General features: G+C 33.7%; 2 protein-coding genes across 2 annotated transcripts; both read right to left on the reverse strand.

Moving 5' to 3' along the window:
- Positions 1-10,548: 10,548 nt before the first annotated feature.
- Positions 10,549-74,479, reverse strand: LOC114338275 (facilitated trehalose transporter Tret1-like). The gene is made up of 3 exons (XM_028288868.2): positions 74,169-74,479; positions 31,473-31,593; positions 10,549-12,125 (listed from the first exon to the last, which is right to left on the reverse strand). Exons 2-3 carry the CDS (start codon positions 31,537-31,539, stop codon positions 10,768-10,770), a joined length of 1,425 nt encoding a protein of 474 aa, XP_028144669.1. The 5' UTR covers positions 31,540-31,593; positions 74,169-74,479; the 3' UTR covers positions 10,549-10,767.
- Positions 19,087-21,868, reverse strand: LOC126885995 (tigger transposable element-derived protein 4-like). The gene is made up of 2 exons (XM_050652831.1): positions 21,651-21,868; positions 19,087-21,063 (listed from the first exon to the last, which is right to left on the reverse strand). Exon 2 carries the CDS (start codon positions 21,061-21,063, stop codon positions 19,600-19,602), a length of 1,464 nt encoding a protein of 487 aa, XP_050508788.1. The 5' UTR covers positions 21,651-21,868; the 3' UTR covers positions 19,087-19,599.
- Positions 74,480-144,179: the final 69,700 nt, after the last annotated feature.

A 144,179-nucleotide genomic window follows, 5' to 3' on the forward strand; every position in this document is an offset into this window, starting at 1 on the left:
TGTATTTATTTTTAAACGATCACCAAAACAAAAAGAAAAAACTAGAACTAATTAACAAGCTATTAAACCAAATACGATTACTACTAGACACGTCCGTATGGCTTAAAAGTATGCGGTAGAATGCTAAAGAATCTTAATACTTAATAAAAAAGACCAAATAATAAAATGAGTAAAGGCTGATAATGTGATTATACGAAGTTAAGTTACCTTTCCTTAATAAAAAAAAAGATGAGAAGTGAAGATATTTTGATTTTATTAACCTAATATTATCTTCAAATTACTTTTCTTTTCTGATATTTATATTCACAAAACATTCGCACAAATTTTGCGAATACGAATGCGAATGCGAATATTCAAAAATATGCGAATATTCGCGAATGCGAATACGAATATTCGTTACATCACTAATACATACACAATAATTCGTGAAGACTTTGTCAAATTCATTGACGCTTATGAGAACAAAAATAATTAGTGAAAATCAAGAAAGAGGGGAAGAACAAGGCCTGACAGGGCAAGCATTGGGAAAATTAGTATTAAACTATTTTTCCCAAACTATTTTGGTTGATAGAACTGCACTAGGATGCGAAGTAATAACGATAAGTTTTGAATGTCTTTATGGCACTGAAAAGTGTGTGAAAAGTGCCTTAAAACTCACCATTGTAGCCATAATTATTAAAAATTATCCCCAGAGCCCCCAGTACCCCTCCCCAAAAAAATGTCATGGCCCCTCCCGAAAATCGGTCCTGGATCCGCTCTTGTTTAGATTAGGTACTTATAATAATAATAAAGGCGTCTATTTTTCGTAATAATCTGCTCTTCTTCATGTGCCATCTCCGCGACGGAGGTTGGCAATCATCACGGCTATTCTAATCTTAGATGCTACTGCTCTGAATAGTTCTGTTGATGTGCATCCGTACCATTCCCTTAAGTTACGCAACCATGAGATTCTTCTCCTTCCTACATTTCTCCTGCCCTGAATTTTCCCTTGTATAATTAATTAAACTATATTGTATTATACATAACGTGCCCCAGATATTGCAGCTTTCGTGTCTTGATGTTTTCCAATATTTCCATTCTTTTTTTGACTCTTCTCCTGACTTCGTTGTTTGTTATAAGCTCGATCCATGATATCTTCAGGATTCTTCTATAGACCCACAGTTCAAATGCTTCCACCTTTTTAGTAGTCGAAGCGTTAAGTGTCCATGCTTCTACCCCGTAAATCAGAGTCGAGAAAATATAACACCTTGCCAGCCTAACTCTCAAGTCTAATTTCAGTTCTCTTGCACAAAGTACCTTTCTCATTTTGTTGAAGTTTGTTCTTGCTTTCTCTATTCGAACTTTAAATTCTTTGGAGTAATCGTTTGTGTGATTAATTATTGTGCCAAGATAATTGTACTTTTCAACTTGTTCTAAAGCTTTATCTTTAATTGTCACAATTTAATCATTATTTTGGGTTTTTGATATCCTCATAAATTTAGTTTTCTTGATGTTTATTGATAATCCATATTCCTTCATACTTAACTATCTTGTTGATTAGCTTTTGGAGGTCTTGAAGGTTGTCCGATATTATGATAGTATCGTCCGTATATCTAATGCTGTTAATTGGCGTTCCATTTGCCTTTATTCCTGCTGTTTTTCCCTCGAAAACTCTTTTCATAATTTCTTCAGACTATGCATTGATTCTTATAGGCCATTCCTCGAATATACGACTGTTTTGGATTATCGCGACAATTTCTATTTTATTCTGAAACATAAGAAGTACGAAAGTAAATGGATATAATAATTATTCCAATAAACAACAATGTAATTTGCAATTTACTTTCGGTCTTAATATTTTGCACAGTAAAATATTCATTGTCGAGATAATCCAAGACAGTCGTATATTCGTGAAATAGGGTATTATAATAAAGATCAACTAAACTCGTTTATTTTTGACTTTACATCTATCGATCCATTTAGTCGGGTAGGTCAAATTTTTACAGTGATTTGGGTATGGATTGTATGAATAATTTATTTTGGTGGTTATGCTTCTTTTCATGAGCATTTTTCAGTGCGTCACAAATGAAAAAAAAGGTAAGTCCGTGATAATATACATTTTAGTGACATGACATTTTAGTTAAATCTGACAGTTGTCACATTTTATTTGCAATTTGGCAAAAAAAAATAAATCAATTGTGTTTATTGCATTTATAAAATGGTATTTTCTTTGATTTGTATAGTCTTATAAATTGTTGAGATTATATTTGTAGATATATTATATAATTCGCAAATTATTTTATTTTCTATTATGGCGCCATCTTTTGACAACTAGAATAAATGTTATAAATGTCACCGACGAAATATAATCACCGACGTGCGTTTTTTTCTATCACATACAATTTAATGCGTTAGAAAGAAATCGAAAAACTGTGATAGTACCTACACTAGGTTCTTTTTCAAGATGCAGTAGAAATAAACAAACCAAGACACGTTAAATGCCACTAGGAGCACAACCGAATCATAATTTACAATGTATATACATTGTAAATCCCAAATCATGATTTCCAAAGTTTATACATTGTAAATTATGAATCGGGAGTGCTCCTAGTAGCATTTAACGTGTATTGGTTTGTTTATTTCTACTGCATCTTGAAAGCGAACCTAGTGTAGTACTTTTTGATAACGAAAATGTCTGTCAGCTGGCGCGACTCCGGTTCTTTTAGGCAAGAAAACATAATATGAAAGTAGATGAAAAAAAACCCTAGAACCTATATGTCAGTAAAAGGACAGCACCGGTACGGGCCCACAAAATTTTTTTGCCCTAGATCTACTGACAAACTGGGCATTTCACAGCATCTGGCAACAGCGCCTCCCATAAGAGCCTGTGTATTAGAGTTAGATAGAAAATTAATTTTTCCCCAGATTCTGGGGAAATTTTAAGGCTCATTCTGCTCATATACTATATTTTATCTACGACCATAACATAATATGTTATTTAAACCAGTCACGTGCAGAACTCTAAGCTTTACGAGTTGCATACTATATTTTATCTACAACCGTAACATAATTTAGTATGTTTAAGCGATGGTGATATTACATCTCGTTAGCATTGGTCTGACTGGAGATTGTGATACGTTAAAGGTGTGGGGAGTATCGAATATGTTATTTAAACCATAAACTAACCATTACGAGCTGCATAGGATCCTGGACACTCCATATAAAAGCATGGAAAACTTTAAGTCCACCTTGGACAGTGGAGTCCTGTGGTGGACATTTAAGTCAACCTTGGACAAAAATTCAATACAAATTAAATGGGTCAATTTTCTGTTAAACATGATAGAGTCTGGCGTGGACTGAGCTATTCTAATAAAGTTTTAAGGATTATCGCATTAAAAAAAGTGTTTTTATGTTACGAAATAAAGCACCAAGATGTTCGTATTATTTATTTGAAAAATTATAATAATTCTGGTAATTTTAAAATTGTTTCTCTTTGCAGTTCTGCCTTTTTATTTAAACCTATATTTATTAGGTCACTAATTATTTTACGCTTCTGAAGCATTTTTTCCTTGTATGATTTTCGTATCGCCATCCCACGTTCAGTTTCGTAAAATTTTCTTCTTTTTTCATTTGCTTCAACTTTTTTTCTAATACCTTCCTCTCCTCTTTCACCCTTGCAGGTTGATTTTACGTGTAGTTCATGCTCTGATGTATATTTTTCTAAATTGCTAACGCCTTTGCTCGCTAGGGTATAGAAATTTCATTGCGTATACTTGCACATAATTTTCCTCTCGAATGTAACCATTCTGATTTAAATACTCTTCTCTCGTAATGGAAGTGAGGTTTACCTACCTAAAAGTCCATCTCCATCTCGACGAAGGGGTTTTTGACCATCAGCGCAGGTAATGTATCTCAATACACCAACACAATGATCCAAACAAATAATTTTTCTAAATGTAGTTTTTGGATGTAATTTTTTCCCTGTACGTTGTATTTTCTTCTTGTAAGCCAACATTGTAGATCCATTTGTAAAGTGAATTAATGAATGGAGATGTTCGTGTGCAGTGCTTCTGTCGTCTGCTACTAAATGACAACGGCATGAAATACCATTTTACATTAGGAGCACATGCTAGAAGAGAAGTCACTCTCATTTAAGAGTAAATGATACCATTCTCTCGGTGACTCTTCGTAGTCCTTTGCCATATCCGCTGGCGAAAGAGCTTTGATGTCATTAACACTCAAAAGAGCCAGATAATCACTTTTTGACAATTTAGACATATTTTAACTGGATACTTAATAACGAAGAACTCTGTGGGATTCTGTGGTGGGCACTCAATAAGAAAGGAGTCCCTGGTGAATATGTAAAGATTGTGAGGGATATGTATGAGGGAGTAACGACTAGTGTTAGGACAGGTGTGGGAGAGACTGATAAATTTCATGTGAAAGTAGGATTGCATCAAGGTTCTGTGCTTAGTCCGTATTTATTCTCATTAGTTTTGGACCAGATAACAGCGAAAATACAGGGTAACATTCCATGGTGCTTAATGTATGCTGATGATGTCGTGTTAGTAGGAAATAGTGAAAGAGACTTAGAACAAAAACTGGAACAGTGGAGACAAGCTCTGGAGGAAAAAGGTTTAAAACTTAGTAGGACAAAAACAGAGTATTTGGAATGTTCATTTAAAGATGGAGCTACTACAAATAAAATGGTATCTTTGGATGGTGAAATGATTGTAAAAAGCAATAGTTTTAAGTACCTAGGATCGGTATTACAGAGTAATGGAGAAATAGATGGAGATGCATGCAGTAGAATTAGGGCTGGATGGATGAAGTGGAAAGAAGCGAGTGGTGTGTTGTGTGACAGAAAAATTCCAATGAAGCTGAAGGGAAAATTCTATAAAACAGCCATAAGACCAGCTATGATGTACGGAACTGAATGTTGGGCAGTGAAAAAGAAAGAGGAACAGCGAATGCATGTGGCGGAAATGAGAATGCTTAGATGGATGAGTGGAGTGACAAAGAAGGATAAAATTAGAAATGAGTATATTAGGGGAAGTCTAGGTGTGGCACCAATTGATGCCAAAATGAGAGAGCATAGGTTAAGATGGTTTGGTCATGTTCAACGTCGAGACGTTAACCACCCAATACGAAGAATAGCTGAAGTGCAGATTCCTGGAAGGAGTAGGAGAGGAAGACCAAAGAAGACCTGGGGGGAGACGATAAGGCAGGACATGTTGGTAAAGGGGATTAACATTGATATGGCCCAAGATAGAATTGTGTGGAGAAATGCAATTAGGGAAGCCGACCCCGCATAGGGATAAGGCAAAGAGAATGATGATGATGATGATGACTTAATAACGAAGAACTGAACTCTCAAAGCTGTATCACTAGACTAAAAGAGTCCTTACGAAGTCGTTAAGATTATATGCCAGTACAGCTTCCCTCACCCTAATTGTTTATTTCACGCATGCGCCATTAACACGGTCAAAGTTCAAAATAGACTTCGTCTGGCGTTTGTCCAACTTCCATAATTCTACTAAATAAACCTGTTAGCCAAATTGTTTCTAATACTGTTATTTAGAGTGTGAGCTTTGGTATAGGACACCCATATAAAAAGCATGGAAAACGGAAAGTTTACCTTGGACAGATGACGGCATCGTATGTCCAAGGTAAACTTTCCGTTTTCCATTCTCTTCTAGCATGTGCTCCTAATGTAAAATGGTATTCAATTTGCCGTTGTCATTTAGTAGCAGACGACGGAAGTACTGCACACGAACATCTCCATTCATTAATTCACTTTACAAATGGATCTACAATGTTGGCTTACAAGAAGAAAATACAACGTGCAGGGAAAAAATTACATCCAAAAACTACATCCAAAAACTTCATTTAGAAAAATTATTTGTTTGGATCATTGTGTTGGTGTATTGAGATACATTACCTGCGCTGATGGTCAAAAACCCTTTCGTCGAGATGGAGATGGACTTTTAGGTAAACCTCACCCCCATTACGAGAGAAGAGTATTTAAATCAAAATGGTTACATTCGAGAGGAAAATTCTGTGCAAGTATACGCAATGAAATTTCTACCCTAGCGAGCAAAAGCGTTAGCAATTTAGAAAAATATACATCAGAGCATGAACTACACGTAAAATCAACCTGCAAGTGTGAAAGAGGAGAGGAAGGTATTAGAAAAAAAGTTGAAGCAATTGAAAAAGAAGAAAATTTTACGAAACTGAACGTGGGATGGCGATACGAAAATCATACAAGGAAAAAATGCTTCAGAAACGTAAAATAATTAGTTACCTAATGAATATAGGTTTAAATAAAAAGGCAGAACTGCAAAGAGAAACAGTTTTAAAATTACTAGAACTATTATAATTTTTCAAATAAATAATACGAACATCTTGGTGCTTTATTTCGTAACATAAAAACACTTTTTTTAATGCGATAATCCTTAAAACTTTATTAGAATAGCTCAGTCCACGCCAGACTCTATCATGTTTAACAGAAAATTGACCCATTTAATTTGTATTGAATCTTTGTCCAAGGTTGACATAATTGTCCACCACAGGACTCCACTTAGGAAGGTGGACTTAAAGTTTTCCATGCTTTTATATGGAGTGTCCAGGATCCTATGTTATGGTCGTAGATAAAATATAGTATGCAGCTCGTAATGGTTAGTTTATGGTTTAAATAACATATTCGATACTCCCCACACCTTTAACGTATCACAATCTCCAGTCAGACCAATGCTAACGAGATGTAATATCACCATCGCTTAAACATACTAAATTATGTTACGGTCGTAGATAAAATATAGTATGCAACTCGTAAAGCTTAGAGTTCTGCACGTGACTGGTTTAAATAACATATTATGTTATGGTCGTAGATAAAATATAGTATATGCAACGTGCCGCCACGCTCCTTTCCAACGACCCTTTGTACGTCACGATCCAACGAGCCAACGCGCCCTTTTCCAATGATACCTCACACGTCACAATCGGACCGATAACAACGGAGTTATACTGTAGTGCCGTTTTGGCTATGCCGCCATCTTTGTTTTTTGTGTTAACGTATTCGTTACCCCCTCCCCTTTCCGATGATATCTCACACGTCACGATCCGACGAGCAGTCGCGCCTCCACCACAAAACGAGTCAAAAATGAGCAGAATGAAAGTTAATTTTTTTTTAATTTCCCCAGAATCTGGGGAAAAATTAATTTTCTATCTAACTCTAATACACAGGCTCTTATGGGAGGCGCTGTTGCCAGATGCTGTGAAATGCCCAGTTTGTCAGTAGATCTAGGGAAAAAAAATTTTTGTGGGCCCGTACCGGTGCTGTCCTTTTACTTATGTCAAATATTTCTCCACGCTTCACATCCATATAACGAAAATGTCTTTCAGCTGGCACGACTCCCGGTATTTTAGACAAGACAAATTAATATGAAAGTAGATGGAAAAAACCCTAGAACTTATATTATATCAAATGTTTTTCCACGCTTCACATCCATATATTATGGTCTAGTCAGTCTAGTGGCTAGGATACCTGGCTTGCACCCAGCAGGGTTGTGTTCGATACCCGGCATCGGAAATCCTTTTTGATTTTAAAATTTACATTTTGATTTGAAAATAATAGTTTTTATAATACTTTTTTATATTGTCTCCTATAAATAATAAAAACGTGATTTTATAAAAAGTTCTTTTTGTAAAAGTGTAATTAATTTTATGATTAATTTTCCTGGCCTTTTTTTGTTTTATGCCCCAGTTTTAGGCCAGCTGACACATCATTATTTGTTAATAAGCTTTGGAACAACTCATTCTCTTTGCCTTATCCCTATGCAGGGTCGGCTTCCCTAATTGCATTTCTCCACACAATTCTATTCTGGGTCATATAAATATTAATCCCCTTTACCAACATGTGCGCCTAATCGTCTCCCCCCACGTCTTCTTTGGTCTTCGTCTCCTACTCCTTCTAGGAATCTGCACTTCAGCTACTCCTCGTATTGGATGATTAACGACTCGACGTTGAACATGACCAAACCATCTCAACCTATGCTCTCTCATTTTGGCATCAATTGGTGCCACACCTAGACTCCCCTAATATACTCATTTTTAATTTTATCCTTTCTTGTCATCTTATCCATCTAAGCATTCTCATCTCAGCCACATGCATTAGTTGTTCCTCTTTTTTTTTTCACTGCCTAACATTCAGTTCCGTACATCATAGCCTGTCTTATGGCTGTTTTATAGAATTTTCCTTTCAGCTTCATTGGAACTTTTCTGTCACACAACACACCACTCGCTTCCTTCCACTTCATTCATCCAGCCCTAATTCTACTGCATGCATCTCTATCTATTTCTCCATTACTCTGTAATACCGATCCCAGGTACTTAAAACTATTGCTTTTTAAAATCAGTTTACCATCCAACGATACCATTTTATTTGTAGTAACTCCATCTTTAAATGAACATTCCAAATACTCTGTCTTTGTCCTACGAAGGTTGGCCTATGATCCCACAATAATGATTGTCCACGGTAAACATCAGTAAGTTTGATATTTTCTTCCGACCACTCCATTACTAACAAATATTCATCTCAGGCGCCCCAAAACCAACAAACCACTCGCAAACCCGTCCAAATACGTATTGCGAACCATCAAAGCATTTGTTGAAAAGCCGACAGAAGTTAGATCGTGGTGCGCCGTGTGCGAGCCGTTTGTGTGCCACTTGAAAACACGTACTAATCTAACAAACATGCTGCGCGCGAGCGGCTCTCACACCGAGCGGAGCGCATATGTATACCCGCCTTAACCAACTCAGCAAACACAAGTAAAATTCAAAATTAAAAATGTGTCTTTCTGATTTTAAAAGATTAATATAGTCGATTCGCTAATCTAAGGCACAACTGTCTACACTACAATCACAATAAAACCGCCCTATACATATTATATGTATAGAAATAAACAAACCAAGACGCGTTGAATGTTCGAGGAGCACTCCCAAATCATGATTTGTGTCTCAGATTAGCGAATCGACTATATTCACAGACTTTTAACAACCTGTTATCAGTCAACAAGTAATTGAGAAGATTTTTGAGCTGACGATAAGCATAAATATTTCATGAAAAACCTCTGAACGGTTTTTAAGATGTGACCAATTACATTTACATATTATACAAAATTTTAAAATTGTCTTTTCTAAGTATACATAGGTATGTTAATCTAATTTAACTAAAAACCTCAGCCATCGATCAGTCTTTTTAAATAAACTGCTCGTCAAAAGTTAGGGATATAGAAATCATTTTCATAGTTGATTTTTTCGTGAACAGATTAACGGATTATGCTATTTTTTAAAAAGTTTTAGATTTTTCTGTAGTATTTACACATTGGTGCAAAGGTTTACTCAAACTTCTTTTTTGTACTTATACTGGGTGGAAGAAAAGAAATATGTTTCTTATGTTAAGTTTGACCACCCTGTAGGGAGGTCGAGGTACAAATTTTAGTACAATATATCAGAATCGTATTAAAACATACGAACATTTTGTTTTTTGAATGTCCCTGATATCTTTAGAAACAAATAAATTATACGGTTTTGTAATTTCACATGTGTTTTAACCAAAACAAAAGTTTGAGACACCCTGTAGGGAGAAAAAGGCCCAAAGGTGGGTATAAATCGATATTATGTTGTAGTCTCATATTTTGCAAATATTTTAGTTTTTTAATTTCTCTGATATCTTTAATAACAAACAAACTAGACGCTTTTACTCTTTAATATGTGTTTTAACTGATGGCATGCGATACGTGAGGAGGCTATATCTTATCATACCACTGAGATGAAATTATTTCCTAAATATCCAGAGCCTCATTAAACAATCTCGTCTCTCTTATGTTGTACTGTGCATACCGCTTTCCTGGTAGACAAATAACTCTTATAGGTGTCGATAATAACAGTCCACCTTATGTGCCTTTCTGTTTTTAAAGCTTTGTTAACTGTTATTTTTTATTGTTAATTTAGTTTTGTTTCAGTTAAAACACATGCTAAAGAGTAAAACCAAAACCACCTATCTTCTTTGTTTTTAAAGATATCAGGGACATTTAAAAAAAGTGCTCACAAAATTTAAGACCACAATACGATTCCGATTTATACTAACATTTCTACCTCGTCCTCCCTACAGGGTGTCACAAACTTAGCATAATCTGTTTTAAATCTGTTCACGAAAAGATCAACTATGAAAATGAGAATAATTTTCCATATCCCTAACTTTTGCCGAGCAGTTTATTACATTTAATTTGCTGACACCTTGCTCGAAAAAAGGTATATTTTAGAAACAGTTCAATTATTATAGTGATGCTGGCACCATTTAGTTTTAAAACAAATACAAACTTTCTGATGGTCTGCAATTAACATGTAAATTTTAGAAATTTGTAAAAGATTAATTGTATATTATTTTTTTTCTTCAAATCTAGCTTTATTTGAAGCTCTAAAATATATCATTTTTGAAATCATTATTTTAAAGGAATTCTACTACTATAATATCATTTGCTTAAGTTAATCTAATAATAGACAATCTAAAAAAAATATTTTATTTCTAAATTTTATACTACAATATAATTTACAGTTATTTTATTTTACAATAAATTAGTTACCTACTATATACAAAAATATATCACAATACTATTAACAATCTAACCTAAAAATTGGGCAAATAATTTTTATGAATCACATTTTAGTTGTCGTATTCACAGAATGCATAACAAAAAACAGTACAATTATTATGTATTACTGTAATCAAACTCGAGTATTTTCAATATCTTTTTCCTTTTCCTTTTCCTTATTATTTCCTTTTAGAATCATTTGAATTTCTTCCAAAGATTTACCTTTAGTTTCGGGAACAACAAAATAACTAAAAATGGCTGTAAATATACAGCTGATTGAAAAGACATAAAATGGATATTCTAAACCAAAGTTGTCTGCTAGCCGCTGATAGATCTGGAGAGACAATAGTGAAGCTATAACGTATGTTGCATCGACTAAAGTCATACCGTATCCTTTAACATTGGCAGGGAAGAGTTCTGGAGCAAGGACTATAGGAACTAGACCTAATCCTAATTTGAACACACAAGCGTACACCATAATACATACTATAGGTATCCAACTTACGGACGCTGTATCATACCCAGAATTTTTTACAGTAAAGTAAACTGCTAGTATAAAAAGACATATACCAGTTAATAAACTGGACGAAATTAAGAGAGTTCTTCTGCCATATTTATCAACTGAAACCGAAGCTACTGTAGCAGCTAACAGTAGTATAAAGGCAAATAATATTCCAGCGGTAGCTGGATCTATATATGTTGATCCAGCAGCCTCCAAAATAATATGCAAATTCATTAACAGTACACTTATGCTACTGAAATGTTGAGCACCATTTAAAACAAACATAATAATAATTCCTTTTCTATAACTAGGTACTATAAACAAATCCCAAATTTTATCTTTTTCTGTCTTTTGTCTTTCAATTGCTGCATTAATTTCATTAAGCTCAGTTTCCACATCGGCACCCTCAGGCCTTAACCATTCTAAAGACTTTTTAGCTTCTTCATGTTTTCCTTTAAAAACTAAGAAATAAGGACTTTCTGGCATAAATGGAAAGATACCAAGTTCTAAACAAGCCAAAATTGCACCTAGAGTGCAGTGGGCGTAATAAGGAATATAGGGTGCTACAGCATAAATCAAAAATATACCGAGTAACATCATGAGGTAAATAAGACTGCTCAAAAATCCTCGAATTTTTTGTTCAGCTATTTCAGCTATATACATAGGAGTTGAGACATAAGCTGTATTACTAGCCGTTCCTGCTAAAAACCTCGCAACATACAGGTATTCTACAGACGGAGCTAAAGCTGTAATGACCCACACTGTTAGTGTTAGTACTGCTGCTAATAAAATCGAATTTTTTCTTCCTATTTTGTCAACAAGATACATAGTTAATGGTAGGCACGACAACGATCCTACCCATAAGAAAGTTTCCAACATTTCACCTTCCCATTCTGTAATTGGCACAGGCGAGTCCGGACCAAGGAGAATGGGTAACACTGGAGCAGTCCATCCATATTGCATTCCATCACTGATTGCGTTTAAGGTGCCTAAAAATAAATAATTTTTTAGAAATTTAACAAACCAAATATTATGAAAATTATCTAAGTTGGTTTATATGTAAGACAATAATAGGAGAGCGGTTTACTCTCTTGTTATAAAAAGGCGTTTAGTATCGAAATGTCCCGATCAAACCTTTTCTTATTTATTTTCAAATATTTTCAAACTTGAAATGTATTTTTTTACCAGTGGGCCGGAGGTAGGCCGGAGTGTACAACAAAATAACAATGTCCCAATCGAATAAAAATTTCTTTAGACGTACCTATCTCATCGAAAAAAAAAATACTTTTTCACTTTTGTCAATTTTTTTAAATACGCTTTCTATTCTTGTCATTTGCCATTTTTTGTTTGAAAAAATTCTTATATAATGATTTTTCGAATTTTTTCTTTTAAAAACTACCTACTAAATAAATTACACGCGTACAGAAGATCAAGCGCCTTCTGACAATTTGGACGATAGCAAGCTAAGTTTATTTCTTATTAACATTCAGTCCTTAAGACACAAAACTGATGAATTACTTCTATTACTAGAAGAGCTAAATTTTCCTGAGATTGCTGCCATAACTGAACATTGGTTAAATGTTGATGAACCTGTGTTTATTAAAAATTACACTATTATATCCAGATTTAACAGGAGTAGATTATCTCATGGGGGTACTTTGATTATGTCTACACAAAATGACTTTTCAGCAGTGACCAAATTTGATAATTTATTAATTGAAAAAGTTTTTGAATTCTCCATAATTTATCAGAAATCTTCTGACCTCTATATTATTTGTATTTATAGAACTCCCGATGCGGATGTGCAGATTTTCTTACAACAACTACTTAGCTTGCTAGAATCTATTCCTTCAAAAAGTAAATTAATTATATGTGGCGATCTAAATATTGACTACTCCAGTGTGTGTGCTGCTCAAGAATCTCTTCATTCTATCTTTGATTCCTTTGGTATAGGTATGCATGTAAATTCTCCAACCAGAATAACTAAAACTAGCTCTAGTATCATTGACTATGTCGTATCGTCTTTAGCTCCAAATTCTACTGACTGTACTGTTTTCAACTCAGGTTTCTCTGATCATGAAGCAGTATTGACTACATTTTGGTTAAAATCAAAAAATAATAGTGAAAACACGCAACGAAAATTGTTCCGTGTCTTTGGAGAACAAAATTTTCTAACATTTAAACACCTATGTCAAACAACTGACTGGGACTTCCGCTCTGTTGATGTCGACATCGAGTTTTCTAGATTCATAAAGTTATTGTCTGGTCTGGCATACGAATCCTTTCCTCTTAGGCCCATCAAAATTAAACATCGTAAACCCTGGTCAACTAGAGGTCTACGTATATCTGCAAAGAACATGCGCTCATTATCGTACCTAAAAAAATTCTCGGACAACATATCCTTCCATGATTACGTTAGGCTTTACAAGAAAATTTACCATAAAGCCATAAAAGCCGCCAAGGAAATTTATTACAATGCGAGGCTGGCTAAATCAGGTAATGTTGCTAAGGAAACGTGGTCTATCGTAAATGAACTGAGAGATAAGACTTCTTCTCCCACCACAATCCCGACTTCTACTGAGACCCTGAACAATTACTTTGTAAATGTGGCAAAAAATTTAACAAATACTATACCTCCTTCTCAGGATCCGATTTCATATCATTCTCATAGGAATGTAAATAGTTTCTTTTTTACACCCATAGTATTAGGTGAACTACGCTCTACAATAAATGCCATTAAAAATAAATCGTCATCTGGGACTGACGCAGTGCCGGTTTAACCTAACTTCGGGCCCTGGGCGCTAAATATTTAGGGGCCCCCTTAATTGTTATTCGTTGTCAGTTTTTTTAACAAGAAAATAAATGTATTTATTGTAACTTACAATATTTTCATTCATACAATATCAATCCATACAATATTTTTTTAAACCAAACAAGAAGAAGAAGAATAGTAAATGTAAAAAATATTCGAAAAAGTACATTCAAAAATATATAAAAAACAGAAAGTTACACAAAACAACGCATGACAAACAAAAAAATATATTTAAAAAAATACATATGACAAAGATTAGATGACTTTTTCTTGACTAGGCATTAGTAATCTGTCATATAATACTATCACAATTTAGTTGCTCCAACATTTCCTATAATACAATAGTGATATGCGCCTAGATTTTCTTGACCCAAATTTAGCGTTAAATATATTTTTATTCTTTTTAAAGCCGATAAAGACCGCTCGCCTGACACAGTAGAAGTTGGTATCGTGAAATAAACTTGCAGTAAAGGTAAAATACTTGGAAATGTTGCCTACAATCCTTACATCCTGGATGACACCAAATTTTATAAATTTATTCAACTTTTGGCATGCTATCATCATCACATAGCGCTACAACCCTGGGTGGGTCCTGGCTGACTGTACAACTTTCTTCCAATTTCTTCGGTCTTCCATCAACCTAGGGTCAAATGGGATATTCATTTTTCGGAGATCTGCTTGGATGTTATCTCTCCATCGCATTCTGGGACGTCCGAGTGGTCTTTTGTCAGTAGGAATCTCCTCCCATACCAGTCTTGCAAGTCTCTCGTTATGAAGTCTGTGCACGTGGCCTGCCCATCTTAGTCCAAAAGTATTTTTCGTTCAAAACGTCTGAGCTTTTCTTCGTTTGATTTGGTCATGGTCCACGTTTCGCAACCATATGTTAGTACAGGTCTGACGATAGATTTATAGATTTTGATCTTGGAACTTCTTGTAAGATTTTTTGATTTTATAAGCTTATCCAGTGCGAATAGACAGCGATTTGCTGATTGGATTCTGTCTTTTATTTCTTTAGTAACATCGTTGTCAGCTGTAATTATGGCCCCCAGATACTTAAAACGTTGTGCTCTTTCGAAGTTAAAGGTGTTGACCGTCACATTTTGTCCTATCCTGTCTCTTCGTGTCGATCTATTTATACACATATATTTCGTCGTCTCTTCAATAATCCTCAGCTTTACTTTGCTTGTTGCTCCTTCCACCTTGTTGAAAATGTCTTTTGTGGACAATATGGAGTCTCCAACGAGATCAATGTCATCTGCGTGAGTCCACTATATTATAGGCATGTTATAGAATGAGTAATTTCACTATGCAAATTCTCTTTGGTTTTATCAATACCTTTTTTATATTTCACACATAAAGTATTAATTGACGTCTTGACTGCTTCTTTATTTAGCGTAGAAAAACATCTAACAGCTGATGTAACATCTTTGTAGCATTTAATTCTCTTTAAAAGAACTTGAGTAATTATTGTAGCATATAACATTAAATACTTCAATTCCGAATCTTTCTTTCCTCTTGAATTGTTTCACTTTCACCTGCTTCATCGAAAAATGTTTTGTTCTTCTTTGTTCTTTGAAGGTCAGTTGTATAGAATATGTTTGAGATATCCTCGTCTTCGTAAAAAATATTTTTGGCTTCTAGTTCAACTTCCCTTAAAATATTATTTCTTACGTCTTCAACAAATCTCAAAATAGATGTCATTAATTCTACTTCAATTGACACGCTTAAGTCCACAGTTTCTTCACGTTCACGTTTTGCTTGTTGCATTACCTCGTTGCAAATTTTTTGTCCAAATCAGTGTGAATAGAACTGTCTCAAAGGTATCCATTTTATTCTGCAGTGTCTTGGCTTCATTTTTAATTGCTAATTTTTCGTCTCTGTTATTGCTTAACTGGAAAAAATAGATTTGATGAATGATAGATCCCTAGTTTTTAACTAAAGCATTTACAGAGTCAAAAGTGTCAAAAGAGTACAAGTTTTGATTTCATTACTTCCAAGAATTCATTGCAAATTTAGTGATACAGATAGCTAATTTAACTTTTTCATTTATTCGCATTCCGTTGTAAATGCTCAGCTAAAAAGTAGTGAAATTTAGCCTAGTATACAAGACAACTTAAGTAATTTCCTTTATGACGACTTGTTAAATCCTCATTGTATCCTTGAGAAGCAAGTAATTTGGTAGTGAAAACAACTCTTCTTATGAAGCTTATCCAATAGTCAGCTTCGCGTTCTACTTACTCTTTCAAGCCAGCGTCTATAACTATAACTCCAATTAATGATGATCTTGTTCTTAATGTAACCATAGAGTTTGGATAAAATTTACTTTCTTAATGTAACCATAGAGTTCAGATGAAATTTACTTTCTTCGTGAGATTTGAGCAAACTATTCAAATGTTTCCAGTGAATCCGTCCAAAATCAGTTAACTATTTTTTCAATTGAAAAAAATTTGCACGGGAAACAATAAACATTTGCGTCGTATATTAGCCAAGCTCTCTATTTTCTTTCCTTTCATTGGGTTTTCCTCTATAAAAGTTGCTTTTATTTAATCTTCTATAATAAGGTTTGTCTCCATCTTGGTACATTGTTTTACAATTTTCTCACCCCTTGGTTTAAAATCACCCTTTGGTTTAAAAGTTCACAGTTTTTAGAAAGTCATCAGTCTTAAAATCAGACCATTTCGAAATCGCAGGTATTTCGTCGTCTTTTTTTTTCCATTTTGGAAAATATGTAGATTATTTAGCGGACTAAACTTTTTTTATTAAGAAAAGGAACGGGTCTCTACGGGCCCCTCCGGGGCCCGGGCCCCTGGGCGCCCGCCCCAAGCGCCCAGTGCATAAACCGGCACTGGACTGACGGCCTCACTCTTAAAATGTTTTCTGCTCTACCTAATTGCACTTTAAACCATCTTACTACCTTAATAAACAGGTCATTCGAAACTGGAGTTTTTCCAAGCTGCCTTAAGACAGCGATAATTATTCCTATACATAAAGGAGGCGATAAAGATCTTGCTTCGAATTATCGCCCTATTGCACTCCTGCCCACGTTGTCGAAGATAATTGAAAGTCTGGTAAAAAAGAGAATCTTATCTTTTCTGTTGAAATACAAATTGCTTACTCCACATCAATTTGGATTCCTGAGTGACAAATGCACGAATGATGCTATGTTCTTCCTTTTCGATCATGTTTACTCCAGTCTAAACAACCATCACTCTACAGCAACAATTTTCTGTGATTTCTCTAAAGCATTCGATTGTGTAAACCATAACATCTTGACTGACAAATTACAGCACTATGGATTTAGGGGAAATGCTCTTAAATGGATTAAATCATATCTTAATAAAAGAAGTCAGTTTGTAAGGGTTGACACGAAGACGTCTTCTTGCATGCCATTAGAATGTGGGGTACCTCAGGGTTCAGTTCTAGACCCTATATTGTTTCTGATATACATAAATGACATCTCTAGTCTTAACATTAAAGGTAAAATATGTCTCTTTGCAGATGATACTAGTATTACTTGGAGTAACACGGATATTATGGATCTTCGCAATACCATAGCTACAGACCTAGTCACCATTAAATCGTGGTGCGATTCGAATCTCCTGTTATTTAACGTTTCTAAAACCAAAGTCCTACCTTACAACAGTATGATGCAACCTTTAATACTTAATAACAACAGTCTAGAGGTAGTTGAATCGGTGAAGTTCTTAGGGATTATTGTGGATAAGTCTCTAAAATGGAACTTGCACATTGATGCCTTACACAAAAAATTAAGTTCTGCTTGTTTTGCGCTAAGATCAGTTGCTACGGAAATGAATTTGTCAACATCTAGGACCGTTTATTATGCCCTTTTTGAGTCTCATCTTCGGTACGCCCTTCCATTCTGGGGTACGTGTTGTGCGACTCAATTTGAGCGTATTTTTAAACTACAAAAGAGAGCTCTTCGTTACTCCCTGAGACTCAATAGCAGAGTTCATTGCCAAGAATTCTTTAAAAAATTTAAAATATTAACTCTTCCTTCTTTGTTTGTTTTTGAATCCGTTTGTTTAATCCGCAAACATGCATCAGAAGGTCCAGAGAGACCCACTCATAACTATCCCCTTAGAAACATGGATCATAATCTTTATCTGCCAACCCCACGGTCTGAGCTGGTTAAGTGCTCTATACTATACAATTCGAGAAAAATGTACAATCACCTGCCATCTAACATCAAATCTATTGCAGCATTTCCCGCTTTTCGCAAGGCCTTGAAAGCTTATTTGCTGGAGAAAGCTTTTTATACAGTGAATGACTTTTTTATAAACGATTTGAATTCAGCAAATTGACTTGTAGGATTATTACTTTCGAGTACTTGTGTACATATTTGCAGCGGCATAGAACTTTTGATTTACTTTCCCTTTCCCTTTTCCTCGTTTGCCTACTTTTTGCTCTGACGTTGTATACTTATTGTTTGCAAAATTTTTAATTTTTTAATGTGTACTTAATAACTGTAAAATTATATTAAGTAGTATAACTCACGCCATTTACTTGGTGTCTGTTTCTGTTTTTGTTTTGTTTGTAGTTTTTTACTATTTTTTGTTTTTTATTGTATTTTTTATTTTGTGTAAGCTTTGTCCACAAATTGTTAAAATTTTTTGACAATAAAGCATACCTTACTTACTTACTTACTTACAATTCTACGAAAAGCTGAGGTTTAAAGTTTATAAAGCTTTCTGTTGAATTGCAAATTAATTAGTAGTTTTTTAGTTAAAAAATTCCAAAAATCACTAAGAAGGTAAGGCACTTTTTCAACAAAAAATTGGGAATGGCTCGAAGAGTAAGCATTTTTTGAAAAATTACAAAGAGAAAAATTTAATTTAGAAAAATTTAAAAATTTACTTCGATGAGAAACACCTAAAAATATTTTATTTGAAGCAATTCGGGGAAGTTGTTATAAGTTATTTATTAATAACAATTTCCGGCACACTTCTAAAAATAAAAAAAAATACAGTTCAACTTTGAAAAATATATAGAACCAAATAAAAAGATTGGTGCGGTAGAAATGCAAAAAAATATGTCGGTTTATGCTCTGCTTATGGGGGTCAACTGCTCGCCTATAAAGCATTGGCTGTTGTAGGGTAAGGTGGGGTAATGGCGTACACTTAAAGATAATTAGAATTTATTTTATTATTAGACGACATTAAAATTTTAAACCTAAGCAAAAATGAAGAACACATGTTAGTCTACAAATTTTGATTAAAAAAACTTTTTAAAATTACAATACAAAATTAAAAATATACATATAAAAAAAGTTGTCACTGTCCGGTATTACCCTCTATGTTGGGGTAATGACGGACACCTTTTACAAACAAAAGTCGCAAATAAATTTTTTGTCTTTTGGAGAGTTAGAACATGCCTTGTGTGCCCAATGACCACAATACACACATCTTAGCCAAAGTTCACTGTTCTTGCCAAATTCTCCACACAAAATGCAAATGTCTTCGGTAATGTTCTTGTCCCTAACATCGTCATCATCCTCTATCTCACTTTCTCCTTCTTCACATATTTTATAGTTTAAGGCAATTTTTGTTCGCTTTGATTTTTGTCTTAATGTAGACCCCTCCTGTGTCACAAATACATTTCTTTTAGCCTTATCTGATTTGATTGTTGTCTTTTTATTTTTCTTCTCTTCTTTTTTTTTCTAGCTCTTCTTTTAGCGGTGTTGACGTAAATACAATAGAGTGTTGCTTGTTTGCCTTATTTTGTCTCTTTACAACATTTTCGTGAGAACAAGATGGTAGAGGAATTATCTCGGCAAAGGAAACATTTTTTAATTCTGTCTCATTCACACTACTATTTTTTTCAGGGGTAGTCTCATTTGTTTTGAGTAGTTTTTCTGCTTGGGTAGGTTCTTGAAGTGCATCAGAAACAGTGGATTGAAGGATTTCTGCAGGAGCAAAATCTTCATCTGTGAATACGTCAGGGTTGTAGGGGAAAATACCTGTCTCTTTAAATCCCTTGATAGCCTTTTCCGGGGTTGCCACTCTACTAAATGCTAAATTAAATAATTCAGCAATCTCACTAGGCGTGATTTTCTCCCCTGGATGGCTGGTCAAATATTTGGAACATTCAGAGTTGAATGCGGTCTTTAGAGGAAAGTAAAAGCTCACATCGAGTGGCTGAAGGCGATGTGATGAATGTGGAGGGATTGTCAGAACAGCAGTACCGTTATCTCTACAAAAATTATATGCTTGTAACGTGCAGTGAGTGCTATGATTGTCCATGATTAAAAGAACTGGATCTTCTTTGGATGCTTTTACAAATGCTTGAAAATGTTGTAACCAAGTAAGAAATATGTCCTCTGTAATCCACCCATTTTTTGAGCATGTGTAAAGGGCACCTGGGGGACCGTTTCGTTGAAGATGGGACGCCATTCTTTGGCGTGCAAATATAAACATGGGAGGTATATAGGTTCCTGTAGCGTTGACGGCACACATCGCTGTGGTTGTTTTCCCCCTTTCCCAGCTTGTAACAAATCCAACACGCTTCTGACCTTTTTCTGCATATATTTTTGGTGGGCGTTGTACAGTAGTGACCCCAGTTTCATCGCAATTATAAATTTTATTGGGTGAAAATGCATATTTTTCCATAAGTCTGGATAAATTGTTAAAAAAAATGGTAACTTCATTGCGACTAAAAGCTGTAATTCTGTTAATGCTGGTTGCTTCTGGTTTCCTTAACGTAATATTGTGACGAGATATGAAGCCCCTTTCCCAGTCTTTACCAGCCATTTTTCTTTCTTGATTAAAGGGGACTCGGATGTTGTTTGATTGTGCAAATCCAAAAGCACATCTTCGTACTTCCTGGGGAGTTATTCCATAAAAAACTTTTGCCAGCTTCTTAATTTGAACAGCAAGTGCATTTTCGGCTTCAACTGAAAAAACTGGCTTTCGGCCCAAGGAAGGTCCAGAAGGGGCAGTGCCATTTTTAAGTCGTTCGTGTAACGTAGATTTTGGAATTGAAAATTTTATTGCAGCTTTTCTTAACGACATACCATTCTGTATAGCACGGAGTGCTCCTTGCAACTCCTCCTCTCTCCACGAAGCTTTTTCGGTGACTCTTTTATAATTCCGCGGCATCTGTAAATTAAAATAACAGTGTTTACTGTTTTGTATCCAATAATAAATATTATGATGGAATCGCAGAAACTCGATATAAATACTGTAGGTATGTTTGTTGAGTTATTTTTATTGCCAATGTTTTGATCACGAATGGGATCTTCTTCAGGTCTACAAAGAATTAATATGTAAATGTCACATACATGTCATAAACTATATTAGATTTTGTTTTAATTTTAATGAGAAACAAAAACTACAAAAATTTATAAAAAATGTTGACAAATAATTATAAATGTAGGTAATTATGAATTATTACCTATTAACTATATTTATATCCACTTTCCAATATTCCATCATAATAAAACAACAGCAGGTATTTGCATGTACCTATCTCCCAATACAATAAATAGTTCAAACCGGAGCTGGGGTAATGCCGGACACAGTGTCCGGCATTACCCCTAAACGACATATTTATGCATATGTTCGGTAGTAATTATTAGAGGAAGTAATGAATAAAACTACTTAAAGATACGTAAAATACACTGCGTAAGCTATGACTTTGCACGTAATCTCATCAATTTCTTATAATAGAAATGGTCAATACTCACCTTTAAAATCAGTTAATTCATATAATCACACACTAAATTTTGTAATTTTTGTGATAACTCTCTTTACAAGCACGTGGCAGCGACTAAACTGAGAACTGAGATTCAGATGTCTAACGGTCAGCCTGTGATGAGCGCGAAATTCAATAATATGCCGATACGTGCACAAACAACGCAGTCCGGTATTACCCCGCTGTCCGGTATTACCCCACCTTACCCTACTACCGGCTTATAACAGACCGCTTAAAAATATTTACACAATGATACACATAAAACATATAACATATAGCACAATAATAGTTATTTATGAAACAGTTCGTGAAGTATGCTAATAGCAAAATTAATAATATTGAAAATATTAAAAACATTACTAAAAGATTTTTAAATTGAAAACTTATTGGTACACTTTCCTGGTGATACCTCCAAGGCTTCTACAATTTGCAAGCACATGGATGTTGCAGTGAAGACAAAGGGAAGGAATTCTACACTATGCAATTCACATCCCCCGTCTGCAGCTTGGTAAAGTTCCAACGGAAAATGCACCTGGTTACTCTACGGAGTAATACGACTATAAAATAAAATAAAAATGTATACCATTTTTATTCAGTTGCAATGCGAAGGCAAAACAATCTTACTTTTCAATTAGAATACGGAGCGCAGTCCAGTCCTCTGAATCGCGATTTTCGGATCTTATTGGAGCCTCATCGGAGAGAACGTAGGCACTGTTCTCCATATCCTAAATGACCAGCACCGAGAGTTTTTCCCACCCATTGCAACCGAAGTGAAGGTATTAGGTGACTAGCGGCATCTGGAAATTGAAAGATGAAGTAGTTTTCAATCCTAATAGCAAAATTAATAATATTAAAAATTTTAAAAACAATTTACTTATACTTCGTCCAATTTACTTACCGTTGCACGTTATCCGCTTCATAGCTTGTGACATGATACCAACACGAAATATTTAGGCGGTAGGTGTGTTCTACTTTAGAATCAAAATGATTCTAAACAAGAACACACCTACCGCCTAAATATCTCGTGTTGGTATCATGTCACAAGCTAGGAAGCGGATGACGTGCAACGGTAAGTAAATTGGACAAAGTATATATATATATATATATATATATATATATATATATATATATATATATATATATATATATATATATATATATATATATTTCAATATTATTAACTTTGCTATTAGGATTGAAAACTACTTCATCTTTCAATTGCCAGATGACGCTAGTCACCTAATACCTTCACTTCGGTTGCAATGGGTGGGAAAAACTCTCGGTGCTGGTCATTTAGGATATGGAGAACAGTGCCTACGTTCTCTCCGATGAGGCTCCAATAAGAGCCGAAAATCGCGATTCAGACATTCAGAGGACTGGACTGCGCTCCGTATTCTAATTGAAAACTAAGATTGTTTTGCCTTCGCACTGCAACTGAATAAAAATGGTATACATTTTTATTTCATACAATATTTTATCTACGATAAACAAATAAAAAAAATGTTACACTTCGTCACTGGAATTCATTTATATTCTACAATTTTAGAACTTTGACATTTAAAATTCTAACTTCTTTCAAACCATAAAACTGTCAAAATTTTTCGTAATTTATTGCTGGCAATGTCATCACCATAACAACGCGAATGTTAAGGATATTTAATTATATGAAAGTGTGCCAAAAATAGTGCGAAAAAGTAAATCCCATTTAAAATAATACTTCACGCACACTTTAAATCCTTCACGCACTGCTATCTATAATGACAGTTTTCACAAACTAAAAATTTATTAACAATGTATTTTAAATAGGATTTACTTTTTCGCACTGTTTTTGGCACAGTTTCATATTATAATCAAATATCCTTAACTTTCTCGTTGTCATGGTGATGACATTGTCAGCAATAAATTACGACAAAATTTTTGACAGTTTTGTGGTTTAAAAGAAGTTAGAATTTTTAAAAGTCAAAGGTCTAAAAATTGTAGAATAGAAATGAATTCCAGTGACGAAGAGCTACAGTTTTTTTGATTTGTTTATCGTAGATAAAATATTGTATGAAACTGTGCGTGAAGTACTTTTTGCGAACTTACGCGATGTATAGCACTCGCTTCGCTGTCGCTCGTGCTCTAAACATCGCGTGCGTTCACAAAAAGCATAATTCACGAACTGTTTCATAAATAACTATTTTAATATAACTGGTTAGCTATATCGTAAAATATATGTGGTATTTTAAATAATTCGTATTCTTCTTCTTCTTCTTCAGCCTGTGTTCGTCCACTGCTGGACATAGGCCTCTTCCATTTGCTTCCATCGATTTCTACTCTTGACAATTCTCATCCACTGTTTGCCCGCGACTTGTTTGATATCATCTGCCCACCTCTTCTGCGGTCTGCCTACTCCTCGCCTGTTCTCTCTTGGTCTCCAGTCTAATAATTCGTATTAATAACAAAATATTACTTAACTTATTGATTACTTTTAATTTTATTCGTCTACAACTGATACAAAACACAAACATAAATCAAGATTCCTCATGTTTAGAGACTAAAAATGTAAAAACTGTAATAAATTATAAAAATTCTAAGTCAAAAAAGAGTGTAGAAAATATTGACAATATTACATAATGTTCTAACTGGATAATATGGAAATGATAATAAATAAACCAGACTGATTAAATTTACATTTTTTACCGTAAATAATTAAATTATTAGGTACTCTCACAATATATGTGAGAATTATTGTTTTCACCCAATTTTGAAAAAATGAGAAAACGTTGAATTATAATACACGTCCGTCTATCCGTAAATACAACTCATGCAAATATCATGCAATGTATAGATAGTGTCCATCGCTCCGAAAATGTCGATATGACGTCATTACATCTCTACTCCCCGTACATAATAGTAAATTTAATATTTTTTTATTTGAAATAAAATATTGATTGTAAAAAAATATGTGTCCGACAAATACAGAGTGGGCCAAATAAAAGGAGCCACCCCGATATTTGGCAGTATTTATTAGATTTTAAGAAAATAAAAAAAGAGGTCAATTTTTGATCTAAGGGGGACACATTTTTACGATACAAACATCTGTCATTTATCAACTCCCTCCCTTCCACTTCCCCCACCCCTTATTTTTAAATAGGGAATAGGGGTCGTGTGCTAGCTCATTTGAAAGGTTATTCAATTCTCTATTCAGTAATATCAACATTGCCATAAAAATTTATACAGGGTGTCCAAGAAAAATTATTTTAAATTAAATTAATTGACACAAAAAGAAGAATATATGTAATTTATTTAACTCAGAATACATTCTACTGCTGATAAAAACCAGAAAACAATGTTTTTTGATAAATAAACACTGTTTGTTGCTTAACTTCAATAATCAACCTACCAAGAGGCAGATGGGTGGAAGCTTGAACAATAAAATTGAGCAGAAAGCAGTGTCTATTTATCAAAAACATTTTTTTCTTTTTTGTGTCAGCAGTAGAATGTGTTCTGAGTTAAATAAATTACATACATTCTTCTTTTTGTGTCAATTAATTTAATTCAAAATAATTTTTCTTGGACACCCTGTATACATTTTTAAGTCGATGTTGAATAACCTTTCAAATGAGCTAGCACACGACCCCTATTCCCTATTTAAAAATAAGGGGTGGGGGAAGTGGAAGGGAGGGAGTTGACAAATGACAGATGTTTGTATCGTAAAAATGTGTCCCCCTTAGATCAAAAATTGACCTGTTTTTTATTTTCTTAAAATCTAATAAATACTGCCAAATATCAGGGTGGCTCCTTTTATTTGGCCCACTCTGTATAATATTGCAAACTAATTAAAAATTGATAAATTATTTAGTAATAAAGCGGATACCAAAATCGTTTACCACGTTTGCCAGCTACACCGAGAGAACAATTTATTTTCTCCTAAAACACTGATTTCTTTGAGCTATCTTTCTTACATAAAAGTTAACATATCAGATTAACTTAAACATACCGATTCATATATAAAGAAATGAGTTTTTTAAACAAAACTCAATAATTTCTTACAGATAATTTCTTCGATACTAAGAAATACATTAATGAATATATTTAATTTTCTTATCCTAAAGTTTTCGTTTCTTAAATTGAAAACTACAAATATTTTGCAGTATAAGAAATATATGTTAAATTAACCCATATTTATATTTGTGAACAATAAATTTTCTTGCAATCAAATAAATATTTTAAACCACAAGAAATAATTCTTCAGAAATACCCTCTGTAGTAACAGTGATTATAAAATAAAAACTTTATCATTAATGCCGAAATGTTACTTGCAAAGAGATTTTCTTCCACAAAAGAATTGCGAAGTAACCATTTTTACTATTTGTGATTTAATCGTCAGTGTTTGGTAAGATGGCGCGCCATTAGGTAGTTTTCTTTAAAATCTAACGGATATTTCGAAGGTACGTACATAGGTATTAAATAAAAATAAATTGAGTAATTTAAGATGTAACAATAATATTGTTGCATATCCGAATAATTCTAAAAATAGTATTTTTATATGCATTTTACGAGAATTATCGTGTAGAAGTTCACTGCACTAACTCTGATTTCAATTATTATAGCAGAAGATTAAGCAGAAACTAAAGTAATATTAAATTTAAGCACTAGTCAAAAATATCATACCAGATATTAATGCTATCCATCAAAATCTTGGAGACATGATCTCACGTTCTCTCTCTCTCTCTCTCTCGTTCCATCCCTCCTTGTGGAGTATTGGGCGCTTATGCGTTTCTTGGCCAAAAGTGTGAGATTGCTGTCTGGCCGGGACAGCGCATCTTCTTTTGTTTTTATTTTCTGGATAAATTGTGAACTAATTCCCTCCACTCTCTTCTATGTTTTGCTCTCTTTTTGACTTCGCCCCATCTTAGTCCAATTTTTTCGTGTTCTCCCGTTGTTGTTCTTTTCCAGCTGTTGTCTGGTCTGCCCCTCTTTCTTTTCCCCTCTGGCTGGTATTCAAGTGCTTGTCTTGCTATGCTGCTTTGGTCTTTCCTTAAAGTGTGGCCGATCCATTTCCATTTTTTTCCTTGACTGTAGTAGATACGTTAGTTTGCTTTGTCCTTTACCATAGTTCTGTATTAGTTATTTTGTTTGGCCAGTATATTTTCAGGATTTTTCTTAGAGATTTGTTTACAAATGTTTGTAGTTTTTTAGTTGTATTTTCGTCCTGTTTTCATGTTTCTGCTCCATAGAGCAGTATACTTGTAATGCAACTGTTAAAGATTTTAATTTTTGTTGTTTCCGATATTTCGTTTGTTTGCCAAATTCTATTTAAAGCATGGAATGCGTGTTGCGTCTTTGTTATTCTCGTCTGTATAACCTTTTTACACCCCCCGCTCCTTTCCATGACAAATCCCAGATATGTGAACTTGTCTATCTCTTCTACTTCTTTACCGTTTATCATTATTTTATTATTTGGATGGTTATTATTTTTTAGAAGTTTAGCTTTAGGTTTAAGTTTTCGGTGTTCAGTTATCAGGCAGATGTCATCTGCAAATTCGAGATCTTCTAGCTGTTTGAAAAGGTTCCACCTGATGCCTGTTCGATCGTCGATTACTTTCCTCATTACCCAATCTATCATAATAAGAAATAGGGTAGGGGATAGTACACAACCCTGTTTGACTCCACTTTCTATGGATATTTCTTCTGTTACTTCACCTGAATGTTCTAGTTTGGCTTTGTATCCTTCGTAGAAGAGTTTAATAAAGTTTATGATTTTTTGTGGTATCCCATATAATCTAAGGATTTTCCACATCTGTGCCCTATTTACACGGTCAAAGGCCTTTTCGAAGTCGATAAAACTCATATCTATATCTTTATTCCATTCATTTGTTTGTTCCAAGATAATTCTAAGGGTGTAAATGTGATCAATAGTGGAATGGTTGGAACGGAAGCCTGCTTGGTTGTTTCTCAGTTTTTTATCTAGTTTCGGCTTCAATCTTTCCAAAATGATTTTGGTCAGCACTTTGGATGTGGCACTTAGTAGTGTTATTGCACGCCAATTGTTGCATTTGCTCAGGTCTACGTACATAGGTATTAAATAAAAATAAATTGAGTAATTTAAGATTTAATAATAATATTGTTGCATATCCGAATAATTCTAAAAGAAACATAATAGTATTTTTATATGCATTTTATGAGAATTATCGTGTAGAAGTTCACTGCACTAACTCTGATTTCAATTATTATAGCAGAAGATTAAGCAGAAACTGAAGTAATATTAAATTTAAGCACTAGTCAAAAATATCATACCAGATATTAATGCTATCCATCAAAATCTTGGAGACATGATGTCACGTTCTCTAGCAGTTTGCCAAATGCTTACATCATCTTTTGTTAATTTAATAAAAACTTCACCGTCTCAAATCAACTCCGAAATTGCAGTTTATAAAGTTATTGAAGAGTTCGTGTGCAGGATGTATTCGTTAAAAACCAAAGACGACGTTAACAAAGGACACTTTGAGGTATTTTAAAAATCGTATAAATCCTGCAACGATTTGATAGAAGTTTTAAAAAAGAAGATCAGGTCCTCCGATGCATCAACTCTACCGCCCATCAAGCAAGAACTTTTGCAATATATTAAAAGGACTCAATACATAAGCAACTTAACGGTGCAATTGCACATATAAGCGCAATCCAACGGAAGCAATTCCTGAAGATTGTGGCTGGATTGTGATCGACGGAAAATTTGAATTTTATTGGTTTGATGGGTCCGAAAGTCCACCATTATCTGAAATTTCATCAGAAATATAGGTATTTCTATTAAGATTTAATATCAATTCAGCACTCATTCGATAACTTTTTAATAAATTTTGTAATTTTATTCTAGAATCTGACAATAATATCTAGCGACGATTGCGGTGGGGACGACATTGATGAATATCGTGAAAATGGTGATGATTGTGATGATAATGATAACGATTATGATGATGATAATGATTTAATTAGTAATCCTGATGTAAAATAAATTATTTTTTTTATATTTCAATAAGAATAAAATACATATTTTTGTACCTTTTTATATAAAATAAAATATCAATACCTATAATGTAAATGAAAATGTATTTTGAACTTTCCAGATTTTTCGATTAAAATTATTTTGTAAGTGTAATTTTATACGAAAAATTGTATGTCAATTTAATGTATTTCAATAATATATATTATGAATTAAGTATTTTCGATGGGAAATAAGCCACAATTTTGCTAAAAAATGAATTTAATAACGTTTCGACGCCCAAGTCGGGTGTCGTTGTCAAAATACAAAATAATACTAAATAAACAAAAATGTTGCTTAGTAAAAAATTCTTCAAATAATTTATTTAATCTGACTCATTTATATCGGCAATTCAGGCATGTATTATACATTTTAAAATAAAAGACTTTAAAATGATATTGCCAATATTGATGAGTTGCGTTCCTGGGACGACTTTACTAAAAGATAGTTCATTCGATTACATGAAATCAACCCCAACTCAAGAATATCAGCTACAAGAAATCATAGCATGTGATCTGTCTTTAAAAAGACAACCAAATGCAATGATGGTAGTAAAATTCTCGCGCTAGAGATTCCATAGTAAATCACGAGGGAAAACCAGGAAAAACCTCTTGATACTATCCCGACATCGTAAGTATTTTGGGCTTACATTTAGTTTACTCTCAAAACTAATACCAAATTCTGACTTTAATGTATATATGCTATTTTAAATTATAAATAATATTAAGAATACATAGATATTATAATATAAATAATACTAAAATATAAAATATGTACTAACTCGATATGTTAATGACTTACTAATTGTGGTATTTTCTTTTTTATTGACTTCCTCTCTTTTAGTATGGTTAACCACATCCTACTGCATTCTACCGAGGAATTTGCGACACAATTGTTTTCATTTAGCATAATTAGAGCCGCTTCTTTGATTTTTCACTTTTTACTATCTGTTTCTTTTAGGACTATACTTGAATCTCTCCACTGAACTCTATGTTCATTATCCCATGCATGTTGACATATTTGATATCTATCAAATTCTCTATTTTTTATATAAGATTGATGTTCACTAATACTAAAAGTTACCCATACTAAAAGAGAGGAAGTCAATAGAAAGAAAATACCACGATTAGTAAGTCATTAACATATCGAGTTAGTACATATTTTATATTTTAGTATTACTTATATAATATCTATGTATTCTTAATATTATTTATAATTTAAAAAAAGTCAGAATTTGGTATTAGTTTTGAGAATAAACTAAATGTAAGCCCAAATACTTACGATGTCGGGATAGTATCACGAGGTTTTTTCCTGGTTTTCCCTCGTGATTTACTATGGAATCTCTAGCGCGAGAATTTTACTACCATCATTGCATTTGGTTGTCTTTTTAAAGACAGATCACATGCTATGATTTCTTGTAGCTGATATTCTTGAGTTGGGGTTGATTTCATGTAATCGAATGAACTATCTTTTAGTAAAGTCGTCCCAGGAACGCAACTCATCAATATTGGCAATATCATTTTAAAGTCTTTTATTTTAAAATGTATAATACATGCCTGAATTGCCGATATAAATGAGTCAGATTAAATAAATTATTTGAAGAATTTTTTACCAAGCAACAACATTTTTGTTTATTTAGTATTATTTTGTATTTTGACAACGATACCCGACTTGGGCGACGAAACTTTAAAAAATTCATTTTTTAGTAAAATTGTGGTTTATTTCCCATCGAAAATACTTAATTCTAAAAATGCCACAAGAAAATAGCTTCAGAACAACAATATATTATGAACATTTAAACTTATTCACTCAGAAAATGACAAAAGTAACTGTGCCATTGGTTATGATGTTTTTTTTATTTTCTTGTCGGACTGACTATATAACTTAATATATTTGTCGGACAAATCGATATTTTGTAATTAGAATACTATTATCTATCATTGTTATTTTTGTCCGACATATATGTTTAGGGAGATGTAATGACGTCATATCGACATATTCGGAGCGGTGGACACTCTATACGCTGCATGATATTTGTCGGACAAGTTGATCACAATTTTTAACGTAATTTTATTAAACAATATTTAAAAAATCAAATTTGTATGTACGGGGAGTCATGGTGACGTAATATCGACAAGTTCGAAAATCGGGCATTCAAAAACGCAGGGGCGTATGTGTCAAAAAAATTAATGGTCCTTGTACTGGGGACTATTAACGTATGCGTTGTGCATTGACAGAAAATATAAAATTAAATTAAGAAAAGCCGATTGAAGGTCTTCATGCTCGGGCTAATATTATGAAACAATTAACTGAACAAAAAAATTCCGCCAGTTGCGATCGGAAAAACTGTAACTGGACCTATTGGAGCTTTGATATAGCTGCAATATACCCAATATAAATCCAATTTTATAACAGACCAGTGATCCAATTATGTTTCTTGAATATATTACGCATTAATTATAATGAAAAATGGTAAAATTAATATTGGCAATGTTGAATCCTATGGGTTCATTTTTGTTAATTATTTTTACATATTGCGTTTGTTGTTTTTACTGTAATAGAATGACATCTTTCTTGTTATAACAGTTTTATAATGTGCAAGCACAAACGTTCTGCAAGTTGCTAATTGAAACGACTTCTTGTCAACTGTCCATTGAAAAATAAAAGTTTGAAGGGAATGTGGAAAGAGTTATCTAGAGCCCATAATGTAAATCAAAGTACACGTAAGTAGGTACTAAGCGACAGAGCACCTAATATAATTTTGATAATAAAATGTAAATAGAGTTTTACCTGATAAAACAGCAAGTAACTGAAATAGAGTGCCTTTAAATAGATTTTCATACGCCAACACCGTCATGTTAGATTTTGTTTTGCTGGGAAGATAACAATATTCTTAATTCACTTCCAAAATCTGAAAAAAAAATATTTTATAAATATTCTGAGTACTTTAACAACTTAAACTTAAACTACATTAACAACTTCAACTAAACAGGATAATACTATCTAGTCTATTGGAGGTATCATAAAATATAAGTGTTATTTTTCTAAAATATGCTATGACTTCGAGATATTTACCAGTAGACTAGTATGTGGTAACACGTTATTACAAAATAGTTCGCAGTAATGCTGTCAATAAAGCAGTTTGTGATTCATAGGTATGCTCAACGATAGTGTGTACCTAAGTACCTATGTTGTAATCCATAATAATTAGAAAATACTTCGCAATAATGCTGTCAGTATTTCTTTCTGGAAACCTTTCAGGTTTCTGATTCATAGCTTAATAGAGAGATATCGCAAAGGCATTTTTACCGCACGCTAATAGCGGAATACGCTATTTTGACATGTACGTAAGTGCAGAGTGAATGTTACGCTAATACCGGATAACGTGTCCCGCTATTTAGGTGGAAATAAGGGAAGGTAAAAGCGTTAATGCTAATTTGACATTTAGATTTGAAACAAAAATAATTTGTAGAATACAAATTTTATAAACTAAAAATTGTAAATAATCATCTTGTTTCTTGTGTTAAGAAATGCTTGTGTTCTTATTTTGTCTGCAATAGACTACTTTTTGTGGTTAGCGATATTAGTTATTCAGATATTTTATATTATTTTCATACTGATTATTTATATTTATTGTTGGTTAAATCATTAAAATTAAAATGCATGTCAACCTGCTCAATGTCCAAATTCATTTTTCAATAAAAAACATTTACAGTATTCCTAAACATTAATTTCTAGGTTACGTTTAATTCCAAACGTGCGTCGCGTCGGTTGTCATAATAACGGTAAGCCCCGCCCCAAAACATTTGCGATAACTCTCTTGATGCCTGTGTTGAAATGGACCGCTATCCGTTGTTTACGTCTTGACACGATATTAACGTTAACCTTTGCGATATATCTCTAATGTTAGTGTGATCAATGTTTTTAGATACAACATTGAGTCTTCCTGGTGAGTACGTTTGATTAGATGTGTATTTAAAGTCCGTTATAGGTTCTCTGTTCTTGATAGGTTATGTACTTAATTGTCGTATTTTGCTCGCTTAGAAAGAGGAGTACGTCAATGGTGTAGTCTCTTCTTAAGTATAAGGTATGTAGACGCTACAGGTATTGTAGCTAGAGAAAAGCTCCAGACAGTAATCAAGTTACTTATAGAACGGAGCACCAGAATGCGATTGGAAATGAATACCAAAAAAACAAAAACTTTAGCTTTTAGCCGAGATTTACAAGTAGGCATATAACAATCTTGATGTTAGTGTCAATGGAATTATATAGCACCACGAACTACTTTGCAAGCCAAAATTTACCATATTAATACGAGTGAACTTTGGATGGACTTTATGTCATTCAGCCACTCACAACATGAGTATTAGTGTCATGTGTAGTGTGTATGTTGAGTAAGTGTCTTGTTACTTTGCAAAGTCGACGTCATTAGCGTAAAACTACTTGAAATTACACATAATAGACGGTATTTTACTAAACATCAACTTCATAATATATTTTTTATTCGTAAAATATAGGGAATTGTTTTTATTTCAAAATATGAGGATATCTAGAATGATATTAAAGTCAAATAAAAAAAATGAGTTAAAAATTGAAAATACTTTTGAATTTATTAAATAAAAACCTACGCTGGGGTCACAATTTTCCCCGCTTGGTTATCCGAAGGTTAAAATACAGCTGTACAAAATAGTAATGCGAATAAGTTGAACCAAAAGAACAATCAATGTAGGGATGTTGTTAAGGATGAATACCCGTCCACATTTGTTAAATATCATCAACGTTAATAAAACCTCATTTTTCGAGTATATAATGCACCACAAGGAATACGAACAACTACAAATAACTATCGAGGCAAAATTGAAGGAAAGCTTGGTGTAGCAAGAAAGAAAAATCGTGGCTCAGGAATATAAGATACTAGTACTTAAGAAAACGCTCTCATGTACCATGCCAATAGACAAGCCTTTACCAAGCTGGTCGCCAATTCAACAGAGATAGTACAATCCAAAATGGAACAAACATACATAATTCGTGTACATTTTTTTCTGCCCAAATGATGAGGTTTAAGATGTTTTTGATATCGTTCATTCATACTTTTAATCAAATACTTGTTGAAGGTTCACCGTGTATTTTAAAATTAATTGACTAAATGACTACAGTTTTCCCCAGTAATTTTTCTGTAAATCACCTATAGATTAATATTAACTTATGACAAAGAACGCTTGCTTATAATATCTCTATATTTGTGTTAATTGGAATACATCTTAACGTCGTAAATCATTAAAAGCCACTTAAAAGGTTGAATTACATATTTATATGTATTATAATGGGTAACTATTTAGAAATGTGATAGAACGATAACTTCATATTATTAAATAATAATATCATTATTTCATTTATTTCCAGTAGTATAGAACTTTTAAGAACAATAATTAATATGAGTCATAGGAATGAAAGCACTTTTATAGAATTTATCTCAAGAAAGAATCACATTTTGGGTGCAAACACATTCATAGTTTTCATCTCAAAATATCTAATAGTTCCAAAATAAAAACGTAGTCTAGATAATTGTTTGGGAAAATATTTAACTTAATTTTTCCTTTGAGTCCATAATCACTTTTCATAATATACAGTTGAGTCCCTGAATCTTTACCCGTGCGTCATCATTTAAACCATACGAAATAACTCGATGCCAAGTCGGAAATTGAAATTTACTAAACGCAACAGCAAGTGACAGTAAGTGACTTGCTATTGCGTTTAGTAAATTTCAATTTCTGACTTATCATCGACTTATTTCGTACGGGTAAACGACTTATTGACGCACGGGTAAAGATTCAGGTTCTCGACTGTATGTCTATATTTTACATACTTCGTAACTTAACCTTTAACTATCCATTTGAATATTTCTGCATAAGTTACCTCTAATTTACAACTTCACAATTATTAACGATCAAATACTATGTTGATTGTGCTTCAGATAAAATTTTAATTATCGTTACAATTATTATTATAAAAATGATACACGACTATATTTATTGCGTAGTTCAAAATACCAAAAGTGTATATTCTTTGTACAGGGTGTAACAAAAATGCAGGCCATAAATTAAATCACATATTCTTGGATCAAAAATAGTTCGATTGAACCTAATTTACCTTAGTATAAATGTGCATATAAAAAAGATACAGCCCTTTGAAATTACAAAATGAAAATCGAATTTTTCCAATATATCGAAAACTATTATAGATATTTTATTGAAAATGTACATGCGGCATTGTTATGGTAGTAAAATCTTAAAAAAATTATAGTGAAATTTGTGCAATCAATAAAAATTTTATGGGGGTTCTGTTCCCTTAAACCCCCCCAAACTTTTGTGTACGTTCCAACTAAATTATTATTGTGGTACCATTAATTAAGTACAATGTTTTTAAAACTTTTTGCCTCTTAGTACTTCTTCGATACGCCAGTGTTTATCGAGTTATTTTGAATATTTATCGAATCCCCCACATATTTGTACCTATATGGTTTAGTATGATTGTAGAGACCTGTTAATAATCTGAAAATTGATTTATATATTATTTTTTATATAGGTAGTTTACATTTTTAGGTATATTTTGAAACGTATTAAAAACGAAGCAACATTTTGATAAAAGATGGCTTAGCAAAAAATACGAAGAGGCAAAAAAGTTTCAAAAACGCTGTGTTTAACTAATGCTACCACAATAATTGTTTAATTGGAACGTACAAAAATATTTGGGGGGTTTAAAGTAACAAAACCCCCATAAAATTTTAATGTAAACATATAAAAAAGAAGCCGCATTTCAATAAAAACTGGCTTATCAAAAAAATACTAAGAAGCAACAAAGTTTAAAAAACATTGTGTTTAAATAGTGGTACCACAATATAATTTAATTGGAACGTACACAAAAGTTTGGGTGGGTTTAAGAGAACAAAACCCCATATAATTTTTATGAGGTGTACAAATTTCTCTGTTGTTAAGATGTTCCTCTTGCCATAGGAATGGCACATGTCCATTTTCGATAAAAAATCTCTAATAGTTTTCGATATATTGAAAAATATCAATTTTCATTTTGTAACTTCATAGGACTGTAACTTTTTCTATGTGCACATTTGTACTAAGGTAAGTTAGGTTCAGTCGAACTATTTTCGGTCCCACAATATGTGATTCAATTTATAACCTGCATTTTTGTTACACTCTGTATTATTTAAATAGATTATTAGTAATTATCTGAAACTATCATTTAATTAAACGACTAAGCAATTAAAAGTCTTCTTAAAATAATTAATATTGTCAGTAGCAAGAATATGGGTATGTCAAGGTTATGTATTGAAAAAATGTCGTCTATAATTTATAATATTCTAAATCATTTTGACATCTTGGTCGCATTATAATAAAACATTTATTTTCTGCCATTCATGCGAGTGATAATATTAAAAAATGCCATATTAAAAAAGTAGTTATGATAAGTTAATCTACATATCAATCATGTACATATTTTTTACATAGGTACCTTTGGTTTGCAGATATTAAGTGAAGATCTGCCTAAAATCACCTGAGGTGATTAGGAAATGGTAGCAAATTACCCCTTACTCCTTACCCCTTACGAAGTCTTTGATTAATAGAGCTAGTGTAATCGAAAGCTCTCTAATATGAACAATTTTAAAATGATATACTCACGGACAAAAATATTGCCTATGCATGTGGAATGAAATTTTGTGCTGCTAGGCTTAGCCCCCCTATATGATAGGAATAGGTTTTTTTTCCGAATGCGATGTTTTAAAGTACCACATAAATGCTATAATCGGATTTAATTCTGATCTGGTTTATATACTGGCCAGTATTCTTTTTAAATTTAATCTCAAGGTAAGTATTCACGATGCTAGCGACATAAAGACGTGCATTAGCACCATGTCATATCCAATATGGCTTTCAAATGGCAAAACATGGTCTTCTAAAATGTTTTAATTGTACATATCAGTTGGAATTTGTCTATTGACCTTCACGTGTTCGGTATGTCCTTTCAAAGCAATACCGCTCCGTAGCACTATGCCGCCACCACCAAAACTAACGCTCTGTATGCGGTTACAACTGACATACTGTTCGCCAACTCTTCTATAGACGAAGTTTTGTAAATCTTGCTTCCATATGGTGAACGGTATGCGAGATGTAACCTCATACAGAGTGTTAATTGTGGTGGTGGCGGTATACAGCTGATATGTATATTAGAAACATTTTAGAAGACCATGTTTTGCAATTTGCCTGCCATATTGGATAACAAATTCGTGTTAATGACCCAGGTCTTCATGTCGGTAGACTAGTGAATACTTACCTTGGTATTTCACACGTTAATTTAAAAATATTTTTGTCCGTGAGTGTAGAATAAAGTCCTCGGATAAGTAGCAACCTATTCAAATGAAACATCAGTAAGGCTTACTTCATGAATCCCTGTACAGGCAAAACATCGCTTGTTAAACCAAACTCCAAAATGTCCACAAATTAACCAAACACATAAAGAACTTAAACCAAGAACAGCTTTTTAAAGAGGTGCTAGAATATGTTACAGAGGAAGTTAAAGTGAAAAGTGAAGCCATTAACAATATGCAGATACCACCATATTTACAGCGAATAGCTTGCAAAGTTTACAAATTTTTATCGATAAAGTCATAACAATGAGTGAAGAATACGGACTGAAATTAGGCCAGACTACAGGAAAAATTTTTCCTCGTGAATTTTTAAACATTTAAGAAGAGAACAGATATGGTCGTAGAATGTCGAGGAACCAGTGCACGACCTTATTTCTTCTTTAAATAACTTCTCTCAATCGGAGGCCGAATATTAGCACTATCTGTACTATATCCACTGCTGCTTTGAAGGTTTGTATTGAACTGCATTAAAACCAGGCCCCTAATTTTTTCAACCGTGACACTCTCCTTCGTTGTGTACTCCTTCCTCATCTTATCTATCCCTGCATTAACAATTTTAGCATTTCATGTCGCTGTATCCTCATTACATGTATCAAATAATGCAACTTTCTTATTTTTATTATGTTTATTATTTAGTATTATTTGTCTATATAGTCCTGTCGCCAGGGGGGGTACAACGGCCTCGTTAATTCAGATGGACTTACCCAAGTTTTTTTTATGTATTTTGACCCGTAGAACACGAATTTTTTGGGTAACAGTTGATCCGGATGTCGATAAGATTGTTATAGACCAAGAACTTGAGGAATCAAATAACAGCGATTTTTGGCAAAACAAAACAATATTTTGTATTTTTTGGGTCATTTTAAGCAAAAAATATTTCTACAAGTTTTTTCGTAGGATGCACAGTTTTCGAGATAAACGCGGTTGAACTTTCAAAAAATCGAAAAACTGCAATCTTTAAACCCGAATAACTTTTGATTAAAAAATAAAATAGCAATTCTGCTTAGCGCCTTTGAAAGTTCAAGTCAAATTATGTCGGTTTTGATTATTTGCATTGCTAAAAATTTATTGTGTTATTGTTAAACAAAGCTACAAACAACTAGTGCGTGAGTGATGTTTCTATGATTTCTCATTTAAAATCGAACGAGTAGGTAGAATAGGTACTAGTGCAATCAAGACTATTTCTACGTTACATGCGTTAAAACGCATGTAAAAGCACGGGAAACCCTACGTGTTTATAGCTTTGTTAAACAATAAAAAAATAAATTTTTACCAATGCAAATAATCAAAACCGATATAATTTGACTTAAACTTTAAACTTTAAACTTTTAAAACTTTTTAAAACTTTTTAATCAAAAGTTATTCGGGTTCAAAAATTGCAATTTTTCGATTTTTTTAAAGTTCAACCGCGTTTATCTCGAAAACTGTGCATCCTACGAAAAAACTTGTAGAAATATTTTTTACTTAAAATGGCCCACAAAATACAAAATATTGTTTTGTTTTGCCAAAAATCGCTGTTATTTGATTCCTCAAGTTCTTGGTATATAACAATCTTATCGACATCCGGATCAACTGTTACCCAAAAAATTCGTGTTCTACGGGTCAAAATACATAAAAAAAACTTGAGTAAGTCCATCTGAATTAACGAGGCCGTTGTACCCCCCCTGGCGACAGGACTAATACTCGCAATACTTTCGTATTCGTTTTCTTCTGTGTTCACGCTATTATATTCATTCTTTTGTAACACCAATTTGAAATGACTGCAGCTAATTTATGTGTTCTTGATTCCGTGTCCAGCTTTTAAGTCCATATTCTAGTATCGAAAGCACATAACACATAACATCTCAGAGCTCTTACTTTCAATTCTAATCTTAAGTTTTTATTGCAGATAATAATTGTATAATAGTTGGGGAGGAAAGTATGCTAAATTTTCAGTTACTCGAGCGTTATGGGAACCTATTGGGTTGCAGGGGCGGCTCGTGATAGTAGAAGGGGGTGAGGCACACTTCACCTGAGGAATTTTATTATTATGGTTAGCTTCTCTTTAATGGCCGGCTAGTCGATTTTGTGACGTCCTAACTTTAGGACGAAGCTAGGACAAATAATCCCCACAAATTATCCCTGGACAAAAAATCCCCAGACAAATAATCCTCGGACAAAAAATCCCCGCAAAAAATCCCCGGACAAAAATCCCCACAAAAAATCCCGGACAAATAATTCCACAAATTTTTTAGACAAAATATCCCCACAAAAAATTCCGGACAAAAAATCCTTAAGAAATATTTGCTGCCGATTAGTTCTCTAAAAGTTTTCCCGTGAAAGCGATCGACTCAAATGCTTTCAGCCTCAGTGCATAGAGTTATTTTGAATTCCATTTCCATATCGAAAACTTCAAAAACATAACAATAGAGTGTGAGCTTTTTGGGTGTGGGAATCCTGTTGCAATATTATTCGCTAAAATCTTTTGCTCACTCTGATTTGAATAATTATGTTAAAAAAATTTTACAAAAAAAAACACAACCACAACATACAACATTTTTGAAACACTTAAAAACTACTTTTGTATGTAAACGTGTAGAAGTGGAAACGTTAATAAAATCAGTTTTTAAGTTAAATTGTGGCTTATTTGCCATTTAGTTTAGAATAATAAATTACATAAATGCCACAAAGAAATAGCTTCAGAACAATATATTAGGTGATAATGAACAATAATTTAAAATGAACAATGTTTTAAATACGTATCCATAATCTTCTAAAATATAAAATCCATTTGTATATACCGCGTATACATAGAAAGCTATGATCTGCAATCGACTTGTGCTTGCAGTCGGTTCAGTTCAGCTATTCCTATTCCCTTTCGCGGAACCTTAAATAAAAAAACACGTGTTTGAGGCCGGCCTCAAGGATAGATGAATTTTGTTCCCAGAATCGGTGGCACATTTTTCAAATTTTTCCGGTTTTACTGTTGTCGTTGTCCCATTTTAAGAAACGGTAGTATGCTAGACAAGGATGGTGTGAGGCTAGCTTCAACTGTAATGATTTGAGAAAGTTTGAATGAGATGCATGATGCATAGATGCATATAATACTGGCACGTGGAAGACGGATACAAAGATAAAGAGTCAGGGCCGTACCGATTTTAATTTTTGTCATAAAAATAAAGTTATTTAGGAAATTTCAAAAAGCTAAATTATATTTAAAAAACTGATTATGAAACAACGAAATAACGTAAATAGTCGATTGATATACTGGTGAGGCACTGCCTCACCTGCCTCATAGGACAAGCCGCCACTGTTGGGTTGTGATTATGAGGTCCTAAAGCCAAAAAAAGTTAAGTAAAGTTCTCCATAAAGTGGGGGACTTTCCATTTTTAATTTAATTTTCCATTTCCAATAATCGTTTTTTCCGATTATAGCGCCATCTATCCATTATTCGAAAAAATGTCTCGAACAAAGTTACTTATTTTCACGAAAGGAATCCAAATCTGCAATACAAAATGGGAGCTCCTATTTAAGATTTTAAAGTTACCCTCCACCACACCTCCGTGGAGAGTCGTGTTTGGTGTCATTTTATAGATTTTTCAAAAATATTGAATACGTGTATCTCAGTTTTTCGATCTAATCTTTATTTCGCGAAATATCGCGGGGTTCGTATCGTAAAATTTTAAATTTAGGTACCCCAAACCCCTTTCCGTGGGGGTCATGTTTGGCATTGTTCGATAGAATTTTGAAGAATATTGGACACGTAGAGAATAGAATAGAATAGAAATATGCTTTATTGCCATGAAAAATTTTACAATTTTTTCGACAAAGCTTATAAATAGTCAAAAAAACAAAACAGTAACAATCCAATTTACTAAAATTACATAAATCGTCAATATATTTAAATAATAATAATAATAATAATGAAGTTAAGACAGAAATAATCAATTGCAAAAATTTAAATAAATTGAAAATGCATAGTGTACCTAATAATTAATAAAAAAGGTTTAAAAGTTAAAAAGTTCAACAGTTAAGCTGCTGCATATGACACCCAAATATAGATTAAAAAATAATAAAAATACTACTTGTGCAAAGGGTACTGTAATTTCTTAGTTATTGACTAAAAAAATCTTCTACTGAATAATATGGTCTTTCAGACAGGTAGGCTTTTGTCAGTTTACGGAATTTGTGGAAAGATGGTGCCGATTTTAGTTGTAGGGGGAGATGGTTGTACATTTTTTTTGCGGAATATAATATCGATTTCTTTACTAACTCCGAGGACGGGGTCGGCAAATAGACGTCAAACGTAGAATTTCTCGTGAAGTAGTCATGATTAGGTCTTGGTGGAAAGACATGTAGATGTTTACGAATTAAGCAAACAGTTTCTAAAATATACAAAGATGGAAGGGTTAAAATTCCGTGATCTTTGAAATAACTTCTGCAATGTGTTGTTCTTCTGAGGCCAAACAGATATCTTATTGAAATAAATGGCGACTCGATTCTAGTTTTCTGTTGACCTAGATATCAAAATATCAAAAGGCACCGCTGGGAAAATATTCCAAAAATGCGGTTCAGAGAAACTATATAAAACGAGTCTTTGTACTCTCATACAGAGTATGGCATTAGTAAAAATACAAAAATAGACGGTTTAGTTTTGATTTAAATATGTCTCCTGCCATCCCCCGATAACGCTATTTCTAGGTCTACCTTTTGTCAAGGAGGCTATGCAAGAAGACAAATTTAAATCAAAACTTCCGTAGTTCTCGGTATACAATAAAACTATTTATACCGGAGTAAGGTTAGAACGCCCTCTAACGGGGAATAAGTGAAATAAATGGCGACTCGATTCTAGTTTTCTGTTGACCTAGATATCAAAATATCAAAAGGCACCGCTGGGAAAATATTCCAAAAATGCGGTTCAGAGAAACTATATGAAGATATCTTATTGCTCTTTTTTGTAATTTGAAAATAACATCGAATTGGGCAGCTGTACCAGAACCCCAAAAAGGAAGACCATAACGAATATGTCACTCGAACAAAGAAAAATATGTTATTTTGGAAGATGCTAAATTGAGTTCATTCGAAACAGATCTATTCGAAATAGATATAGCATAGCAAGCTGAAGAGAGTTTCTTCCGTAACAAATTGATATGGAGGGACCATTTAAGGTTACTTTCTAAAAAAATACCAAGAAATTTTACAGAATCAACGGTACTGATCTGGCTGTTATTAAGAGGTAAGGGTTGAAGAGCTCCTTTATAAGACAATGCTACTGTTTTATCTACGTTAAACGAGAGTAAATTTGAGTCAGACCAGGTTTTTATTGTAAGTAGATCAGAAGTAGATCATGAAGAGTTGCAATATTTGAGTTGCTCCAAGTGATACTGGTATCGTCAGCAAAAAGAAAGATTTTTCCATCGATTTTTAAATTAGTGATGTCATTAATAAAGATAAGGAAAAGTAGAGGACCCAATACTGAACCTTGAGGTACCCCACATACGATGTTTTTGAGACTAGAGTCTGTATCATTTGCTCTAACCAGTTGTTTCCTATCATCCAAGTAAGATTGGAACCAATCTAAAGAAATGCCTCGAATTCCGTAGATATTTAGTTTTTTTATCAAAATGTTGTAATTTACACAATCAAAAGCTTTGGCGTAGTCACAAAAAATGGTGGCAGTGTGAAGATTATTGTTCAGTGCTTGATAAACCTCATGTAGTACAGAAAACATGGCATCAGTGGTGCATTTATTATTTAAAAAGCCGAACTGATTTTGTGATAAAATGTTGTTTTCAACTAGAAAGGACATAAGTCGGGCTTTTATGAGTCTCTCAATGATTTTGGAGAGTACCGGTAGTAGTGCAATAGGTTTATAATTGCAGGTATTAGATAGTTCACCACCCTTATGAAGAGGAATAATGATGGCTGTCTTCAGGCACTCTGGAAATTTACCTTTCTCAAAAGAATCATTAATTAGTGAGATGAGGACTTCTAACACATTTTCTGGAAGACTAGAAAAAATTTTTATCGATAGACCATCAGTACTACAGGAAGATTTGCTTTTGATACTATTGATTGTTTGGATTAGTTCAGATTTATCGACTGGTTTTATAAAGAATGAATTCGAGACCTTTCTTGAATTAGGGAGATAGGAAATGGGATCTTGTTGTGGCAAAATAGTTGATGTAATATTTTTACTCACATTAACAAAGTATTTATTTAGATTTTCAGGGTCTGGAAGGGAAAATGTTTGAGCAGTGTGGGTTTTATTTCGAAGATCGTTTATTATGGACCAAGTTTCTTTTGCACCACTTTTAGAGCTTCCCAGACGGTTCTGGTAGTAGACATTTTTAGCTGATTTTATAAGTTTAAGATAGGTTGCCCTGTACTTGGTGATATATTCAGTGGTAGAGACGTTGGTAGTAAATTTCTTGATATAGAGAAGAGAACGCATATTCTTGAAAGATATTCGGATACCTTTAGTAGTCCAGGGTTTGTGATGTTTTGGCATAATTGCAATTAAAGGAAATGCTTTATTTAAGATACAGATAAGCTTATCTAAGAATTCACTGAAATTATTATCCATGGCAGGAAAGCGCCACTCAGAGGTTAAGCATACATTTTGGAATTTACGAAAGTTCCGGGTGGAAAAAATCCTGCCTAAACGTCGGGTTTTCGAGGAGGGTTTGCTGGAGATATTAAACTTCGTATAAACTGCTTCATGATCAGATAGTCCAGCATTAATAATTGTAGAGCGGACATCAAGGGGTGAGAAATCTGAGACTGTATAATCAATTATGGTAGATGAAGTTTTTGTAATTCTTGTAGGAGAATCAACGTGCATTGTTAGACCATACGATTCAAATATGTTGACCAAGGATATTTGTGTAGCACAAGCAGCAGCATAATCAATGTTAAAGTCCCCGCATAAATTTTTTCTACTTTTATGGGGCAGGTCATCTAACAAATTTAGCAGGTTCTGAAAAAATAGTTCCACGGAAGAGGCAGGTGATCTATAAATGCAAATAATATAAAGATTGAGATTCTTATTGTAAACTAAGGAAAACTCAAAGGAGGCTTCACTTAACAGAAAGTCATATTTTGTTACCAAAGAAAAATCATTACTCGTAGACAGAATTAGTGTCCCCCCATAAGCTGAGCTTGGACGTTCATACCTAGCAATTGTGGTGTATTTATCTACAAAAAAAGGCTCGCTGACTTCAAGCCAGTGCTCTGTAACCGCAACTACCGGGGGAAACCCTAATTCCTCTAGGAACAAAAACAATTCATCAGTTTTGTATCTTATAGAACGAATATTAATCAGAACCATGCTAAAGTTGTTATCACTAAAACAATTTGAGGATTCTAGTCCCTCAGAACACGTCGTGATGTTTACAAATTTCGTTTTGGAGAGGCAGCGGAATAGTAATTTTTGTGACATTCCCTTGATTTTTGCAGGTGTAAAATTCTTTCAGAAGTGAGAAAGGACCTATAAGCATTAAGATCAACTTCCACCTCATACTTATTTTTTAGTTTTTCGATCTGACGTTCATTTCGCGGAATATTCACTTTTTTCTTGTAAAAATTTGTGACTCACCCACTTCCTTAAGCCTCGCTCAAATCGTCAGATTTTTTAAATATACACTGTTTTACATGTACTTAACGTACCTTATCTTAATCTGACGATTTCGAGTTTTTGTAAGGATAGATTTTTTTTTCGGAACTCCCTTAACGAACTCACCTGTATTAAGAGCCAATACATGGTAGAGGTACATTTACAGGGTACAAGGTTTCTCTGCATGTCATAATCTGACGCGCTCCAGTAACTGAAAAATCCCCTCTTGGGCTCCCCTACCATAATGTTTCCGACTTTTCCGTTTAAAATACAAAATATCCTTTGTAGGTCTGGATCCCGCATATGAAAAAAAAGTTGATTAATAGAAAGCTGAAAATTTGTTAATAGCTTAACGGTGTCTAGTTGGATAAACTTTGATATATGGGAACAATGGAACAGGGGCAGTTTTAATTGTGGAACAGGTTAAAAATTTGGAACGGTCACACCACGAAAACGGCACATTTATTTTGTCCGACAGAACAGACTTAAACCCTCCGAACAGAGATTAAACTCTCATGCAAAAATCACACTGCTATTTATCACCTGTCATAATTCCTGTCATTTGACATATTCTACATGTTCCACTCGTTAAAACGCCCATTTGGTGATAAATAGCAGTCTGATTTTTGCATGAGAGTTTAATCTCTGTTAGAAGAGTTTACGTCTGTTCTGTCGGACAAAATACATGTGCCGTTTTCGTGGTCTGACCGTTCCAAATTTTTAACCTGTTCCACAATTAAAACTTCCCCTGTTCTAGTGTTCCCATTTATCAAAGTTTGTCCGACTAGACACCCTTAAGCTATTAACAAATTTTCAGCTTGCTATTAATCAACTTTTTTTTCATACGCGGGATCCAGACCTATTGGGGTGAATTAGTCAAACCTTAAATAAAACAAAATATATCCATATTTATACCTCGTCTAATTGTTGACAAACGTCATGAGTAGGAATTTTAAGTGTAAAAATACTATAAAACACTATAACGAGCATAATTTATCATTTTAATTTTTAAAACGTGATTTTTCTTCCGCATATTTTATTTAGTTGATTTAATTGAATTAACAACACACCTTTAGATTTTCAAAAAAAAAGATTTATGATTATAACAAAAATTGTACAAAAAAATGCCTAATGAATGTTAGCTTTTTTTGATAATTTAGTAGAATTTCATGACGTCAGATTAAAGTGCAAAAATGGAAGGAATGGAATCATTCGCAAAAATAAATTCCCGGATCATGTCTTAATAGAAACAAGTTGATGGCAGTCCAGATTACATAAAATCGGTCTTACACACGCAATCAATATTTCAAAATATACCTATTTAAATTAACGGTAATAAAAAATCTCAGCCAATTTCAAGGGCAAAGATAAATTCGAAAAAAATGTTTTAAATATATGTATAAATAGTATATACTATATATACAGGGGGTCACAAAATTATTGTTCATACCTTATACTATTATACATTATTTTTAGGGATGAAAATAAGTCGCTTTGTTGGCCTAACTTAACTATGAAAAAAATTGCAGCCAGAAAGAGTTACGAGGTGTTAAGGTTACAATAAGAGGTAAAGAAAACTCTTGGAATGAGGTGAAGGCCTTATCGCAAAATAGAACCAGATGGCGCGTATTCACTGAAGCTCTATTCTCCACTTATATTATATATTATATGTATTATAAACTTACAAAATTAATTTTTTTGGGCCCGGTTTAAAACATTTTAAAATCATCCGGTATTAACAGTTTAGTTAAAACTTTTTTATAAAAATGTGTATTACCATGTGCGTGCCATGGCGAATAAAACCGACGTAGCGAAAATATTGTGTTCTCTATTTTTCTAGATACTTAGAGGGAGTCTCTAAACCTTTCCCCCTACTTTTTACACAATTGTATGAATTACCTTTTTTACACAACATTTCTGTCTTTTATTTGTTTGTAAAATCATTGATTAAGAAGTTACAGGCATTAGTTTAAATAGTATGTTATATTTTCACAAATATTAACCTTATTAAAATTTAAAAGGAAAAACCATATAGTTGGCCGTGTACCATCGTTAAAACAAAATAATAATGAAGTAAAGACTTCTGTTGTATGTAATTTAATAAATTTTTTTAAAAATTATCCAAATGGATTATGAAATCTCACAAAACGTTTTTGGTCAAAACTGATCATCCTCAGAGTGAAGCGTCTAGTGTACCTACAGTAGTTGAAACTAGTAACGTTAAAAGGTCTTAAAACGTTACATTAAACTATTCAACTTTAAAAATAATGCGTCGATGTATTTAGAATTAGATATAACATGTGGATGTAATTCATCACTGCTCATCAACTTTAGTAGGTCAACTACTGTACTCTGGACGTTTCACACTGAGGATGGTCAGTTTTAAACGAACGTCTTGTGATATTCCATAATCCATTTGAATAATTTAAAAAAAATAATATATTTATATACCAACATACAACAGAAGTCTTTACTTCATTAATACGTTGTGTTAACCTTATTATTGACTTTAAATAATTAGCTATAAAAAATGAAAGAATTTAATTTAAAATGTATTCAACTGTCTTCCTGTAAATAGAATATACATCGTTTCAATAATGACTATCGAATATTTTGAAAAATCGAATATCTTTGGCTTTTCTAAATGAGTTAGCCGCTTCTAAAATTCGCTTTCCTAAATATATTATTCTCGACTAGTTATTTCCGCGGAAAAAAGATAATCTTTACCACGTAATTTACTAGATTTAAAAAATAGAATTATATTGTAAATTTGTAATATAACTCAAGAATGTCGTTCTGAAGGAACGCAACCCATAAATATTGGCAATATCATTTTAAAGTCTTCTTCTTTAAAATGTATAATATATGTCTGAATGGCCGATAAAACTGAGTCAGATTAAAAAAATTATTAGAAGAATTTTTTACTAAGCAAAAACATTTTTGTTTAATTTAGTAATATTTTGTATTTTGACAACGACATCCGATTTGGACGTCGAAACATTAATAAAATTATTTATTCAATTTAATTGTGGCTTATGTATGTCCCAATCAAAATAGTTAATTATAACTCAAGAACTGATCCATAACGTCCAAGAAGATTGTCGTCGTCGGTTTATTTATTACAACTGGCAGGTGGGTGCCAATTTGAGCATTTAATTTAAACGAAAAGCAACTATTTATTAAAAAACAATTCTGTTTTCTGATAGCAGTAAAATGTATTAGGTATATATTAAATGCATTAAAATATGCTGGTTGTTATATAAATTGATTTAATTGAACAATTAAATATTTTTTGGACCCATTGTATAAATAATAAATTATATTACTTAATTATTATAAAACTGAACAGAAAATAATTGACAGACCCTTTTACATTTGTTCACGAACTGGATAACGTCGCCAGTATGATATTACAAAGGAAGAAGTACAGGTGGTTCCTAAAAAAACTGATACGACTCTTAGTAAGATTTGATCATTTTGAGCAGTGTATGATTAATCTGATATTAGTATATTATATTTATTATGACAGACAAACAGCCATTTTTTGACGTTGAACAGAATAAAGTAATCTGACAAATTATAAGATTTGGCAGTGACAGGGAGAGAATGTAAATAATAATTATTTATCCTTCAAAATACACTGCTCAATTTTCTACAAAATACGCTTTAAGAGTCGTATCAGTTTTTTTGGAACCAGCTGTACATAACAGGAAGAAGGAGAGAGTCATTGTTGAAGAATTTAAGGGACTGGTTTATATGCAGTTCTAGAACTCTTCGGAGCAGTGGTAGATAGAGTAGCAGAGCAAAGTGATGATACGCAACCTCCGATTAAGAGACGGCACTAGAGAAGATACAAATAGATAAAGAAGAAGATACAAATAAATTTATATTTGTTTTTTTAGCTTCAGCTTCGTGAACAACACTCGTTATGTAATTTTTATTATGATACATAATTAACATTTTAGTTAGAAACCGAATAAAATTTAATAAGAGTAAAAACCGTATCTATAAAAGTTGATATTCATGAATTTATAATATTATTACAATGTGCTTCACAAACGTCAAATAACGACGTTGTAAATTTTCCAAATGTTTTTACACAAATGAAAAATTACGAAAACTCGAAATAAATACAAGATGTGTATAATTATGTATGTACTAATATACATAAAGTATAGGTGTATATTATCATACAAACAAATTAATAATGATCGACAAAACTCATGACACATACTAGACCAGGGCGCATCTGTAAAAATTTAGTACATTTAGACGTTGAGAGGTGACTCAAATTTTTTTGCAGAAATTGCTTGAAAATGACTCAAATAATAATATTTGAGTTATCCTCCCTCACAAAAAGGTCCGGAACATTGTTTAAATAATCAAAATGTAAAAAAATGAAGGAAAAATTTGATTTTTTTCTTCGTTTTTTGATTATAACTTTAAAAGTATTCATTTCCGAGAAAAGTAGTAGTGACATAAAAGTTGCGAAATTAAATTTCCTACAATATAGAATTGGTTGAAAAATTTAAAAAATAGTCACCCTTGTCGCAAAATAGCAATAATTGCGAAAAAACCATACAAAAACAAGTATTCGCATTTTACGTTTTTCAACCATTTATGCTACACTTAGGACCCAGAACACCATGTTACACCATGCACCATGCTACACCATGGACACCATGTTTCACCCAGAAAAACTTTATGATACAGTAAAACAATACTGTAAGTTTCATTAAGATCGGTTCAATAGATTTTGCAAAATAAATTTTGCAATCCAGCTTTTGCAAAAAAAATTCATTTTTTCAAAATGTTACAGGACTGAAAATAAACCAGATAGCAAGTTGAATTTTTTTTTTGCTTATAGAAGTGTACTGTACCTTTCATTTTTAATTTGCAAAACTAGAGTCGATTAACCACCACGGCGTCAGGAATTCTTTTAAATAAACATTAATTATTTGTGCTACGCGCAGGACAGCGGATAGTTTGCTCTGATTGGGCATTCCAATGACCTTTGATAATGATTGATACATTTTAATTTTTATTACATTTCGATATAGATAAATAAATTTGTTTATTGCAAAATAAAAACCCATACTCTATCCTTTGAAATAACACTTTTTTTAGCAAAAACTTTCTTTGTTTATATATATTTTAACTTAGAGAGTAAAAGTTTATTATTTTTAAACAAATGCAATTGCTTAAACAATATTTCACAAACAATAATAAAATGTGGAATGAAAATATTAAAATACGACAAAATATAGAGTAAGAAAATAATATATTAGATAAAGATTCGAAGAAATTTTGGTGGAAATCAACTTGTGTGAATCAAACACCGCTGTCCTGCGCGTAGCACCAAAAATTAATGTTTATTTAAAAAATTTCCTGACGCCGTGGTAATTAATCGATTTTAATTTTGCAAATTGCAAATGAAAGGTACAGTACACTTCTATAAGAAAAAAAATTCAACTTGCTGTCTGCTTTATTTTCAGTCCTGCAACATTTTAAAAAAATGAATTTTTTTGCGAAAGCTGGATTGCAAAATATATTTTGCAAAATCTATTAAACCGATTTTAATGATATTTACAGTGTTGTTTTCCTATATCATAAAGTTTTTCTGGGTAAAATATAAAAGTCCTAAGTGTAGCATAAATGACTGAAAAACGTAAAATGCGAATACTTGTTTTTATGTGGTTTTTTTCGCGATTATTGCTATTTTGCAACAAGGGTGACTATTTTTTAAATTTTTAACCAATTCTATATTGTAGGAAATTTAATTACGCAACTTTTATGCCAGTACAACTTTTCTCCGAAATGAATAGTTTTAAAGTTATAATCAAATAACCAATAAAAAAAAATCGAATTTTTACTTCATATTTGGACATTTTAATTATTTAAACAATGTTCCGGACCATTTTGAGTGGGAGGATAACTCAAATATTATTATTTGAGTTATTGTCAAGCAATTTCTGCAAAATATTTGAGTCACTTCTCAACGTCCATCTCAAAACAGATGCGCCCTGGACTAATACGTATAAAACGTTAGTTTAATTACTATCAAATATTTCATTTGTCCTTGAAGTGGTACAATTAAAAGTTAGATAACATGCTGGTAATATAAAATTGTACTTCCTTGTGGATATTCCAAAGAATCAAGACAAGAAAGAGTGTTAATAGAATCCATTTTGTGATTTGGATTTCAATATTTTTTATTGACTATTTATAATAGCTTAATAGTCCAGAGAACTAAGGTATTCCTGTGACTTCGACCATTCCATGTATCTGAATTTTTTTGAGTTTTGGATGTCGATAACCCAAAACTATGTTTCCTGGAGTCGGCTTGGTGAACTTTTTAATTTATTATGAATTTAAGGCCATAATGCGCAATTTTAAGAACATTCATCTACCATGAAAAAGTAAAGAATTTTAAATGAAAAAATGAATAACCATTTTCAATTTCATTGCAAAACGAAAATACAGCCGAACCATATTCTAGACCAATCAGAGAGTGCGGCAAGCACCTCTACCGGTTTCGAAACTTATTAGTCTCTCATCAGGAGGCACATATGCTGCTCTCCCTGATCCTACCAAAACAAAGCCTAGCGTGCAGTCCCGGATTGCAACGAACGAAATGGCATAGATGCCCTAGCGGCAACAGCTACAACAAGACTAAGTTTTCACTCTAATGGCATACAAAACAACATAATGCTATTCTCGTTGGAACTTTACCGCGCTGAGCAGATGGGACGCGAATTGTAAATTGTAGAATTCCCTCATCTTCCTTAGTGTCAGCATCCGTATGGCTTGCATATTGTAGAAGCCTCGGAGGTGTAACCAGAGAAGGTTCCCGTTGTTTTCATTCTGGTGGGGTGTAGAATAGCATTATGTTGTTTTGTATGCCATTAGAGTGAAAACTTAGTCTTGTTGTAGCTGTTGCCGCTAGGGCATCTATGCCATTTCGTTCGTTGCAATCCGGGACTGCACGCTGGGGTTTGTTTTGGTTGGATCAGGGAGAGCAGCATATGTGCCTCCTGATGGGAGACTAATAGTTTCTAAACCGGTAGAGGTGCTTGTCGCACTCTCTGATTGGACTAGAATATGATTCGGCCGTATTTTCGTTTTGCAACGAAATTGAAAATGGTTATTCATTTTTGATTTACATTTACTCTGATTGGAGTACGAAGGGAACCATTCTCGTTGGAACTTTACCGCGCTGAGCAGATGGGACGTGAATTGTAAATTGTAGAATTCCCTCATCTTCCTTAGTCTCAGCATCCGTATGGCTTGCATATTGTAGAAGCCTCGGAGGTGTAACCAGAGAAGGTTCCCATTGTTTTCATTCTGGTGGGGTGTAGAATAGCATTATGTTGTTTTGTATGCCATTAGAGTGAAAACTTAGTCTTAATTTTAAATGAATTTGGAGGTAATTATTTGATAAAATATGTTGAAAGCTTTAAAATAGCGATTTACAAATTTTGATATACTGATTGCATGCAGCTGTTAAAAAACTAAGAATGGTCAATTTTAAATAAATGTTAATACCTATTATAAAAATGAACCTATAACCTTGATGTTTCGTGGAAAGTTATGTCTTATAAGACATGGACATGGACATGAATACTTGAACATTCAAACTTTCCGTCAAGTAATTAATACATAGTACTTCTTATTGTAGTAGACGTGTTCAAAAAGATTTTGTATAAATATATCAACATGAAACTGACTGAAACGCATAGAATTGAAATTTTAATATTGATTGGTTGTGGACATAAAACACGTATAGTGGAGTCCCTGAAGGTTTCCACCTCTGATTTCGTTGAACCTCTATCGATTTTCATGAAAATTGGTGAATAGCTAGAGGATACCTCAAACAGCAAAGGTGACATGATGCAAACTTACGCTTTTAACTTGGGGGTAGAAGCCACCCCTTTTCGGGGGTGAAAATTATTTTATCAAACATAATACCATAAATCGATATAAGGACAAATTCTAAGCAAAATTTGTTATATGAAGTTATTAACATAAATCAATGCTTTTTGAGTTATTGAGGATCAAAGATTTTATTTTTTCGTAAAAAATGCATGCATTAAAACGGGTTTTCACGTATAACTCAAAAACTATAAGCTTTTACAAAAAAGTTATATATTACCAAAATTGAAGATAATAAAAAATTGAATACACTTCTCACTTAAAGAACTAAACTAATGTTGAAGTCAAAGTGAGTTATGGGTAATTGGATGTAAATTTTTTTCGACGAATACTCAAATCTAAGTATTCAGGCTTAAATAACAGGATGCATTTTATAAAATATACCTGTTAAGCACTTGTCAAAGCACTTCAGATTACCTATCAATTATTGAGCTTCAGACGAAGTCAAGAACATTAAAATTAAGCACGTTATGATGAAAATAAGAGTAATCTTTCGAATTTTTTAGGAAAAAGTGAAAAATAAAACATACGCCATTTCCACAAAGATTAAAATTCATAGTCACCTTACAACAATTTCTTTATATTAGCATAAGTAATGATTTCAACAATTGTGACCGGTTGAGAATAAAAATTTTTGAAAAAAAGGTATGATTTAAAAAAATCAGGATTTTTAAAATGATCATAATTTTCATTTTCTTTTGATAATAACTCCAAAAATACTTATATACCTACGTAAAACATGATATACAGGGTGTCCCGAAAAGATTGGTCATAAATTATACCACAGATTCTGGGGTCAAAATTAGGTTGATTGAACCTCACTTACCTATATACAATAGTGCACACAAAAAAAGTTACAGCCCTTTGAAGTTACAAAATGAAAATTGATTTTTTTTCATATATCGAAAACTCTTAAAAAATTTTTATTGAAAATGGACATGTGGCACTCTTATGGTAGCAACATCTTAAAAAAAAATTAAAGTTAAATTTGTGCACCCCATAAAAATTTTATGGGGGTTTTGTTCCCTTAAACCCCCCCCCCCCCCAAAATTTTGAGTACGTTCCAATTAAATTATTATTGTGGCACCATTAGTTAAACACAATGTTTCTAAAACTTTTTTGCCTCTTAGTACTTTTTCGATAAGCCAGTGTTTATCGAGATATTTTGAATATTTGTCGAATCCACCACATATTTGTATATGGTTAAGTACGATTGTAGCGACCTGTTAATAATCTGAAAATTTATTTATAATTTACATTTTTAGGTATATTTTGAAATAGAAGCCACATCTCGATAAAAGGTGACTTATCAAAAAAGACTAAGAGGCAAAAAAGTTTTAAAAATACTGTATTTAAGTAATGGTACCACAATAATAGTTTATTTAGAACATACACAAATATTTGGGGGGTTTAAAGGAACAAAATTCCCGTAAAATTTTTATGTAAACATATTAAAAAAGAAGCCGCATCTCGATAAAAACTGGCTTATCGACAAAATACTACAAGGCAAAAAAGTTTTAAAAACGTTGTATTTATCTAATGGTACCACAATAATGAATTAATTGGAACGTACACCAAAGTTTGGGGGGGTTTAAGGGAACAAAACCCCCATAAAATTTTTATGGGGTGGAAAAATTTCACTATAATTTTGTTTTAAGATGCTCCTGTCATAATAATGATACATGTCTATTTTCAACAAAAAATCTCTAACGGTTTTCGATATATTGAAAAAAATCGATTTTCATTTTGTAACTTCCAAGGGCTGTAACTTTTTTTATAAGCATATTTGTACTAAGGTAAGTTAGGTTCAATCGAAATATTTCTGACCCCAGAATGTGTGGTATAATTTATGACCAATCTTTTCGGGACACCCTGTATAACCAAATTTTAGTTTTTTTATGTCAAATATTTTACATATTTTTATTATTTCTGTAAGGTAAAAACTAACCGAGATAGAAACGTTTAAAGCTTAAATTTTGCTGCGAGAACCATGTAACCGGGGCCATTTAACCTTTTATTTAAAAAAAGTAAGGGGTTTAAAAGATTAACTTCAACGTCGTTTAATTGCACTTGAAAGTAACTTTCAAATGGTTTTTAGATGAATATGATATCCTAAAAATTAACGGAGTTATTTAAAAAAGAACAATAACATTTTTTGGAAAAAAATCTAAAAGATAAATTTTGAAACATTTTTGGATCATAAATTTTAATGCTAACTTGGTCGAGGACTCATGATAGATATTTCTAAGTACTTTGCCAAATGTTTAATAAGTTTATGTTATAAAATGCATCATTTTCCCGTTATTTAAGCTTGAATACTTAGACTTGGGTACTCTCCGAAAAAAATATACATTCAATTACCTATAACTCACTTTCAGTTAACATTGAAAGGTTTTCTTAGTAAGAGGTTTATTTCATTTTTTATTAGCTTCAATTTTGGTAATAATAACGTTTTTATGAATTTTTTGAGTTTATGAAAATGATTCGTTTGAGTGATTTATGAAAAATCGGTTAAAAACATGCATTTTTCTCACGAAAAATTAAAATCTTTGATATACAGTGAGCACGTAAAGGTTGGAATAAATTCATTTTCTCGAGAACGGACAACTTTGGAAAAAAATCCTGAAACAGGTCAATTTTTATTTTTAAATTACGACTTTTTAACATATATATTATACTAGTGACGTCATCCATCTGGGCGTGATGACGTCATCGTTGATTTTTTTAAATGAAAATAGGGATCGTGTGATAGCTCATTTGAAAGGTAATTTAATTCTCTATTCAGTAATATAAACATTAACATAATTTTTTATACAAGGCATCCAAAAAAAATTTTTTTTAATTAAATTTATTGACAAAAAGAAGAATGTGTGTAATTTATTTAATTCAAAATTCATTTTACTGTTATCAGAAAACAGGAAAAAATGTTTATTTGGCAGATAAATATTGTTTTTTGCTTAAATTAAATATTAAAGCAGCCACCCACCAGCTTCGTGACTGTTTAAACATTTAATTTAAGCGAAAAGCCATGATTATTTTTCAAATAAACATTTTTTTCTGTTTTCTGAGAGCAGTAAAATGTATTTTGAGTTAAATAAATTGCATACATTCTTCTTTTTATATCAATAAATTTAATCCAAAAATATTTTTTCGGACACCCTATATAAATAATTATGTTAATGTTTATATTACTGAATAGAGAATTGAATTTCCTTTCAAATGAGCTATCACACGACCCCTATTCTCATTTAAAAAAATCATCGATGACGTCATCACGCCCAGATGGGTGACGTCACTAGTATGATCTATGTGCCAAAAAGTCGTAATTAAAAAATAAAAATTGACCTGTTTTGGGATTTTTTTCCAAAATCGTCCATGCTCGAGAAAATGAATTTATTCCAACCTTTACGTGCTCACTGTATAATATCTCAACAAGTTTTAATTTATTTTAATTACTTTATATAACAAATTTTGCTTATAGTTTATCCCTCTATCGAATTATGGGATTATTTTTAATAAAATAATTTTCACCCGAGAATGGGTGATAACCATTGCCAGGGTAAAAGCGCAAGTTGGCATTATGTCACCTTTGTTCCTTGAGATATCCTCTAACACTCACCAATTTTCCAGCAAATCGATGGAAGTTCAACGAAATCGGAGGTAATAACTAAAGACCGGATTATATGTTCCTGATTTGACTGAAATATGTGCATATATATGTCTGAAATATGAGTAAAATATGTTGAAAATATTCCCTAAAAGTTTAAAATATGTTCCAAATATGTGGAATATGTGAAAAACATTTTAAAGTAACAAGAAAATATGCATTAAAAAATGTATAAAAGTTTTATTAAATAACGGTAAGTACATATATTGACAAAATTAACCTAAATATACGAATGTATACCTATTTAGTACCTATTACTATTACTTACGTTTCTACATTTTATTCCTTCTTATAAAAACAATTCACAATCAAATGTTTTTAAATATTTTCAATAGTAAAATTATGCCGCCTATCCGTTAGTAGTAATTTGTATGTTGAAAATCTTTGTTCAACATCAACTGATGTGATTGGTGCAAACATTAACAAGCTCCGCATTTAAATTGGTATTGACATCAAAATCGCCACAAATAATTTGGTTTGCTTCCTGTAATAATAATTTTAAATCACTATTTTTCTGTAAAGTTTCAATCCATTTTTTATTTATTGATTGTCCAATTCTTCCAGAAACTTCTTCAGCGTTTTCCTTAAATTTCTGAATTAAATTAAGAGACTCTTGTAGTGGAAACGATTCAGTTTCAAGATTGAGGATGGTTTTATAAACAAATTCATAATTCGATTTAATAAAACAAAGCTCATTGTGCAGTGATCTGTTTTCTAAACTTGATTTGCATTTTGAAATCGCACCAATATTTGTTTCTTCAAAACATAAAATTAGTTCTTTTATAGGGAGAAAATGTTCCGCATAAAAACAGGCAGCTTTTAAATATGTTCCCTAACTTGTGATTATAGGCTCCGGTGGCAAAGGAGTATTTGGTAATTTTTCTTGATATATCTGAATCCTTAAAGGCGATTTTACAAATATTTTCTTCACGTTGCTAATTAAACTATTAAATGTAGGAAATGAATTTCGAATTTCTTCCGCCACTCTGTCTAAACCATGCACCAAACACGTCACATGAATTAAATTGGGATATAAAACTTTTAGTTGTTGGTCAGATTTGACCATGTATGACGCAGCATCGGAAACCATAAGCAAGATTTTGTTAGCTGGAACAATGTCGGGAAGGAAAAAGTTCATGAATGCATCATTTATAAACCTAACCATTGTTACATGGTTAACTGTGTCAAGCTGTTTACAGCCAAAAATATGTCAAAATATGCCAAAATATGTTAAAAATATGCCAAAATATGTTAAAAATATGTCAAACGGTCGAAAATATGTTCAAACCATCAAAATATGTTAAAAAACAGAAAATATTCTAAATATGTAAAATTAAATTAGTGTCAAACGCCTTTAATTATCATAATTCGTCCACATCCTGAAGCGTTTGATTGTATCTTTGATGGTTATCGATATGCAAAAAACATATAATCCGGTCTTTAGTAATAACTCATATCCACCTTCAGTGACTGCACTAGTAGTTATGCAGACAGAAGTACGTAAGTTTTTTTACGTTATTTAATAAGAAATACACCAACTGAGAAAAGTGAGAACCAACTTCACAATCCACTATAAGTAAAATAGAGAAGAAATTCAAAGAAACGGGTCATGTCAAAGACCTCCCTAAAGGCAGTAGAAAACCAATATCTGAAACCAAAGATCTATACTAAAATCCGCAATAAAGATACACTAGAAATAAATAAACCAAGACACGTTGAGTGTTACGAGGAGCACTCCTGAGTTGTGATTTACAATGAATAAACTTTGTAAATCATGATTTGAGATTCACATTGTAATAAATTGTAAATCATGATTCGGGAGTGCTCCTAGTCCTAACATTCAAAATATCTTGGTTTGTTTATTTCTAGTGGATTTTTATTGTGGTTTGAGTAGGTATAAAGGTTAGCCTTTCAAGATAATTCCGTATTTCAACAGCAAGCAGCGTTAGACAATGACAAGGACCATTCAGCCAGTATTAGAATGCTGAAAAATGAAAAGTGGAATCTCTTCCAAGTAAGTTTAGCACAAGAACTTATGGAAGATGATTTTGATAAACGAATTTAATTTTGTGAAATTATAATGAGATACCTATATGTTTTCAAATCAAAATATGAATCATCACAAAAATCGCTTGTTGTTGTGTTACGTAAGAATAAACCATTCAATTATATATTATTTTTATGAGGTGAAATTTAAATATGTAAACATCTGCTTTATTAATAGTCTAAGAGCTAGTGAACCCTCCGACTAACGGTCTTCCTGTAAGGCTAGAAATTTGTCTAGTGATAATTCATAGCACACCAAGGCTAAAAACCATGACCTGGCAGGCATCAGCCCTGCACGTGTATCTGCCAGGTGAATCGAAAAGTGCATAGTTTAGGGGAAAAATAGACTTTCTCCTGTAAGGTTTAAATTTAAGTATGTGTTTGGAGTAAGTCATTTAGAAGAAATATGTACAATGCCAGGGGATTCTGAACAGCATAGTACCTTGCCAGGCGAAGGGAAAGATAAGGGGTTTTTCCTAAAATTATTTTTTTTTTGCATCAAACAAAGTTTTTTTAGGTTTTTTGAATCATTCCAAATAGAAAAGGTCTTTAGTGATTTTTCTCTTTGGTTAATAGTTTTTGTTATATCAGCGATTAAAAATTTTGAAAATTGCGAAATCGGCCATTTTAACCCTAAACCGGACATTTAACTAAAAATTTCAATGTTGCCAAGGTAGATAGAATATCTTTAAACATTGTTTGATCAAATCCCGAAGAGTTTTTTGCAATACAATATCGAAAACCCCTTTGTTTTTTAATTGCTAATCAAGCGGGCGCGACACTGTAGTATAAGTGAGGACGTTTGAGTTTGCATAAATTAATAATCTCGAGAATGGGCAAATTTGAAGAGAAATCCTCAGACAGGATTATATTATTAAATGCGAACTTTTTGGCATATATATATATATATATATATATATATATATATATATATATATATATATATAATACTAGTGACGTGGGTAGGGATTGTGGGATAGCTCATTTGAAAGATTATTTAATTCTCGATTCAGTAATATAAACATTAATAAAATTAAAAGAAAAGAAAAGATGGTTTAGATTTGAATACAGTGTACAGCACCTCTACTATGTGCTTATACGTATTTCGGAATAGCCGTTTCCTCATCGGAGCACCTGGGTAGAGGCACTGACCTGAAATCAAATCCTTTCATCCTTTCTGGGTAATTATCAAAATAATTACCAAAGATACTATTCAAATATAAATAAAATTCGAAATTATTTATCCTCTGAGCTTTATACGTTGGAAAAAATAAAGCATAACAGAGTAGCGAAATACTCGACAAGGGAAATCTAAAAATGCACTTCACGTCCTGTCATTCACCGTGATAATAATTTTAGCGAATTATTTCCCTTTATATCCACAAAAGTGAATAAAGTATAAACTAAAAGAAAAGAAAGGATGGTTTAGATTTGATTACAGTACAGCGCACCTCTACTATGTGCTTATACGTATTTCGGAATAGCCGTTTCCTCATCGGAGCACCTGGGTAGAGGCACTGAACTGAAATCAAATCCTTTCATCCTTTCCGGGTAATTATCAAAATAATTACCAAATTATTTCCTGACTCAACTTTCGATTCATAGATGGTGCTAGTAATATCTTTGGTAATTATTTTGGTAATTACCCGGAAAGGATGAAAGGATTTGATTTCAGTTCAGTGCCTCTACCCAGGTGCTCCGACGAGGAAAGGGCTATTCCGAAATACGTATAAGCACATAGTAGAGGTGCTGTACTGTAATCAAATCTAAACCATCCTATACTTTCTTTTAGTTTACACTTTATTCACTTTTGTGGATATAAAGGGAAATAATTGGCTAAAATTATTATCACGGTGAATGGCAGGACGTGAAATGCATTTTTAGATTTCCCTTGTCGAGTATTTCGCTACTCTGTTATGCTTTATTTTTTCCAACTTAAAAAGCTCAGAAGATAAATAATTTTATACAGGGTGTACACAATTTTTTTTATTAAATTAATTTAGAAAAAAAGAAGAAATTTTTTTTTGTACACCCTGTATAAATAATTATGTTCATGTTTATATTACTGAATAGAGAATTAAATAGCCTTTCAAATGAGCTATCACACGACCCCTACTCTCATTTAAAAAAGTCATCGATTACGTCATCACGCCAATATGGATGACGTTACTAGTATTATATATATATATATGCCAAAAAGTCCTAATTTAAGAATAAAAATCGACCTGTCTGAGAATTTTTCTTCAAATTTGCCCATTCTCGAGATAATGAATTTATGCAAAATCAAATGTCCTCACTTATACTACAGTGTCGCGCCCGCTTGATTAGCAATAAAAAAAACAAAGGGGTTTTCGATATTGTATTGCAAAAACTCTTCGGGATTTTATCAATCAATGTTTAAAGAATATCTACCTACCTTGTCAACAGTGAAATTTTTTGTTAAATGTCCGATTTAGGGTTAAAAATGGCCGATTTCGCAATTTTCAAAATTTTTAATGGCTTATACAGGATGTCCAGAAACTCTACCGACAAACGAAGATAGAAGATTCATCAGATAATTTTAAGACAATTTAACCCAATTCACCTAGTCCGAAAATGCTTCCTAAGGGAGCTAGAGCTCTTTGAAGATATGACATCAAGTAGTTAGTTTTTCTTAAATACCCCCAGAACGCTTTTATTTAGAAAAACGAAAATTGGTATGCGTATTTACTTTCCAGAAATAAATAGATTCCATCGATTGCGAATTTCTAGTACTGGTCATAGGCGTCCGTTTTGGGTAGGGCAATGGTTATTTAATCGCCTAACTTTTTTGTATTTAATTTTTAAGCATTTTTTACTCTGAACTATTAAATTGTGAGGTATTCTAGTACCAAAAGGTACTCTTACTTTAAGTCGATAGGATACACCGTTTTCTAGAAAAATCGTTTTGAAAATTATTCGTTCTATGAATTTCAAAACAAAAAGAAAAACAAACTATTTAGAAAGATGAAAACTGGTACATTTATTTATATTCCAGAGATTAATCGATTTCATTAATGACGAATTTCTAGAAACCGTTATAGGCGTCCGTTTTGGGTAGGTCAACAGTTATTTTATAGCATAACTTTATTGTCTTTAATTTTTAATTATTTTTGACACTAGATTATTCAATTATGAGATATTCGAGTACTAAAAGTTACTCTTGCTTTGAGTTGGTAAAATACATCGTTTTTTTTTTATTTTTTTTCAATTTTTTTCAAATTCCCAAAACTAAAAACTTTCAAATCGATTTTTCTAGAAAACGGTGTGTCCTACCGACTTAAAGTAAGAGTACCTTTTAGTACTAGAATACCTCACAATTTAATAATCAAGTATCAAAAATGCTAAAAAGTTAAAGACAAAAAAGTTATGCGATAAAATAACCGTTGCTCTACCCAAAACGGACGCCTATGACCAGTACTAGAAATTCGCAATGGATGGAATCGATTTATTTCTGGAAAGTAAATACGTATACAAATTTTTGTTTTTCTAGATAGAAGCGTTCTGGAGGTATTTAAGAAAAACTAATTACATGGCGCCATCTTCAAAGAGCTCTAGCTCTCTTAGGAAGCATTTTCGGACTAGGTGAATTGGGTTAAATTGTCTTAAAATTATCTGAGGAATCTCCTGTCTTTGTTTGTTGGAGAGTTTCTGGACACCCTGTATAACAAAAACTATTAATCTAAGAGAAAAATCACTAAAGACCTTTACTGTTTGGAATGATTCAAAAACCTTGTTCGTAGCAAAAAAAATAATTTTAGGGAAAACCCCTAATCTTTCCTTTCGCCTGGCAAGGTCTTATGCTGTTCAGAATCGCCTGGCATTGTGCACATTTCTTCTAAATGACTTACTCAAATCCATACTTAAATTTAAACCTTACAGGAGAAAGTTTATTTTTCCCTTTTCCCCTAAACTATGCACTTTTCGATTCACGTGCAGGGCTGATGCCTGCCAGGTCATGGTTTTTAGCCTTGGTGTGCTATGAATTATCACTATATAAATGTCTAGCCTTACAGGAAGACCGTTAGTCGGAGGGTTCAGTAGCTCTTAGACTATAAGGTAAATATAACATGTTTAGTGCTTAGGTAGACGTAAGAGTAAAAAAAGATAGAGATAATTTCACTGGCGAAGCGTCCATGTAACCACTGTTACCATTGGTAACAGTTAAAAATCTTGCAAATAAATATTTTATAACTACTATGAAATAATTCCATTTATATTTTTTACCAACAGAAATATTTGTTAATACGTAGTACCTACCTAATTCAGTAAATAGCCAACTAGACGCACGAAAATATTGGCGAGATTACATGCGAATACATTTCGATACATCAGTATCAGAGTGCACCAACTCAAAAAACATAGTTCTTCACAAATCAGCTTTAATTTATTTTTTCTGGGAGCAAATATTTTTAACCTGTTGTAAATGGTCCATTTGTTTTTCAAATGGAACAAAATTTGGGAAATAGATGCTTATTTTATGGTTCTTTTAGATGATAATTTTTGATTAATTTTTTTTTAAAGAATTCAGATTTTTTTTTGAGTTGGTGCACTATGAAACTCTTGACACATCATTTTTTAACAGTTAGTGCATTTTGTATAGGGTATTTGTATGGAAATCAAATAAAATTATTTAAGTATTTTTTTCTTATAATATTATTATTGTTCCTTGTTATGAAAAAATATAATAAAATCAAAATAATTCTGAATTGTCACTTTCTTCAGTAGCGGCAGAAGTTGGTAAGTTCTGAAAAAACTCACAGTGGATTCTGGGTATTCAACCCGAGGAGCAGAGCGACAACAAATAACATTTTTTAAGTGGTGGCACTCCATGAGGTTTATTGGAGAAGGTGAGAGATGGTTCTTCATAAGCCATGCTCTTTCTGTTTTATCAAATATTTATGACATTATAATTTTCGTCAAAATAAGACTTCTGTTACATTATTTTGTTTGGCTGGTTTTTCTCAACTCTTAGAATTTGTATTTATCTCCATTTTATTTGGTCTCCGGCTTCATTTGTATAAAAATGTTCCCAATTTTTTGTAAATTTTTACTTTATACACTTCGGCAATTTCTTCTGTAGCGTACCAGGCCGTCCAGTTTTATTCTTCTCTTTTTCTTCTTTTTGTATAGATATGACTCTGTCTATTTTTTCAATGTGCCTCTAGTAAGATGTCGTTTTCCATCGTTTTCGTGGTCTTCCCACTGATCGTCTTCCTATTGGAAAACCGTCTCTCGCTGTCCTGACTACTATATTTGTTGTCATTCGGTTTATGTGGTCATTCCATTCTATTCTTATGTTTCTTACCCAGTTTTTAATGTTATCCACCTTGCATCTCCGTCGTATATCTATACTTCTAGCTCTGTCCCATAGAGTCTTACCATTGATTTTTCGAAGGGTTTTCATCTCGGCTATTTCGAGCAATCTTTTTGTCCTCTCTGTGTCGGGCACTGTCGGGTAGTGTTTCTGCCGCGTATGTAATTATTGGTCTGATGACTGTTTTGTAAATTCTGCCTTTCATTTCTTTTCCGATATTTTTATCGGAAGTTTTCTTAGCCAGTCTAATTATCATCAAAACCATTTGCGATAAAATATAGAGCGGGTTTCCTTTTAGGTATCTTTTTTTTCTTTTTCTATGAGGGCATGCATCGCATCACCCTCAATTTTGAGTATGTCCAACTACTAAGCATTTGTGGGTTAGGCTTTTTATTGCTAAGTTTTGACAGCAATATAAAATCAAGCAAGCAATGAACTTGTTTTTGTTTTGGCCCAGGCAATTATCGGAATAAAATATGTGCTCATATTGAGGTCCCATGGTTCTTTAGATACTGTCAAAGATACGTACTTATTTCATTAACACCTCTGCTTCCAATACATTCGTGCCACAAAAAACTATAGCTAGGTTTGTGAGAAATATCAAATATAGTGAAGTTGTAACATGTTAGGCGTCTCATGTAAAAAGAAAATCACTCCGATCTCCATTTGGTAGTGATAATACAAGTTGGAGATGAAAGCAACAAACTACAGAGCACTGTCATCTTCCTTTGAATTTTTGATATCCAACTCCTAAATAATTCTCTAACCGAATCTAATTTTTTTTCTCTGATATGTGCATCATACTTAAGTTGTTGTACAGTAAAACCTATGTTAACGTCCGCCTGTCAAAACCGGCTACCTGAACTAGCCAGCCAGTTTCAAAGTTCCCCAAACCAAAATTTATGGACTATAAAACCTGGTATTAGCGGCCACTTTTTTATATCGGCCAAGAGTCCTGTCATTTTTAGTGACCGTTATTGACAGGTTTTACTGTAATACTTTTTACAACGCTGGTTTTTTTGGCTGAAAAAAGGCAATATTAAATTCCCTGTTGAAAATCTTGGTGCAATAATGGAGTTTTACGGGAATTTTCAGTTCTGCTCTACATTTTTCTTGGTACAGTCTGTACACGATGGCTAAGTTTAGAGATTTGATTTTTCTTGCTCCGAAATAATGAGAATCATTTACTGGAAAAGATTTGATCACGAATTCTTTTTCATCATCTAGCACCCTTGGTCGCCCAGCATTTTTTTTTCCTCCGCGGTTGTCATGCTGTACAAAACCTAGCTCTGTTTTTTTAATTGTTGTGCATGCTTTTTCATTATTATACTATTCGAAATGTTTAAAGTATTCATAAAGAAAACTTTACATACTCTAATTTTTTCATTACTCATCTCAAAGTAATTAGCTATATTTTCGCTTCTATGACTCTCTTCTTTCTTATATTGATATTTTGGCTTAACCGGCATTACATTGTTAACTATAAAATCTCACTGCCTATTTAAATCACCGAGACTCCAGTAGATACTTAACAGTTTTTCTCTTTCTGTATCACTGAATTGTTTCGAACATTTAATTTAGTAACGGTCAGTGCAACAGCTTTCACAGACCATTTTGAGTTAGTAGCTGGCAACAGTTATACCGATCAAGTTTCATTATGCACTAACTCAAAGTGATGCAATATGAAACTAGGACATTGTAAAACAATATTGGATTCTGCATGTTGACAAGTCAAAATTTTTTACAATGGGGTTGGAATTTTGAGATGGTGTAATTTGAAACTGATAAATAAACATATTTTAACCATTTCCTCATACTTATCTCAATATTGAAAAATTTTGAGTTGGTGCAGTCTGATACTGATGTATCGATTTGAATCCGTTGCACGTTATTATACTCCGTTACCACTTCTAGTTCTGGTAACGAAAGATGATTCTCGTTATCGCCCAGGACTGAAAATTTTGAAGGAATGACGGCTCCAGAGACGGCGCGGACACGCTGTGTATATCAGTATTGTCACCATTTTACAATTTGGTAACGTTAGTTTAGTACCTAGCTATTCGTGCATTTGAACATGGAAGAATGTTGCTGCGTAATCGATCAACTACTTGAAAAGTCATTATCCTTATATATTTTTTTTATATATAATTTTGAAGAAAAGAATGAAATTATTGAAAATAGATTTAAAATATAAACACCAGTTTTCAAAATATGTTCTGTTTCCTACTTGTTTATTTTTGATGTTAATTTTATTGTAGAATAATCTGTTTAGTTTGTTTATTATTTATTGTTATACCTATTACATGCATATAATACATGTATAAATAATTACATGCATATAATTTGGGAATAGTGATTTGTTTAATTTTATCCCACATGATTGAAAACAAACACTTATATTTGGGAGGTTCAAAATAATTGTTATCTACTTTATGTCATATTATGTATAAGTTTTTAGTTTGTGAAAACTGTCATTATAGATAGCAGTGAGTGAAGGGTTTAAAGTGTGCGTGAAGTAACAATGTATTTTAAATGGGATTTACTTTTTCGCACACTTTCAATGGGTTTTTTGGCACACTTTCATATAATCAAGTATCTTTAACTTTCGCGTTGTCATATTTATGACAATATGAGCAATGACTTACAATAGGGTGGCCGAACGTCCCGAAAAAACGGGATTTTCCCGTTTTTTGACGATTTGTCCCGGTGTCCCGAAAAAGTTTCTCGGGACGCCTAAATGTCTCGTATTTTTTCTTCAATTTCAATTGTTTCTTAAATTTCGGCATTTGTTTTCATTATTATTTCTCCCTCTCTTATTACATTGTGGTCCAGTATTGTTCTCATTATTGTTCGTTCAAATTTCGGAATACTATGTTCCTCTTTCTTATTAATCGTCGTTGTTTCCATCCCATATGTATCAACAGGTCTTATTAAGGTATTATATTGGTTCATATTATACTTGTCTTGTTTCTCAACAGATTTCTAATCATTCCATATGTTTTTCTGCCTTTCAGAATTCTTTCCTCTGTTCTCTCTTTTCCGGTTTTCCATATTGTTACTTCCAAGTAGCTAAAGGTGGATACAAGTTTGTCCTCCTTATGATTACTTTCAATATCAGATTAAATAGTGTCGGGGAGACAGAGTACCTTATTTCACTCATTTATTTACATTTATCTCCTTAGAAGTTGTTCGTTGAAACTGATCCTTGCTTTGGTGTTCTTTAGGCTTACTGTTAGCATAATTTGTCTTAATATTTCTGGGATTCCAACATTCTCTATCTCCTCCATCATTTTCGTCCGATTGATTATATCAAAAGCGCTTTTGAAATCTATGAATATTCGGGGAATTTCTCTGTTGTATTCTCTAGTTTTTGAATTATTTGTTTCACTGTATGTGTGAAATTAATCATCGACCTCCTTGGTCTGAATCCATTCTGGTATTCTCCTAATATTCGTTTAGCGCATTATTTAAGTGTCATGTTTAGTATGTTTGCTAGAATGTTATATGTGGTGTTTAATAAAGTTATTGCTCTTTAATTCTCGCACTCCTCCCGATCTCCTTTTTTTTTTTCATATATTATAGGTACTACAATACCTGTGTTCCAATCGTCTGGTAGTCAGTTTTGTCCATAATTTGTTGTATTAGTTGGTTTATTTCTTTATGTAATTCTCTCCCTCCGTATTTTATTAATTCCACTACTTTTTCATCTTCTCCTGCTGCTTTTCCGTTTTCTAGGTTTTTAATATTTGTTTTTGTACTTCTTCTGCTGTGAAAATTTCGACTTCGTCGTTATCTTCTACGGTTTTATTTCTTCATCGCAGTGTGTTTCCTTCTTCATAGTAAATAGCGTTTTTTCGTAATATTCTTCCCATATTTTGCTGATCTGTTTCTCTTCAAATACGGTTTCTCCTTTTTGGTTTTTTGGTCCTCTTGTTTTGCTTGATTGAATGCTGGGCTTATTTTTGTTGCTCTGACTTTTTTGTAAAATTGCTTTATTTGATGTTCAGTTAACAGCTGTTTGGTTCTGACGGATTGTTGATCAATGATATTCTGGCGTTTTTTTAGTTTGTTTCGCAGTCTTGATCGTACGTAAATTACATATTCAAAGGTAAATTGAAAATGATTTGTAGGTCTCAACTTAGCTAAAAGACGATGTTTCATCCTGCCCGTTTGGATATCGTCTCAAACCCTTCTTGGCAGTGGCGTACCCAGAGAGGGGACTTGGGGGTTAAACTCCCTTTCCCTCAGGGCATATGAAAAATATATAAAAAAAAGTAGGAAAATGTAACTTGTCTTTCACAAACAATACAAAAAAATAAGTCAACCCCCTTCCCCAGAGAAAAATTCTACGCTACTGCTCCCTGGATGTGTCCCGTTTTTTTCAAGTTTATGATCTGGTCACCCTAACTTACAACAAAATTTTTGACAGTTTTGTGGTTTGAAAGTAGTTAGGATTTTTAAATGTCAAAGTTCTAAAAAATGTAGGATAGAAATGAATTCCAGTGACGAAGAGTTACAGTTTTTTTATTTGTTTATCGTAGATAAAATATTGTATGAAACTGTGCGTGAAGTACTTTTTGCGAACTTACGCGATGTATAGCACTCGCTCCGTTGTCGCTCGTGCTTTAACTATCGCGTGCATTCGCAAGAAGCATACTTCACGAACTGTTTCATAAATAACTATTTTTCAATAAGATTTTTTTACATCTAGTTTTGATAACACTTTAGAAAAAGTCACGCTTCGCCACTGGATACTTTTAGGTCAAAGTCGTACATTGTTACGTATTTATGATTCCTTTGTGATACCCTTATACAGGTTTAGTTGATATCCCACGGTTTAGTTGGTCTAGTGGCACCATATAATTTTGAAGTCGCTTGGTTATCTCCAAAAAATGTTTACCGCCTGCGATCTAATACCTTTTCCATTTCCGTTCAATACCTATACATTGTGCCATGTGTTTTTCGAGTATATTTTTCAAATAAAAGTTATGGTACCTTTGGTTCCGGTTTTTTCCGGTCGGAGACCATGCTTTTTGGCAATCCCACATTAGCCTAGAGTCTAGAATCCAGCTTAGGGTTTGTTAGTGGCTCTATTTCTGCTTGGCTATCTCTGCATATTGTATTGATTCTCTTCAGTTCGAAAGCCCTCATGTTTATTTCTTTTGTATTTTGTACACTGCAAGATTCCAAAAATATCTACTTGAGATTCAGAGATAAATATATTCTTCTAGAGAAATTTTTTCCCAGAGGTTTTCTGAGTCAGGAACTCCTGTGTGACATGCAGTAACAACTTTATTGTAGAATAAAGCCAGATTTATGTTACAACGGGGACGTGGACCGTGGACCGTGGACGGAACGGGGCACGTTGAATAATCGTCTGCGTCTGATATGAAAAGAAAAGCATTGGCGGCATGATACAACGGGACGGAGCCACAACGGGAACTGCCGAGGACGTGCGATCTCTATTGTTCTGCACGCCGTGTCGTCCACGTCCCGGTGTAACATAAATCACCTTAAAACTTTTGAAACAGTATTTTTAGAGAAACTCGTTCGATTTTTTGAAAAAATTTAACAAATGTGTAGGTACTCTACAGTTCCCACAATAAAAATTGACCAAATAAATATACAGGGTTGCGAAAAAGGCTAGCAACACGATAATTTTTTGGAAACACCTAGAACAATTTTTTAAGATTTTGGTGGGTAAGGATTTACTAATGCGGCCGATATTATAGTGGAAATTACATTGTTGTCAAATTTTCCGTTTTTCGGGAAATTTAATGAACTTTCTTATTTCAAATGGAACATCCTGTATATTTCTTACGTTTTGAAATCCTTAAGAAACACTGATAATTTTTCATGTTATATTTCCTATACCTAAATGACATAATTTCGGAATTATTGCTACATTTATTAAAAAAAATTCTTTAAGAAAATTATAAAAATAAATGTTTTCGGCCCAGGTAGACATTATTTTAGATTCTTTGGATTATTGGGAACAAAAAAGGTCTTTTGTAATTTTCCTCTAAAGTTATTCGTTTCCGAGTTACAAACATTTTAATACTGAAAAAAAAAATCAAAAAATCACGATTTTCTAGGTTCAAAAACACAAGTAAAAAATATTAGGTATTTTTGAAACTACGAAGAGCGTAAGTTCAAGATCAAACCTTATTTTATCAGTTATTGATAAGCAATTTGGTCTTATTTCATTTTAAAAGAGTGCTGTTTAGTTATTATTGCAGCCCGATCGCCCGTCCTCTCATATGCGCTTCATTAATAATTAAAAAAAAACAATGTTTTATAATAATGTAAAACGTGCCAAAAATTCTTATAGGTAGCTGATAGGTAGCAAAAGGTTTGAGCTTGAATTTAGGTACTTAGTAATTTCAAAAATCAGTTTTTGTAATAGTGTTTTTAAACTTTGAATGTCGTCATTTTTCGTTTTTTTTTTTTCAATTTTAAATTGTTTATAACTCGAAAACGATTAACTTTACAGAAAAATCAAAAAAGACCTTTTTTATCACCATTGATCCAAATAATCTAAAATAATGTCTACACGGGCCGAAAAAATTTATTTTTATAATTTGTTTAAATGTAGCAACAACTCCGAAATTATGGCATTTAGGTATATGGATTATATCATTAAAAAATAATCAGTATTTCTTAAGGACTTCAAAACATAAAAAACATACATATCCATAAAAATATACAGGGTGTTCCGTTTTAAACAAGAAAGTTCATTAGATTTCCAGATAAACGGAAGATTTGACAACAATGTAATTACCAGTGTAATATCGGCCGCATTAGAAAACCATTACCCCCCAAAATCTATAAAATTCGTTCTAGCGGTTTCCGAGAAATTATCGTGTTGCCAGACTTTTTCGCAACCCTGTATGTATTAGAACTAGGGAGTTCATTTCTAGATCGTAAAAGAACTTTTTAAAGCTTAGACCAAAGCAGATTTAGCTTTATAATGATTAGTATTAGTCCAGGCTGTATCCTCGCCCCCGTTAGGCAAATTATTCCGATTCGTATTTTTTGCACAAACTTATTCAAAAGGTCCTTATTAAGTGTGCCGCTGTCGGAAAATTGTTTAAATATTTTTTTTTAAACTAATTCAAAAAACCAATTTTTTCACTTCGTATAATTGTTTTTAGATTATTTAGGTCAGTATGAGCAAAAAAGTTCTCTTGTGATTTTTGTCTAAAATTGGTAGTTGTCGAGTTATATGCGATTTAAAACTTAAAAAACTACCAATTTTAGACAAAAATCACAAGAGAACTTTTTTGCTCATACTGACCTAAATAATCTAAAAATATATATACTTGCAAGAGAAACTTGCAAACAAGAAATGAGTATATAGAGAAAACGGAAAAACAGTTTGCAAAGATTAAAATGAGAAGACAAAGTAGAAATGTGGAAGAAAAGTGGATCAGATTTAAGGCAATACTATTAGAAACAGCAGGGCAAGTTTGCGGGTATACCAGAAGAAATAATCATAAAAAGCAGACAAGCTGGTGGAACAACGATATTAAAAAAGAAGTCAGAGAAAAGAAAAGGCTTTGGAAAATGTACTTACAAAAAAGAAATCAAGAGGCATACTATAAATACAAGGAACAGCGCAACAAAGTTAAAGCAAGGATAAAACAAAAAAAGCAGAATACCTGGGAAGAATTTGGAAGAACTATGGAAGAAAATAGTACCCAAAATACAAAATTATTTTATAGAGTATTAAAGAATATGAGAAGTAAAACGGAAATAATTAAACTACAGCAGATAAAAGATAGAAACGGAAATATAATAAGGAAAGTGAAAAAGAAGTATATTAAAGTGTGTAAAAATATGTTATATTTTTACAAGTGTGTACAAAACTTATCAGTCTTTCAACTTGGAAATATAATAACTGAGGATGAGCCTATTATAGAAAGGTGGAAAGAATATTTCAAGAAACTTTTAAACAATGAAAATACAACAGCAGAGAATCGCACACAGATAACAGATGAAACACCTGAAAGAGGGCAAGAAGACGTTCATGAAAATAAAATAAAATAAAGATGGAAGAAGTTGAAGATGCACTAGAAAAACTAAAAGTTGGTAAAGCAGAAGGGATCGACGGAATAGATGCTGAATTATTGAAATATCTTGGACAACAGGGTAAACAAGAATTACATGACCTACATACTAAATTTAGCGTGGACAAACAAAAAAATCCCAGAGGATTGGAACATTTCAATAATACTGCCTATACACAAAAAGGGAGACACTAAAGAGTGCAGTAATTATAGGAGTATATCACTTCTCTGCTCAGCGTTGAAAACCTACGAAATCATTCTAGAAAAGAAACTACCTACGAGAAATAGTTGATCCTCGACTGGCGGATATACAAAGTGGATTTAGACCATCACACAGCGTACAAGATCATGTATTCACACTACAGCAAATTACTGAAAAAACACTGTTAAAAAACGATACACTACCTGGCGTTTTTAGATATGAAAAGGCGTTTGACATGGTCAATAGAGAAGGAATATGGCAAAGCCTGATAAACAAGGAAGTAGATAAAGAACTTGTAAGTGTAATAAAGAGTTTGTATGTCAACACAAAAAACTAGGTCAGGACAAGTAACTTAATCTCAGGCGAATTTTCTAACAACGACGGGGTTAGACAAGGTGGAGTGCTGAGTCCACTGTTATTTATTTCTGTTATGGATGAAGTTATTAAAAAGTGTTGGAAAAAAAACTAAAAAATGCGCTATAAGGTATAGAAATTTGCAGCAAATAAAAATTGAAGCCTGTGAATTTGCTGATGACATTGTATTAGTTGCAAGAACTGAAAAGGCTCTCGCAGATAATATAAGAATCTGGGCTGAATAACTAAAAAACTACAACTTAATAATAAATATGGAAAAAACTAAAGTAATGACAATATCCAACAAAGAAGCAACTGTAAATATTGAAATCGAAGGGCAAAAATCGAGCAAGTAGACCTCTTTAAGTATTTGGGAATAATGTTAAACAACAAAGGTACACAATAAAATGAAATTGGAAACATAATAAAATTGGCAACAAGACTTATTATTCACTGTATAAAAATTTCCTAAAAAAAAAAGAAATATCGAGAAAAACCAAATTGACAGTATATAAAACCGTATATATGCCAATTACAATATATGGGGCAGAAAACTGGGTACTTAATGACAGACAAAGAAAAAGATTACAAGCTACAGAAATGTGACACTTAAGAAAAGTGGTGGGAGCAAGAAGATTAGACAACAGGTAAAATCGCTAAACGAAAAAGTTGAAGAAAAGAAGTTAAAATGGGCTGGACACATGATAAGAATGAGTGGTGACAGACAAGTGAAAATGACATGGGAGGCCAAAGCAGTGGGTAAAAGCACGAGGGGCAGACCAAGGAGAAGCTGGAACACTAGTGTAAACGAAATACTTAAGAAAAGGGGAACATCGTGGCAAGAAGCAAAACTTTTAGCAGCAGATGGGAAGAAGTGGCAGAGAGTATTATATAAAGGAGGAATCCTCGACACCTAATGGAAAAAGAGGCAATCGAGTATGTATGTATGTATGTATGTATGTATAACTCGACAACTATCAATTTTAGAAAAAAATCACAATAAACCTTTTTTGCTCATAATGACCCAAATAATCTAAAAAAATTTGTACGAAGTGAAAAAATTTATTTTTTGAATTTGTTTAAAAAAATTGTTTAACCTTCAGATGACCAAGCGGGGGAAATTTTGACCCCAGCGAATGTTTTTCTTTAATAAATTCCGAGATAAATTCAAAAGTATTTTCAATTATTAACTCATTATTTTTTTATTTGACTTTTCTATTTGACTTTTATGATATCTAGAATATCATTCTAGAATATCTTCATATTTTGAAATAAAAAAAATTCCCTATATTTTTCGAATAAAAAATATATTCTGAAGTTGATGTTTAGTAAAATAGCGTAGGTGTACCATGTGTAATTCCAAGCAGTTTTACGCTAATGACGTTGACTTTGCAAAGTAACAAGACACTTACTCAACATACACACTACACATATGACACTGTGACTGGCTGAATGACATAAAGTCCATGCCATAAAAAACTTCATTTTTTTGTTAATTGTCATTTTTGACATTTTTGACCTGGGTTCATTTTGACCTGGGTTGTTATAATTCAAGATGATAAATATATCATATCACATTTTCATCTTTAACTACACTTTTATTTCAAATCGGTAACAAATAATTTTTTTTTTGAGAAAAATAGAAAGTAATTATTTATTTGATTATTCTATTCTCCGCAATATTTTCTATTTTATATAAACATTTTTCTGAGTTTAATTTAATACCTACTTCATGAATAACTTTAAAAGTTAACTTATTTAGGTTATTTTTTAAAATTATTCATATGTGTACAACAAATACACGAATAAAATAAAAATATTTATAAAATATTATATAAATGACTTACCTCCAATTAAGCGAGAGATCTAAAAATACTCCGGTTAAATCATAAGAATCACTTTAAAAACGCAGGTATATTGATCCAACACCAAGAGAGCATACAATACAAACTTTCAGAACAAAAAATCGCACAATCGTGAGTCGCCCAATTTTCGTTGAAAACTGGTTTCCAACAAGAACCAACAACCTCTCAAACTGGCTTACACAATGCTTACACTCTGGGACCGCGAACTAAACTCTCTGTGGCTCTGTGCCCTGTGTCAGTATGATTTTAAATAAATGTTTAAAGGACCTGGTTCTTCACATCACCAGCCGCGGACGAAATGAAGAACTCTTGGAAAAACCCAAGAAAGATCGATCGGTAGCGTTTACTGGGAATTAGTTTTGCGTGTTATCGTTGCTACTGTGAATCAGATATCAATGTCTGGGATTTTCTGAAATGTGGATTTAAATTTTTTTATAAACAACACACAATTTTTTGAAATTATTTTACATAATACTATGGAAATCTTAAGAATAACATGTCACAAACTTTTAAGAATATCGTGTCATAAACTGTAATAAAAGAAGTAAGCAATAATAATCAATATTTTAAAGTCTACAAATGAGTGCAAACTAAAAAAATAACTAAATAACTTCTAATAAAGTGGTATTTTTTTTAACTCTTTATTACCTGATTGCCTCGTAACACAGTAGAAGCTCTTTATTCGCGGGGTAGTAAATAAAAAAGTTAGGGATATTGACAATTATGTTCATGTTCATAGTTGATTTTTTCGTGAACAGATTAACCGATTCCGCTATTTTTTATTTAATATTTTAGCTTTTTCTTTAGTATTTACACAATTGTGCAAAGGTTAACTCAAACATCTTTTTTGTACTTATACCGGGTGGAAAAAAAGATATTATGTTTTTCTTATGTTAAGTTTGAGACGCCCTGTAGGGAGGACGAGGTACAAATGTGAGTATACATCAGAATCGTATTGTAGTCTTATATTTTGTGAACAGTTTGTTTTTTGAATATACCTGATCTCTTTAGAAACGAAGAAAATAGACGGTTTTATAGTTTAACATGTGCTTTATCAGAAACAAAAGTGTGAGACACCTTGTAGGGAGGAAAATGCATAAAGTTGGGTATACATCGATATTATGTTGTAGTTTTGTAGGCTCATATTTTGCGAATAGATATTTTATTTTTTTAATTTCTCTGATATCTTTAATAACATTGAAACTAGACGGTTTTACTCTTTAATATGTGTTTTAACTGACGACATGAGATACGTGAGGAGACCATGTCTTATCATAGCACCAAGATCAAATTATTTTTTACATATAGTGCAAAAGGAACAGAGTGTTTAAAGAAAAAAAAATTTGTAATGTACCTCTCGCTATTCAACACGTTGACGGACAGAACGTCTATAGACGTCTAATTTCCATTGATGTTAAGTGACACAACGTCTATAGACGACAGTTTTAAAATAACGAATTATAACAAAAAGTCGGTAGATTTTTTGTCACATTACATCTACAGACGCATATGAGACGTGACACGATATCCATGGTCATGGTCCACTTGTTTACAAAAAATGTTAAAAAATTTATTGTTTCTATAAACTATAAGCGCTAAAAGAAATTCAATAATTTCCCTATTCTACCTTGCAAAATTCATATAGTGTCACAACACTTGATTATACATTAGACGCACTGTCCGTCAGCGTGTTAAAGAGCCTCCACAAAGACACCAAAACCGTACTTTTTCTCAAGGAAATTCTACCCTAAAATTTACAGAGCCTCCATTAAACAATCTCGTCTCTCTTCTGTTGCACTGTGCATACCGCTTACCTGGCCGACAAATAACTCTTATAGGTGTCGATAAGAACTGTTTACCTTATCTGCTTTTCTATTTTTAAAGTTTTGTTAACTGTTATTTTTTATTGTTAATTTAGTTTTGTTTCAGTTGAAACACATGTTAAAGAGTAAAACCACCTATCTTCGTTGTTTCTAAAGATATCACGGACATTCAAAAAACAAAATGTTCAAAAAATATAAAACTACAATAAGATTCCAATGTACACTCAAATTTATACCTCGAGCTTCCTGCAGGGTGTCACAAAGTTAACATAAGAAAAACATTTCTCTTCAGGCAAAAAAGGCAAAGTTTTCAACCTAATAGAAACATTAGTAACATTGAAAAATATTAAAAATATTACTAAAAGATTTTTAATTGAAAACTTATAGGTCCATTTGCCTGGTAACACCTCCATCGCTTCTAAAAATTGCAAGCCAGATGGATGCTGAAGCGAAGAAGACAAGAGGGAATTCAAAAACTTACGATCCCCGACCCCGTCTGTTCAGCTGATAAATTCCAACGGAAAATGGACCTAGTTACTCAAAGGAGTAAAGATTAATCTAAAAATAAAATAAAAATTCCATTTTTATTCAGTTGCAATGCAGAAAATTCCTTCGCATAGTGAACGTGAACCATCTGCTAGTGGTTAGAGCCGCTGGTTTATAATATACGTGAGGACTTTATATGCTGTACATAGTAGAGAGATTCCACGGTAGTTTTTGCACAGAAGTTTGTCTCCTTTTTTATAGATCGGGCATACTATACTTTTCTTAAAGTCGTCGGGTATTTTCTCTTCTTGCCATATGTCTTTGATGAGCGCGTGGATGTGACTTGCTAGGTGGTCGCCACTTACCTTATACAGTTCTGCTGGTATTTCGTCAACTACCGGAGCTTTATTGTTTTTCTGTTTTATTATCTTCCATGTCTACTTGTGTTCGAAGTAGGGTCTGAAAATAATGCTTCCAGGTTTCTGTGACTCTCTATTGGTCACCTATTATTTGCCAAGTTTCATCTTTACATAGACTTGTTTGAGGTTTATACCCACATTTATCTTTTTTAGGTATTCGTAAGCCCCTCAAATTTCATTGTTTTTGAAATTTTTTTCCATATTTTCTATTTGTTCATTTTCATAGGCTCTCTTTTTGTATATCAGTAACTCTGTTACCCGATTTAAATTTGGTTACAATACCTATAAAAAGTGTGCGTACAGTTAACCGTGGATGAGTGTCGCTGCGTAATCGATCAACTACTTGAAAAGTAATTCTCCTTGTAATTGTGAAGAAAAAAATGAGATTATTGAAAATGAAAGACCTATTTTATACAATTTAAAAAATGAATCAAAAAAGTAGTCCGATATTTTAAATTTAGTTGGTACAGTGAAAATCCTTGGTTATGTGGTTGCAAGAAAAATAGACTGTACTGTCGACCATGTCTTCTAGATTCTACAGAAAAATAGGTGGACCAGATTCACGATTTACATAGTTTTAGAGTTTTAAAAAGAAGACATGAAATTTCTCCGTTACCTACATGTAAGATGTATACCCAATTTGATTCAGTTTGGCAAAACAAGAACCGACAGTTCTCTTAAGCAAGCTTTTAAAGCAAATATTGCTAAACATAATGAGTTTGTTAAAAAAATAGATAGGTATATCCTTAGCACACTTATAATATTATATACCGTATGTTTTTTGGCAAAACAAGAATTAGCGTTTCATGGTTATTTTGAGGGCGACGAACAATTGTGTTCAGGTTTTGGAAATGGTTTAACACGTTGGCTGCCGTGAGATACAAATGTTGTGTCTCATGCTGTTGTTGATAACAGTCGTTGACACACCGTAGTTGTCTCAAAAGCATAGAAACGGAGACTCGTGGTCTTAAGGACCCCCTTTTTATTATATAGGTTAAATTAGGTTTGATTAGCAGTTTTTAAAAACTACTTTAATTCAGTCTGATATAATTTATCAGTGGCATTAGCAATTTGCCTCTTAAAAATAAGACTTTGTTACATAGATGGATCAATTTCCATAAAGAAATCACAAAGCTCATTTGCCGTTCTTAGCCCTATACTAAAAGTTAAATGTCACGTTTTCGGTGCTTGTTGAAGCCTCTTCTTCATTGATGTGTGAATTTAACATTTCCTCAAGTAGGATTTAGGCAAATCTTTATCTTGAAGTTTAAGCAACTGCTAAACGTCACTTTATTTTATTTGTTCGAACCCATCTCGCCCTATTCCACTCGCAAGTTCGGCAATGTTTGCAGTTAAAGTTTGATCTTGCACAGATTCTTCCTTATTTCCCGCAGTCAGAACAGGCCACACTTTTTTCCAGCATGATTTAAGTGTGTATGGCTTTAGTTCTCGCAATGATTCTTTTATATTTGATATGTCATTTTCTTATCTCTCTCTCTCTCTCTCTCTCTCTCTCTCTCTCCTGTCGTTTCCCCATTACTGAGGATCGTGATTTCTTCCAATATTCCTAACAATGTTTCTCCATTGGTTTCTATCTTCAGCTGCTCTAAGAGCTTCGCAGAATGAGTTTCCAGCTGAATTTTTTATTTTGTCGGACCATCTAGTTGGTGATCGTCCTATTGGTCTTCTCCCCGGAACGTTTCCAGAAACAATTAATCTCTCCAAACTGTCGTCACCTCTGCGAACCACGTGACCAAAGAATTGCAGTGTTCGTTGCAGACATATTGTGGACTGCCTTTTTTAATCTTGAGCTGGTTTAGAATGGAAAAGTTTGTCCCATGAGCTGTCCAAGGTATGCGCAGCATTCTTCTCCAGCACCACATCTCAAAGGCATCATTTTTTTGGTGCTCGCATGCTCGAAGAGTCCAAGCCTCTGCTCCGTATGGAAATATTGAGAATACAAGGGCATTCACCAATCTCATCTTGATATTTTGAGAGATAGATCTGTCTTTCCAAACTTTACTTAGGCGACTCATCGCATTTTTTGCCATACCAATACGTCTCCGAACTTCCGCTTAACAGTTACCATCGTTAGTTATACTAAACCCGAGATAGACAAAGGTGTTTACTATCTGGTATTCCTGTAACATGTTAGTCAGTTGAATAGTGTCGACCACCATTATTTTTGTCTTAGCTTTATTGATTTTCAGAACAACTTTATTGCTTTCGTACTCAACTCTTCGCAGGAGATCAAACTTTTCTTGCTCATTTGCTGCTATAAGTGTAGTGTCATCAGCATATCTTAAATTGGAGATTTTCCTACCAGCTACTGTTACTCCACCGGCCCATCCTTCTAAAACCGTCCTCATGACATGTTCACCATAAATGTGAAATAAGTCAGGTGACAACACACATCCTTTTCTAACACTTCTCTCGGTCTTGAATTGGTTTGAGAACTTATAATCTAGTCTTACTGTCGCTATATTGGACTGGTACAGATTTTTAATAAGTGTCACTAGGTGCATTGGTGCGCCCATTTCTATTAAAATTGACCACTCATATATACACCACACAGCTAACATAACTATTTTCCAGAGGCTAAGAAAAGACAAAGAAATAATTAACACCGTAAAGAACAGAAAATAGGCTTACTTCGGCCATATTATACGTAATAATAAATACCGACTTCTACAGTTGATTCTACAAGGCAATATTGAGGGCAAAAGAAGCCCTTGACATCGACGTTTATCCTGGCTGGCCAATCTTAGGAAGTGGATTGGTCTATCGTCAACTGATCTATTTCGAGCTGCTGTGAATATAATAAGATGTCATAAGGTCATAAGGTCAATGTGGTCGCCAACATCTTCAGAAGAGAGGCACCTTTAGAACAAGATTCCATAATATTCACATTAGGATCACAATCCATACTAATAGTCACTATCATTTTGAAGGTTCGTCTAATGTAATAGAGCTTCAAGGTCAGGATTATTCCTTGGTCCATAGGTTGAAGCAAAGCCGTCATTTCGAGGTATCTAAATATATCACTTTTATATTAGGATGCAGTTTTAAGTTCCCGAATAAGTCCTGTAATACTTTATCTAAAACCAGAACTGCTATAAAGTCTTAATTCTTTGATTTCAAATAAGTTTACTTCAAATAACTTCAAAAACAAAACAATTCCGGAACCAGTCACCAAAAAACGCTTTATTATTAGCACACCAAAACACTGAGAGGTTGTCCTTGTTTTGATTTATTAATGCACGAGATTAAAGCTCTTTAAAGCATTAAGCATTAATCGTTTAATAACACAATCTCCAGATGTACTAGAACAAAGCATAACAAAATTAAAACCGCATATTGCAGTGTGGACAGTATAGACAAATTATTAAAATAATGTATGAAAAGTTAATTATTGATCTAAATTGTCCTTTACCTGCCAATTTAAAGGAAATTATTTTTCCAAAAATAAGGATACGTTCAAATGTCTCTAAAAATGTTTAACGTCCTGTAAATTTAAATTTTAAATGGGATTATCTACAGCAAAAAATCGAGTTATAGTTTGAAGAAAAATTAAAAGCCAAATGTAAAGAGCAGGCTCTCAGCCTGCTCTTAGGAAGCTTTCCAACAGTAATACTAAACAACATGTAGGATAATTTAATTAGGGAAATAACCAAAATCCCTAAAAATAACAATGAACCGCTAGAAAAGTGGAGTTAAATTAAAAAACAGATTAAGAATTTAAGCACTAAATTTTTACTATCTGATAAGAGAAAAAAGAAAGACTGGATGACTGCAGAAATCCTTGATATAATAGTAGAGAGACGGTTATATAAAAATAAAGATACTGCCAAATAACGTAAAGTTGTGCTCACTACGGAGAGCAATGGATTGTATCCTCGCTCCGACCCTTGCTCCCTGGTATTTGTATTATACATATATGAATAAGCATTATACATGAATAAGCAAAAAATGTGAGGATAATATTGGAGATTCGCAGTTTAGGTTTCGGAATTCTCTTGGGACAAGAGAAGCACAGGGGTGTAGTGGAACCGGAACTCACCGGAACGCCGTTCCGCTACTGCTTTTTTGGCTTCTTCAAACCCCGCGGAAAATTGACCACTGCAATGACAAGTAATATCAGAAAGTCATAGCGTTCCAGTACTGCTTAATTTGCGACTACACCCCTGGAGAAGCACTTTTTAGTCTACAGGTATATTATGGTTTTTTATCCAGCGCTGCAGAGATATTAACAAAGACTTGTACGTATGCTTTATAGACTACGCAAAAGCATTCGATAATGCAAAGCACAAAAAGATAATTGAAGTACTCCATAAAATCGGAATTGACTACAGAGAAACTTGAACAATAGCGAATCTCTTTGGGTCAAACAGTTAAAAAGATATCTCCTTTCCAACACATTTTACGAAAAAAACATTTATGTACAAAATTAAACCAGAAAAATTTCCTACAATTTATGTATTCATAATTATTTTCATAAAATCATTCGTTTTTTGGCGTACGTGCGCTGCACGTAAGTAGGTACCTACATTTCAATATACGTTAAAAAAAAACTCATTTCCACAGCAACTGGAGGTAGATCTAGAACAGAGGGGTCACCAATTAGTTTCCCTGAGGGTCCGTTTCGAAAACTTATGACACTTCCGGGGTCCGGATTTAATGATACCTGTGTCTGGTTGTTCTGATTCGGTTTCTTTGCTGATTCTTGTTAAAAAATATACCCTATAAACAAATCAGAAGGATGAAGGGCGAGATTTTTGGACAGTTGTTTAACAATTTTTTTAACAAATTCAAAATATCACTTTTTTTGCCCACAAAAATATGTTTTTAGAATTTTTGGGTCATCTTAAACTTGACAGATTTCGGGTTTTAAGCGATTTAAAATTTGAAAAAATCGAAAATAAGCTTTTTTCAAGCTTGAAAACTCATGTATAAATTATTATTTTTGCTGTGTCAAGTGCCCAAATTGAAGTTTAAACATTCAATTTCAAGATTCTAATGACTAATCGGGGCTTATTTCAATTATTTAGAGTCTAAATTTTAGACCGTTGTCTTTAATTGTTAAATATGCGCGATAATTCGCGCTAAATAAGCTCCGATTACTCATTAGAATCTTGAAATTGAATTAATAAACTTTAATTTAGGTACTTTGCCACCTGAAAACTAATAATTTATATATGAGTTTTCAAGTATCGAAAATGCTTATTTTTGCATTTTTCAGATTTTAGTCGCTGATAACTCGAAAACTATCAACTTTTCAGAAATATGACATGAGACATATTTTGTTTAAAATTACCCAAAAGTGGCAGAAACGTAATTTTGAATTTGTTTAAAACAATTGTTTCGCCCGGCACCCTTCTGATTTGTTTAAAGGGGACATATTTGAACGGGTGAAGTCGAGTTCGCTCCGCTTCGTTCAGGTATATTTTAGAAGGGTACGAATTGGCTCCCGCATGAATGCGGGTAGGCTCTCATATAATCGCGGAAACATTAGACATTGTTGCCAAATCGTGTAATATTTATACTGCTTAGGAAATTTACATAGTGATATAGACTTTTTATAGGAAAATTATACTTTTAGACAAATATTTTAGAGTTTGTTTTAACATTGGCATATGTGGCAATTTTAACACAAATTATCGGTGTCGGCCGGTATGCGCTCGACCGTTTTGCGCTCTTACCTGAAATCGGCCGGTTTGTGCTCTACACTCTAATACCCGAAAGTTAAGTTAGGACCGAAGGGTTAGGTCTTCCTCCTTTCCCATAGATATTTCTAGGAAGGTACCTGTTTCTAACAAAAAGAGAAAATTTGAAAGAAGTGACAACGCTGGGTGATATTTTCGACATGTTTAGGTAAAATAAATTTTGTCTATGGGAGCCAATTCGGATCTACCTTTTTTAGTTCAGGTAAAATTCTTACCATTGGGAGCGAACTCGACCCCGTCCATTTGAACAGAAATCCGCAAAAAAAAACTAATCAGAAAAATTTTATTTTGGACACAGTAATATTTTAAAAGCTAAGAATTTATATTTTGAATGTTAATGACCCTTTCTTTAAATCCAGTTATTGGAACCGAGAAATTTAAAATAATAGTCATAGTACAAAATGGTAACTAACACGTTATCTTTTTTACATTAGTTTCAATGCAAGCTGTTTGTTGCAAACTTATTAAATCTGAAAATTATTTCAATTAGATTAACAGCTGACAAGTACTCCCACTTAAATCTACTTATACTAGAGAGGAAATGAATATAAAAACGCACTTGATAATTTTATATACCAGTTTACTTAAATTAAAAATTAATGATTATAATAAGTATGTATTGTATAACAATAAGGGGAAAACTCTTTACAAAATTAAATTATCAGTGAGAAAAATGGCATTCCTTATTATGTACAACTGATTCTGTCTGAAGTTTTGAGTGAGCTTAGTGCAACTGATTCTTATTAGGGAGTTAAGATATTCATCTGTATTCAGCTGCTTTATCATTCTTGATAAAGCAGCTTCGCACACATAAGTTGAGCCTAACGTAGTACACAATTTCACAGCCAAACATTTTCAAAGTTGCCAAACACTATATTCTGAATCAATCGCGGTCCGCACAAAACTAGTCCACGGTCCGGATGCGGACCGCGGTCCGCCAATTGGTGACTCCTGAAGAAAAGCGCAATCTTCTTCGCTTTGCTGTTTCAGATGGACCAGCTGTTACGACTTCGTCCTGAGCATCGATTGAGACATCGCAAACCGAAATTTCGTCCGCATTATCTGCGATGTGACTATCAAGACTCAAAACACGCATCTTCGTTTACGATTTCATCGAAAGCTTTTTCAAAAATAGACGCCGTTTCTTTCTTTTCATTCTAATTATATGATGGAATTTGCGATTATTACAAGTACCAATACAATTTGTGCATGTAACGGAGCATTTCAATCCAGTTTTTTTGCATCCACGGGATTTCTTACATCCTTTTTTACACTTACAAGAAATAAGTTTCAATAATGATTCTGGAGCGGAGGGTTGGAGCATTTAAAGCCTGTATAGTAAACGAGCATTTAATGATATTTATTTTTAGCCAAGGCGTTTACCCCTAAAAAGACACTTAAGAAACGGAATATGTATACCGACTAAGTTCTCTGTTCCTATATTTATTTCTGGTGGTGTTCAATTTTCAATATCACTGCTGTCCTTAGGCAATTTATTAAAAATATTTCATCTTGAAATATATCAGTTTGTTTAATTTTTTTAATGTAAACTTTCAAAGCATGTATTTAGTTAAAAATCTGTATCATAATGAAAATATGTATAATAAATTATTATATTTACACAAAAACAAAATTTCTTTACAATCAAGCAACATTTTAGGTGTCAGTTTTAAATCACCCTCCATACCTGCAAAAAATTATTAAAATTTGGTGGCAATTAGGTAATAGTGGGTAGGTTATAATGAAAATTTTTTGAAATAAGCTTTTGTCCTTTGTTTTTAATTATACCGAGGGTGGAATTTATTGAAATTCTAAAATATAAGAATTCAAATTCAAAGCAGTACACAGTACGTTTCATTAAAACAAAACGAAGTTTAAATATTGTGTTCTGTTGAACATTTTTGTATGTTTGGAGTTAACTAAAAATACAATATCAAGATATCTTCCATTTTCATGATTTTTGCATAAAACTTTCTTATTTATTCCTTCTCTGAGTATATTGATATTACCGCGTAGTTATATACATAATGAACTATTTTAAATGGGAATCAAGCCACAATTTTACCAAAAAAAATGAATTTATTAACGTTTCGACGCCCAAGTTATGCTGTTACTCATCTATCTATTCCAAAATTAGACATAATTAGTTCAGTCGAAAAAATATCCCAGTGTTTACCAGCTCATGAAAAAGAACAATATAGGGTACTATGTAATTTTGACTTAGAAAAGTCTAGTAAAATTGAACAGAACATCAGCAGAGAGGAAATGAAAACTTTAAAAACTTTAAAAAATGATGACTCTATAACAATCTTACCAGCGGATAAAGGAAATGCAACTGTAATTATGGACAAAATACAATATGAGGACAAAATTACAGATCTAATTACAAATGGACCTTATACCAAATTAACGAAGGATCCAACGAAGACACTGGAAAACAAAATCTATAGAACTCTATTTAAATTTAAAAATGATCTAACGTACTATCAAAGAAAATTAATGACACCTCATTACAGTAAGACATCACATTTTTATGGAGTACCGAAAATTCATAAAGCGAATATTCCACTTAGACCCATTTGTAGTACCATCAATTCTCCTTGTATTGAACTTTCAAAATTTTTATTAAATACTATAAAACCATTTACAAATAATAATGACACATTTATAAAAAATACACAACATTTTTTAAACAAATTATCAAATATTGAATTTAATCCAAATAATGTTTTAGTAAGTTTTGACATAAACAGTTTATTTACAAATGTGCCATTAGATAAAACTTTAAACATAATCAAAACGAAATTAGAGAATGATAATACATTGACAACTAGGACTAAATGTATCAGCTATAATGGAGTTATTGACATTATGTAATAATAATACCTCTTTTCAACTAAATAATGAATTCTATAAACAAAATTTTGGTCTAGCAATGGGCTCTTCTTTATCTCCATTATTGGCTAATATATTTATGGAGGATTTCGAAACTAATATCATTTCTAAACAAAATTTAAAACCCACAGTATGGTGGAGATATGTAGTTGATTTGTTTTCAATATGGCCTCATAGATCAGAATTGCTGGATACATTCCTAAATATTATAAACGATCAAGAAGAGACAATAAAATTTACAATGGAAAAGGAATGTAATAACACTCTACCTTTCCTCGATGTTTTAGTCTCAAAGAACGATACTGGATATGAGACTCAAGTGTATAGGAAACCAACACACACTAACAGATATCTCAATTACAAATCAAATCACAACATCAACGTTAAAAAGGGAATCATTAAATCCTTATATGATAGAGCCAAAATTACTTGTTCTAACGAAAATTCATTTTTAGAAGAAAAACATTTGTTAACATCTGTTTTATTAAAAAATGATTATCCTTTATCGTTCATAAATAAAGAATTGTCAAGATTGGATCGAATGGAACAGAACAACGTAGAACGGAATCCTATAACATCCACAAGAAATAATACGAGGAAAATATCAATATCATATATAAAAGGACTATCTGAGAAACTTAAAACAATAGGAAATAAATTCAACATTTCAACAACATTCAAAACAACAAACACATTGAGATCTATTGTATCTAAAACTAAACCTAACAATGAACAAGAAAGAAGAAAGATAAAATACCTTGTGAATGCGAACAATTTTATTTAGGTGAAACATCAAGACCACTAGACGTTAGAATAAGTGAACATCAGTCTTATAATAAAAATAGAGAATTTGATAGATCTCAAATATATCAACACGCATGGGATAATGAACATAGAGTTCAGTGGAGAGATTCAAGTATACTCCTGAAAGAAACAGATAGTAAAAAGAGAAAAATCAAAGAAGCGGCTCTAATTATGCTAAATGAAAACAATTGTGTCGCAAATTCCTCGGTAGAATGCAGTAGGATGTGGTTACCGATACTAAAAGAGGAAGTCAATAGAAAGAAAATACCATGATTAGTAAATCATTAACATATCGAGTTAGTACCTATTTTATATTTTAGTTTTATTTATACAATATCTATGTATTATTAATATTATTTATAATTTAAAATAGCATACATACATTAAAGTCAGAATTTGGTATTAATTTTGAGAGTAAACTAAATGTAAGCCCAAATACTTACGATGTCGGGATAGTATCACGAGGTTTTTTCCTGGTTTTCCCTCGTGATTTACTATGAAATCTCTAGCGCGAGAATTTTACTGCCATAGTTGCATTCGTTGTCTTCTTAAAGAGAGATCACATGCTATGATTTTTTGTGGCGGACATTCTTGAGTTGGGGTTGATTTCATGTAATCGAATGAACTATCTTTTAGTAAAGTCGTCCCAGGAAACGCAACTCATCAATATTGGCAATATCATTGTATAGTCTTCTACTTTTAAAATGTATAATACATGCCTGAATTGCCGATATAAATGAGTCAGATTAAATAAATTATTAGAAGAATTTTTTACTAAGCAACAACATTTTTGTTTATTTAGTATTATTTTGTATTTTGACAACGACACCCGACTTGGGCGTCGAAACGTTAATAAATTCATTTTTTTGGTAAAATTGTGGCTATTCCCCATTTAAAATAGTTCATTATAAAAATGCCACAAGGAAATAGTTTCAGAACAACGTTATATACATAGTCTATTTACTCACGGCTTTTGCTGTAAGTTTAAGAGAACCGATTGGATTGACATGAAAATACTGATAGCTAACAAGTCAAGTAAAAAAAGTGATATCGTGCCGATGCGCTAATTGTGAGTTTCACCCCTTCTCGGGAGTGAAAAAATATACTTTCAAAATAACTCCAGAATTGGATAAACTAATTCTAAGCAACTTTCGTTCTATAGAATTTTTATCAATAAATTAACATTTTCGAGTTATTTTCTATAGTATATTATAGTTTTTCGTCATACTACGTCACCTACCTAGGCAAAGTACCATCTCAAACCGGTGTATTTCTGCCACTGAGCTATACTTAATTCAATACGTTAAGAATAACTGATTTTATGATTCTCCTCCTCGATTATTACATTTTTCAACAACAAAAAACCCGTTTTTAAACGGTTTTTCGCAAATGACTCAAAAAGTAAATATTTATCGAAAAGAAAAATATCCTCAGCGAAACTATAGCTTATAAAAAAATTGAAAAACGTCCACGAAAAATCTCAACGTGAAATAACTAAAAAATGAAGTACTTTTCGAATTAAACCACTCGTTACAACTTTTTAGAGTGTTTAAGAAAGCTTTATTTTTGTGGTCTTGAAACATTTCGGGTATCAAAAGTAAGTAAGAGTTCAAAATAAAGTTGGTCTATTTTTTTGGTACACAAGATCCTAAAAATCACTCCCTAATTAGCATCCATACCAAATGAAATTCATCATTACCGCTTCACAAGTTACTTTAATTATCTGTTGTTTATAAATGATCTGTAAGTTTCGTCGGTGCAAAAGTGCTCATTTAAAAACATTGGATTTAAAGTATTTTTTTTTATTTTGACAAAAATTCTTTTTTTTTTAAAATAACGTAAAAATCATTAGTGACACCAAAAATGCTAAAGAATAAAAAAATGTAGGTTTTACTTTTCTGAATATTTTGTATTTTTTGTTTTCCTGTGAGACAAAAATTGGTTAAGATAATAGGGCTGTTTAAAATTTGCATACACTCGTGATTAGTAACTCGTTCAAGAACTTTGAACACATGCTTTCCAAAAATAAGCACTTTGAACCGATGAAACTTGCAGATTAGATAAACAATACATAAAAAGAGTAATTTGTGAAGCGGTAACTATTAATTTCATTTGGGATCCTGTGACGGGTAGCTATTTCAAGACGACAGACTCAGTAAAAGACAGGTTAGAAACAAAGTAAATATATTTAAGATATGTAATTATATAAAGTTCAAAATAAATAAAATAAAATATAATTCTATCTTCCGCAAAGAAAAAATAACATTATTTGTCTTCACTGTCTTCAAAACATAATAGCAATATTAAACCGATACAATACACTACACAATATATACAATAACAATCTCGCTACATGGAATCAACCTATCTACACATTCAGACTTATGCTGACCACTCACTTACGGATATCGAAGAGGCCATGGCATGCAGGCCAGGACTCAAGGCCGTTATTTGAGTAGTTAAGTTAATGAACTGCAGTTGAGACGGCACACACATGCAGTTTTGTGATCGAGCGTGCCAACGCCTTTACGAAAACTGCATGTATGTGGTGATTTGGCCTTCAATTAACCGCCTGTCAGTCGCCCGGCCTCTTCGATATCCTCAAGTGAGTGGCCAGCATTAGAGACATCGCATTTCAATTCAGTGCGATAACATTAAACAGCGACACACAGTCACCCGTCCATCGTTACTACCGCTCACTGCGGCAACGGTTCCAGTGGAACGCCACGTCAATACTGCGGCACCTACCTAGGCAAAGTACCATCTCAAACCGGTGTATTTCTGCCATTGAGCTATACTTAATTCAATACGTTAAGAATAACTGATTTTATGATTCTCCTCCTCGATTTAAATGCGCTCTCCTTGCCACTTCACCTTCAGTTTCGTCTAGTGGGGTATGTAGAGGGAATACGCCAACACGGATACTGCTTCGATCATCTACGGCAGACAGGCCGATAGCCAGCTGTGGCATCATAACATCACAATGCTACATTTTCACGAATTTTTGTATTGAAAAAATTACCAACCAACATTATTTTGAGGGTACCTTACTTATTTTTGATATTAAACACTAAAAAAAAACAAAAATAAAGCATTTCTTAAACACTTTAAAAAAGTTTTAATAATTTTTCCACCAAGAGTTCTTCATTTTTTGGTTACTTCACGTTGAAATATTCGATTTGGGATTTGACGGATATCAATCTACTTATTATTCACTACAACTCTGCTTTCTTGCTATTTGTTAAAACGGTCAAACAACGTGATTTTTTGGTTGAAAATGAATATCAAAAATGAAGTGAACAGTTTTACCCGAGAAGGGGTGAAACTCACCCCCAGGGCAAAAGCATACATCGGCACAATATCACATTTTTCGTTGGCATGTTAGCTCTGTGTATGCCAAATTTCATGTAAATTCAAGAGGTTCTTTAAATTAAGAGTTTTTGCAATATTTTAACGTGAGTCAATCGATTACCACTATTAACTATATTAACATTATTATCATAATTAAAAACTATCGATACGATATTGTAATAAATTATAGTATTTGTCTCCTTTTATAGGATTTTAAATAAAATTTGAATGTCACGCAACTAAAAATTCTTGACGCAGTTTCCTCACCCTTCTGGTTTTTCCCAAAGATGTTGCGTATATTGGAAAATAAGGTCAGACAATCACGACAGTGCAAATAATTTAAATAACATTTAATTGCACGTTTCACAAATCGTCAATTAAACTTAAAAAAAAATTAAAAGAGAAAATAACTAGCTAAATGAAATTATTTAAGAAAACCAATAATTATAAACTAATTAAGATCTTAACCTTGATTGATCAGGTCATATAAATAATCTCAAAAAGAAAGAGTTTAAATCAGTTGTCACTTCCTCTGTTGCCATTTCTAAAAATTTCTGTGTGTGTGTGTTTATGTTTTATTGGCACTGGTTTAAGCAACCAACTGGCCAGTCAATGTGTTTTGAATTCTCTCTTTTACAAAATATATGCTTAGTATCTAAATTTAAAACTATTAGTACTACTGTTTTCTAAAAATATCTAAACTGTTGCGAAATATGTTGTCTGTCTTTCAATTTATTTATTTTATATTTTTATTTTCCAAATTCGAAAAACGTTTGTTTTTAAATACTGAAAATCTTAATATTTCATTAAAATCTATTTTCATATATGTTACCGGCCAAACCTGATTTCAGGACAAACTCGTTTGGCCTAGGCCAAACTAGTTTGTCCTGAACGCGTTAGGATAAACTAGTTTGGCCTAGGCCAAACTAGTTTGTCCTAAACGCAATAGGATATACTAGTTTGGCCTAGGACAAACTAGTTTATCCTGATATTAATATGGACACTGCAGGATAAACTAGTAAGCCCTTTATAATATACCTACAATATCAAAATAAATAGATAAACTGAATAAAATACCCTGTAATTATTGGAAAATAATCATTTTTAGTAAAAGATAATGACTCGTCATTAAAATTAATGGACAATTTATTGGTAATACAATCATATTATAAATAATAATCAGTGTTTTTATCAAAACAAGTAATAATTATACCTCAATTATAAACATTATTTTTTATTTTCCATGGAGTAATTTGGTGACACTTAGAACTTCGGATTATCATTTCCTTCTTGCTCTTACATCTGTTTGTGGAACAGTTTCGTTGAAGCTACATTTGACAAAACCTTGGCCTGATCCAACTGAACCTCTCGTATCTGCAACCCTTAACGATATTTCAGTGCATTAGTTTATATCTACTGCCTCTAAAAAACTTTGATGGCTAATGTCGAATTCTGATCTGAACACAATTTAAAAGCTTTTAGAGGCATTATTACCCCAAAAAGTTAGATAAATTATCTCTAAAATATTGCTAAGGGCTGCAGCTACGAGAGATTCAGTTGGATCGGACAATGTTTTGTAAATACAGATGGAACAAAAACTGTTGCACAGACACATGCAAGTGCAAACAGGCAATTATACTCCGAAATTCTAAGTGTCACCAAAACACTCCATGAAAAAATAAATAATCATTTTTATAATTGAGTTATAAATTATTGCTTTTATAAAAAAACACTTTTATTTTTTATAACATGATTGTTTTTATTACTAATTGTCCATTAATTTTGACGACGATTCGTTATCGTTTTAATAAAAATGATTATTTTCCAATAACAGAGTATTTTATTCCGTTTATCTGTTTCTGTTGGCGTTGTATATTGTAGGAAACAAAGGTTGAACCTTGCAAAATGGACACAAGTCCGGTTTTATTTTTTTCCGTTATATCAAGGGGTGCTTATTATAAGACTAACATTTTCTGAAAAAATTTCGCCCCGGAACCCCCTTTTCACCCCTTTAAAGGGGGTAATTTGTGGTTTTTGCGGAACGTAGCCCTTCCTGTATCTTTTACAAAAAATTTTTCTCATAGAAATATAAAGAGGACTATATTTTCTACGATTTATTTCCGACAGCATCTGTCGGAAATATATTTTTCCCTAACTGTAACGGAAATTAAGAAGAAATCCTGCGGCAATTATTCACAAATAATTGATTGATTTTTTGGTAAAGGTTTCACTTAAGGGCAATTGCCCTTTTTTAAGTACAGGGTGTTACATTTTAAAAAACCCCTTTTTATACCATCTGAACCGTTTATGCTAGAGTAAAACTACTTTCAGAGATTACCCATGTACCGGTTCTATTTATAAATTTGTATAATGCACCCCCATTTTTTCCCGGGACCACCCAAAAAAAAAGAAGAATTAATAAATAAAGTGATTTTATTGGAATCCTTCACACACAATGCCCTTTATTAATATGCTTCATATATCATTTTGTGCACGTTATTATTACCCATGCATGGACACCAAAATCGATTTCCTAGTGCAACCTCTGTAGCCAAAATAATAAATAAATTAGGGGGTTGAAATTTTTTTTTGTTTTTTGCTTTTTGAACCATATAAGTATATGCTTCATCAATAATGCTTTTTAAAAATATATATGGTTATTGCAACATCCCTGCGGAAACCGCCCCTATCCTTGAAAATATACTGCAGAAACTACCCCTATCCCTTGGCGAGAATGTTTGTAGATTTTCTCATTACCTATGCATTATTTTTAAACAAAACTTATACAAGGTTAAAGAACACTATTGACTCTAAAAATTAGGTCCTATTAATTTTTTTCGTATATGCAACCGTTACGGCACAGTGGCGCCGTAAACCTCATATATGCTTTGGCGGGCTCCAGTTTTTGTTTTTTTTTTCGTCATCTGTTCGTTTTATTGATAAAGTACTTATGTAAAATAAAACAACACAGTGTAACCTACAAATTATATCTTATGCATATTTTACAATCTTTGCGCCCCAAAACCAATTTTTGCATTTTTTTAGTGGTGGCCCAAAACCAATTTTTGCATATTTTCGCCACCTACACGCATTTTATTGCATTAAGGCTATCTTAATAGCACAATATTTACCCTTACGTGGTCGCTAAGCAGTGGCGGATCCAGGGAGGGGTGATGGGGGTAATCACCTCCCTCCCTCTCAAACCAAGTGATATTATATTCAAAGATTATAAAAATATTCCACCTCCCTCTTAACGATGCTGGATCCTCCACTGTCGGTAAAGCATAAAAAGTACGCCATTCTTATAAAAATAATAATATAATATAAGTATTTCTATAAAAATAATTGAATATTTTTATAATCTTTGAATATACTTAATAACACTTGGTTTGCGAGGGGGGAGGTGATCACCCCCATCACCCCTCCCTGGATCCGCCACTGCTTAGCGACCACTTAAGGGTAAATATTGTGCTATTAAGGTAGCATTAATGCAATAAAATGCGTGTAGGTGGCGAAAATATGCAAAAATTGATTTTGGGTCACCACTGTGGCTTTGGCGCGCAAAGATTGTAAAATGTGCATAGGTCATAATTTGTAGGTTACACTGTGTTGTTTTATTTTACATAAGTACTTTATCAATAAAACGAACAGATGACGAAAAAGAAAACAAAAACTGGAGCCCACCAAAGCATATAAGAGGTTTACGGCGCCACTGTGCCGTAACGGTTGCTTATACGAAAAAAATGAATGGGACCTAATTTTTAGAGTAAATAGTGGTCTTATCCCTTGTATAAGTTTTGTTTAAAAAGAATGCATAGGTAATGTGAAAATCGTAAAAAATACTCGCCAAGGGATAGGGGTAGTTTCTGCAGTATATTTTCAAGGATAGGGATGGTTTCCGAAGGGATGTTGTAATAACCATATATATTTTTGAAAAGCACTATTGATGAAGCATATGCTTATATGGATCAAATAGCAAAAAACAAAAAAAATATGTCAACCCCCCATTTTATTTATTTTTTTTTTGGCTACAGGGGTTGCTCTAGGAAATCGCTTTTGGTGTCCATGCATGGGTAATAATAACGAGCACAAAATGATATATGAAGCATATTAATAAAGGGCATTGTGTGTGAAGGGTTCCAAGAAAATCACTTTATTTATTAATTCTTTTTTTTTTGGTGGTTCCGGGGAAAAAATTGGGATGCATTATACAAATTTGTAAATATCATTAGTACGTGGGTAATCGCTGAAAGTCTTTTTACTCTAGCATAAACGGTTCAGATGGTATAAAAAGGGGTTTTTTAAAATATAACACCCTGTAATTAAAGATAGGACAATTACCCTTAAGTGAAACCTATATCAGTAACTTATTTGTGAATAATCGTCGCAGGAGTTCTTCTTAATTTCCGTTACAGTTAGGGAAAAATATATATTTTTTAAAAACATCTTTTTTAAAAACTTGTCAACTTTGGGGCGCCACCCCCGCAAAAACCACAAATTACCCCCTTTAAAGAGGTGAAAAGGGGGGTTCCGGGGCGAAATTTTTTCAGAAAAAGTTAGTCTTATAATAAGCACCCCCTGATATAACGGAAAAAAATAAAACCGAACTTGTGTCCATTTTGCAAGGTTCAACCTCTGTTTCCTACACTAGTAGGTATACTAGAAAGTTTATATTAGGCCGTACTATTAGTTTGGCCTTCGCCAAACTGGTTTATCCTATCGCGTTTAGGATAAACTAGTTTGTCCTGAAATCGGGTTTGGCCGGTAACATATACATTTAGATGAAAATCGATTTTTTACGTTAGTGCAATTAAACATACAGCAAAGATATACCGGGTGGTGAATCGTAAAACGGACCATAGGAAACTCAATGTAAAATTCTAAACTGTTGAATTCCTGCTTCCCTAATTATTTTACATCAAAAGTCATAAGAGAATATTTGTAGTGGATTAAATTCTGTAGTAAAATCAAAGGTTAAAATTGTTCTACGATTTAAACGCATTCGAAAATTTTGAAAAATATAATACATTTGCCTCATTAGGTATGTGTGTAAAAGGCCACACGTTACTATTTATTACTGACAGTGCTCACTGAATAAAAAATCTTTATTATTAATACTTTCTCTGCCTAAGGGTATCTTCTTAACTGTATTGTTTTTAAACAATAAAAAATGATAAAATAGAAATATTGACAGTTGAAAAATGTGAAAATAATAACTTCATTGTGACACATTATGTGACACTTCATTATGACATTTCATTGTGACACTGAAAAATGTATTATAGTCCTGTCGCCAGGGGGGGTACAACGGCCTCCTTAATTCAGATGGACTTACCCAAGTTTTTTTTATGTATTTTGACCCGTAGAACACGAATTTTTTGGGTAACAGTTGATCCGGATGTCGATAAGATTGTTATAAACAAAGAACTTGAGGAATTACGTAGCAGCGATTTTTCACAAAACAAAATAATTTTTTGTATTTTTTGGGTGATTCTCAGCAAAAAATAGTCTTGCAAGTTTTTTCGTAGGACGCGTAGTTTTCGAGATAAACGCGGTTAAACTTTCAAAAAATCGAAAAAGTGCAATTTTTGAACCGGAATTACTTTTGATTAAAAAATAAAATAGCAATTCTGATTACTGCATTTGAAAGTTCAAGTCAAATTCTATCGGTTTTGATTGTTTGCATTGCTAAAAAATAAGTTTTTATTTGTTAAATAAAGGTATAAACACATAGTGTTTTCCGGGCCCAATGCATGCGTTTTAATGGACGTAATGTACGTAGAAATTCTGTATGCGCGCCTACTCGTTCGATTTCAAAAGTAGAAATGCATTGAAAACATCATTCAATCACTATGTGTTGATAGCTTTGTTTAACAATAAAAAAATCAATTTCTAGCAATGAAAATAATCAAAACCGATAGAATTTTACTTGAACTTTCAAATGCGGTAAGCAGAATTGCTATTTTATTTTTCAATCAAAAGTTATTCGGGTTCAAAAATTGGAATTTTTCGATTTTTTGAAAGTTCAACCCCGTTTATGCCGAAAACTATGCATCCTACCAAAAAATTTGTAAAATAATTTTTTGCTTAGAATGACCCAAAGAATACAAAAACATGTTTTGTTTTGCGAAAAATCGCTGTTATGTGATTCCTCAAGTTCTTTGTTTATAACAATCTTATCGACATCCGGATCGACTGTTACCCAAAAAATTCGTGTTCTACGGGTCAAAATACATAAAGAAAACTTGGGTAAGTCCATCTGAATTAAGGAGGCCGTTGTACCCCTACTGGCGACAGGACTATTACATTTTAACAAAATTTTGGAATATTTTTAATTCGTAGAATAATTTTAACAGTTGCTTTCAATACAGATTCCAATCCTCTACTGTCTTTTGTCTCTATACATAGACACATAATAAATAGTCTCTAATGTCTTTTGATGTAAAATAATTAGGGAAGCAGGAATTCAACAGTTCAGAATTTTACATTGAGTTTCCTATGGCCCGTTTTCCAATTCACCACCCAGTATACAGAAAAATGAATGTCAAACTTACTTGGTAAGGAATGAACTTTTAAATCCAATTTTACTCCATTCGGTTTAAGAATTTTATCGATTTAGTAAGTGACACCTTTTTTTTTGGGAGGTGAGAATCTTCTAAAGACCGTCTGGGAAGGTGTCCCAGGTGTGTTGAATTCAATCCGCCACGCTTCACCGTGACGGATCGCCTAGCAACTAACCTCACCTCCTCTTTCTCCAGCCGACGGGTCTGGGACCACTCTTAGCGAGTATACACTGACCCGTCAACCTTACTCTTAACTCCACCCTGGCACTTTTCGCGTGCGTTCCGCAGACTAAGTGGCCCCCTAGCTGCCCCGTCCCACACATAGCTCGGAAAAGACCGGCCAGTGAAGACGACCGTCCCGTGCAACCCATGTGCGGGTGAGGCAACCGGGATGCCCCCCATCCAGCATGAAACTAGCAAGAAGATACCAGTCGGCAGTTACGAGTAACTCCAAGCATTCATATTTTCATTCGCTCACACTTACTCTCATACTCATACCTTATAAATTATTACGTAAATAGACTTCCTTGTTAGTGAGAAATTATGTGAGAAATAATGAGAACGATTATAAAAATTTTTGTACGGAAAAATTATGATACAATAATAAATATATAAAATTAAAGTTAAAATCGAAAAAGTATTTGTATAAATAAAATTAAATAAACAAATAAATAAAATAAAGTAAAATAGCATAAGAAGACAGTCAGCGTAGGTTGGATGTAAAAGGTCCTCCCACCCTGGCTACCCTCTACAACACAAACACGTTAAAAGGTAAATAATAAGGGTCATCCCGCTTGCAGTCGCTTCTCTTTTTCCTCTTTGTGCTTCATTGTTTTGGTAACAAAGGCAATGACCAGGTCGAAGTCTCTCTTGCTATTGATAGCTTTATCCATAAGCTCGTGAGGCTCGCCTAGAGGAGACCCCAGACCCAGCTACAGCTTGGTACGCCCCGCACGGTATGCCGGGCATACGAATACGACATGTTGCGCGTCATCCACCACTCCACAGTCGGGGCATAGATCGTCCGCGGTCTTCTTTATACGATAGGTATATGATCTAAACGATCCATGTCCCGTCAAGAACTGTGTAAAGTAGTAATTGACGCGCCTGTGCCTGTACTCGCATCACCTTACTACATCCGGGATCAGAGATCTCGTCCAGGCTGCCTTTTCGACCTCGGCTGCCCATTCCCTCTGCCACATCTCTAAACTTCTGTTTCGTTCTTGGGGTCCTGAACCAATTGCCCCGTTGCCCCTCTGATACATTCGGACTCTTTCTCTGGCCAGGATGTGCACCGGCACAGAACCAGCCACAACCTGTAAGGCAATAGTTGATACGGTTCTGTACGCGCTGCACACCCTGATCAGAGGTTTTCTCTGTACTCTCAGAAGCATGTCTTTATATTTCTTCTTCTCCAGGGCCTCGTGCCATACTGGGGCCCCGTACAGTGCGATGGATAAAATTGACTGCAGCATCACCGTTCTTTTATGAGATCCCTATATTTGGCATTAACTTGCTTAACGTGGAGGTCCTTCCTTCCGCTTTCCGACATGCCTCTTGCACGTGTGGTCCGAATGTCCGTTTGGCGTCAAAAGCAATTCCTAGATATTTAACTGTCTTCTGCGGTCTTATTTTGGAGCCTTTGTATTCAAATACTATACCTTTTCCATCTCTCGGTGCCTTCAAGATTATCGCTTCTGTTTTCTCTACTGCTAGCTTTAGGTCATTTCTTTCTATCCATTCCGCGGTTATCTTGATTGATTTGTTTACTCTCTCTCTCTTATATCCCAATTCATGTCGTCTTCTACTAGTAAAGCCAGGTCGTCCGCGTATGCAATTGCTCTTACTCCTCTCATCTTGTTTACTTCTAGTACCCCGTTGTATAGTATGTTCCATCGTGTGGGTCCCAGGACCGACCCCTGGGGTACTCCTGCGGTCATTTCCATCTTCTTTTTTTCGATATGCAAACGGTTCTCTCGGACAGATAGTCCTTTATTATGTTGGACACAAAATCTTGAGCCCCAAATTCGACGATTCTGTCTACTGTGAGGCCCCAGTTTGCTGAATTAAAAGCATTTTTTATGTCCAATAGAACAAGGACCACCCATCTTTTTTGCTTGCTCTAACCGCGTCTCTGATCCAGTTTGCGGCATCGACGGTCGATTTTTCGAAATCCGTATTATTGTTGTGATAATACTCTCTCATCTTCCAACATGCCTTCCAGTCTCTTCTTGATAAGTCCCTCGTAGAACTTACCAAGGCAGTCAAAGAGGCATATTGGCCGATAAGAGGATGCTGAATTGGGGGGTTTCCCAGGCTTTAGGAGCAGAACAAGGTTCGCTTCTTTTAAGTCCCTGGGAAACTCTTGCTTCTGCTGTAGGTCGTTGCATATTCTTCTAATCAAAACTGGTTTCTCCGTTGCTATTATATTAATTGCCTCTGGTGGCAGCCCATCGGGGCCGGGAGCTTTCCCCGTCTTCATCTTCTGACCAGCGGTTTTTATTTCCTCTTCCGTGAACTCCTCCACTATCGTTGGAAAGATTTTTGTAAAAGTTTGAATGTCCTAAGTGGGCAAGAGGAGTTCAGCCGATTTCATCGGCTGGTGCTCGTCCAGTTTATATGGGGCCATTATCCTTAAAGATTTCATGGTAATCTTATAGGCATCATCCCATATATCCTCATCCAATGCTTTTATCAGGGTCTGCCACTTTTCCTTTTTTCTTGTTTTATTTCTTTATTTAATGTTTTCTTTAGTTCTTTGTAGATTTCTTTGAGCTCGGGGTTGTCCTGGCTTCTCGTGTAATTCCTTCGAGCTCTGAGGCATCTTTCCCGTAGACCTTCTATCTCATCCGCCCACCAGTAGGGGGATTTTTTGTTATTCTTTTTTTTTCACGGTGGCCAACTTTGCTGCATTTTTTAATGCTCTTCTCAGTTGGCCGTGGTCAGAGATCTCTTCCTCATTGATCTTTCTGACCTCCGATAGATACGTGGTTTTGTTAAAATAGATTTTGGTGTTTCCTATCGGCCGTCTTACTTTCCCTTTCACCTTAACCTCGTATTGGATGTAACGGTGGTAGGTAAATGACTATAAGTAAGTGACACCTATAACATAAAAAATTAAAAGCTGTTCTGTAATGAGAATCTGATTCTTTGGATTGAGTTTAAATGGGAGACTTAAATCTTGGACTTTAAATGGGAAACAGATGCTTGTCGTGCTCTTATTGATGATTTTCGTAGAAACAATTTTGTACGGGGGTTTGTTTTAAAGAAGAGAGTTTTTCGTGAAGTAAAAGTTATTTGTTCGTCCATCTCTTACTGTTTATGTATGGTCACAGAAACTCCAGTTTTTACCCTATAACTTTTATGTAGGTACTCCACTGCAGAAATTGTTATGTTATACACTTCTTTCTTTTCCTTTCTTTCTCCTCAACGTACATTTTAGACAGACATATGAGACAACACAAAGGTAAAAATTAGTTATAATTGGAATTAAGAAACTGAAGAAATCCCATCTTGAGCTGGATTCCGCTAACTTGCTGCAATTATAAGAGATTTGTGGATGAGTAATAAGTGCTGCAAAAGCGATCCTTAAGGGGTATCGCACAGAATATGTGACCAGATTGACTGAAACATGCTGACTTGTATGCGCAGTTTCTCGAAAGTGGATCGGGACCACGAAACATTGAACGAAAAGAAAAAATAACTGATAAAGAGGATAAAATATCTGCTAAGAAGGTTGCCTCCTATATAGCATCTCTAGAGCTCCAGTGACCGCACACACAATACCAAGGTGAAAAGAGAATTAAGGAAATTAAAAGAAACAGGTAAATTGGAATATTCAGCAAGAATTCCTACATGCGAAATCACACATGCCTTAAAGGAAATAAAATCAGGTGAAGTATCTGGTTTTGATAGCATACATCGTTCTTGATACATAGTGGTGCCAACACAAAACAGTGGCTTGCAATCTTTTCCACCAACATATTTTACTCAAGTCAAGAAGCTTTCCGTTCTCACTTAAGCGAGATCATTGTATTTCTGAGATTTCGCAAACTAATTGATAAGCTATAAAACTATCGCCTCATACCCTACTCAGCGTCGTATATAAAATATTAGGAAAACTCATCCTTAATATAATTAATCATAGAATACTTCAAAATTTCTGCTCTCTGAACAAACAAGCCCCCATTGGAAATGTACGGACCATGTATTATAACTAACAACTTTCATACAAGCTAGTTTTCAAAAGAAACCAAAACCAATTGCAACGTTTTTATATAGATCTAACAGCAGCAGACGATGCTGTCTTGGGACAAGAATTAATATAGTCTGTGTTATCTCTCGCTCAAAGGTCATCAATTTCATTGAAAACATACTGACAAACGACCCTTACAGAACGATTGGTGGACCCTTACAACAAGCCGAAGCTACGCACGAATACGCAGATACTTTCAAGAATGATCTACGTATTATAGTGTGAGGCAAAATTATGGAATAAAAAAGTTTAGTTAAAAGTTTAAGGTGCATAAAATGCATCCAAAAGTGCATAAACATGTCAAAATAAAAATATTAAGTACCAGATTTTGTTATTCTGGAGGGTCTTGGGGTCACCGAATAAAAATAAGGCACGTCGTCTGGAGTTTCGATGTTTTTCGGCAAATTGATACAAACAGATTACTTGGTGGTTTTTAGGACGGCTGAATGAAAATATGTCATCAGAACTGACCGATAGAGGCACCTGGCGCCCAGAGTCACTGCTGAGGCACGCCATCTTCTGGAGTTTCGTGGGTTTTCGGCACCAAATTGATACAAGCAGATTACTTGGGGGATTTTTGGGGTTTCTGAACACGAATATGATATCTTCGGAACACCTAGTGTCCAGGGTGACTGTTATGCACGGAATCTGGAATCTCGACGATTGAGGTTTTCTGAGGTCGGTTCTAATGGTGTATTCGTATTCATCAACCCCAAAAACTTCCCGAGTAATCTATTTGTATCATTTTAGTGTAAGAGAGCCTCTAAATCCCAGAATATGACGTGCATATCAGCCACCCTGGGTGCTAGGTTCTCTGAGGTTCAGTTTTGACACCATATTCGTGTTTAGCAACCCCAAAACCCCCAAGTAATCTGTTTGTATCGATTTAGTGCCGAAAGCCCTGGAAACTCAAGAAGTTGACTGCCCTCAGCAGAGACCATGAGTACCAGGTGCTCCGGGGGTCGGTTTTGATTACGTATTCGTGTTTAGTGACCCCATAAATTTCCCGAATATCAAAATCTGGACCTTAATATACTTATTTTAACATGTTTATGAAGTTTAAAGTGCAATTATGCATTTCCACCCATTTTTGTATAGTAGTCTTTTTTACTGACGTCATCCTGAATACAATGCAAAAAGGTTGAAGTCTCTAGGTACTGTATTTAACAATCGATTTATTTTGTGCTAAATATCCCAGTCTATTAAAAAGATTTCCTAAAAATCGTTCTCAAAAAAAATTTGATTTTTGAAAACGATTTCCGGAGTGCAAGTTGAAACGTCAAACATTAGTTCATTAAAAGTGTATCAAAAAGTCCAAGAAAACTACATTAGTAACATTGACTTTATATATGAAATAATGACTCCTAAGAAAATTTGAGTTAAATTAACATATTTATTTTAAACTAGTTCATTAGAATACACAAAGATGCAGTGGATTAAACACGATTAAACATTGTCGTCGGTAATTTCCCATATATAAATGGTATGATAATTAGAACACGTGTGATTCATTTATCGATTAAGAAATATCTGTCAACAATGCTGAATAATTATTATAAAATAAACGTTTAAGTAGTAGTGGATTTAAATAATTTATTGACTTAAGAGGCTAGATCAGCGCGTCATCAAAACGGAAAACGTCTTCCAAGATTGCAGCTTGAATTTTGAATATTTTGTTGAGATATTTGGTACATATATTGGTAATATAGTAGAGAATGGCAGTATTTGCCCAATTTGAGAAATATGTTATGAGAATGTGGACATTACTTTATAATTAAATAAAATATTACAAAAACGAGCCTGTACCGCCGTTAAGAATAACAAAATAATACACTTTTTTCAAATAACCTTTTTTATCCCATGCCTAGATTTTGTGTCACATTGGAACTACTAAAATTGATTATCTATAGCAATAAATCGAAAATATTATAACTAGTAACTGATTAGGCAACATAGAGAAATAATCACTGTCATTTTGACAAACCTCCGGCGCGGCGGGTCTCTTAAGTGTAATAGGGGCGACTACGAACTCCCCCACGCTACCTAGATTTGAATGTGTTCAGTTTTATAGTAGGATTAAATGCGACTACGAACTGCCCCACGCTACCTAGGTACTTAGATAATATTTTTGTGAACATATATAGTTTTTATTTTACTTTATTGTATTCAAAAAGTAACCCAATTCCCCAAAGCACGAGCGAAAATTTTAAATGATTAAATAATGAAACTATAACAATATAATCGAATAAAGTTTATTTATAAATCTACATTAAATTATCTAACAATAAAACACTGAAAACGTTTGTTTTCTATACTTCCACAAAATTTATTACAACTATGTGACTACAGCTGTTTTGGCAGTGTGCCTTTCTCAAGTGATATAGTTTAAAATGTGTTTGCCTTTTTAATTCTTTAACTGAAGAGGTTGAGGAGTGGGGAGCTGTTTCTCTCGAGTTGGTCATTCAGAATTATATCTGTAGTTTTCAGTTTATTAATTTCCATAGATTCTAAAAAATATAGCTTAAGGCCTTTATTTTGAATATGCAGAATTTGAAACTTTTCATTGAAAGAATGATTATGATCTAGAAGGTAAAGTGCGTATGTAGAAGTGTCTGTTTTTCTATTGTTGAAAGCCCTTTTGTGTTCTGCTATCCGTTTGTCAAAAGTTCTGCCAGTTTGACCGATGTACGTTTTCGGACAGTCACCACAAGTTAGTTTGTATACACCACTCTGTAGTTGCTTTCTCTTTCGGCTTTTATTGTTCTTAACAGTGGGCTTAAGTGGTGTATACAAACTAACTTGTGGTGACTGTCCGAAAACGTACATCGGTCAAACTGGCAGAACTTTTGACAAACGGATAGCAGAACACAAAAGGGCTTTCAACAATAGAAAAACAGAACATACGCACTTCACCTTTTAGATCATAATCATTCTTTCAATGAAGAGTTTCAAATTCTGCATATTCAAAATAAAGGCCTTAAGCTATCTTTTTTAAAATCTATGGAAATTAATAAACTGAAAAATACAGATATAATTCTGAATGACCAACTCGAGACAAACAGCTCCCCACTCCTCAATATCTTCAGTTAAAGACTTAAAAACTTAAAAAGGCAAACACATTGTAAACCATATCACTTGAGAAAGGCACTCTGCCGAAACAGCTGTAGTCACATAGTTGTAATAAATTTTGTAGAAGTATAGAAAACAAACGTTTTGAGTGTTTTATTGTTAGATAAAATGAACTTCCATCAAGTAACGGTCGAATCCATCAACTACATTAAATTATATACAATAACAAAAACTACAGTTAAACAATAACATCGCTTAATTCTAATGTCTGATTAGTGATTAAAATGAGTAAGAGTGAACACTATATTTTAGATTTTAAAAGTTAGCTGCATAATAATTGCAAATTGACTTAATGAAATCTAATTTAGTAATGTTTTGATTAACGTAATATTCATTTAGCTTATTTTCAATAAAATCAAATTTTATTTTTGCCGTTTTATCAAGTTTTTTTTTTCGAATCTATATGCAGTTCTAATTTGCACTTATACTTCTGCTTGAAAAAATAACAAAATGTCTGTAAATTTAAATATGTCAGGATGTAATTTATAAAAACATTCGTTAAATTCACATGCGTTTGTAGTTAATATAAGAGATGATGAATTTGAAGCCCACATGTAAGGTGGAAATGTTGAATCTTCCGTTAAATAATTATCAACTAGGTAATCACAAAATTGCAAAACGCTGTCATCTTCTGGCACAATATTAAAAAGTTCATCAGAAGAAAAGTCACCAACATCATTTGGATCTAAATAAGGAATGCCCGAAAAACAATTTTAAATATTTTCCAATAACAGTTCGATTTTTATATTCCGAGGACAAACCTAAATTTTAAATTTTTCGGTACCAATTTTGTGTTAAATGAAATTGGCAACAAAAAATAATAATGTCCGGCCACACTAACTTGGCTGCATTTTGAATTGCTATTTCAAAATCAGAAATTATTCGCTTCGGTTTGAAATTTAAATTCAAATCTGTACTTATTGTTATTAATGTATCAAAAGTACTTTTGTACGATTGCTGTGATTTATTTGGTAACAAACAAAATACTAGAGGAACATAAAAACCATTTTTGTAGCCATGTATAGTAAACATCTGACAAAAATATTTAGAACAGTATTGAAAAGTTCCATCTACATACAAAGAATCTACGTTACACAAAAAGTAAAGATTTGTGAAACAACTAAAAATTGCGGAATTATTTTTCGTAGATAATAAAAAGTTTTCACCTGTATTTGTTTTTAAATTTAAGTTCACTAACACTTGTAGAACTTTTTCCTGTGACTTAGGCAATGATGGTGTGGATTTTCTTCTTGAAGCATAGATATTTCTTCGAGCGCGAGAAATGTCTTTCGTCGTCAACAGTAAATTGCTGAAATTTTCCTTCTTCAATTCCTTGTAGACAATATTTAAAGGTCTTTCACTTATATCTTCTACAGTAGAATCTCTCTTTGTAGAATTACTAAAAATTTGCCGGTCAACATGGATGCTTTTTCAAGATTAACGTAATTTTCATCACCTTCCTTTGTGTACACTTTTTGTTGACACCTTTTTTGATACATCGCCATCTAACTTTTCCATCTTCGGACACATGGGCCTTTGAATATTTATATTCATTAATTATTAATAAGATTTCTCCCCTTTGACTAAACATAGTCATTGGATTCGCCATTTAAAAGTTAAACACTAACGGAAAAAACCGGACACTATACCGTAATACTTGCAACTGAAGTGAATAACTGAAAATATTTATATTCTTACTTTCACCTATATTCACATTGGGAATTTCCGGTCATTAAGACATAATCCCCAACTCGGCGATGGGGCAGTAGGTACTTGGGATTACTGGGCCCAGGTAGTTCGTGGGGCAGTTAGATAACGCCGTGTAATAGCACGGTTCTCTTATCTGTTCTGTTATCTATATCGATATTTGTTCAGTGCAGTAGTGTATTATTTTCTAATTATATTGGAATTAGTTAGTGTTGATCCATAGGGAAGTAGTGTTTGTTTATAATTAATTTATTATATTTTTGTCTAATAGAACTAAATTGTCGGACTATTTGAAAAAAAAAATTATTTTACGTAAAAATATTTCGAATTCTAATGCGAGTATATAAAGTTTTAGGAGGATCTTTTATTCTAGAAATATCACCAATAGTTTAAAATTTAAATTTAAATAAAAAAACCAAAATATATGCTTTAAATAATATTTTTCACCTATTTTGGTTTAGTTTTATAAATATTTTCTTACATAATAAAATTGTTTTCTAATTTATATAAATTACTTCCATTTAGCGCGCCTATGAGTATATTGTCACAATATTGAGCCTACATCTTAGTTAGTGTCAAATAATGCCGACGCACTGTTGCCAAAGTTTCGCAGAACTTTCAAAAAAGGGTGTGCTACTATCTTCCGAAGTAATATTGTTTAATATTGTTGACACACTGATGTGGCCTCTTAAAAAGTAATTTAACTATTTAAATTTTATTTGTTAAAATACACGTGTACAAGTGTAGGTAATAGTGAATTTAAATAGTTTATTTATTTATTTAAAAATTCATATCACTATTTAAAGTTAAAATGTAATTTGTTTTATTATGTTCAAATGAAAGGTTATCTTCGAAAGAGATGTAGATATGCAATCTGAAAAATTGACTAAAATTACAGCTTGCTGAATGCACTATAATGGCACAAGCCAAAATTTTTCACTTTTGACTTTTCGTTCATTGGTTTCTGGTTTCCAAATTGATTAAATTTTTAATGCAATATTGGATTTTTCGTTGTCACCCATATGGTGGCTCAAGTGCCAGGGTAACTTTAAGCAAATTGTGTCTATTCATTTATTCATACATTCATTAAACATACAATCCCGATACGCCAGTCAATGAGAGCAAGAATAGGATATTACCTCCGAATTCTATCCTACTGCATGGATTTTAATGAAATTTTGGGAATAGCCTCTAGCCTCTACTTATCTCCTAATTCAAAGTCTACCCTATGCCGATATGTGCTTTTATCTTGGGGGTGGTTCCCACCCCTTCGTAGGGGTGGAAAATTTTTTGGTTAGAATTACCACGGAATTCGCTAGAGTCTAGAGAACCTAATTCTAAGCAAAAACTGTTCTATAATTTTTTTTTGAAAACTCAATACTTTTTGAGATATTCGTGGTTAAAAACTGGCCATTTTCATTGAAACATAATACCTTTTCGAACGGTTTTTTACGAATACTTTAAAAACTATGCATCTAATTAAAAAAACTGTATTAAACATTTTTGTAGGTTATAAAAAAACAAAGAGACACTTGCCTTCACAAATCTTCTAGTTATAATACAAAAAGAGATATGGTAGGAGAAAATAGTCTGTTTTTTGGTACATTCTCAAATTGGTGTATTCAACTTGAAATAACAGAGAAACGGTCCATTCTAGTTGTATAATGCTACCAATAATTTTTGTAGTGCTTGAAAAGGCATTTAAAATGAGCTATATTAAAGGTATCTTGCATTAAAACTAAGCGAGATATGCTGCAAACAAAATTGATAACTAATGTATTTTGAGGAAAAATGAGAAGTAATTTTAACCCCCATCCACCACAATGTAAATGCATCGTTTTCCTTCCACAATACCTTTTATTTAAGTGTTATTTCTCTCTTCAAAAAGTTGGACGGGTTTAAAATAAATGGTTTTTGAAAAAAAAAGATCAAATTATAGAGCGCATTTTTAAATTTTCTTAAAAATCTTCCTTTTTCTCCATGTAACTTGAAAATGATAAGAGATACAGTAATAAAAAATAAAAAGGAAATTTTTATCTGAAAAAGCTCTACATATTTGTGTGGCATCTTTTTTTCGTATCTCTTATCTTTTTCGAGATACATGGAGGAAAGGTAGATTTTTAAGAAAATTTAAAGATGCGCTCTATAATTTGATCTTATTTTTTTCAAAAACCATTCATTTCAATCCAGTTCAACTTTTTGAACATAGAAATAACACTATAATAAAAAGTAGAAGGAAAACGATGTATATAAATTCTGATGGATGAGGGGTTAAATAAACTTCTCATTTCTTCTAAAAATACATTAGTCATCAAGTTTTTTGCAGAATATCTCGCTTAGTTTGAATGTAATCGACATTTAGTATTGCGCATTCTAAAGGTCTTTTCAAGCATTTCAAAAGTTATTAGTAGGTATCATTATACACCTAAAATAGACAGTTTCTCTGTTATTTAAAGTTGAATACACCGATTTGAGCATGCAGCAAAAAAACAAACTCTTCTTACCTACCATATCCCTCTTTGTATTTTAACTAGAAGGAACTATGAAAGTATGAAGGAACGAATCTCTTTGTTTTTTATAACCTACAGAAATATTTTATATAATTTTTGTGTTAGATGCATAGTTTTTAAGGTATTCGCAAAAAGTACTGAGTTTTTTAAAAATAATTATAGAGCAGTTTTTGCTTAACATTAGGTTCTTTAGCCTCTTCCGTGGCTATTTTAGCCTAAACATTTTTCACCCCCGAGAAGGGGTGGGAACGACCCGCGAGAAGGTGTGGGAACGACCCCCAATATTAAAGCACACATCGGCATAGGGTAGACTTTGTTTCTTATGCTATTCCCTACTTACTGTGAAAATATCAAGTAAATCGATGTAGTAGGATGGAATTCGGACCCAAATACCTTCATTGACTGCCCTACTAGGGATTTTAGCTACCGCTACAGTGTTCAAAATGCTATTCTTGGGTGAGGTGGATTACCCCTTTGTCATTTATAGCTTGTTCTGTGTTTTTGCTGCAGCTGTCGTGACTCTTTTCCATTTCTTCGTGTCATTGCACTGAACTTTCCAGTCTTTCACATTCATTGCTCCTATGTCATCTTCTACATGACCCAGCCGTCTTCGTCTAGGTCTTCCTCTACACATAGACCATAGTGATATCCAGTTAGTTATCCTTCTCAACACACCTGCTTGTGGACATCTCTGTATATGTCCTATCCATTCTAAGTGAAGAGATTTTATGTATCTGAGTAAATTTATACTTTAGAATGAGTTACGAAACATATCAAGAACTTTTATCTATTATAAAAACTGATTTAACCAAACAAAATACAATATATAATTATGTCACTTTAAAAATCATACTAATTTTTCTTTGAAAACTAATACCATTATCTATTATAATAGCTTGCAACCTTGCAAGGTGGGAGCAATGAAATAAAAATTTTCTCGTCACTGCCGTACGTAGGATTCTTTTTCAGAGTGGGCTGTTATTTTCTTATTCTTCATGTACCACGCCTTTTCAGAACGTTGTTTACCATCATTGTGTTACGCGAATTGACTTTTAATTATTATTAAATAAATAAAAGACTTACTTGAAATTGTTTATTTATAACACTTACAATTAACACTTATTAAACAACAATATCTAATTTATTTTACACTTTCTAACATTTAATTTATTTACAAATAAGACTTATCTACTTTAAAAATACATACATTTCAGAAACCCGACCAAACAATAAAATTTACGCGTCGATAATAGTATTCACTGACTGACCTGCGGACGAATTTCGGTTATTTATATATACTTCAGCAGCGCTCGCCTCGAAGCCCTGGTAAGGACTGGCCTTTTCTCGTAACGCCGAGAAGTTTCGGAAATAAATAGGCCGGGTTGTGAGCAGCATTATAAATAATGTCACATTGCCCCCTCCTTAAAAGATGGTTCCTCCTGGAACCTTGTCGGGACTGGAACTGGATGCTGGTATCTGCAACTGGACCCTCTTTTACAACTCCCAGTTGTATAAAAGTGACAGGGAACGGCCTTCGCTCCGCACCAGTAACTATGCGGATTGCAACAGACTAACACCTGGACCTCGGTGTCTTGGAAAATTTCTTCCACCATATTTCGGATAACTCTCCAGTCTAATTGGCTGCATTCTAACTTTGGCATGGCTAATTTTTGCACGTCGGACTCCAACACGTGCTCTCTCAATTGAATTAATGCATCCCATACATCTTGGTAGGTAGGTTGGTCATGGACAGTGTCTTTTGTTACCAGATAGAATAGGTAACGTGATGCATCTTGGAGTTTCAATGCTTTGCTAGGAGATGGCAGTTGGCATTGAAGTTCTGCAACTCGACCAAACTTCCTTCGGAAGGCGGATGCCAACCCTCGTGCGTCTTTGATACTGGCCGGGATGGTATGGGCCAGTGAATAGTCATCGGGAAGTGCGAGTAGATCTCGCTTTTCTTCAGTGGTAACACCATGTCTCGCTTTACCGGTACCTCCGTAAGCCCCCATGAACTCTTCAAACGTGTGGTCAGGTATTTCTCGAACTTGGTTGACTTCCACTTCTTCATCTACGTCGTGGTCTCCCTCGTATGGCGCCAACCGGTTATGGTGGACTATCATCGGCTTTCCCCTAGGAATCTTGCTTATTCGGTAGATAACGTCATTAATTTTCTTGACAATGACGTACGGACCTTCCCAGAACTGCTGCAACTTGGGAGAACAACCAGTTCGCTTCTTTGGATTATAAAGCCAGACTTTGTCGTTCTCCTTGAAACATCCCTTCTCGGCTTGGGTATCGTATCGTTTCTTCATTCGGTCGCTAGCGATCTGAAGATGGGAACGGACCAACTCATGTATATCGTCCATTCTTCTTCGCAATTCATTCACGTAATCCTCACCAGCAACATCTTCTCCAGGTCGGCATCCAAACTCTAGATCACAGTGTAGACGCATCTCACGTCCAAATAGGACTTTTGCTGGTGTTTGGCCCGTTGATTCATTAACAGCAGATCTATAGACCATTACGAAAAACGGAAGGTACTGGTCCCAGTATCGTTGATGATTGGACACCATCTTTGTCAAATACTTGCCGACTGTCCTATTCATACTCTCCACCATTCCATCCGATTGTGGGTGATAGGCCGTAGTTCTTGTCTTCTTCATGCCTAGTCTATCACAAATTCCCTGAAATAGATCGCTCTCAAAGTTCCTTCCTTGGTCACTATGGATCTCCAGAGGCAATCCGAATCGGCTGATGCAGTCTTTGATTAACACATCTGCAATAGTGGCGGCCTTCTGGTCTGGAATTGCGTAGATCTCAAACCATTTCGTGAAGTAATCCGTTACCACCAACATGTATTTGCATCCATTGTCACTTTCTGGAAATGGCCCGGCAATATCCAAAGCTATTCTTTCAAACGGACTTCCACATTGTACTGTCTCATAGGAGCCTTTCTTTTCCGGTAGGGTCCGTTACTTGTAGCACAGGTAGTACATTTCTTACACCAGTCCTTCACATCGTCGGAACTATTCATCCAATAAAATCGTTCCCGAATTCTCTGAAGGGTTTTCTTTACACCAAAATGACCTCCTGATGGACTGTCGTGTAACTGACGAAGTACTTCGGCTACTCTGCTCTTTGGAATCACTAACTGTGTTCTCCTCGCTGAACCATCATCATTTTTCATTACTCGTTTAAGCAAACTGTCTTCCAAGATAAATGAGTCCCACTGGGCCCAACACGTCTTAACTACTGAGCCTAGGCTTGATGTTTCTTGCCAAGATGGTTGACGATTTTCTTCTTTCCATTTTCGAATCTTCTGTAAAACTGGATCTTTTTCTTGTTTTTCCTTGATCTTGGTAGGCGTCCACTCGTCGTTGACCACTGTTGTTCTTAGTACTGCTGCTTCCTTTGACTCTGTTTTGTTGCAATGGGAACACTCTGCTGGGCACGGCCTTCTAGATAAAGAATCAGCGTTCCTGTGGCTAACTCCGGCCCGATGCTCGATCTTAAAGTCGTATTCTTGAAGTCGTTTAATCCATCTGGCTATCTGACCCTCTGGATTCTTAAACTGCATTAACCATTTAAGGGCGGCATGGTCGGTTCGGATTAGAAACTTCCTTCCATAGAGGTATTGATAGAAGTGTTCTACTGATTTCACTACTGCTAGAAGTTCTCTTCTCGTGACGCAATAATTTCGTTCAGGTTTTGAAAGCACTTTACTAAAATATCCAAGGACTCGTTCCTGTCCTCCTTGAATCTGCGACAGCACTCCTCCAATTCCCACATTACTTGCATCCGTATCTAAGATGAACTCTCCTTCTGGCAGTGGATACCCTAATATTGGCGCTGTAATTAAATGCCTCTTCAAAGTTTCAAAGGCCGTTCGGCAGTCTCCATCCCAGCAATAATCTCTTGCTTCCTCTGTAAGTCGCGTTAATGGCTTAGCGATATCTGCAAACTTCTTAATGAACCTCCGGTAGTAAGTACATAGTCCCAGAAAACTTCTCACTTGATGTTTATCAGTTGGTTCAGGCCATTCCTTAATGGAATTGATTTTTCCTTTATCCACGGCCACTCTTTCTTTGCTGACTATATGTCCTAAATAATTGACTTTACTTTGAAATAGCTGGCATTTCTTGGGATTAGCATTAACTGGGCAGCTTTATGTCGATTAAAAACGTCTTCTAAATTCTTCAGGTGGTCTTCAAACGTCTCCCCTAAAACGATTATGTCGTCTAAATACACCAGGCATGTTTTCCAAGATAACCCTCTCAACACATTTTCCATAAGCCTCTCAAATGTCGCAGGAGCATTACAGAGTCCAAACGGCATAACGTTGAATTCCCATAATCCAGATCCTGTCGTGAAGGCTGTCTTCTCCTTGTCCACTGGATCCATTTCTATCTGCCAATATCCAGACTTCAAGTCCAACGTAGAAAACAATTTACTTCCAGCCAATGTGTCCAACGTGTCGTTGATCCGAGGCAGAGGATAACTATCGTTCTTGGTAACATTATTCAACAAACGGTAGTCCACACAGAACCTCGTAGTTCCATCTTTCTTCTTGACCAGGACCACCGGAGAGACCCATGGGCTCGTAGAAGGTTTTATCACCCCGTCTTTCTTCATTTCTTGAACAATCCTTTCAGCTTCCTCTCTCTTCGCCTGTGGTAATCGTCGAGCTGTTTGACGAATTGGCCTAGCGGTACCAGTGTCAATTTTGTGTTTGACAACTGCCGTTCTTCCTGTCTTTCCTCCTTTCGGTACGAATATGTCACGATATTGCCGAAGAAATTCCCTTAATTTCCTTTTTTCCACTTGGTTTAGAGACTGGCCTGCAACTGCAACCATTTGGTCGAACTTGTCGTTGGAATTATCTGGTGTTGTCGTCTGACGGATTATGGACGTCACGGGTATACAAGTTCCTACTTTTGTCTCCTTCTTGATGGTCACCGGGTAGTCATTGACATTAATCAATCTCACGGGAATTTCTTTAGCAGAAGTAACCAATTCCTTTCCAATTATGATTCCTCGACCAACCTCCTCGTCGTGGTTCCATGGCTCCATCATAACAGGTGTTCCTTCTTCTACAATTCCCTGTAGCCACGCTACGATGATCGTTTCACTCCTCGCAGGCACAACTGTATCTTCTTTAATGGCTGCTAGCACAGTGCTGTCATAATGTGGATGAAGAAATACCTCCTTGTTGCCCACTTTGATTACCCTGTTCTTAAAATCCAATTGGAATCCATGCAAATTCATTACGTCCAATCCCTAATTGTATCTGGATTTCTCCGTGGGTGTTGGCATTTTCACCTGTGGCAGTCCGCAGTCGCAACCTCGTTGGTAAGAGTTTCTTACGGCTGTTTATAACTCACGGTCGTATAATGGTCCTGGTCGCTCCGGTATCCATCAACAGTGTATACTTTTTACCATTTATTTCTCCATCTACATATACACTATCTTCACGACATTTCAAAGAAGCTATTAGTATTAGATGGTCTTTAGAGTAGTTCTGAGTCGAGGCTGCCCCCCTAGGGTCTGTGCGTTCTCTTATTTCCTGCTGGCGAGTTTCTTGATGCGTTCTTCCTTAAACTCCGTGCGTGCCCCTTTTCACCACAATTGCAGCAATTCATGGTCTTCGTTTTATTCGATGTAAAGCCTTTCATCATATTTCCTCTTCTTCTTTCACAGTTCTAACTGCACTGTACTCACCAAAGGCCTGCGTAGCTGATTCGAACTCGAGGGCCGCGGACAATACATCTACCAGCGTCTTGTGACGAGCTAATCGCAGTGTTCTCTGCATTTCAAAATCGCGAAGACTATCGATAAATGTTTGAACAGCCAACATTTCCATCATATCTTCGGGAGCTGTTGGATAAGCAAATCGTACTAGCCTGGCAATATCTAGCTCATATTCTTGAAGAGCTTCATCTTTCTTTTGTCGTCGGTTTTTTAGCCGCGCCTGATAGACATACTCCAAATGTTCGTGCCCATAACGCATGTTTAGTCTCTTCATGAGTTGTTCAAAATCATTCGTCTCCTCTACAACTATGGTCTGGAGTACATCCAAAGCCTCTCCTCGAAGAGCAATAACCAGATTTACAGCTTTGTCTTTTTCAGACCATCCGTTCGCTCTTGAAACTCTTTCAAACTGTTTCATGTAGTTGTTCCATGATGACTTTTCGTCGAAATTTGGCACCTTAACACGAGCATAACCCACACTCCCTTCAACTATAGACCGTGGCTTCAATTTGTATTTTGTTTCATCATCTTTAATGTCTGTTAAGATGGGTTCCATCCCTTTGTCTACTTTTTCCGTTTCCTCCATTTTCTTTTCTATTTCCTTGATATTTTCTTCAAAAGTAGATTTTATGGACGATATCTTGTCGTCAAAATCCGAAGTGACTTTAGAGATCTCGTTAGTCATTTTGCTGTCAAGGGATGAAATATCACCCGAAACTTTCTTCTCTAACGATGCAATGTCTGTCGAAACTTTCAAAACATCCGAGGAAACTTGGAAAATTTCACTAGAAACCTTTTTCTCTAACGATGTAATGTCTGTCGAAACTTTGTTCTCTAGCGATGTAATGTCTGTCGAAACTTTGTTCTCTAGCGATGTAATGTCTGTCGAAACTTGGGAAATATCACCAGAAACCTTTTTCTCCAACGACGTAATGTCTCCGGAAACTTTGTTCTCTAACGATGTGATCTCTGTTGAAACTTTCGAAACATCCGAGGAAACTTGAGAAATCTCTTTAGAAATTTACGAAAAGAAAGCAGTTTGCCTGTCCTCAAACACGTAGGTTTCTGGATCATGACCCTCTTCTTGTAGTGCGTTCTTCAGACGGACGGCTAGATCAGCCTTTTTCCCAGCTGAATCGAGCTCGCGATTTTCCAGTTCGGTTCTGAGCTCCGTAAGGCGCAAGTCACAAACTTTCGGCCTGTACTGTGAAGACATGGTCACACACTTTGTTTATTACGATTTATATTTTATTTATTTTTAAAAGATTCACACTGTATTTATGTTGATTTTTCCACTTCTGATACCACTGTTACGCGAATTGACTTTTAATTATTATTAAATAAATAAAAGACTTACTTGAAATTGTTTATTTATAACACTTACAATTAACATTTATTTAACAACAATATCTAATTTATTTTACACTTTCTAACATTTAATTTATTTACAAATACGACTTATCTACTTTAAAAATACATACATTTCAGAAACCCGATCAAACAATAAAATTTACGCGTCGATAATAGTATTCACTGACTGGCTTGCGGACGAATTTCGGTTCTTTATATATACTTCGGCAGCGCTCGCCTTGAACGCCCTGGTAAGGACTGGCCTTTTCTCGTAACGCCGAGAAGCTTCGGAAATAAATAGGCCGGGTTGTGAGCAGCATTATAAATAATGTCACAATTGGTATCTTAATTTCATTTATTGCCACCCTAAATCAACCATGAAGTTCTTCTTCGTCCTGAACTGCGGTTGCCTGCTATTTTTATTTGAAAAATATTTTGTAGCAACGTATATTTAGGGACCTCTCATTAAATGTCAGAAATAATCCGGCTATCTCTTCTTGATGCTTTTTATAATCGCAGTAGTCTTGCTAAAACATTCTAGTATTTTGGAGATTCGAATCTTCTCCATCCAATAAACTCTTAAAATTCTTCTATTGCACCACATTTCGAGAGCCTCAAGGCGTTTTAGATCGATTTTATTCACAGTCTAAGACTCGACACCATGCAGTAAGACCGAGAACACGTAGCAGCGAACTAGTCTCTCTCTTCGTTAGATCTCTGTTACATAATACTTTGGATATCCTATATCCATCTACAGGAATAGATGGCAATAAACAGATTTATTGTGGGACTTCTTCATTTATTATATTCCAAAGACTTTTAATAATTTTCGATTAAAAGGAATTCTGCCATATTTATGTTTCAGTTATTCAGTTATCAACAGGACACAAAATTCACTATTTATGTTCAATCGTAATCTCTTTCTTAAAAACAGTGTCAGTAGACACCAGGCGAGGTCTCAAGGAGGGGGCATTTGACTCCATCGACCCCCCTTGGATCCGCGCCTGGTACAGAGAATGGCAGATGACAAAATGCGTAAACAGATTTTGGCATGGACACCACAAGGAAGAAAAAAAAGAGGTAGCCCGAGAAGAAGCTGGAGGGAGGGAATTGAAAAAGGACTAGAGGAAAAGAGAAGTCTCTCCAGGTCTATGGGTAAACAGAAAAGAACGGCAGTTAGGAGTCGGAAGGCATCGGAAAACGCTGAAAATGCTGATACAAATTTGGCGATTTCTTTTTTGTCCATTTCCTATTATTTCACTATTTTAAAATGTGCCACTAACGCGTTTAGCAAGTAGGTATCTAATATAATAGTTTTAAAGTAAAAGACATATTACGAAAGCATGATATTATTTTTTGTCGGGACCGAGAGATGCTTAATACCAAACATATTGTAGACAAGCATTAGATAAAAATAGCTAGGAGTAGACACCAATGGAACAAATAGAAGAGGACTTTGTCTAACAGTCGACGAACATGAGCTGAAGAAGAAGAAGAAAAGATAAAAATGACCACCACTAGAGAGCGAACAACTTACCTAATTGTAGCCTTTAGAAATATTTTCACAGTTTCAATAAAAGTAAAACAACATTTTTAAAAACACCATCAGATTTAAATTCGTAGTCCTCAGGTTGGCAAAATGATATTATGGTAATATTGCAACACCACCACTAGAAATTCTAGCAATTATTAAGACAGAATTACATGTATCAAAAGAAAAAAATGTGAAAATATATTAAAAAAAATTTTCTCCAAGAAAACAGATTTACATTTTACACACCAGAAGCAGAAATCATGAGAAAACCATGGACAAATATCTTAAATTTAACTTAACTGTTCCATAACTTACTTTTTAATTAACCTCAACATGCTAACTAAAAAAAATTACATATACTTAGTCTAAGATACGATATAAGGTCGATTTGCACCGATCTGTTCAATGGATACAAATTATTGGATATGTAATTTAGCATGTTAACAGTTACAAAAAACAAGGGTTGCCCGATCTAATCTTGTTCTAACTATAAATAATTAATATTTAAAAAAGGACATTTTTTTATAAATTAAAAAAAAGTTCCACCCGGGCAGATATGATTTCAGATTTTTTAGGTGATTCTAAAGAATGACCTAAATTTTCAAGGCCTAGATTTTGAATGACCTAGATTTTCAAGGCTCAAAAACATAAGTATAAAATATCACTTTTGAAATTACGACGTAGCTAAATTCTAGTTCAAACCTTATTCTATCAGTTCTTGATAAGTCTTTTGTAATTTTTCTTTAAAGTTGATCGTTTTCTAGTTATAAACAATTTAAAACTGAAAAAAGAACGAACGATGACGATTTTCAAGGCTAAAAAACATAAGTATAAAATATCACTTTTGAAATTACGAAGTAGCCAAATTCAAGTTCAAACTTTATTCTATCAGTTCTTGATAAGTCTTTTGGACTTGTTTCATTCTGAAATATTGTTTTTTAGTTGTTAATGCCCTTCTCCCAAAAGAAACCTTCCTCATTAACAATTAAAAAAATATGTTTTAGAATAAAACATGGCTAAAATTATTATCGAGACCTGATAAAAAAAGGTTTGAACTTGAATGTATGTACTTTATGATTACAAAAATTATATTTTTTACTTATGTTCTTGAGCCTTGAAAATTGTCATCTTTCGTTCGTTTCTCACTTTTAAATTGTTTATCACTCGAAAACGATCAACTTTAGAGAATAATTGTTTAGAAATATCCAAAAAATCTAATATAATATCTGCCCGGGTCAAAATTTTTTTAAAATTTATAAAAAAAATGTAATTTTTTAATTATTAATTAATTATAGTTAGAACAAGATTAGATCGGGCAACCCTTGTTTTTTGTAATTGTTAACATGCTAAATAACATATTCAATAATTTTTATCCATTAAATTAAACAGATCGGCGCAAATCGACCTTATATCGGATCCTCTACTAATAGGATTGTAATAATAAGTATAAGCAATAAAGATGCACCGTCAAGCTGGTATAACCTAACAATAAATTATCGAAATTGCGGTCGAAATTTATCAGTTCGTTTTATTTTTACTATTATATGAATCATAACGACGATGACAATTGGTATATTTTTTCCCATAATCATCACTGCGATGACGAGTATTACAATTACTCCAGGGAAATAAGGCAAAAATATACCAGGTTCCGGACACTTGAGCAGCCAGGTTGCAAATGGGTTTTTGGGTACTATATACCTAATACATTATACATACAAAAATGCCCCTCACAATTCCGACGAGAAATTTAGTTATTAACAAATACGTGTCAAAAATGGCAGTTTTTTCGTTTAAATCGCGACGGGTAAAAATAGGGTAATTAAATATCTTATTTATACTGTTATTCTCGTAGTAGATGAGCCAAGGTTTAAAATGACAGTTTTTGAATTTCGGTTCGATCATTTGTTGCTTCAGAAATTGCAAAATAAAACTAAAATTTCGAAAATAAAAAAATTGCTATAACTTTTGTGAAAATGACCTTAAGACTTTCATATTACACCAAAAGTTGAGACAAAAAGTCTGTATAATGCACAAAAATTTTTAAGATGATTCGTCAATTAGTTTAAATTGTATTCAATTTGTTTATCGCAATGAGCTTTTTTTTCGCAATATTATTGTTCAGAAATTAGTAATGTAATAGCAATTCTGTGAAAACCACATGAAAAAAGAAGAGTCATGATTTCAAAGTATTTAAAAAAAAATCATTAAAAAGTCATTTTTATCATTCCGAAAACATTTTACTAAAGTAGGGTCATTTTTAGTTCATAAACAATTTGAATAACTTTGTTAATATTGACTGTAGATTAAAAATACTTTGGAATTTTTACAAGCTGGTATTTTTATACGAATTTTGAAAAAACACGTTTTACCTTGGTTAATTACAGTCAAAGTTAGCCCCTTTTTTTATTTAATTGACAGCTACTTTGTTTATAACAATTAAGCAACCCAACTAGCGCCATTTCGAAGTTGAAGGTATATAGTTAGTGTGTAAAAGTTTGAGTAAACTTTAAACTTTAACAGAGTTGTTAATAAAGCTTTAAAATAACGTTCTAACGAAATCGATTTGTGGTCGGTGGAAATGAATTATTAAAATCCGTGCACTCAAAAAATGAAACTGATTCTTCAAACATATGCTGCGATTGATATCTCCAGAGCTTTTTGATGGATTTTGATCTTGTAGAGTACGTTATGTACGTAAATCCCCACATAACATTTCAAAATGTTAGGGGGAGTTCCCCTTATCACTCAGGGATATGAAAAATAGATTACAACCGATTCTAAGACCTACCGAATATACATATATAATTTCATAAAAGTCGGTCAAGCGGTCTCGGAGGAGTATGACAACTAACACTTTGACAGGAGAATTTTATAGATTATATTTAATTATATAGATGGGTATTAACAAATAGAGGTTGGTGATGGAAAAGTGTAAATTAAGGGTTGTATGTATTTTTTAATCCTACATCATATAAAATTAAGATAGAAAATTTTGTCCAAAAAAAATGCCAGGGGGGCAACCCCCCTTATAACTTATGGGTATAAAAAATTGATTAAAACCTATTCTCAGTCCCATAGTCCCCACTTGTAAAATTTCATAAAAGTCGGCCAAGCCGTTTCGGAGTAATATGGTAACTAACACTGTTACAGGAGAATTTTATGTATATTGAGGTAACTGTGAATTAAATAATAAAAGTGGCTAACTTTGACCGTAATTAACATAGGCGAAAAGTTTTTTTGAAAATTTGTGTAAAAATACCAGCTTTTGAAATTCCAAGGTAAATTTACTCTACAGTCAATATTAACAAAGCTATTCAAATTGTTTTCAAGCCAAAAATTACTCTACTTTAGTAAAATGTTTTCGTAGTGACAAAAATTACTTTTAATGATATTCTTCAATAATTTGAAAACAAGACTATTGTTATTTCATGTGGTTTTCACATAATTTCTATATAATTATTATTTTCTGAACAATAACATTACAAAAAAGGCTCTTTGTGATAAACAAATTGAATAAAATTTAAACTAATTGACGAATCGTCTTATAATTTTTTGTGCAGTATATGGACTCTTTGAATCAACTTTTTGTGAAATATAAAAGTCGTAAGGTCACTTTCGCGAAGGTTATAGCAAATTTTTTATTTTCGAAATTTTAGTTTTATTTTGCGATTTTCGAAGCAACAAATGATCGGACCGAAATTAAAAAACTGCCGTTTTAAACATTGGCTTATCTACTAAAAGAAGAATACTATAAATAAGATATTTAGTTATCCTATTTTTACCTGTAGCAATTTAAACGAAAAAACTGCCATTTTTGACCCTTATTTGTTAATAACTAAAATTCTCGTCCAAACTGTGACGGGCATTTTTGTATGGATAATGTATTAGGTATATAGTACCCAAAAAACCCACTTGCAACCTGGCAGCTCAAGTGTCCCGACAAAAACCTTATTTCCCTGGAGTAAATTACAATCTGGTCATAAATGATCAATGAGCAATTTTCCTTTAACCTAAATTACCACTGTTCCTTAAAATTAAGGCTTGCCTCATAGCGCTTCTTATCTAATCTAATAAGATAGTGCACTAATCTAACATACACATTCGCAAAAGCACTATGCTCTGCTTTTCACTATCACCTATCACTCAAACTAGTTCAAAAGGCTTTGTCCTCTTGAATCTTCTAGTTTGCCCAGTAGAATCGAGGAGCTGGACTGCCTCAATATTCTCGTGCTTATGAAGTCGTTACTCATGACTTCCTGCCATCTTCTTGATTATTTTGTTCTGGCATCTTTGTATTATTGTTATATTACTTGGTCTAGTACACCCAGATAGTGGACATCCATAAGTCCATACAGGCTCAATATTTGTTTGTAAAGAAATAACTTATTATGCATCGACAATGTGGAGTTTCTTCCATTTAGCAATACTTTTTTTTTATATCTTATATTTAGTTCTTCCCAGAGTAGGCATCCAAAAGTCCATACAGGTCTCAATATTTGTTTATAAAGTAGTAACTTATTATGCATCGACAATGTGGAGTTTCTTCCAACTCGACAATAAAAATTTTTTATATCTTATACATATTTAGTTCTTCCCTTTTTTTCTTAATGTGAGTCTTATCTACTGATATACCCAAATTAGTCCATTCTTTCACGGTTTTTGCTCTACATTTTAAAGAACCGCTTGGATTGACATGAAATTTGGCATACATATAGCTTACATGTCAAAGAAAAAAAGTGATATTGTGCCGATATGTGCTTTTGCCCTGGGGGTGACTTTCGCCCCCTCTTGGGGGTGAAAAAATATATGTCCAAACTAAGTCCCGAAATGGGTAAACTGACTAATTTTAAATAACTTTTGTTCTATAGAGCTTTTTCGCCAAGTCAACACGTTTCGAGTTATTTGCAAGTGAATATGTTCATTTTTTAACAAAATAACCACATTTTTAGACGGTTTTTCGCAAATAACTCAAAAAGTAAGTACTTTGTCGAAAAAAACGTTTTTAATAAAAATATAGCCTATAAAAAAGTAAAAAAAAATGGTGTACACGTTAGGTCTCTGGATCTCGTAGAACCAGAGTTATAGCCAATGAAAAATATATTCATATTCACCAAATTTCAAATAGAATATTTCGACGTGAAATATCCAAAAATTAAGCACTTTTTGGGGAAAACCTATTATAACTTTTTTAAAGTGTTTAAAAAAAGATTTATTTCTGTTTTTACAAAAAGTTTCTAGCATTAAATTTAAGCAAGTTATGCTCAAAATAAAGTTGGCCCCTTTTGTTTTTGCAAAAAAAAATCGGGAAGACCACCCCCTAATTAGCAACTTAAATTAATCGTGACCGCTCCACAAATTATTTTACTTATGTTGTGTTTATATGATCTCTAAGTTTGATCGATTCAAAGTGCTTATTTTTGAAAAAATTTAGTTTCAAAGTATAATTTTTAAAAATTTAAATTTTGAAAAATATGCTTTTTTTCAAAATAACTTAAAAATTGTTAGAGATACTAAAAACCTCGAAAAACAAAAAAGTCAGATTTGCTTTTCTGAATATCATGGATTTTTTTGTTTTTCTGTTAGACAAAAATTGATTAAGATTTGGTGTTTCTAAATTTGCATACATTCGTGATCAGTGACTCGTTCAACCCCTTTTAACTACAGCCCTTTCAATAATAAGGACTTGGAACCAATGAAACTTACAGATCATATAAACAATATATACACGAGTCAACAAAATTGGTAAGTCGTAACGATTAAGTTCATTTAAGATACTAATTAGGGGGTGATTTTCTCGATTTTTTACCAAAACCAAAAGGGACTAACTTTATTTTGAGCGTAACTTGTTTAATTTTGATGCTAGAAATTTTTTTCTATGAAACAAAAATGAAGCTTTTTTTAAACACTTTAAATAAGTTGTAATGAGTTCTCCCCGAAATGTGCTTCATTTTTGGTTATTTCACGTTAAAGTATTTCATTTGGAATTTGACGAATATGAACCTATTTTATATATATATATATATATATATATATATATATATATATATATATATATATATATATATCGGTTTTAAAACGTTCTCCTACGTCTTCCGATGCCTAGTCGCCATTCACTTCGGTCCATCCAAAGGTCTTCATCCAATTCTCTTTCTCTCATTTCTCGATTTATGCCTTCTCTCCAACTCAGGCGGGGTCTTCCTCTTTTTCGTCTACCATGAGGGGTCCACGTTAGGATTTGTTTCGGGAGTCGTTCTTCGGACATTCTTTGTACGTGTCCATACCATCTAAGCTGTTTGGTACTAATGTCATCTACTATTGTGTGTTTCACATTCATTATTTCCCTAATTCTGTTGTTGGTTATCCTTTCTAATCTTGATTTTCCTGCTGAGCGCCTCCAGAAATCCATTTCTGTTGCTTCAAGTTTTCTCTTGTATCTTTCTTTTATTTGCCATACTTCACTGCTGTAAGTGATTATACTCTTAACAATTGTATTGTATATTCTATGTTTGTTGTTGTTTGATATTGACTGGTCCCAGAGGATGCTATTGAGAAGGGTAATTGCTTTTCTTCCCTGGTTGTTTCTTTCTTCTATCGTCCGGTCTACGCTTCCTTCTTGTGTGATGGTCATACCAAGGTATTTATATGCGTCGCAATGTTTAATAATTTCGCCATTCCCCAGTGTAAGGTCCTGCTGTGTCCCACCGATACACATATATTCGGTCTTCTTTATGTTTATTTCCAAACCACCTTTTTTGTACTCCTCTATTAATTTCCTTGTCATATATTCTATATCATCGTAGTCTTGCGCTAGTACAAGTTGGTCGTCTGCAAATGACAAAGTGTATATTGTATTGTTGCTGATCGGTAATCCCATGTTTTTGCATTTGCGTTTCCAAAGTTTTAGAGTTTGTTCGAGGTAGATCTTAAATAATGTCGGTGAAAGGCAGCACCCTTGTTTTAGGCCTTTGCTAATTTGGAATCCTCTCGATAGCCTGCTTCCAACTTTCACCCTTGATGCAGTTTTGGTATACAATTGTTTCGTCGCTGTTATTAAATTTGCGCTTATATTGGTTTTCTCTAATGCTTCCCATAATTTGTTTTGTGGGATGCTATCATACGCTTTTCTTAAGTCCACATATAACAGATGCACCTCCTGGTTGACGGCCAGTTTCTTCTCAATAATCTGTGTAATACAAAACAGATGGTCAACCGTTGATCTCCCTGCCCTGAATCCTGCCTGTTCTTCAGCTTCTATATCTTTATATTCGTTTTCGATTTTATTTTTAATCAGTTTTCCGTATATTCGGCTGATCGAGTTCGTTACAGCGATGCCTCTGTAGTTGTCACATTGATCCCGTCTGCCTTTTTTATGTATGGTGGATATCCATGATGTCTTCCATTCTTCTGGGATTTCCGCTCCGTTGATGCATCTTTGAAAGAGTTTAGCCAGGTTTTCATATAATTTTGTTGTGCCATATTTTATTAGTTCAGCTGGTATGTTCCCTGGTCCTGGTGCTTTGTTATTTTTTAAAAACTTACATACTTCTTCTACTTCTTTTGTTGTTACCTATTTGAACCTATTTTTCATTAGCTATAACTCTGCTTCTATTAGGTGTAGAGACGTGATATACACACCATTTTTTTTAATTTTTTACAGGCTATATTTTTGCTACGAATGTTTTTTCGACAAAATACATACTATTTGAGTTATTTGCGAGAAACCGTCTAAAAGCGTGGTTATTTTGTTGAAAAAATGAACATATTCACTGCCAAATAACTCGAAAAGTATTGACTTAGTGAAAAAACTCTATAGAACAAAAGTTACTTAAAATTAGCCAGTTTATCCATTTCCTGACTTTATTTGGACGAATATTTTTTCACCCCCAACAGGGGGTGAAAACCACCCCCAGGGCAGAAGCACATATCGGCACAATATCGCTTTTTTTCTTTGACTTGTTAGCTATGTGTATGCCAAATTTCAAGTCAATCCAAGCGGTTCTTTAAAATTTAGAGGTTTTGCAATATTTTACCGTTAAAGAACGGACTAAATCCTTAGCGGTATATGCATAGAATACTTGGATATTGTTGATTATAACTGGTATATTGTATTTGTTTTGTTGGTGAAATTTAGGATATTTAGTGATATTTAGTTGGTGATATTTAGGAAATTTATAATTTCCTACATGGACAGATTTAGCTTCATTCAGCCTGATTCTCCATTTTTGTGTCCATTTATGGATTTGAATTCATAAAATAATATAAATCCTAAAATAGCGATTCTTATACTAAAATCACAATAAAGAGGCACTAGAAATAAACAAACCAAGACACGATCGATGTTACGAGGAGCACTAACAAATCATGATTTACAATATATTATAATACATTGTAACTCATAAATCATGATTTGGGAATACTGCTTGTAACATTCAACGTGTCTGTGTTTATTTATTTGTAGTGCACAAGCTCTGCTTCTCCACTGGGCACACTGGACACGTGCTCAGGGCCCCGTGATCGATCGGGGCCCCCTAGTCTCTACTTGATTACTAAATGATAACTGAATCGGTTATTTAGACACGGAAAAAATATACGTGAAATATAAAAAAATATATATTTTAGATAATACTATGCAGTTGTATCGAGCTATATAATTGCATACTAGTATGACTGCTGTCATGGTTGTCATGACAGAACATTTAGGTTTAAAAAAGTTGTTAAACGCCTTTCACAAATAAGATCGTCAGCCAGAGCTGTTGCTGTGTGATTGCCTTATATAGGGATCATAAAAAAGTTATAGAAGCTTTGATATCAATCGTCACAGATATAGGACAGACCCAAGAATCTAGAGCAGTATCCCTTAGTGTTTCCAAAAAAATTGGAAAACGAGAATTTATTACACTAAAGGTACGTTTCCGACAACGACTGCAGACGGCAAACGGCAAACGGCATAACGGCAACTGCAGGCGGCAGTTAGAGTTGTCACCATAACAACTTTATTACTTTGCACTATTAATTTGGCGTCGTCATGGCGACAACTCTAATTGCCGCCTGCTGTTGCCGTCTGCAGTCACAGTCGTTGTCGGAATAGTACCTTAACAGAAAATTGGAGCTCTATACTGGAAAAAATAGATAAAACAACAATTACCTTTAGAAAGAAACAATAACACAGGATGTTGCAATTAATTTGTTTACTGCACTCGATGATTACATTATTAGCCACATGGATAAATTTGATTACTTAGAAAATTATATACATTATTACTTAGTCCGCCAAAGAAAAATACCTGGAATCTGACTACAAAGAACCAGACCTAGAAACTTACGCCAGACTTTTTTGACGATTGTGTACCATCAGTCCAACTGAATGGAAAAGAAAGATTCAGAGTCGAAATATTTATCCCCAAAACTGATACCCTGGGCGTTCATCAAAAACAGCGATTAAGTTCATATAAGAACATTAGTCAACGATTTGGATTATTTTTTTCGTTTAAAACTCTGAATTACGAAGAGTTGAGACAAAGTTGCAAAGGATTTGCTGAAATCTATTATGAAGACGTAAACGAGAAAGAGTTAGAAATGGAATAACTACATTTAACCGAATACTTGAAAATTAACCAAAGTAAAAAAATGGAAATAATAGTATTTTGGAAATATATCATCTTTTAAAAGAGAACAAAATTGCAGACATCTTTCCCAATGTACAAATGTCACTGAGAATCTTTTTAAGCATGATGGTAAGAAACTGCAGTGGGGAATGCTCCTTCTCTAAATTAATGTCCTAATCCGTCGCTAATGTTGAAAGAATGTGATATGATCGAAAACCTAGGTTTTAAAGATGTGGCTAACGATTTAGCTCAACTCAGATCTAGAAGGGTGCCTCTTCAATCAGCGCAGATAGGTGCTTATAAGGATACATAATACCTAACGTTACTGTAAAGGAATAAAAATAAAGCTAAAACTTTACATAGATATATATCTATGTTTTTTTTTTCTGTTCTATCAAAATAGTACTTCATTATAGGCCAGAGGCCCCATTTTCCTAATTTACTCAAGGCTTCTAATAGGTAAAAGACGGCCCTGGCTAGTGCATCTTTATTTTGATTTTAGTATAACTCAGTTGGTAACTTGATTAAAATTTCTTCACTTCGCATAAACAAATGGAATATGGGTTCTAGGGTTTCTATTGTAAAATACGTGATTAATTTTTTGTCCGTTCCTTCGTCCAAGAATATATATCCAAATATCTTTAATAAATAAATAAATAAATTTCCATGACACTCCAGAAGTCTATTCCGTCGTACTTTCCTAACCACAATTCTCCAACTAAATCATTACTATGCAATTTTCCTGTATTTTAAATATATTTAAATCTTTTTATGCAAATTTGTAGTTACTATTTATATCTGACTAACCCACAATTTTTATCTGCATAGTTAACCAGTCTCTTTACATACTACGTCAAAGATATTTCTTCGATATTAACTTCACATGACGTTATGTTTTGTCATGTTGTAATTCCTGGTACATACTGACATACTAAACTAGTTCAAATGGTTTGTTCTTGTTCACTATTTAAGAATGGATGCAGGGAGTCTTCTCTATTACTTGATACTTTTGTGATTTTTTAGAGAGTTGACTTCTTAATAAATTATTTTGAACTTTATTCTAAAGTTCTTAGTCTATCCTTTTTCTATCAATTTTACCTACACACCTCCGTAACTGTATGTTAATGATCTATATTAATTTTAATTTATTGATTGAGTGGCTTGTAAAAAATCTTTTTTTGAAACTACTATTTGAAAACAATTCAAGGGCCTTTTTTATTTAGTATTGATGAATTTAGCTTTCCAGATTGCCAAGGATGACTGCTACATGATTACTTAGTATACAAAAATTTATTTCATTTTGAGATTCAACTTGCAAACCGTAACAGATTTACTTAAATTGAGCTTTCCACTTTCTGTCTGGACTCACATTAAAGATTTTGAATTGCTCCTGGTTTCAGCCGTCTGACTCACCACTTTCACTTCACTCTCACAGATACCTATAGTGAAGTTGCAAAACTTACAAAAAATCAACTTTATCTTTGCCATTAGGTCGTATCGGTGGAAAAATTTACTCCCAAAATAACAAAATTCAGTTTGACAACATTGCGTGCATGTTGATAATAATATATCCCTTTTAAGATAAACAGAATTGTAATTAGGTCCAGATAAATTAATATATTTTTTTGCCAACAAAAATGAGATTTTTCAACCAAATAATGTTTCAAATATGATGTGCTAAATGATTTTGAATTGGGTTCTGCTAATGAGCTTGCCTTTTTGTCATTAAAGTAGAAAAAACTTGAAATTTATATTATCGTCCAGTTCTCGTTTTATTATTTTCACTGTACTAATATTCGTCGACTGATTTACAATGATTAATGCGATGTTAAAACATTTTATCGTTAGCGGCTTCTGGAGTGTCTTATAGTCCATGTGGTGAGACCGCTCCCGTCTGGAAAAATTTCTGATTCGGTTTCTTTGTGGATTCCTATTTAAAAATGTCCCCTGTAAACAAATCTGAAGGGTGCGTGGCGGAATTTTTGGGCAGAAATTGTTTAAACAATTTTTTTAAACAAATACAAAAGATCGCGATTTTTTGCTCTGAAATATATAGTTTTAGGTTTTTTGGGTCATTCTTAACAAAAAAGATATCTTGTAAATTTTCTAAAAAATTGATAGTTTTCGAGTTATAAGCGATTTAAAATCTGAAATATACGAAAATACGCATTTTCGAGGCTTAAAAACTCATATTTAAATTAGTATTTTTGAGGTTACTATACTTAAATTGAAGTTTAAACATTCAGCTTCAAGATTCTGAAGAGTGATCGCGTCTAACCTTAATTTAAATCGTTGTTTTTTAATTGTCAAATATGCATGTCCATCCGATTTTTTTGCCGGTGCGACGCGCTCTATTCCAAAAATCTCCTATTTTCCTCCAAAAAACATTTTTTTTTATTCTTTGGGACATTCTAAATAAAAAAAGTTTTTTGACATTTTTCTGAAAAGTTAATAGTTTTAAAGTTATAAGCGATTTAAAAACCGAAAATACGTTTTGTGTCATTTTTCCGATTTTAAATCGCTTATAACTTTAAAACTATTAACTTTTGAGAAAAATGTCAAGAAACTTATTTTATTTAGAATATCCCAAAGAAGCTAGAAAAAATATTTTTCGGATGATAAAAGGAGATTTTTGAAATAGAGCGCGCCGCACCGTCAAAAAATCGGATAAACATGCATATTTAACAATTAAAATACAACGGTATAATTTAAAGTTAGTCGCGATCACTCTTCATAATCTTGAAGATGAATGTTTAACCTTCAAATTAAGTATCTGGCAACCTCAAAAATGCTAGTGTAAATATGAGTTTTTAAGCCTCGTAAATGCGTATTTTCGCATTTTTCAGATTTTAAATCGCTTATAACTCGAAAACTATAAATTTTTGTGAAAAATTACAAGATACCTTTCTTGTTTATAATGACACAAAAAAACCTAAAAATACATATATCAGAGCCAAAAAAACGTGATCTTTTGTATTTGTTTAAAAAAATTGTTTAAACAATTTCTGCCCAAAAATTCCACCCGGCACCTTCAGATTTGTTTAAAGGGGAGATTTTTGAATAGGAATCCACTAAGAAACCAAATCAGAAATTTTTTCAGACGGGAGCGGTCTCACCACATGTACTATTAGACATATCTAATTTCATTGATAAAATGCGCAGTCCCACCGATTTCCACTTGAACCATACTGTTTTTGTTAGTTCTATTTGTATTTATTAGGTTTCAAATTTCCTTCCGTGCATTCAGCATTAATTTTAATTATAAATAAAAATCGTTTTGTTATTGTATCTTGTCATATATGTATGTATACAGTGAAGACGTTTGAGTTTGCATAAATTCATTATCTCGAGAATGGGCAAATTTGAAGAGAAATCCTCAGACAAGTCGATTTTTGTTTTTAAATTAGGACTTTTTGGCATATATATAATACTAATGACGTCATCCATCTGGGCGTGATGACGTAATCGATGATTTTTTTAAATAAGAGTAGGGGTTGTGTAATAGCTCATTTGAAAGTTAATTCGATTCTCTATTCAGCAATATAAACAATATCATAATTATTTATACAGTGTGGTAAAAAAATAATTTTTGAATTATATTAATTTACACAAAAAGAAATGTTTATTTTTCAAATTAACATTTTTTTCTGTTTTATGGCAGCAGTAAAATGTATTTGAATTAAATAAATTACATACATTCTTCTTTTTGTGCGAATTAATATAATTGAAAAATAATTTTCTTGACCACCCTGTATAAATAAATATGATATTGTTCATATTGCTGAATAGAGAATTGAATTACCTTTCAAATGATTTTTAAAAATAAAAATCGACCTGTCTGAGGAGTTCTCTTCAAATTTGCCCATTCTCGAGATAATGCATTTATGCAAACTCAAAAGTCCTCACTATATGAATAAATGTATATTATTGGCTCATCCTAGATATCTACGGCAGCGTTTCCGAAACTTATTTTTCCGTGGCCCGGTTATTTTTGTGCTTATCCTTCATGACCGACTAATTTTTTTGGCATACCCTGGTGTGTGTAACCCTGGTTAACTAAAAACTTCACATTTGGAAGAAAATATGTTAATTTTATTTAGTTTTCGAGGAAAATCAGTGTTGAAAACCCTGCCTCACACTTATAGGTCGTAATAAAAGGAATTAAAAACTTTATCGTTTTTAAAAATATATATTTTATAAAGACAGCCAAAAATCTATCCGTGGTATCTTGTCAAATATGTCTTTGAGTGCCCTATCAAAAGATAGTCCATTTACTGGGATTCTACGTCCATTGTAAATTGATTCCTTATCCATGCTTTGTTGCTGTGGGTGGAGGGAAAATATTCCTTCAGATTTGCCTCCAGTTCTAGCAGGTTTCCTTGAAAGCCGGGAATTTCATTCGGGAATGAATTCACGTTATACTCTTTTTGTAGTTCTGTTAGCTTTGTAAAAGATTTGTAATTTCCTGCTTTCCGAGCGGCAAATCCACAAATTAAGTTTTCTTGTTGTAGTTTCCAGCGTCTCTTGTACTTTAAATACAGTTACATTGCTACCTTGTAATATCATATTTAAATTGTTCAACAAGTCAAAAATATCACAAAGATAGGCCACCTTGATTAACCAATTGAAATCATGAAAACTGTTTTTAAATTGAAATATTGCATCCCTAGCCGTTGGTGGATGCTGTTCTAAGAACATTGAAAGCTCTTCCTTGAATTCAATAAGTGTTTTTAAAACATTCCCTTTTGATAGCCAACGCACTTCGCAGTGTGACAGAAGATCATGTTCACTCCCCATTTCTTCGCACAATACAAGGAATACTCTTGAGTTCAGTGGGCCAGATTTTATGAAGTTTATAAATTTTACACAGTCTTGCATAGATTCGGTTACAAACAGTGGCGTTTTTTGACAGCTAATGCCTCTGTGCTACATCGCACACAAGCACATTCCGGTTCTACCGCTTTGATCCTCGGAAAGCGTGGCGTCAGTCAGAAAGCGTCCTTAAAAACCAAGTTGTGAAACGGCGAGGCGACCCGGCATTTTGTTTTCCTGGCCCGGTACCGGGTCGCGACCCACCATTTGAGAAACGCTGATCTACGGTATTAAAAGAAGTAAGCGCTGGTGGGGCCTTTTCCGTGATATCAAGTAACTCCCAAAAAGGTTCGTACATTCGACTGGACGTCGAAAATATATAGTACAGCTTTCTGCATGGTTTTATACAGATATTCATCTTGATCCAAGCTTTTTTATGTTTTCGAGTAGGCTTCTAGGAATGACTCCAGTAGTAACGAGAGTAATAGGTATTGTATAAGTGCCTTTAATTTGCCATTGTCTCCGTATTTGCATTTGCAGGTCTCTGTCCTTGGCGATCTTTTCGTCTTTGTCTCTTAATTTAATGTGTTCTAAGTATAACTTTTAGTTGTCATTCTCAAGAAAACTCTCAGGAACGTATTGGCAATATGGGAGATACTTAATTGGTTTGGAGAAACCCCAATTTAATAGGTATCTCTTGATATAGGATCTTTCCTACTGAGTCATGCCGTTGCTTTCAGTTGCAGTAAACGCCTGGTAGTCCTGCTAAGATGTTGGATGGTTTCTATGATCCATACCGGCGTCTGTAGTTTTGAACTTGAGGAACTTTGGTGATATATTTCAGGTATTTTTTTGCAAACGTCAACTATTTTCCATGATTATTTTATTTCTATTCTTTTTAACGTTTTTTTTGCAGATGATGACTGTGTTATTTTCCTTACTTCTAATTGAGAGGTGTTGTATTTCAAGAATAGCAGACCTGACAATTCATTTAAGTATTCAAACTTCCAGGCTAAACTTCGTTTGTTACTTAAGAAATAGTGACGTTGAGCTATAAGCAACGAACTTGTTTACCTGGTAAAAGTAAAGCTAAATCTTAGAAGCGTAAATCAGGATATCTGTTGAGTTTTTCACGATTCCCATATACGGTACATGAACTATCTACTATCTAGACCAGACAAAGTTGTAATAAAACAGAAAAGGGGAAGAAAATGATAAAAGTCCGTTGTGTGATTTGAATACTAACAGGAAGTGACATAAGAGACATGACCTGGAATAATATAAGAATGATTTCCCAAAGAAACCAAACAGAAGATGTCCTCAGAAAAATTTGTGTGAAGATATCGATGAAGCAATTACTGCAAGGAATTTAGAAGAGGCAACAACAGGTCATAAGGTCAAAGAAAAGATGTTTTTTTTATTATATTATGTTGTCGTGTAAATGATAATATCGTAGTAAATTTGGTTTATTCCGTATTAATGCAAATGCATCACTATTAAGTAAAGTACTGTTTTAAACAAATGACTAAGGTGCACCCACTAATACGTTAATAATTTTATCATGCCAGTAAAATTTTCCACATAATACGAATACATGTAAATTATAGTATGCTGCTACATTCGGAACAAATCACTTGGTTTGGAATAAATTTAATATAAATCAGATAGGGCAGTCAATAAGGGTATTTGGCTCCGAATTCCATCCTACTACATCGATTTGCTTGATATTTTCACAGTACGTAGGGAATATCTTAAGAAACAATGTCTACCCTATAGACTATGGTGCTTTTGTCTTGGGGGTGGTTCCCAAGTTCTTGGAAATTTTTTTTGTCAAAATAACTACAAAAGTGGCTAGAGAACCTAATTCTATGCAAAAACTATTTTATATTTTTTATGAAAACTCGATACTTTTTGAGTTATTCGTGGTTGAAAATTAGTCATTTCCATTGAAAAATATCACCTTTTCGGACGATTTTTTGCGAATACCTTAAAAACTATGCATCTAACTAAAACAACTATATAAAACATTTTTGTAGACTATTAAAAAACTCAGATTCGTTTCTTCATAAATCTTCTAATTATAACACAAAAAGAGATATGATAGGTGAAACGACTTTGTTTTTTTTTGGTGCATGCTGAAATAGGTGTATTCAACGTGAAACAACAGAGAAACGGTCGATTTTACATAGATCTATAATGTTACCACTACATTTTATAGTGATTGAAAAGAGCTTTAAAATGAGCAATATTAAATGTCGATTACATTCAAACTAAGCGAGATATACTGCAAGAAATATTGACGACTAATGTATTTTAAGAAAAAATAAGAAGTATATTTACTCCTCATCCACCATAATTTAAAAGCATCGTTCTCTTTCTACAATACCTTTTAATATAGTGTTATTTCTATGTTGAAAAAGTTGGATGGACGGGTTTAAAGTGAATGGTTTAAAAAAAAAGTAAGATCAACTTATAGAGCGCATTTTTAAATTTTTTAAAAATCCTCCTTTTTCTCTATGTAACTTAAAAATGATATCGATACGATGAAATGATAGCGAAAAAAGGTATCGTACAAAAATGTAAAGTTTTTTAGATAAATGTAAAATTTTGTTTTTATTTTTGATTACTGTACCTCCTGTCATTTTCAAGTTACTTGGAGAAAAAGAAGATTTTTAAAAAAATTTAAAAATGCGCTCTATAGTTTGATCTTACTTTTTTCAAAAAACCGTTAATTTTAAACCCGTCCAACTTTTTGAGCATAGAAATAATACTGTAATAAAAGGTATTGCAGAAGGAAAACGATGCATTTAAATTCTGGTGAATGAGAGGTTAAATATAGACTTCTCATTTTTTCTGAAACTACCTTAGTCATACATTTTTTTGCAGCATATTTCGCTTAGTTTGCATGTATCCGACATTTAATATTACTCATTTTAAAGGTCTTTTTAAGCACTACAAATGGTATTGGTAGCATTATACACCTAAAATCGACCGTTTCTCTGTTATTTCAAGTTGAATATACCGATTTGAGCCTGCACCAAAAAAACACAAGTTTTTTTTCACCTACCATATCTCTTCTTGTATTATAACTAGAAGATTTATGAAGGAACGAATCTTTTTCTTTTTTATAAGCTACAAAAATTTTTTATACAGTTTTTTTAGTAAGATGAATAATTTTTAAGGTATTCGCAAAAAACCGTTTGAAAAAGTGTTGTTTCAATGAAAATAGCCAATTTTAAACCACGAATAACTTAGAAAGTGTTGAGTTTTCACAAAAAATTTTAGAACAATTTTTACAGAACAATGTTTCATAGAACAATTAGAAATTAGGTTCTCTAGTCACTTCCGTGGTTATTTTACCCAAAAAATTTTCCACCCCCGAGAAGGGGAGGGAGCCGCCCCCAAGACAAAAGCACCATAGTATATAGGGTAGACTTTAAATTAGGAGATAAAGTAGAGGCTACTTCCAAACTGTCATTAAAATCCATGCAGTAGGATAGAATTCGGAGGTAATATCCTCTTCTTGCTCTCATTGACTGGCGTAAGACTGATATAATAAAGTATGATATGATTTAGATATATTGTTGTTTAACTAGATTTTAATTGTGAATGTAATCAAAAATGTATTATTTATAGTCAAAGATACGATATTTTTTGCTCAGTGGTAAGAGCGCCTAACCTTTGGATCGAAAGTTCCGAATGGTAGTGAGTTCGAACCTCACCAGGGTCAGAATTTTTTTCATTTATTATAAACTAATAAATGAAAATAGTTTCTGTCCTTGTGGGATCGGTACTCACCGGAGGGACCGCAGACGTTCGGATAAAATTAGCGTCTCTTTGCAAAGACAATGACGTCGACTTTGCAAAGTAACAAAACACTTACTCAACACACACACACACACACACACACACACACACACACACACACACACACACTACACATTACACCTGAGTTAGTGATAAGTTATACAATTACGTGGCTAAAGGTTCTAGTTCTAAACCAAGGCCAGAATCAGAAAAAAAAGATACGATATAAAGGCACGTATCCACTATGGTCGCGCTCCATGCAATTGCAACTGCTCCACATTGTGAATACGTTGGCGCTCCTGGACCGTGCAACAGTGCGCGCTCTGCCTCGGCGCTCCAATCAGTGGCGGTTTATATGTAGAGGAGTGCATGTCGTATCGATTGGTGCAGTTGCAGGGGGCGCGGAAAGCAACCTTAGTAGATATGTGCTTTAGGTCGATCGGCACCGAGCGGTTTGTTGAATAAAAATTATTGGATATGTAATTAGTATGTTAACAATTATAAAAAAACAAGGAGTACCAGATCTAATTTTGTTCTGACTAAAATTAATAATTAAAAATGGAATAAAAACCTTATCTTGTAAAAGGTATATTTAAAATCACTAAAAAGGTGTATTTAAAATCCCTAAAAATCTTAACAAAACGTTTTCGGAATCAATATTCCATTCTCAGTGTTATCACAGGTTTACATGCTTTAAGCCACCAAAATGTACGGGTAAAAACCCTTAAATTGATTTTAAACAGTTGGGCTTACATTATATTAGCCGATTTTAAAGGATGTTAAAAATATTTTCAGATTAACCACTGGGATCACATGACATCAACCATATTGGTTGGGAAATTGTAGGTAGAACCATTGATTGTAGAACCTTACATGGCAGAGTTTAGGTGACAGTTTTATTTTTTGTGATTTATGGTATACAGCCAGTACAGGAAATTTTTCCTTATGGTATAATTAAAAATGACTTTTTTATAAATAAAAAAAATCTCCACCCGGGCAGATATTATTTCAGATTTACTAGATCATTCTAAACCAAAAAGTGCTTTTGTATTTTTTCTTTTAAGTTGATTGTTTTCGAGTTACCTATAAGCAATTTAAAACTGAAAAAATAACTAAAGATGACGATTATCAAGGCTCAAAAACATAAGTAAAAAATATCATTTTTGATAGTGCAAAGTACCTAAATTCAATTTAAACCTTATTATATCAGCTCTTAATAAGTATTTCGGATCTATTTCATTTTAAACAGTTTTTTTTTTAGTTGTTAATATCCATCTTCCCGTATAGAATTTCTTTTGTTTCATTTGACAAATGGGTATTTGGTTATCTGGCAATTGCACTTACATTCAGACCTCTTCTGTGCTCTTTCACTCCGTTGTCATAGTTTTCAAGTCGTCTCCCATGTCATCCAACCATATTGTACTAAGTATTATTTTTTTAGGTTTTTTTTTGTTTTGTCTTATTCTCCATGTGCCGTCTTCAGTTTGCACGGGGCCCAGTGGCGGCTTGTCCTATGAGGCAGGTGAGGCAGTGCCTCACCAGTATATCAATCGACTATTTACGTTATTTCGTTATTTCATAATCAGTTTTTTAAATATAATTTAGCTTTTTAGAATTTCCGAAATAACTTTATTTTTATGAAAAAAATTAAAATCTGACTAAAATAGGACCTGACTCTTTATCTTGGTAACCGTCTTCCACGTGCCAGTATTATATGCATCATGCATCTCATTCCAACTTTCTCAAATCATTACAGATGAGGCTTGCTTCAAACCTCCTTGTCTAGCATAATACCATTTCTTAAAATGGGACAGTAAAAGCGGCAAAATTTGAAAAATGTGCCACCAATTCTGGGAACGAAATTCATCCATCCTTGAGGCATGTGTTTTTTTTTTAGTTATGAAGTTAGGTACTTGACCTTGCTTCCCTTTTTTGCTATGGACGCTTGTATTGTAGTTTTGTAAAGTAGTTTTAGATATAGTTTTATATTAGTTTAGAAGTTTAGATTATGTTTAAAATATTTTATCAATGTCATAGGTACTGGCTGTATGGCATTTATCAATACCAGTTAAATAAATAAATAAAAAATTTAGAAGTCATGCTTTCTTTTATTAGGCTTTATTTTCTTATAAGTACCCTTTTTATAAAAAAACATAAAATAAAATACCAAAAAAACGAAGTTTAACCCTTAGTTTATTTAACATAAAAATCAATCTTATAATGTAACTGTAATTTGCTTACTTGCTTGTGTGTATTTCCCTATATTCAATACATTTACAATATAAGATTGGTTCTAAAATGAAATTATCACGTGTTTATGGGGATATTGTTTGCGTACAATAATTTCATTTTGGCAACTGATTAATATTAACAGAATCAGTTGTCCGTTTGTTGCCATGTAGTATGTAATGTAAAGTTTTCTTAATATGGCTGTACAACGCTGATGAGACCAAGGAAGGGCGAAACATCTGCTTCATATTGGTTTGATATGTGGTATTATAGTAATTATTTTTAGCTAAAAAACAGCTTCTATGAGTGTGAACCTGTTGGAGGCTTAGAGCTTTCGTTGCTATTCTTTTGCGAATAAAATTGTTATTTAATATCATTTGCAAGCATTAAAATAAATACGGCGCCGTTCTGTAGACGCCCTAGCGAGGGTTCTTCAAATATTCCCCAGACAAATGATCCCGGACAAAAAATCCCCACAAAAATCCCAGGACAAATAATCCCCGGATAAAAAATCCCCACAAAAAATCCCGGACAAATAATCTCCACAAATTTTTTTGGACAATGGCAATGTTTTGAACATAGTTATTTAAATCAGAGTGCAAAAGATTTAAGCAAATAATATTGGAACATGATTCTCACAGCATTACCTCATTCCCCATATCTTCCACGATTTTTGAAAAAACTCACACTATTTTGTTACGTAAAATTTGAAGTTTTTGATATGGAATTGAAATTCAAAATAACTCTATACACTGAGGCTGAAAACATCTGAGTCGATCGCATTCACGGGAAAACTTTAAGGGAACTAATCGGCAGCAAATATGTCTAAGGATTTTTTGTCCGGAATTTTTTGTGGGGATATTTTGTCTAAATAATTTGTAGAGATTATTTGCAGGGGATTTTTTGTGGGGATTTTTGTCCGGAGATTATTTGTCCGGGGATTTTTTGTCCAGGGATTATTTGTCTGGGGATTCTCTGTCCGGGATTATTTGTCCTAGCTTCGTCCTAGCGTTATGACGTCACAAAATCGACCTTCCGGTAATTAAAAAAAAGCTAACCATAATAATAAAATTCCTCTGGTATAGTGTGCCTCACCACCTTCTACTATCACTAGCCGCCCCTGACGGGGCCGCATATTTACAGATGCTTGCGTGTGTAGACACCAGAATGTTGAAATCAGTTAGGGTTTGGAAAAACAGTACATTTACAGATACTAGCGTGGGTTGATACCAGGGTGTTGAAATCAGTTAGGGTTTGGAAAACAGTACATTTACAAATACTAACAGATTAGGACACCAGAATGTTGAAACCAGCTAGATTTTTTAGTGGCTATACATGCACAGATGCTAACGGCTATTGACACTGCTTTTAAATGGTACTGGCATGGCGGCTGCTGTCGCGTTGCTGGTTTGCGAAAAAATATTGGGAGAATAAAATATACCTACAGTTTACATAAATGAGTATAAAGAATTAGTTAATAAACAAAATAGCGAGATAAAATATTCAGAATTTTATCATTATTACCTAATTTTCTTATTATGGATTCAATAAATCTGTACGGAACTTTATTTACCGGGGACATTTGCGGATAGCGGGACACCAACTTAGTCGGTGCCCGGAACACACATTTTTAGGACACAATCCAAAATCAAGCATTAATAGAGAGAAAAGCTCTTCTAGCTATCCCTAAAATCATGTGGTTTAACCATATAAAGTAAACCGAGGTAAACAAGGGCATCCTAGCAAGGGCATGCGAGGGCATCCAACGTAACGTTTAGTACAAAGCCTTCTCATTCGTTATATACTGTGACGGGGGGAAGGGGGATAGTGGTATAGCTTGGGGGTCAGATAGGTTACAACTCTAGGTTACGCAGTGTGACCGGTTTGATTTTCGTACATGTGGATCTCACTCCTCACTGTTCCATTAGAACCCACATACCCACATAATGGGGTTGTACGAGTATCTGTGTGTATGTGGGGGGGGGGGGGCGCCTTTGCTAGTTTTGCAGGCGGGCACCTTATACCCTAGCGCCGGCACTGGCTAGAACAACATTATGTAAGGCGTATACTAAAATATGCCCTGAGTCGTGTCACAAAACCCGAATTGTTACATACTAAATTTTGTTTAAAAGCAAAGGAATTACAAGTAATAAAGTTAACTGATAATATTTACAACGTCACTTCCTTCAATAAACTTTATGTATATGTAGTTCATACTGATATTGCAATGGAAGGGGAGCAAAGTATGCTAAATGTGCAGTCACTCGAGCGCGATGGGGACCTATTGGGTTGTGAAGGGTAGGTCCTAAAACCAAAAAAAGTTAAGTAAAGTTTTCCGTTTTAGTGGGCGCTTGCCATTTTTTAATTTAATTTTCCATTTCCAACAATCGTTTTTTCCGATTATAACGCCATCTATCCATAATTCGAAAAATGTCTCGAATAAAAGTTACTTATTTTTAAGTAAGAAATCCAAATTTGCAATAAAAAAATTGGGGCTCCCATTTAAGATTTTAAAGTAACCCCCCACCCCACCTCCGTGTGGGGTCATGCTTGATGACATTCAATAGATTTTTCAAAAATATTGAATAAGTGTATTTTTCAGTTTTTCGATCTGATATTTATTTCGCGAAATATCGCGGGATTCGTATTTAAAATATTAAATTTACCCCCACCCCTCTCCGTGGGAAGTCGTGTTTAGTATCATTCGATATATGTTTGAAAAATATTGAGCACGTATTTTTTATTTTTTAGATCTGTCATTTATTTCGCGAAATATTCGCTTTTTTCTTGTGAAATTTTGGGACTCGCCCATTTTCTTACGCCCCGCTGAAATCGTCAGATTTTTGAAATATAAACTCTTTTGCATGTACTTAATTTACCTTATCTTAATCTGACAATTTCGAGTATTTTTAAGGATAGATTTTTTTTTCATGTCCCCCTTAACGAACTCCCCTGTGTTAAGAGCCAATATATGGTAGAGGTACATCTGTAGGGTACCAGGTTTCTCCCCATATGATAATCTGACGCGCTCGAGTAACTGCAAAAATCCCCGCTTGGGCTCCCCTACCACAATGTGCGACTGTCCACGAGGACAAGGGGTGCATTTTGTAAGCATATATGTGTGCAGTTGAAATGAAAAAACACATATATTTAAATAATTGCCCTAGACTAACTTTTGATGATAGGGTTTTACTGGCAAAACTGGCAGATAGATGGACAATATATTGACGAGTCCTTTTTTAAAACCATGACCGACTTAACTAACACAGATAACAACATAAATCGATATTATGTCTGGGCAGCCAATCACATACAATAAAAGTTTCTTCGATACAAATATGGATTTTTCTGTTCAAATATGCCAAAAGATCCTTCTGATAATGAAAGCTGTAACGAAGAAATAAATAATTTCGATAAAACAGAAAACATCAGTCACATGAAGAAAATACTAGCGCTACTTTAGGCCATCGGTACATAATTCGCAAATATTTTACGGGTATCCCTACTTTTTCTGTGTTTACACGGAAAATTACGTGTAGTAAACACACAAAATTCACACAGGTATGGATATGTAAACATTACTAGAATGCCATTCTACTTGAAAATGTCATCATTAATTTAAAGAGATGGCTTTTGAATGTTCTTGAATAACTGTTATTTTTATCTCACAATAAAACACTGAAAAACGTTTGTTTTCCTATACTTCCACAAAATTTATTACAACTATGTTATTACTACAGCTGTTTCGGCAAAGTGCCTTTCTCAAGTGATATATTTTACTACTACTACATTGTTTGATTTGCTTGTCTGGATAATGTTCAGAAGAAATGCGTTCAATGTGCTTCCCCGTTTAGGATTTTGTCCTCTTCAGGGTTTGAGGTGAATGTTTAGTGTTGGCAGCAAAAGCAAACAGTCCGAAAAACACACTGGGGCAAGCGCCGTGTCCTGGTGTTCTTGGATCCTGGGTTATGCCGGACGGTGGTGTCCAGAAGGCTAAGAAGTCAACAGAGAAGAAAGTTTGATGGATTGTTGTTGGTTCCATAGACATTTACGTGTACTGTCCGTGCTTTGCTCTCGACCAGTCTCCCTAGAAACCATTGTACAACGACAGGCGAACCTGCGTCCCTCGTCGGCGGTCAGGAGGTGGCTTTGAGCGCAGCGTGGACAGTGTGCGTTCGAGTGGAGAAAATAGTTGCGGCTATTTTCTTGGGACGAACAGGTATAATTGTGCAATGAAGTTGGGAAACCGCAAAAAACCAACTTCTCGCTGTTCGGGGTAGGGAAGAGGAAATGTTAGAGGTGGGTACGGTAGGCTAACGGGGTAGCCTCAAGGATGTTTTCGTACTCCACCGGGAGTTCGTCAATGCATGTTTGCATTAGAGCGGACGGTACATGAATCTTTTTGCGTTTGGGCTTTCGGTGGAGTACGTGGCCGGAAGATGAACAGGAACATTTGAGAGATTCTTGTGTGTCGGAAGGGGGGCCGTTGATTACTTTGATTGTGAAGTTCCTGTTCAGAGAGTTTATTCTCTCGGTGATTTTGGGGGTGTTCGAGATGTTATGGATTTCGTTTGAGGGATATCGCCAGTGCTCATAGTTACATCTACGCAAGACTCTACGCTCTGTCCTCAACAACCTCTCTTGTTTTTGTCTTGAGCAAAGAGAGTAGATACATGATTTGTACTCCATGACGGGTCGAATAAAGGTCTTGTAAGTGTGAATGAGAGTCTTCTTGTGTGTCTTGCCAATTTTTCCCGAGAGAGCGTTGAGAAGTCTGGCCCTGTTCCTTACCCTATCTAAGGTTGCCTTTAGATCTGCGTCCCAATTGAGAGTCCTGGTAAACAGTACTCCCAAATAGTTTACAGTCGGGCTAACAACGAGCCTTTCTCCCAACAGACTCAGGGGATATTGGTCGTCTTCATTGCGAATGATTCTATTTGACACAGAAGGGGCGCGAAACACAATTGTTGTTGTTTTGTTCGCGTTCAGCGTGACTCTACACTTACAACACCATTCGCCGACACCGTCCAACAGAGCCTGGGCTCTTCTGAAGAGGAGTCTTGGGTTGTATCGAGAGGTAGTTGAGAGCAGAGTCGTGTCGTCTGCATAGAGAAACAGCCGAGTACCTGGGATATTTTGGTTAGTGATGTCGCTGTTGTAGATGATGTACAACAGCGGCGCTAGGACTGAACCCTGGGGAACTCCAGCTTGTGGAGTGAAGGGGGTGGACTTTTGATCGCCTATTTTAACTCTGACAGTACGGTTGTGGAGGTAGGAGTGTACAATTTTGGTAAATTGCAATGGTAGCCCGATGTCCAGAAGTTTCCGAACAAGCCCGTCGTGCCAGACCTGGTCGAAAGCCTTCTGCACATCCAGAAATGTGGCTATGGCGAATGAACCCTCGTTGATGGTTTGAGTAACTTTGGTAGTGAAATCTATTAATGCATGTTTAGTAGATTTACCTGACTGGAATCCATATTGGAATTTTGGTATGATATTGTGGTTTTCGAGAAAGTTATTGAGCCTCTCTTTTAGGATTAGCTCAAGAACTTTACCCAGAGTATTGATTAATGAAATTGGTCTATAGGATTCCACGTCGGTTGGGGGTTTGCCTTTTTTCAAAAGCATGATGGTGTTGGCCACCTTCCAAGGAGTAGGAAAGTGGCTGTTTTTGAGACATGCATTGAATATTTTAGTTAGAAGAGGAATGATACTCTCTGGAAGTTTTTTGAGGCACCTTCGGTTGATGCCATCAGGTCCGGGAGCGCTGTTTTTGCCGATTTGGCAAAAGCTCTCCGTTTCCCTGTCTGTGAGGGGGTCCATGATAGGATCATAGACTGGAATGTAGTGGTTGAGAGTAACATTTACTATGTATTCTGTGTTGAATTTAAATATGCGATCAAAGTTCGGGTTATCTGGCGTTTGAAAATTGTTTTGAAGCGAATTTCTGAATGCTTCGGCTTTCCCTTCTGGGGAATTGACTATGTGATTGTTGACCAACAGATGCGATGGTTGAGATAGTTTTGTTTTGTTAGGACTTTGAATTTTTGCCAGAATTTACCTCCGTCTCTGTAGTCCAGTTTTGAGGTAGCATCTTCCCACCGGCGAGCCGTTAGGACAGATATCTCCCTCTTTATCCTGGCACAGATCCGGTTGTACTCTGTTTTGATTAGTGGGTTTCTGTTGGCCTTGTATTGACGTAGAAGACGTCGTTTTTGTTGGATTTTGGCAATGATGTATTGTGGAAGTGCCGGTGATGTATAGGTTATTTGTTTGAGTGGAATTGCGTGCGTGATCGCCTCAGTGATGAGGTTCTCGATATCGGTTGCACTGGTGTCGATACTATCGTTAGTATCGAGTTCGCCTAACATAGGGAGATTTTGTGTGATGAAGTTTTGGAATTCAGTCCAGTTAGCGTGACGATAGTCTCTTATAGATCTTGGAGGGTTTGGTTGTTTTGGAATTAGTATGTCGGTGTCGACAAGAAGAGGTAAGTGGTCTGACGTTATTGAATCGCCCATGTGGCATCTATCCCCGAACCGATCCAGAATGTTACTAGTAACTAGGATGTGGTCGACAATAGAGGCCCCATTAGCGTTCATAAACGTGAATTCAGTGTTGGTGATTCTTGAAATGGGAAGGTCTAGTAGATAATCCGTGAGGCGGATGCCTTCTGGGTTTTGACGGTGATCACCAAACTGTGTGTGTCTACAATTTAGATCGCCCATCAACACAGCTTTGCCGAGCCTCGAAAAGTACTCTAGCAAATGCCTGTTGAGTGGTTGATCCGGGTGTTTGTAGTAAGAGACTATCGTGAGGGTTTCGTTATTGGGGATGTGCACGTCAATTGCCAGGAAGTCCACATCAGGTGGACGAAAATTTTGTGGGAATGTGTGTGTGTTGTGCGGTATTCCGTGTTTCACGAGAATACCATTCCCACGTGAAACCTGACAGCGGCTTCGATGGACGATCGAATATCCTGCGAAGTGTGGATCGTTTTTCAACAGAGTATCTGTGAGTGCGAGGATCTGGATGTTATGCTTCGACAGGATATTCTTGATGAGGGGTCTCTTTTTGGAGAGACCCTGACAGTTGACTGTGCCTAGGGTGAAATCCATAAAGGGAGGGTGTTTAGTGGTTGGAGCGGAATGTCACCGTGACATTGCTCCCGTACCCGTGGACCACTGTCGAGTGGTCGTAGACTTGGCTAATCAGATTAGCCGTGATTGCAGCGAAA

This window comes from Diabrotica virgifera, chromosome 6, assembly GCF_917563875.1.
Source record: "Diabrotica virgifera virgifera chromosome 6, PGI_DIABVI_V3a".
Classification (NCBI taxonomy): Eukaryota; Metazoa; Arthropoda; class Insecta; order Coleoptera; family Chrysomelidae; genus Diabrotica; species Diabrotica virgifera.

What these genes read in the sequence shown, in the direction of transcription:
- LOC126885995 (XM_050652831.1), bottom strand. Translation starts at nt 21,063, where the DNA reads ATGCCGCGGAATTATAAAAGAGTCACCGAAAAAGCTTCGTGGAGAGAG.
- LOC114338275 (XM_028288868.2), bottom strand. Translation starts at nt 31,539, where the DNA reads ATGACGGTGTTGGCGTATGAAAATCTATTTAAAGGCACTCTATTTCAG. An exon ending in GTTACTTGCTGTTTTATCAG is followed by an intron (nt 12,126 to 31,472) that starts GTAAAACTCTAT and finishes ATTTATTTTTAG; the next exon opens with GCACCTTAAACGCAATCAGT.